The sequence below is a fragment of the Sciurus carolinensis genome, chromosome 16, assembly GCF_902686445.1.
Source record: "Sciurus carolinensis chromosome 16, mSciCar1.2, whole genome shotgun sequence".
In the NCBI taxonomy this organism is placed as follows: domain Eukaryota; kingdom Metazoa; phylum Chordata; class Mammalia; order Rodentia; family Sciuridae; genus Sciurus; species Sciurus carolinensis.
The window spans coordinates 44,180,152-44,282,486 of NC_062228.1; the positions used below are offsets into that span (position 1 = coordinate 44,180,152).

The 102,335-nt window shown below is 37.9% G+C and overlaps 2 protein-coding genes and 1 pseudogene across 14 annotated transcripts; all 3 read left to right on the forward strand.

Annotated features, from left to right (window-relative positions):
- The first annotated feature begins 16,172 nt into the window (after positions 1–16,172).
- On the forward strand, positions 16,173–42,217 carry Zfp82 (ZFP82 zinc finger protein). Of its 10 annotated transcripts, XM_047527552.1 has the most exons (7): positions 16,173–16,323; positions 22,560–22,729; positions 24,894–24,979; positions 27,430–27,556; positions 29,362–29,457; positions 33,183–33,785; positions 41,381–42,217. In XM_047527552.1, exons 3-7 carry the CDS (start codon positions 24,971–24,973, stop codon positions 41,521–41,523), a joined length of 978 nt encoding a protein of 325 aa, XP_047383508.1. In that variant the 5' UTR covers positions 16,173–16,323; positions 22,560–22,729; positions 24,894–24,970; the 3' UTR covers positions 41,524–42,217. The 10 variants fall into 10 exon arrangements, with proteins under 10 accessions (XP_047383508.1, XP_047383500.1, XP_047383499.1 ...); XM_047527544.1 differs by lacking the exon at positions 41,381–42,217 and having other exon boundaries at positions 16,173–16,754; positions 33,183–35,445; XM_047527543.1 differs by lacking the exon at positions 41,381–42,217 and having other exon boundaries at positions 33,183–35,445.
- Positions 42,218–46,166: 3,949 nt separating this feature from the next.
- LOC124966403 (mortality factor 4-like protein 1) lies at positions 46,167–47,189 on the forward strand (annotated as a pseudogene).
- Positions 47,190–49,645: 2,456 nt separating this feature from the next.
- On the forward strand, positions 49,646–83,066 carry Zfp14 (ZFP14 zinc finger protein). Of its 4 annotated transcripts, none has more exons than XM_047527556.1 (5): positions 49,646–49,672; positions 61,617–61,704; positions 65,084–65,210; positions 65,764–65,853; positions 78,592–83,066. In XM_047527556.1, the coding sequence occupies exons 2-5, from the start codon at positions 61,696–61,698 to the stop codon at positions 79,956–79,958; spliced, it is 1,593 nt and encodes a 530-aa protein (XP_047383512.1). In that variant the 5' UTR covers positions 49,646–49,672; positions 61,617–61,695; the 3' UTR covers positions 79,959–83,066. The 4 variants fall into 4 exon arrangements, with proteins under 4 accessions (XP_047383512.1, XP_047383513.1, XP_047383510.1 ...); XM_047527557.1 differs by having other exon boundaries at positions 65,767–65,853; XM_047527554.1 differs by lacking the exons at positions 49,646–49,672; positions 61,617–61,704 and having other exon boundaries at positions 63,617–65,210.
- The last annotated feature ends 19,269 nt before the right edge of the window (positions 83,067–102,335 follow it).

Sequence of the window (102,335 nt, forward strand, 5' to 3'; positions counted from 1 at the left end):
CCAATTGCTCCCAGCGTGACTTTGGAGCTGAAATGAATTTTGCCAATCTGGCTTTTCACATAATAGCTTTACGTAGAATCACCAAGGTAACATCGTGCATGTGCTCGCGCGTGCACACACACACACACACACACACACACACAGAGGAATGCCACAGTCTTTGACTCTAAATTTCAGAATTATGCAAACTTGAAACTTTTCTAAGACTCTCAAGAGACTAAAGAGATGTGACAAGTGTAGGAATTTGGTGACCCTGGACTTAAACCAAGTATGGAGGATGCAAAATATTTTCCAGGATTTTCTTAGGACAACTAACAAATCTGGACTAGACATTGGAGGAAGGTATCTATGTTAGTTTCCTGAATTTAGAAATGTTCCAGAGTTAGGAGAGACAATGTTTCCTGGACAAGTCACAGCACAGTAAAGGCATTAAAGGGTTCAGGGGTATGAGACACAAATACTCTTCTCAAACTCTTCAGAAAAATGGAATTAGGGAAAGAGACAATGATAATGGATATGTGACAAAAAGTGAAAAGATTGTGACTCATCCTAGCAACTCAAAATAATTCTCATGAGGAGGCACTCAATCAATTTTGTCCAGGCAGCAATGAAGTTATGTAAGTCCTCAAGAGTCTGATAGCACCCTGACTTTGACCATGACACAGTGCCATGAGGTGTGGCCTCGTGAGATCCCTGAGGTGCCCACTCAGATGCCCCGTACACTATGCCTGGTTTGTCTTCACATTCTTTAATTTCAGAGGCCTGGAGTAGAGCAGCTTTCCTTTGCTCAAAAAAATGACATTAAGTCTGAATTGCAGTAAGTTATTTGTATAATGTGGGAGATGAGAAGTCACACTGGGTCTGGCCTAGGGACCCCACATGGGGATATTTGTCAGGAAACATACCAGTTGTCCTTAGGGAGGCTCAGTATTTGCGGGCAAGCAGCAGAGGCTTCAGCCCATCACAAGTGAGCAGAGCCTTGCAGCACCCAGGAAATAAGGGCCCTGCACTGCTCTGTCTTTTACATCCACACGGCGACACTTCATTTTACACAGGAATACTTAACTATGACTGATTGACTATTCTTCCAACAGGAATATCCAGTTTTTCTTTCTCAAGAGAATGCATACCAATTTTAGCATAAAAATCACTCTTTTGCCAAGAGTCCTCGTATTCCTTTGAGCCTTTATAGTGTGTCTTATGCTCTGTGCAAAACATCACATATTTTCTGTAAGTTTCACAATTCTCTGAGCCACATATTATAAGCCCCATTTTAGGTTTGTAAAATGAGCTGTATGGAGGCCAAATTCCTTTTCTGAGACACCCAGTGATAAGAGTGAGCAGAGGTGATTGCATAGGATTTTAAATCTGATTCAAATCCATAATGATTAACCTGTATACTAAACAGACTCTACAATATGGACTTGGTGAACTGAAGCTTACATCCTGCTTTATTAAGAGTCTGTTGTAGGAAACATAACTAATTAGGTACCATCCATGTGGTGATCTCATGAGCCAACTGTATTATAGTACTGTGACCATTAACTAGTTGGAATAAATCAACCAACCTATTGAGAGGAAAAAATGCAAAGCAGGAATATTTTCATAGATTATTGAAAATTACTCAGGAAAGAAAATTTTAAAAGAAAATACTCTTTAGGAGTCCCTTTTGAAAATTAAAACTTTTGACAGGGTGCATACTTCTTAAGACTATGAAAGGAGATTCATTTCCAAATTGGGATGAATTTTCAAATGCAAGCTTTATGTCCAATTTGCACTTAGCAATGCCAAAACATTAAACCAAAGTTTTCTTTCCAAAACAACAATTTTGATGAGGAAAAAATTTTAACTTCTTATTCTTATTGTTGATCAGATCCTAGCTTCATTTGGGGTCAGGCATTTCAAATTAGCTGGTTGCATCTTAAAGACTACCCCTGTGCCTTCCTTTCCTGATTTCATTTTAAGCAGTAACCCTGTCCCTTCATTTAAGGGATGTTCCCTTTCCCTAAATTATTGAATAACATCAAGTTTCATTCATGGAGTTTTGAAAGGCCTGAAAGAACATTACTTTAATCACATGCTGACCGTGGTTTCTATTTCACTCATCCTGTCCATGAAGGTTCTTCACAGAGCTAACTGTTGTTGCTTAGGCTCCACCTGGTTGACCCTCTGTTGATGTTTGCCCTCAACGAGCTTAGACTTAAGCGTGAGATACACAGGAGTGGCTAACTCTGAGTGAGGGCAAGATGAAAGCACCCAACAGACATGACAATGAACCAAATGTGCTTTTCCTGTGAATGGAGCAAAGATTTGTAAATGCAAAACAAGAGCTCTCTAAAGCTCAGGCCAGGAGGAGTGCTTTGTAAATGTAAAACAAGAGCTCTCTAAAGCTCAGGCCAGGAGGAGTGCTTTGCAAATGTAAAACAAGAGCTCTCTAAGCTCAGACCAGGAGGAGTGCACTGATACTAATTATGCAAATTAGGTAACCCTAAGCTGTAAGACTAGATAAAGTACTAAGAGGAGTGCACTGATACTAATTATGCAAATTAGGCAACCCTAAGCTGTAGGACTAGATAGAGTACTAAGCTGTGTGTGGTAGATAAGATATGCCCTGTGTGAAACATATAAAAACCCCGGATTGTGACCCTGCTTGGGGGCTATACCTGCTCTGCGACCGTCTGCGCACGGTCACGGTCAGGTCATTAAGCTGGCTGGCGTGCCCCCCTGTGTGTGAGAGCATCATAAAATAAACCATTTGCTGGTTTGCCATCTCCGTGTGATCGTGTCCTCAATCCCGTACGTCTCGTCGTCCTCTGATTGGCAACTCAGAGAAATCTAGCTGCCCTTCAAGACAAAGAAGCGCTGCGGTGCTGCTCGCTTCATCCTGGAAGTGTCTTTCTGACTCTAAATGAGTTTTTTTTCCTTCTCATTAGGTGGCCCCACTTCCTGTGCCTTAGGAAGGAGCTTCCCTCCTAGACCAGCCATGCAAATAACTCAAACTTCCCCAAGGCAACACCAGGCTCCAGGTGGAGACATGCTCCCTATGGAGATTACCCAAGTCCTGAGGTGACTGCTGCAAAAGACAATTTGTCTCTCTCTGAGTCAAGGACTGAACACACTGAAAAACCTTCGTCCCTGAGATCTGCTTTTCCACAATGCTTGTGGGAAGGTCTCCTTGAGACTGAAATCTACACGGAGGACAGCAGAGCCAAGACATGAAACGAGACAGAGATTCTTCAGGACATTTGACCCACCCCCGCAGTGTGTGCAAGCAGTTTAAGTACTGAATTTTCAGTTACATGTGCTAAGGTTTTTACTTTAAAAAATTCTCCTTTTAATGATAGCATAACTCCAGGTTACTATAAAATGTTTTCTTTGAAAGTTTTTTGACCTTTTGATTCTGTTAAAATAACCCTTAGTTTAAAACATAAATACATGTATTGTTGTAAAAAAAAATTTTTTTTCATTATACCCTTAGTTGATAGTTTTATTAAATAGTTTGTTTTATTTTATATTGATTTTTACTCTTAAAAATCTGTTAAAAACTAAAAAAAAAAAAAAAACACACAAGAGTCAATAAATATTTCATTTCTTTACCCTCATTTGTTTATTGAATTCTAAATTACCTCTAACATGAACATGATCCCTGAATGGATTTGGATTAAAGGGTAAACTTTTTTCCATGTCTCATCTATGAATTTTCTCCATTTGAAGGGTAGAGAAATGGAGAATTACCTTGAGCTGGGAACACACCTAAGGTGTTATGAAGGAAGCTGAGTTTGTACTGTGTTAGGGTTTCCAAACCTGTGAAGGAATAAGGACTTTCCAGAGGAGGAAAGAGAAGAGAGACAAATGTGATAGAATCTGGGGCATCCCTACAGCCCACTGGACAAATACAACATACAGGGAGTGTGGAGAAGAAGCTGAGGCTGGAAGATGTTTGGGAGGTACTGTTGGAAGAGCTCGAAGGTTTGCCACGTGACCTAGAGAAGTATTATGCAAGGAAATTTCAATCATCAAAGATTTTGTAGGAAAAAAGTTAAGATTTCTCATTTAGTTTTTAGATAATCCTGTTAACAGCCTAAAGAAATAATTAAATTAGGAAAGATGGGGATAGAAAGTAATGTAGGATCTTCTTGTAGGCCTGGTGAGAAGTGTTTACACTGTAAATACAGTAAGAGCTTCAGATAAGGAATAAAACTCTGACACCCATCTTGGAAACCAGAATAGGTTCCTCCTTCCCCTTGTTTGCAGATTGACCCCTGAGAAATACTGGGGCAAGCTGTTGTAGTCACCCCTTTCATGGCTGTGATTAAAAGTCCCTACAAGAACCATTTTAGAGGAGGAAAAGTTTATTTAGGGGCTCCCGTGCTCAGAGGTCTTAGTCCATAGACAGCTGCTTCCATGTCCCAGGGCTGCAGGTGAGGTAGATCATCATGGTAGAAGAGAATGGCAGAGGGAAGCAGCTCACATGATGACCAGGAAGCAGAAAGAGACTCCTTTGGCAGATACCAAATACATGTCCCAAGGGACACACCCAATGACCTAGCTCCTCCATCAGACCCTACCCACTCTCAGTTAGCTCTCAATCAGCAGATTCACTGCTTGGGTTAATGCTCTTATTATCGGATCATGTCTGTTTGAAGCCTTCCTGTACTTTCTCACACATGCTTTTGGGGTTACCTCCTGGCCAAACCATAACACAAGCATAGAAAACAAGTCTGGTTTTTTTTTTTTTTTTTTTTTAAAAAGAGAACAGAGGTGGCAGACATATCCAGAGGGAAGTTTGAGCCCACATCTGGGTGCCCATGTAGGTGGTTTGTCACACTTTTTAATAGATTCCAGGTTTTCTCTCCCTCCCCACCTTGTCTTTTTTCACTGTGTACAGGCTAATGTCAGAAAGGAACAGCCTAGGGGTGATCATGTGCGTTGGAAAGTGCAGATCAGAGATCACAAATGTTGCTTTGGGAACTTGCTTATAGGTGCATCTTTTCTTAAGGACAACTAATAAATCTGGGCTAAACATTGGAGGAAGGTATTGTATTCAGTTACTGAATTTAGAAATGTTCCAGAGTTAGGAGAGACAATCTGTTTCCTGGACAATTCACAGCACAGTAAAGGCATTAAAGGGTTCAGGGGTATGAGACACAAATATTCTTCTCAAACTCTTCAGAAAAATGGAATTAGGGAAAGAGGCAATGATAAAGGATATGTGACAAAATGTGAAAAGTTTGTGACTCATCCTAGCAACTCAAAATAATTCTCATGAGGAGGCACTCAATCAATTTTGTCCAGGCAGCAATGAAGTTATGTAAGTCCTCAAGAGTCTGATAGCACCCTGACTTTGACCATGACACAGTGCCATGAGGTGTGGCCTCGTGAGATCCCTGAGGTGCCCACTCAGATGCCCCGTACACTATGCCTGGTTTGTCTTCACATTCTTTAATTTCAGAGACCTGGAGTAGAGCAGCTTTCCTTTGCTCAAAAAGATGACATTGAGTCTGAATTGCAGTAAGTTATTTGTATAAGGTGGGAGAAGAGAAGTCACACTGGTCTGGCCTAGGGACCCCACATGGGGATATTTGTCAGGAAATATACCAGTTGTCCTTAGGGAGGATCAGTATTCGGGGGCAAGCAGCAGAGGCTTCAGCCCATCACAAGTGAGCAGAGCCTTGCAGCACCCAGGAAATAAGGGCCCTGCACTGCTCTGTCTTTTACATCCACACAGCGACACTTTTCATTTTACACAGGAATACTTAACTATGACTGATTGACTATTCTTCCAACAGGAATATCCAGTTTTTCTTTCTCTCAGAAGCATATAAGTTTTAGCATAAAAATCACTCTTTTGCCAAGAGTCCTTGTATTCCTTTTAGACGTTACAGTGTGTCTTATGCTCCTTGCAAAATATCACATCATTTTCTGTAAGTTTCACAATTCTCTGAGCCACATATTATGAGACCCATTTTAAGTTTGTAAAATGAGCTGTATGGAGGTTGAATTACTTTTCCAAGACACCCAGTATTAAGAGGGACCAGAGGCGATCCAAGATGGCGGACTAGAGGGTTGACTGCATCTCTAGTCGCTCCAGAACCCAGGATTCAAGAAGGGGAGGTATTGAGAGACTCAGACTAAAATAAAGCCATGGATGAGTCTCCCCCACTGGGTGAAGCTTGGCCTGTGCGGCAGGCCCGGATAGAGGCAGCTTATCAGAGCAGGGCAGGGCAGCTAGAGTCTTCCCCAGGTAGCCCTGCACACTCCTGCGGTGGGCTCCTCCCACACGGCCAGCTTCTCGGAGCAGGCCACCCAGTGAGAGCCTTTCCGCACAGAGCCAGCTCCAAGCCCTGGAACCAGTAGCGGACTAGGGGCAGCTTTCTTCGGAAGCACTGCATTATCAAGTTCCTCCAAGATTTCAGGCTACTGATGACTGGGAGGTGATACACTGGAAAACTACAGGGACACTATAAGCCAATAGAGGAAATCTGCAACATCTCAGAGTCCCACTGATATCTCACCAATATGAGAAAACAAGGGAAGAAAATGTACCAAACAAACCTAGATACTATATCAATAAAACCCAATGACGGCACAGCAGAAGAAATGTCAGAAAGGGAGTTCAGAATGTACATAATTAAAACAATCAGGGAAGCAAACGAGGAGATGAAAGAGCAAATGCAAGCATTGAAGGAGGAGATGAAAGAGCAAATGCAGGCATTAAATGATTGCACCAATCAACAGTTAAAAGAGCAAATACGGGAAGCAAGAGATCATTTCAATAAAGAGTTAGAGATACTGAAAAAAAAAAAAAACAGAAATCCTTGAAAAGAAGAAAACAATAAACCAAGTTAAAAACTCCATAGAAAGCATAACCAATAGGATAGAACACCTGGAAGAGAGAATCTCACATTGAGGACAAAATATTTAATCTTGAAAACAAAGTTGACCAGAGAAGATGGTAAGAAATCATGAACAGAATCTACAAGAATTATAGGATATCATGAAAAAGCCAAATTTAAAAATTATTGGGATTGAGGAAGGCTTAGAGAAACAAACCAAAGGAATGAACAATCTATTCAATGAAATAATATCAGAAAATTTCCCAAATCTGAAGAATGAAATGGAAAACCAGGTACAAGAGGCTTATAGGACTCCAAATATACAAAATTACAACAGACCCACACCAAGGCACATTGTTATGAAAATACCTAACATACAAAATAAAGACAGAATTTTAAAGGCCATGAGAGAAAATAATCAAATTACATTCAGGGGGAAACCAATAAGAATATCAGCAGATTTTTCAATCCAGACCCTAAAAGCTAGAAGAGCCTGGAACAACATTTACCAAGCCCTGAAAGAAAACAGATGCCAACCAAGAATCTTATACCCAACAAAACTTACCTTCAGATTTGACGATAAAATAAAATCCTTCCATGATAAACAAAAGCTACAAAATTTACAAAAAGAAAGCTGGCATTACAGAACATTCTCAGCAAAATATTCCATGAGGAAGAGATGAAAAACAATGATGCAAATCAGCAAAGGGAGGAACTAGCCTAAAGGAATAGCCAAATAAAGGAGAAACCAATCATGTCAAAAACAAAAATGAGTCAAATGACTAGGAATACAAATCATATCACAATAATAACCCTGAATGTTAATGGCCTGAACTCATCAATCAAAAGACATAGACTGGCAGATTGGATTAAAAAGAAAAATCCAACAATATGCTGCCTGCAAGAGACTCATCTCATAGAAAGAGATACCCATAGACTAAAGGTGAAAGGATGGGAAAAAACATACCATGCACATGGACACAGCAAAAAAGTTGGAGTATCCATCACATTTCAGATAATGTGGACTTCAAGCCAAAACTAGTCAGAAGGGATAAAGAAGGACATTTCATACTGCTTAAGGGAAGCATAAATCAGCAAGACATAACAATCATAAATATCTATGCCCCGAACATTGGCTCATCCATGTACATCAAACAAATCCTTCTCAATTCCAGTAATCAAATAGACCACAACACAATAATACTAGGCGATTTTAACACACCTCTCTCACCACTGGATAGATCATCCAAACAAAAATTGAATAAAGAAACCACAGATCTCAATAACACAATCAACAATTTAGACTTAACCGACATATATAGAATATACCATCCAACAAAGAACGAATACACTTTCTCCTCAGCAGCACATGGATCCTTGTCTAAAATAGACCATATTTTATGCCACAACGCTACTGTTAGCAAATACAAGAAAATAGAGATACACCTTGTACTCTATCAGATTCTAATGGATTGAAATTAGAAATAAATGACAGAATAAAAAACAGAAACTTCTCCAATACCTGGAGATTAAATAATACACTATTATATGATGAATGGATAACAAAAGACATCAGGAGAAAAATAAAAAAATTCTTAGAAGTAAACGAGAACAAGGACACATCATATCAAAATCTCTCGGACACTATGAAAGCAGTACTTAGAAGAAGATTTATTTCATGGGGCGCATTCAACAAAAGAAGTAGAAATCAACAAATAAACGATTTAACATTACAGCTCAAAGCCCTAGAAAAAGAAGAGCAGACCAACACCAAAAGTAGTAGAAGACAGGAAATAGTTAAAATCAGAGCTGAAATCACTGAAATTTCAACAAAAGAAACAATCGGAAAAATTAACAAAATAAATAGTTGGTTCTTTGAAAAAATAAACAAAATTGATAAACCCTTAGCCACACTAACAAAGAGAAAGAGGGAGAAAACTCAAATTACTAAAATTCAGAATGAACAAGGAAATATTACAACAGACACGAGTGAAATACAAAACATAATTAGAAGCTATTTTGAAAATCTATACTCCAACAAAACAGAAAACCTCAAAGACATCAACAAGTTTCTAGAGACAAATGAACTACCTAAACTGAACGAGGAGGACAAAAACAACTTAAATAAATCAATTTCAAGCAATGAAATAGAAGAGGTCATCAAAAGCCTACCAACAAAGAAAAGTCCGGGACCAGATGGGTTCTCAGCCGAGTTCTACAAAACCTTTAAAGAAGAGCTCATTCCAATACTCCTCAAAGTATTCCATGAAATAGAAGAGGAGGGAACTCTCTCAAACTCATTCTATGAAGCCAATATCACCCTGATACCTAAACCAGACAGAGACACATTGAGGAAAGAAAATTTCAGACCAATATCCTTAATGAACATCGACGCAAAAATTCTCAACAAAATTTCAGCAAATCGCATACAAAAATGTATTTAAAAGATAGTGCACCACAATCAAGTGGGTTTTATCCTAGGGATGCAAGGTTGGTTCAACATCCGGAAATCAATAAATGTCATTCACCATATCAACAGACTTAAAGTTAAGAATCACATGATTACTTCAATAGATGCAGAAAAAGCATTTGATAAAATACAGCATCCCTTCATGCTCAAAACACTAGAAAAAATTGGGGTAGTAGGAACATTCCTTAACATTGTAAAGGCCATCTACGCTAAGCCCATGGCCAATATCATTCTAAATGGTGAAAAACTGAAAGCATTCCCCCTAAAAACTAGAACAAGGCAGGGATGCCCTCTTTCACCACTTCTATTCAACATCGTCCTTGAGACTCTAGCCAGAACAATTAGACAAACCAAAGAAATTAAAGGGATACGAATTGGAAAAGAAGAACTCAAACTGTCCCTGTTCGCTGATGACATGATTATATATTTAGAGGAACCGGGAAATTCCACCAGAAAACTTTTAGAACTCATAAGTGAATTCAGTAAAGTAGCAGGTTATAAGATCAATGCTCATAAATCCAATGCATTTTTGTACATAAGTGATGAATCTTCAGAAAGAGAAATTAGGAAAACTACCCCATTCACAATAGCCTCGAAAAAAATAAAATAGTTGGGAATCAATCTCACAAAAGAGGTGAAAGACCTCTACAATGAGAACTACAGGACACTAAAGAAAGAAATTAAAGAAAACCTTAGAAGATGGAAAGATCTCCCATGTTCTTGGATAGGAAGAATTAATATTGTCAAAATGGCCATACTACCTAAAGTGTTATACAGATTCAATGCAATTCCAATTAAAATCCCAATGATGTACCTTACAGAAATAGAGCAAGCAATTATGAAATTCATCTGGAAGAATAAAAAACCCAGAATAGCTAAAGCAATCCTCAGTAGAAAGAGCGAAGCAGGGGGTATCGCAATACCAGAACTTCAACTCTATTACAAAGCAATAGTAACAAAAACGGCATGATATTGGTACCAAAATAGAAAGGTAGATCAATGGTACAGAATAGAGGACATGGACACAAACACAAATAAATATAATTTTCTCATACTAGACAAAGATGCCAAGAATATGCAATGGAGAAAAGATAGCCTCTTCAACAAATGGTGCTGGGAAAACTGGAAAACCATATGCAACAGAATGAAATTAAACCCCTATCTCTCATCCCACAGAAAACTCAACTCAAAATGGACCAAGGACCTTGGAATCAGACCAGAGACCCTGCATCTTATAGAAGTAAAAGTAGGTCCAAACCTTCATCTTGTTGGCTTAGGATCAGACTTCCTTAACAGAACTCCCATAGCACAAGAAATAAAAGCAAGAATCAACAACTGGGATACATTCAAACTAAATAGCTTTCTCTCAGCAAAGGAAACTATCAGCAATGCGAAGAAAGAGCCTACAGAGTGGGAGAATATCTTTGCCACTCATACTTCAGATACAGCGCTAATTTCCAGAATCTATAAAGAACTCAAAAAACTCTACACCAAGAATACAAATAATCCAATCAACAAATGGGCTAAGGAAATGAACAGACACTTCACAGAAGAAGATGTACAAGCAATCAACAGATATGAAAAAATGTTCAACATCTTTAGTAATAAGAGAAATGCAAATCAAAACTACCCTAAGATTCCATCTCACCCCAATTAGAATGGCGATTATCAAGAATACAAGCAACAATAGGTGTTGGCGAGGATGTGGAGAGAAAGGTACACTCATACATTGCTGGTGGGGTTGCAAATTAGTGCAGCCACTCTGGAAAGCAGTATGGAGATTCCTCAGAAAGCTTGGAACGGAACCACCATTTGACCCAGCTGACCCACTCCTTGGCCTATACCCAAAGGACTTAAAATCAGCATACTACAGAGATACAGCCACATCAATGTTCATTGCTGCTCAATTCACCATAGCCAGATTGTGGAACCAACCTAGATGCCCTTCAGTTGATGAATGGATAAAGAAACTGTGGCATATATATATACAATGGAATATTACTCTGCCATGAGGAATGATAAAATTATGGCATTTGCAGGCAAATGGATGAAATTGGAGAATATCATGCTAAGTGAGATAAGCCAATCTCACAAAACTAAAGGATGAATGATCTCGCTGATAAGCGGATGAGGACATATAATGGGGGGAGGGAGGGGTTAGCGTTAGGGTTAGGGTTAGGTTTAGGGTTAGGGATAAGGAGGGTGGTACGAATGGAGGAAGGAAGGACTGTATAGAGGGAAGGGAGGGGTGGGGGAAAAGGAAAAAAATAACAGAATGAATCAAACAACATTGCCCTATGTAAGTTTATGATTACACAAATGGTATGCCTTGACTCCATGTACAAATAGAGAAACAACATGTATCCCATTTGTTTACAATAATAATAATAATAAAAAGAGTGAGCAGAGGTGATTGCATAGGATTTTAAATCTGATTCAAATCCATAATGATTAACCTGTATACTAAACCGACTCCACAACATGAACTTGGTGAACAGAAGCTTACATCCTGCTTTATTAAGAATCTGTTATAGAAAACATCACTAATTAGGTATCATGCATGTGGTGATCCCAGGAGCCAACTGTATTATAAGTACTGTATCCATAAAATAACTAGTTGGGATAAATCATCCAATCTATTGAGAGGAAAAAATGCAAAACAGGAATATTTTCACAGATTATCCAAAGTTACTCAGGAAAAAAAAATTTTAAAAGAAAATATTCTTTAGTAATTCCTTTTGAAGATTTGAAACTCTTGGCAGGGTGCATACTTCTTTAGACTATAAAAGGAAATTCACTTCCAAATTGTGATTAATTTTAAAATGCAAGCCTTAAGTCCTGTTTGCACTTAGCAATGCCAAAACATTATACCAAAGTTTTCTTTCCAAATACAACAATTTTGATGAAGAAAAATTTTAACTTCTTATTGTTGATCAGATCCTAGCTTCATTTGATGTCAGATATTTCAAATTAGCTGGTTGCATCTTAAACACTACCACTGTCCCTTCATTTCCTGATTGCATTTTAAGCAGTAACCCTGCTTAAAATTTGAAGTTATTCAAAATGAGTCACTTGACAGTCATATTTTCAGCTGAAGTAGAACAAGGCATCCCTTACCCCTCTTGTTTCAGATCTCATAATGTAAATAGGTATCCTTTTTGTAGTCTATGTGGTACCGTTTTTCATATTTTTGTGACTTTTTTTTAGCGATTTTGCTGCTTGAAATGCTGAAGTTCTTTTTTGTGCTCCAAAGCTTAAAGAGACTGCAATATGTTTCATAGAAAAAAAAGTCTCTGTGTTAAATTAGCTTCATGGAGAGATTCAAGGATTCAAGATGGCAAATTGGAGCAAGGCTTTATTTCCAGTTGCTCCATGGCTGGGGATTCAAGCAGTGGGAGTACTGATTCTCAGCAAGGCAGGTGAAGAAAGAATTCAGCGAAATTCAATATTGGACAGTTAGAGTCTCTTAGAGACACAGAAATTTGGGTGCACTGAACAAAGGATAAGAAAGTACATTTGAACAAGCTCGTTGCAGCTGCAACAGCAGCATTGGTTCATTGTAGAGGGGAGGGATAATAGAGAGAAACACAGTGGACTAAAACTTGTAGAACAGAAAAGCAACCTGAACCTAGCTGATCCAGAGGCTGCAGAGTACACTGAGTTGGTGTTTGAAAATTGTTTTGTGTTTCTCAACTGGCAAGCAGAGAGCTGAGTCTGGGAGCCATCGCAAGTAGGCTACACTTCAATTCACTGCTGCAGAATCCTGAGAGATCGTAGCAAATATTGCCATAGTCTTGGCAAGCATGTAATGTATGGCCTAGGGTGTGAGGGAAACAAATACAGAGAAGATTGTAACCAGGGAGGTTCAAGTCAGAGATATGGAATAAAGTGAAACTTTCCCTGTGGATCTGGCAAATCAAGTGACCAGCTGAAGGGGTCAGGAAGCCGAACATGTGGGTGTGATTATACTTGGGGACAAAGTCTGGAAAAGGCATATTCACAGGGAAACAGAGTGTAGGAGACCTTTAGAGGGTTGGATCCCCGGCCCCACAAGTAGAATTCTTAGAAGTCTCCTGAGATCCAGTTCAGAGCAGAGATCAGCATCTGCTCTGCCCAGGGGTGTGTTGATCTAATCTCTCCAAAACAGGTACCACACAACAAAGGCCATGAGGCAGTCTAGAGCTAAGCCCCAGTTGCTGTAACTATTCACTTAAAACTCTGTAGCAGCCTCACTCTTGGAAAAGCATTGATCTGGTCTGTCTGGACAAAACTGCAATTGACAGTACTTTCCATTCTGCTCTACCTTATACTGGTGAGAAGGGAAGTTGAAAGCTATTTCAATCAGCTTCAGTTTTAGGACACTCCAGTTGGCAGTTCAGTGAGCAATGCAAAAAGAGGAAGGGTTTAACAATCTCCAGCCCTCACTCATGCTCTTCCTCTCTTTTTCTCAGTAAATAGCCCAAGAAGAAATGGAAAGGACAGTAGAGCATACGCAATGTCCATCCATCATCGTCACCAGTTCTGACCAACTCAGTAAAGACTCTCATTTTTCCTCTTGCCAGGCACAGTGGCTCACACCTGTAATCCCAATGACTCTGGAGGCTGAGGCAGGAGGATCACAAGTTCAAGACCAGCCCCAGCACCTTAGTGAGATCCTGTCCCAAAATAAAAAAATCAATAAAAAAAAATGGCTAGGGACATAGCTCAGGTGGTAGAGTGCTTGCCTTACAAGCACAAGGCCCTGGGTTCAATCCCCAGCACCACACACACACACACACACACACACACACACACAAATAAGTAAATAAATAAGTAAAAAATTAAAATTTTTAAAAAGGGGGGGTGGTGATACAGCTCAGTTGGTAGAGTACTTGCTTGTCAATTACAAGGCCCTCAGTTCAATCCCAAGCACTGGAAAAAAAAAAAAAAAAGACATAGTGTGTAGCTCAGTGGTAAGTGTCCCTAAGTACACTCCCTAGTGCCAAAAATAAATAAATAATAAATAAATAAGCAATAGAAACACAAGCTTATGTATTTATTAGTGGGTGAAAATGTTGTGACCAGAACCTTGCTAGACAATAACCTGTATTTCCTCTCACAGTAATGGTTTATTATTCACCAATTCAGTGTTTGCAGCAATTTACAGACCATAACTTCTGTGAATAATGAAAATCAACTATATTTTAGGCTTACAATTTGGTCTGTATAACCTCTCAGTTCTGCTCCTGTAGCTCAAATACAGTCATAGACTATTAATACACATACATATTGGTTATGTTTGAATACAACTTTATAGACATTGAAACTTTAAATACATGATTTTCACACCTCATGAAATATCATTTGCCCTTTGATTTTTCTTTCAACTATTGAAATATATACAAACCAGCTCTTAGTTACTTAGTGACAGGTCATTTTTGGACTGCAGGTTGTAGTTTGTAAACCTCTGATCTAAAAGAACTACAATCTAAAATTTATTTAATGGCTTTATTGTCAGTAATAACATTGGTGTTACATTTTAAAACTATTTTATGGCAATAGTAGGTTAAAGCAAAGAAATAAATATGTTAGTGTGACTAGGAACCAAGATTTTTGTTAAAGAAGGCTGAATATAAAATGTAAGAAAAAAAAACTGTGTGATGTTAAATTTGAATTACTCATGCTTTGTGTCTTTTTTTTGGGGGGGGTGCCTTTTTTTTTTTTTTCTTTCTTATTGGGGATTGAACCCAGTGCTTAACCACTGAACCACATTCCTAGCCCTTTTTATTTTTTAATTTTGAGACAGTTTCACTAAATTGCTTAGGCTAGTCTTGAACTTGCCATCCACCTGCCACAGCCCCCCGAGTTGCTGGGATTATAGGCTGGCACCACCACGCCTGGCTAAAATCTTATTTTAAGTTATGCTCATTTGCATTGTCTCCATATTAGACCTGTGATTAAATGTAAAATAAATACATAATTTAAAATGTTTCAAATCGAATCCTTCAATAAAGTTGATGGTCCTTGCAGATGCAATATTCCTCTCTCCATATCAGAGTTGAGGAGAACGTGTATCTTAGTCACATCAAAACGTCTAGATAGGCCAGACGCTAGGGCGCATACCTGCAATCCCAGCGACTAGGGAGGCTGAGGCAAGAAGATCCCAAGTTCCACCCCAGTCTCTGCAATTTAGTAAGACCCTGTCTCAAAATAAAATTTAAAAAATGGACTGGGGCTGCAGCTCAGTGGTAGAGTGCCCCTGGGTTCAATCATTCCCTGTTCCACTAAGAAAAAAAAAAAAAAAAAAATCCACACAGGAACACAACCAGAAGTGCCCAACCAGCACTGTGCACAGCAACGATGACCTGACAAAGACAAACCTATCATAAATGTTCATGGTGAATCAGACACGTCCACAGAAACAATCTCATGCACTCATTCAATCCTATTATCTCACAGACCCTACATCACTCCGTCCTACAGAGCTCGACACAAAATTCAAGACCCCCACCCCTCACATAGGTAATTCCGGTCACCCCAGAAACACTGTCTCGAACACAAACTACACAGAACGAATCACATCAGAACCACTCTCAGGGCAGACACAGCGCTGTCTCAGGACGCAGAGCTCTTTCGTTGGCCGCACCGAGTATCACGTTCTCTAACTTCACACCACCATTAACACGCCTGCGGTGCGTCCCCGCCCCTCTCCACGCCCCGCCAGGACTCGGTTTGAGACAAAGGAGTGTAGCCTACCCTAGCTGGGGCTGGACCAGCTCCCAGGCTTGCGAGGCGAGCCCGAGGAACCCGTCCCCGCCCGCTGGCCCCCGCGCGCCTGCTCACTCCGCGCGCGCCGGGCCCTCCCAGCAACCCCCGCGTGCGGCCCGTGAGGCCGCTTGGGCTGTGGACCGGCTGCAGCCGAGCGTCTTCGCTTCTGCTGGGCATCACCGGGAGACGTGATCGGCGCCATAAGTGAGGGTTGCTGGCTCGGAGTGTGAGTCCTAGCCGTTACGTAACAAAGGCGCTGCGGCGCGCGGGGTAAGGAGAGGGAAAGGGAGGCACCGTAGCGCGCTGCCTCGGGCCCGCGGCGAGAAGGGCGGTGGTGTCGGTGGGCGTGACAGGACCTGGGTGTGGAACCCGACTCTGAGCGGTTGTGGGGCCGGGACCAGTACGTGATGGCGTTTGCCCGAATTGGATGCAGAACCTCTTTTGTGCAAGCGAAGTTGGTGTGGCCGAGGAGAGTATGACTGTGACCCCAGTGACAACTGCTGTGTAGCCACACCCAACCCAGAGTAGTGAAATGGCCCCCCAGGCATCATCTGAGCGCCAGGGGAAGACTCCCAACGAAAAGGCGCTAACCTGATCTTGGGATAGGAACGTGAGAAGTGAACGAGTCCGCCAGGACCGGCTCCCGGGGGACTCCCACCGTACCGCGTCCCTCTGCGCGCGGACGTACTCAGGCCTCGGCGGTAAGGGTCCCACTGCAGGTTTCAGAACCAGAGTTCCCTCCAGGAAGCTGTTACCAGCTCCAGTCCAGCCCCGGGTATCCGTGACCTCTGCCTTAAGGGATAGTGGGAAGGGTCATCAGTTCTCTCTCTCTCCTCCTGAATATGTGTGAATATGCGAATAGGTGTAGGCGGTGACTGGTAGAGGCAGATGTGGTCGAGGACCTGTGCCCTCATTTAAACAGACTGGGCTCCAAGACAGGCCTGGATTTTAAGATTTACTTCTTCCCCTGTCCTGCCGAACTCCTACAGGTCTCAGAGGAAGAGCAATCTTTGCCATCTCCCATTTAAAAGTCAAAGTCAAGGCGAATATTTCCTCTTTGTTTCTGTGAAATGCATTTTTATTTTTTTTAGGACATAGGAACATTTGCTCCCTTCTCTCTCTCTCTCTCTCTCTCTCTCTCTCTCTCTCTCTCTCTCTCTCATTTTGAGGTACTGGGGACTCTTTAAAAGTCTTCATTGAACTATTATCTAGGCTGGCTCCCTAGTGCCTGTAGGCAGGTATCCATTTGGAATGCTTTCCATTACTTCTGTGAGTTTTATTTGTTTTAAACGTAGGTGTAGATGGATACAATACTTTTTATTTTATTTATTTATTGTTTATGTGGTGCTGAGGATTGAACCCAGTGCCTCACACGTCCTACGCAAGCTGTCTACCACTGAGCTACACCACCAGCCCTATGAACTTTACTTTTATAATTATGTGTGAAGCTCTTAGAATAGTGTATGATACTTCATAAGTAGTTAATAAACATTAGCTAGAACAATAATCTTTTTAAAAATACTTATTTTTTAATTGTCAATGGACCTTTATTTATTTATATGTGGTGCTGAGAATTGAATCCAGTACTTCACACATGCTAGGGGCAAGCACTCTACCACTGACCTACAACCCCAGCCATAGAACAAGAGATCTTAACCAGGGGTAATTTTGAAACTATATAGGTCTTTCAGCTGACTAGACACTCTGTGGAATTGCATGTGAAAATGTTTTGTAGATATTCATAAATATGCCATTTTTCTGAAGACAAAGGCTGTAATTTAATAATGTTAACATGACCCCAAAAGGTACACATTCATTACCCTAGAATTAAAGACTGTAATAGTTGAGAATGTTCAGTTTTTTGGTACTGGAGATTGAACCCAGGGTCTCATGCATACTGGCTAAGTGGTCTAGTACTGAGCTACATAGCCCTTGTTTATTTTTTGCTACGAGGAATTGAACCCAGGAAACCTTAACCACTGAGTCACATCCCCAGCCCTTTTTTGTATTTTATTTAGAGACAGGATTTCCCTGGGTTGCTTAGGGCCTCTGTAAGTTGCTGAGGCTGGCTTTGAACTCACAGTCCTCCTGTCTCACCCTCCTGAGCTGCTGGGATTACAGGTGTGTGCCACCGTGCCTGACTCAAGCCCTTTTAAAAATTTTATTTTTGAGACAAGATCTCACTAAATTGCCTAGGCTGACCCTGAACTTGCTGTCCTCCTTCCTCAGCCTCCCTAGTAGCTGGCATGACAGGTATGCACTACAACCCTTGGCATGTATTATGTTCTTAACTTTATTCTATAAGGTAGATATGTTATTTTTACGTTTCATTATTTATTTATTTATTTATTTTTTGGTACTGGGGATTGAACTCAGGGGCACTTGACCACTGAGCCACATCCCCAGCCCTATTTTATATTTTATTTAGAGACAGGGTCTCACTGAGTTGCTTCGGGCCTTGCATTGCTAAGGCTAGCTTTGAACTCAATATCTCCTGTCTCAGCCTCCCCAGCTGCTGAGATTACAGGTGTTTGCCACTGCACAGGGCAGATATTATTCAATAATTTATCTATGAGGAAGCAGAGACAATGAAAATTGTTACATGTCCAAATTCTCAATAACTGTTAGAGCTAATATGAATACAAAACCAGTGTAACTCTACATGATGAACAACCTCAAGAATGGGAAGTTATATTCCATGTATGTATAATATGTCAAAATACACTGTACTGTCAAGTGTATCTAAAAAGAATAGCCAGGCACAGTGGTGCATGCCATAATCCTCCAGGGGCTCAGGAGGCTGAGGCCGGAGGATTGTGAGTTCAAAACCAGCCTCAGCAACTTAGTGAGACTGTAAGCAACTCAGAGAGACCCTGTCTCTAAATAAAAATTTTTTAAAATATATTTTTTAGGTGGGCACAATACCTTAATTTTTATGTGGTGCTGAGGATTGAACCCAGGGCTTCACCCGTGCTAGGTAAGTATGCTACCACTGAACCACCACCCAGCCCTCTAAATAAAATTTTAAAAAGGGCTGGGGGAGTGACTCAGCAGTAAAGCACTTCTGGGTTCACTCCCCAGTACCAAAATAAAATATAAAATAAAATTTAAAAAAAATAATAAAATAAAATAAATACATAAAATAAAATAAAAAATACAAAAAATGAATGTCAGAGCTTAGATTCATATCCTGAATGCTGACAATAAAGCCTGTGTTTTTAATATATGAGAGTCTATATGAGAGTCTTCCACCTCTAACATTGTGCACATTCTTTTTTAAAAAAAATATTTTTAGTTGAGGATGGACACAATACTTTTTTGTTTGTTTGTTTGTTTAGTTTTATGTGGTGCTGGGGATTGAACACAGTGCCTCACACATGCTAGGCAAACGCTCTACCACCAAGCCACAACCCCAGCCCTGCACATTCTTTTTTTTGTGTGTGTGTGCATTTTCTTTTTAGTCTGCCTACCATACCTAGTAATTTGTCAGGAATATCTTTCTTCATTAGTTAATATGGACCAGAGCCATCATCGTTAATATCTGCACAAGGTGCTATTATATCCTAAAACATAACTTATTCAACTTGTTGCCTATCATTAGGTATTTTGGGTTGTCATAATTCTTTGATGAACTTCCTTTCATATACATTTTTCTTTATTTTGACATACATTTCATAAGGATAAATTTCTTTTTTCTTTTCTTTTCTTTCTTTTTTTTTTTTTTAACTACTGAACCACATCCCCAGCTCTTTTTATTTTTTATTTTGAGACAGGATTTTGCTAAATTGCTGAGGGTGGCTTCAAACTTAAAATCCTCTTCCCTCATCCTCTCAAGTTACTGAGATTTCAGATGTGTGCCCCTGCACCGGGCTCTGCCTTACAGTTTTTATGCTCATGCTGTTGACACAAAATGAGACTAACAGAATGAACGATTCAGCAGCTCTTTGAAGTACATCATGATTAATGACTCAGAAGCAAGATAAATGTATTAGTCAAGATCATAAGAAGCAGCAGCATCAAAACAAGGCATTAGTTGTAGTTAGTCATTCTTTAATAGGCAAAACTCCAATGAATTTATGTGAACAAGCTTAGAATTCATAGTGTAGGTACAGATATTGGGAACTAAAGTAAACAAAAAACAATAAAAACATGGCTGCTGAGGTGTTGAGATTCTTTTCCTCCAAGTGCAAGTGATGACTGCTTTAAGAAAATTTCCTTTTCAAAAATTTTTAAAGAGTAAATAGTTCAAATACATATAAAGCAAACATAAGCAAAAAGAAGAAAATGAAGATTACAATGTGCAAATAACCAATTTCCATATTTTTTTTCTATCTGTTGGTACCTATGAGTGCGTTTTCATGTTGATTTAGATGTGTAATTATTAAAATTTAATAATAATGTCATTTTATCTTCTTTTAGAAGACTGCATATCTTGAATATTTTATATGCCCTTAAATATTTTCTAAAACTTAGCACTTAGTGATTACTGTACATTTGCACAAATATGTATACATATGTATGTATGGGTATGTTTATAGCACACATACAAAGATGCTTTTGTCCTGCCAAAACAGAAATACACTACGTGCAACTCTTCTGTTATCTGAATTCTTCACTCCGTAAAATGAAGTAAGCATATTTCCATCTTTATAGTAAAGATATAGATCACCATTTAAAAATTACAAGAGTTTTGTCATGCTTTTGCTTTTTTGCAGTGCTGGGTATCAAACTCAGAACCTCACATGTGCTAGACAAGTGCTATACCCCTAAGCTATATCCCCAGCCCAACAGTCTTTTTTTATTCTATATCTATGATTTATTTAATCTAGTTCCTAGAAGGACATTTAGGTTCTTTCAACTTTTTTTCCATTAGAAACAATGCCAGTATACTTTTTCATACACCTTTGACCATGGGCATAATTTTTTTTTAATACCCAGAATAGAATTTTTGAATCAGAGGGTTTGCATGGTTTAAGCACTGCTTGTACATGCTTGTAAGTTAAGTCTACAGCATACTGGTTAGCAGGTTAATTTTCTTACATTACTTACTAATATGGGCACCAGTACTCAAAAGTGAGGTTTACTTTCTTTTGTTGATTTGATGTGGTTTTTTGTTTGTTTGTTTGTTCTTCAGTGAATCATGCATGCCAGGCTTCTCACAATGGAATAGAAATTCTGTTACAGAAGCTTGAGTTAGAGTTGAATGAAAAGGTGGCATCATGGTTAAAAAAATAAGGATTTCAAATGTAGCTTTGTTACTTCTAAACTGAATTTCTCCCAGTGGTTTCATATCTGTTAGTGTGAATTTTCTGATTCATTGCATGGGTAGGATATCATAATAGCAATCCTGAAGATTCAGATAATAAAACACCCATCACTTAGAAGTTTTGTTTTGTTTTAACCAAGGAGAAACCCCATGGTACTTTATCACTGAGCTGCATCCTCAGTCCTTTTTATTTTTTATTTTGAGGGCCTTACTAATTTGTCCAAACTGGCCTGAACTTGTAATCCTCCTGCCTCAGCCTTCCAAGTAGCTGGGGTTACAGGTGTCTGTCACCATCCTTGGTGGAAGTTTTTTTTTTTTTTTTTTTTTTTTTTTTTGGTCCATGGACCTTTATTTTATTTATTTTTATGTGGTGCTGGGGAGTGAACCCAGTGCTTCACACATACTAGGCAATCACTCTACCGAGCTACAATCCCAGCCCCTTGGTGGAAGATCTTGATAAGTAGGTATGTGTTATTGTTTAGCTCTTCACACCTCTTCAGTCTAAGCTGTGAGAAAGAAAATGGTAATTGAAGTCATGCAGGAAAACAATGTGTATGATTCTCATTGAAAATAGTGGGGTCTGAGGTTGTGACTCGGTGGTATAGCACCTTGTGCCTACCATGTATGAGGCACTGGGTTCAATTCTCAGCACCACATATAAATACATTAATAAAATAAAGGTCCATCAACAACTAAAAAAAATTTTAAAAATAGCGATGAACCCAGAGAATTTTGGAAGCTGTTGTCCTGGCTGCAGGCAGCCTGGGCTGCCAGTGCCTCATTTTGCAGTGGTAATTGCCACCAGACTTAGTCCTTATGACTCAGTCAAACTAACACTCTTTCTCTCTCCCTCCTTGCCTCTCCCTCTCTCCCTCCCCCCCTTCTCTCTCTCTCTCTCTCTCTCTCTCTCTCTCTCTCTCTCTCTCTCTCTCTCTCTCTCTCTCTCCTTCTCTCTCTCCCTCTCCCTCTCCCTCTCCCTCTCCCTCTGTGTGTGTTTCTCTTTATTATCCCCAGTATCATCAATATAAAAGCTTTGTGACTATTTTTTTCAACACAACAAAATAGACATAAAAGAAAAAAACAAATCAAACCAAACCTTCATGTAAGATCCTCTTATGCTGTCTCCACATTTTAAGTCTTGATTGCCTACCTAAAAGGCTTGTACTTCTTTTATTTCTTCCTTTGAGATAAACCATTCTTCAGACTGTTCCCTTCTCATTCTTTAATCCTCTCATCATAGGTCCCATCACATTGCTTACACAGAGACCTTCACAGGACTAGATAATCTTCAGAGGACATTTCCAAGATTTTCCAGAATTTAGGAGACAGTTGAAGATTCCCAGCAAGGTCACACTGGGGGCTCTCTACCACTCATGTAGAGAGACACATCACTTCTATGACTTCTAGCAGGTAAATCTTGAAGAAAATATATATACTGTAAGCCCTTGATATCTGCAGATTAGGCATTTGTAGAGTCAACCATCCTGGGATTAAAAACATTCAAAACATTAAATCTGTCCTGAACATTTATGGACTGATTTCTTCTTATTATTCCCTAACCAATATAGTATAACAATTACTTACATAACATTTATCTTGTATTGGGCATTATAAGTAATCTGAGATTATTTAAAGTACATAGGTCATATGCAAATACAACACCACTTTATTTAAGGAACTTGAGCATCCATAGATTTTGATATCCAAGGAGGTACAGGAACCAATTCAGTTACTATTCTAGTTACTGAATAGAGACAATATACACTATAGTTCTAAGTAAAATTGCTAGTTCGCAAGACATAACAGTTTATACACATAAAGAAAGAATTTTTTTTCTTGAACTTGTAATCCTAGAGATTGCAAAACTCAAAATAAGGATAATACAGTAATCATCAGGGAAATGCAAAGTCACAATGAAATATCACCTCACCCCAGCAAGCATGGCTGCTATCAAAAATACTAAAAATAAGTGTTGGTGAGGATGTGGAGAAAAGAGAATCCTTGCATATTGTTGATAGGAATGTAAATTAGTACAGACATTGTGGAAAAACAATTTGGAGGTTCCTCAAATAATTAAAAATAGAACTACTGTATGATACAGTAATCCTACCAGAGAGTATATAACCAAAGGAAATGGAATTAGTATGTCATAGAGGCACCTGTGCACCATGTTCATTGCACTACTATTCACCATGGCCAAGATATAAAGTCAATCTAAATGTCCATCATCTGATGAATGGGTAAATAAAATGTGATACATATGTACAATGAAGTACTTATTCAACCATAAAAATTTAAATCTTCCCACCAGCAACAACATGGATCAAACTAGAAGATCATATATTAAGTGAAGTAATCCATGCACAGAAAGACAAGTAGTGTATGATTCACATGTGCAATTTTAAAAAGTTGATCTCATAGAAATCAAGAGTACAGTCATGGTCACCAGAAGATTGGAAATGGGGAGGGATAGGAAAATGTTGACTAATGGTCTCTGAGTTACAGTTATATAGGAGCAGAAGTTCTGGTGTGACTATAGATAACAATGTGAGAGGTGGTGCACACTCGTAATCCCAGCAGCTCAGCGGACTGAGGCAGGAGGATCCTGAGTTCAAAGCCAACCTCAGCAAAGGCAAGGTGCTAAGCAACTCAGTGAGACCCTGTCTCTAAATAAAATACAAAATAGGGCTGGGATGTAGCTCAGTGGTCGAGTGCCCCTGAGTTCAATCCCCGGCAAACCCTCCCCCAAAATAATAACATACTGCAGATTTCAAAAAGCATTTTAAAAGTTTTTACCATGAAGAAATGATGCATGTTTAAAAGATAAATATGCTTAACATGTTTTAACCATTATGTAAATTATCCTGTATCAAAACATAACATGGTACCCCATTGATATATACAATTTGCCTGTTTTTGTATCAATTAATAATATAAATTAAAATGTCAAAATATAGGGATAATAAATATGATTAAGTGTTTAGTACTTTAAGACATGAGCCCAAATCTTTTGAATGAAGAAGAAACAGGACCTATAACTTTGCATTTCCAAATAATTAAACCATCTCAGCCTGAATGGGCATCTTTAGTCTCATAAAGGCCTGTTAAAAGCTAAGAAAGTTAAGATTTTTTCCCCTTCATTATGATCCACCCTGACCTCATTTTTAGGTTATTCCAGACTTTTCTTCTCTAGTTACCATCTTTCCTCCAAATCTGGATGCTAAAAGAATTTGTAAATACCACTATCCAGCCTCAACATCTAGAGATGGAGGAGAGGTTGTAGTGAAATGCTAATATTTTTCATCTTATTTATCAAATTTTGTCAGCTTTTGTTGTTGTTGTTGATGCTGTGATTGAATTTATCTTTTTATATCTAGTGAATCCAGGCAGGCTTATCAGACTCTGGCTTAGATCATGTGGCTCCTTATCAGCCCTGAAATTTTAGTGGGATTAGATTTGTCTAGACTTCCCCAATTCTCCTTCTGAGTGTGTATCTTTGTGTGATTGAAAGATCAGAAGAGGAAAAAAGTCATCTTAACTCAAATCATTTGGGGTCTTGTTTTCCTCATCCTAGTTCTGACCTCTGTAGACTCTGCTTCTCCTGGCAAACAAAACCCAAGGAGGGCTGACCAGTTCTTGAATTACTAAACCATGGCCAGGGTAAGTCACTGCTTATTTCTCTTTCTGGAAATATTACCATGTTAAGATCCTGTGAACAGTTCTTTATCCTGAAACTTCCTGCCTATCAAAGCCACATCCAGGAGATTTCTCCTGGTTCTTCTAAAATCAGTGAGGGATGAAGTTAAATATCACAATTCCTATCCTATGAAACCTCTTTTTCCAATCATTGTTTGAGTATTCATTAAACAAATTATTTAGTATCTCCTAGATACTAAGACTGATACAGCCTATGTCAATCTTCTGCTAAAAGCTGTGATAACACACAAAGGAACTTGCTTACAGAAGATATTTGACCATCCCTTCTGAGTTGATGAAAGAAGATAGGTCCATTTAACCACCGTAGGAAAACTCCAAACCTTTCTACTCTTGAGTTTTCCAAGTATATAATATTTGCTATTGGTTGGCCTCATCCTCAGCATATGGGGAGATCTCACGCTTTTTGAAGCTTTTATGACTGGGCGAGGATGGGACTTGGTCTTCATACAGAAAGATCCGGGATCTTCTTTTGGAGTCCTTAAGAATTGAACACCAAAACAAGTCCTGTTTATAGTTTCATAGGATGTACTGGTTTAGAATGACACCTTTGATTCTGGATTTTGCTACAACAGTATTTTCTTTATTTATTTTTTAATTTTTTACAGACTACATTTTGATTCATTGTACACAAATGGGGTACATCATTTCGTTTCTGTGGTTGTCCATGATGTAGATTCATACCATTTGTGAAACCATACATATACATAGGGTAATGATGTCTATCTCATTCTACCATTACAACAGTATTTTCCTTTTTTTTTTCTTTTTTACTTTTTTTGGCAATACTGGAGATTGAACCCAGCGCCTTGTGCTTACAAGGCAAGCATTCTACTGACTGAGCTATCTCCCCAGCCCCTACAACAGTATTTTCTAACTCATGAATCAGGAATATATCTAGTGAGGGATGGAAAGTGATAGAAGCAAAGAAGATTACCCAGAAATATAAGTAGTCACATAGACTTTTAGAACTGAGGAAAACCTGAAGATTTTGTCCTGTATCTGAGTATAAAAGAATGATTAAGTCTGTTGATTACATAGACTAGTTAGTATTACAATCAATTGAAAAAACATTCATTAAAGAATCTATCATTGGGCTGGGGCTGTAGCTCAGTGGCAGAGCACTTGCCTAGCATGTGTGAGGCACTGGGTTTGATCCTTAGTACCACATAAAAATAAACAGATAAAGGCATTCTGTCCATCTACAACTACAAAAAAATTTTTTTAATTAAAAAAAAAATCTATTGGCACAGTGGTGCACACCTATAATGCCAGCAACTTGGGAGGCTAAGACAGGAGGATTACAAGTTTCAGCCCAGCCCAAGCAACTTAGTGAGGCCCTCTGCATCTTAGTGAGACACTGTCTTAAAGTAAAAAATAAAAAGGGACTGGGAATGTGACTCAGTTAAGTGCCCCTGCATTTAATCCCCAGTACCAAAAAAAAAGAATCTGTCATACCAGGCATGGTGACACATGCCTATAGTCCCAATGGCTCAGGAGGCTGAGGCAGGAGGATCACAAGTTCAAAGCCAGCCTCAGCAGTTTAGCAAGACCCTAAGTAACTTAAGTGAGACCCTGTTTCAAAATTAAAAAAAAAAAAAAAAAAAAAAACAGCTTGAGATGTGACTCAATGGTTAAATGCCACTGGGTTCAATTCCTGGTATTAAAAAAAAAAGTCATAACAATGAAAAATTATTAGTAATTGTCATAATTTTCTTTGACTATCAGCTTAGGAGAAAGTCTTTAATTGGATTCAGAGTCTTTTCGTTCTTTTTTTTTTTTTTTTTTTTTTTTTGGTACCAGAGATTGATCCCAGGGGCACTTAACTACTGAGCTACATCCTCAGCCCTTTTTTATATTTTGTTTAGAGATAGGGTCTCACTAAGTTGCTGAGTCTGGCTTTGAACTTGAAATCCTCCTGCCTTGGCCTCCCAAGCTGCTGTGATTATAGGTCCTTTTCTAAGAGAATATGGAAGTTTTTTTTGTTTTGTTTTTTTTAATGTCTGTTCTTTAAGGGGTAGGGGTAAAAGTTTTGAGAACTTATGAGACAGACATATAGCAGGCAGTTGCTTTATTTATATATAGTATTTCCTTTACTCATGGCCTAAGTATCATTTAATAGGAACCACCCCTACCCCAACCACTGATTTGTTTAGATTATTAAGGTATACCAGAGTGTAAGAGGTTGTATCTATGGCAACAAGATTCTTTAGGACCATATAACTGCTCTGCTTCAGGGACATTCATCTCCTAACTCAATATATTAACGACTTTCCAACTCTCAAGCCTGTTTGCTTGCCATCATGGTTCATTTCCTGCAAGATCTTTTCCATCTTTTCTTCCATCTTAAAACAAATTTTTTTTCATATCAATTATATATATGTTTGTCATTTCAGGGATCATTGATGTTCAGTGACGTATCCATAGTCTTCTCTCAGGAAGAATGGGAATACTTGGACTTGGAACAGAGAGACTTATACAGAGATGTGATGCTGGAAAACTATAGCAACTTGGTCTCACTAGGTAAGGTTATCTACCTTTAGATAGTGTCTTCTGTTAACATCAGCTTTTTACTCTGAAAATTTCAAGAATTGTCTTTCAAGCTGGGTATAGTGGTGCATGCCTGGTGACTTGAGAGGCTGAGGCAGAAATCCCAAGTTTGGGGCCAGCCTCAGCAATTTAGTAAGATTCTACCTCAAAATAAAACAGCAGAGGGATAGGTTGAATCTTAAAGGCAGAGCGCTTGCCTGACATGCTTAAGACCTAGATTTAATCTCTGGGTTTAAACCCTAGTACCAAACCACCCCACCCTAAAACTAAAAAAGAATATCTTTCAAGAAACTAACTGAATTTTTTTGGTTTTCTTTATTTTTTTAAGTTATTGATGGACCTTTATTTTATTCATTTATTTATATGTGGTGCTGAGAATTGAACCCAGTGCCTCACACATGCTAGGCAAGTGCTCCACCACTGAGCCACAACCCCAGCTGTCCTCCCTGTTTTTAAAGGAAAGGGTTCAGCTTTATTTCATTGGAAGTGAGCACCTTCAGTAAGTATATTTATCTTCCCTATCTTTTTTTTTTTAAGAAAAATTTTGCTTGGTTGTAAATGGATATAATACCTTTATTTATTTTTATGTGGTGCTGAGGATCAAACCTAGTACCTCATGTGTGCTAGGCAAGCACTCTATCACTGAGCCCTCATTTTTTTGTTTGTTTGTTTGTTTCTAGTACTGTGGATTGAAACCAGAGACACTCTACAACTACCATCCCCAGCCATTTTTATGTTTTATTTTGAGACATGGTCTTGCTCTTGCCCAGGCTTAAAGCTGTTGCTTTAGATACTTTATTGGTATACCTATAAGAAGAATAACTAGACCCTGTGTCTTGAGTTTTCTCTATCAAAAGAAAACATATAATTTACATAGTGGTTAATTGGATCACCAGGATTTATTTGCAATTCAAGATAATTCATTCCTTTTGTAAATAAACATTCAGTTTTACCTATTTTTATGATTGAAAATTAAAAATCCAAGAACTTTGCAATTAATTTTGTGTGAATATCCTAAGAAATAACAGTAAATGTCTTCTAGGAAGCTTCTTGTTTTCCTCTTAGCAAAATAATAATAACTGATAGCTAATGAAATATCTATTGTGCTCTTAGTCACTATTTAGGTGTAAATATATATTAATATAATCTTCACAATAATTCTGTAATGTGGTATTAGTGATACTAATTTATAGATAAGAAAAAAGAAGCATAGAAGTAACATGCCTAGAGTCACACAACTGGGAGTTGGCAGAGGCAGGAGTTGAATCATGTGGTCTATGATCTCAGTCACTAATTTCCTCTGAAGGAGGAACATCTGTATGAATACAGATTTTAAAAAGATCTTTTCCCTCCCTCTGTAGTCTCTATTTATTGTGTGACCTTAATGTTTTTGGTGTTTTTTTTTTAGTTGTAGATAGATACAATATCTTTATTTATTTATTTTTATGTGGTGCTGAGGATCGAACCCAGTGTCCCACACATTCAAGGCAAGTGCTCCACCACTGAGCCACAACCCCAGGCCAATATGAATTTTTTTTTTGGGTGCTGGGGATCGAACCCAGGGCCTTGTGCTTACAAGGCAAGCACTCTACCGACTGAGCTATCTCCTCAGCCCCCCAATATGAATGTTTTTAAAAATAAAATATTTCCCTTCTTTGTTTTATAGGTTTTATCAATTACCATTTTAACCTGTAGTTTATTACACGTTTAGCTAGGATGAACCAAGTGGTTTGAATTTATGTTTTATTTCTATATCATTTTATTTCCTTTCTTCTAAGCAGGATGCTTCATTTCTAAACCAGATGTGATTTCCTTATTGGAGCAAGGAAAAGAGCCCTGGAAAGTTATGAGGAAAGGAAAAAGACAATATTTGGGTAAGTGAGGACCAGTTAGACTGTGGAAGCAACCCAGCTGGTTGGTAAAGAGGCACACCCTTATGATGGTATTTAGAAAGCCCTCTTTAAATGTCTAATATTCAAGGAAAAATCTGAGACCTGGGGAACAAATTAAGGTCAAAGCTGGGGATACTAAAAGAACTACTTCTTTATCCACTTACCACTCTCTTTCTGTTCTTTCAGCTTTTCTTCCTTTTTAAAAGACTTGGGGTGTGGAGGTCGTGTCTTTATTACTGATAATTATTCTATATTTTGATTGTTTCTTTTTTCTTTAACATTGATGGATGGATAGGTAGATAGATAAAATAGATAAAATAGATATCCTCTGAGCTGGTCACTATTATAGGTGCTGTCAATAAAGTGGTAAACAAAACCAAAAAAGTTCTTATCCCTGTGGAGTTTACCTTGTAATAAGAGACTCCTAGTTACTGTAACTAAATAAAAATACAATGTCAGGTAATAAGGGAGTGCTATGTAGAAAAGTAAGCAGAGTAGGGGCTAGAGAATGACATGGGCTAAAAGACTATTTTAGTTATGGTCAAGGAAACATTTTTTAAAATTTTTCTCATAAATTTGTAAAAATATATATGCTAGCTGTTACAATATTATGTTTTATCAGCAACTAAAGTTTCATGTGAATTACTCCAGAAGACAGACCCCAGATCACAGAATACCATTCTTCGTTTCCTTTTTTATTTATCTACTTTCACATTAAGAAGAAACATGAATGTAACAGTCTATAAGGACAATAATTACTTGGTTTAGCTTCTACCTCTGTCCTATTTTCATCTCCTCCCATCATACCTTTTGTTAAAAAAGATTCCTTATGATTTTGTATAGGGAAACATATTATGTATTTTGTTCTCGGTACATTCAGGTCTGACTGAGGAGAATCATTTTAGGCTAATAGCTCTTGTCAAAAGATAGAACTCTGCCTTCCATCCTAATCTATTTTCTTATTCAAATTCAGGTAGCAAAATGACATTTACAAGTATTAATCCTCAAAAGAAAATGAAATGCAGAGATTCAAAATGAATAAGCTATCATTTAGTCAGGAAGCATTTAATCAAAATAACAACTGTCTCAAAGTTAGACACCTTAAATAAGTATGTTCTTCTTTTTTTTCCTTTCCCTTTCCTTTTCTATTCTACCTTTAAGTAAGCTTTATTAAAGTATAGCATGCATATAGAAAACTGGACAAATGAAGGAGGGCTTTTTCAAGGAGCTGATATTTGAGGAAAGACATGAAGTAAGGGTTCAAGCCATAAAATTTTCTGAGAAGTTCATTCTGAGCAGATAGAAAAGGTCTGAGTAGAAATTCAGTCTTTTGTGTTTGAGGAATAACATGAAAGCCATTATAGCCAGAGAAGGAGAATAAGAAGGAAGAGTAACAAGAGATGAAATCTGAGTTAGGCTAAGATCAGATAATGTAATCAGAAAAATCAGAATCCATTGTTTGTGTTATAAAATGATCCCTCTGATTGAGTGCAAAAGCATGAGGGATCAGTATGGAGCCAATTTTAGTTGTTCTGACTGGGCCTAAGAATGGTTTGGACAAGAATGAAAATGATAAGAAGTGTTAAGAAGCTATTAGAGGGGTTGGGGGTGTGACTTAGTGGTAGAATGCTTGCTTAGCATGTGTGAGGCACTGGGTTTGATTCTCAGCACCACATAGGAATAAATGAATAAAATAAAGGTCTATCAACATCTGAAAAAGTATTTTAAAAAAAATAGAATATGCCGGGGCCGGGGTTGTAGCTCAGTGGTAGATTGCTTGCCTCACACATGTGAAGCACCACATAAAAATAAATAAAGGTATTGTATCCATCTACAACTAAAAGAAAAAAGAATATGCAGTTGGGTTGGGCATGTGAGTACATGCCTGAATCCCAGCTACATAGGAATCTGAGGAAGATTGCAAGGTTGAGGCCAACTGGGGCAATTTAGCAAGACCCTGTCTCAAAATAAAAAATAAAAAGAGCTGGGAATATGGTTCAGTGGTAGAGCACCACTAGGTTCAATCCTTAGGAGCATGAAAAAGCAAAAAGAATATGCTACTGAGATTATAAGTAGAGTAAGTAATAAAAAGTGGAGAGAGAGCAGGGCAGGATGGTGCACACCTGTAATCCCAGTGACTCAGGATACTGAAGCAGGAGGATCACAGGTTTGGAGGCAGAAGGATCACAAATTTAAAGCCAGCTTCAGCAATTTAGCAAGGCCCTACGCAACTCATCAGGACCCTGTCTCAAAATAAAATATTAAAAAAATGGGCTGGCAATGCCAATCAGTAGTTAAAGCACCCATGTGTTCAATACCCAGTACCAGAAAAAAAAAAAAAAAAAAAAAAGGTGGAGAGGGTGAATAAGGTATTTGCTTAAAAACTTGGTTGAACAGAAGCACAATTTATCTAGAAGGGGAAGATAAGGAAGAGCAGCTTGGAAGATTGATGTTAACAGTTTCTATTTTGGATATTTTAAGTTTAAGATGTCTATTATTCCAGTTTGAGATATTGAATAGGCCATTGCATATGTCCATCTGGAGCCAGAAAAAGATTACAACTGGATATATGTTTGAGCATTTTTACTTTCTGTTTGGAATTTAAATCCATGGATCTGGGTGTGATCACATAGGAAGACATGCAGATAGAAGAAGGAGATAAGAAGAATCCTAAGAGCTGATTCATGGGGCACTCGAGCACTTAGACCTTTGAAGGAGGAGACAACAGAGGAGATAGAAAAGGAATATCCACAGTAAAGTATGAGAGACTTGGGGCAGACGAATGTATTCGGAATAATTATGTAATTATGGGAATTAAATGAGTAAAGTTTATGTGGTGTGCATTCATTACTTAATAGTAAATTAGGATTGTCTCTGCTCTTGAGGAGATTGATGGAAAAAAAATAAACAGAATAGGACTGGGGCTGTGGGTCACTTGTAAAGCACTTGCCTAGCATGTCCAAGGCAAAATTTAGTGAGTATATGTTTTAAAAAGTAGGAGATGTTACAAAGACAAGAAATAAAGAATGACAACATAGACTTAGATACTGTCAGTAGGGTAAATCTCAAAGGAAGTGACTTTTAATCTAAGAGCTCAGGTTGAGAAGGAACCAGCCATGCAAAGATGTCCATCAGATTTGTGGGAAATGGAGCAGACTGCAAATTCCTGAGAGATGGAAGGAAGTTGGAAGACAGTGTAAGTTCTGAAAGGAGGTCTTTCCAGGTAGCAATAGAGGGAACAGTGGTTTGAGATATATTATAGGTAATTGGCCTTGTTAACCACAATGAATTTGATTTTTTTCTAGGAATTTAGAGACATTTTTGAAAAACAAAATTTAAGTATAGATTCCTAATGTTTCATCTCCTTTCAGAATCAGTCCATGGAGAATATTAAATATTGTCCTGGGAACATAGAATCTGATGCACATGGTTTGGATGGCATTTAAGCCTCAGTATTTGTAATAAGCTCCCCAGAAATTCTGATTCACACCTCAACTTGAGAACCACTGGTTTAAAATGATTAATCACCAATCTCACTTTGTTGTATGAACTCTCATTTTCCTGGTGTTCCTTTTTGCTTTTTTTTCCCTTTTCCACATTAGTTAGAGTTTGAGTATTACTTTTGTTGTATTTTGTTTCTACTGTGGAAACTTTACTTCTTTTAGAAAGAGAAAACAGTATGTGTATGCTTTCTTTTGTTCTTTTAGATTTGGAGACTAGATGTGAAACCAAGAAGTTATCTTCAGAAAAAGACATTTTTGAAATAAATTTATCCCAGTGGAAACTAATGGAAAGAATTAAAAACCATGGCCTTAAGGGCCTCATTTTAAAAAATGATTGTGAATCCAAAAGAAAATTTGAAGGACAAGAGGGACATCAAGAGGGATACTTCAGTCAAGTGAAACTCACATCTGAAAAAGTGTCCTCTTATCAGAAACACACATCTGTTACTCCACGTGAGAGAATTCACTTTGTTGAGAAACCTTATGAATGTAAAGAATGTGGAAAGGCTTTTAAAGTGCGCCAGCAACTTACTTTTCATCACAGAATTCATACTGGTGAAAAACCCTATGAATGTAAGGAATGTGGGATGACCTTTAGACAAACTGCACACCTTACTCGACATCAGAGACTTCATTCTGGAGAAAAACTCTATGAGTGCAAGGATTGTGGGGAAGCTTTCATATGTGGCCCAGATCTTCGAGTACATCAGAAAATTCATATTGGTGAGAAGCCCTATGAATGTAAAGAATGTGGGAAAGCCTTCAGAGTTCGAGGACAACTTACTCTCCATCAGAGGATTCATACTGGTGAGAAACCCTATGTATGTAAAGAATGTGGAAAGGCCTTTAGACAGTATGCACACCTTACTCGACATCAAAAGCTTAATATTGCTGACAGACTGTATGAATGTAAAGAATGTGGGAAGGACTTCTTGTGTGGTTCTGGACTTAGAGTACATCATAAACTTCATACTGGTGAGAAACCTTATGAATGTAAGGAATGTGGGAAGGCTTTTAGAGTACGACAGCAACTAACCCTCCATCAGAGAATTCATACTGGTGAGAAACCCTATGAGTGTAAGGAATGTGGAAAAACCTTTAGTCGTGGTTATCATCTTATTCTCCATCACAGAATTCATACTGGTGAGAAACCTTATGAATGTAAGGAGTGCTGGAAGGCCTTTAGTCGTTACTCACAACTTATTTCACATCAGAGTATTCATATTGGTGTTAAACCCTATGACTGTAAGGAATGTGGAAAAGCCTTTAGACTACTCTCACAACTTACACAACATCAGAGTATTCACATTGGTGAGAAACCCTATAAATGTAAGGAATGTGGGAAAGCCTTTAGGTTGCGCCAAAAACTTACACTACATCAAAGCATTCACACTGGTGAAAAACCCTTTGAGTGTAAGGAATGTAGGAAGGCCTTTAGACTTAATTCATCTCTTATTCAACATTTGAGAATTCATTCTGGTGAGAAACCCTATGAATGTAAAGAATGTAAGAAGGCCTTTAGACAACATTCACACCTTACCCATCATCTGAAAATTCATAATGTAAAAATGTGAGAAAGTCTAATCAATCCTATGTCGTAGAACATTCTATGAATGTAATAATCTCTTTTGCTTTTATACATGTAACTGACTTGGGGTAAGAGGTTTTATACCATTAAAAGGATTTGTTGATGTGTTCTACCATCACTTCAGCACATTCTTTCTAACTGATCCTATTAATGTAACAATGTGGGAATGATAGTTACCTCTATCCCATCACTTTTTTCTTTGTATTATATTGAACAAGATACAACTGCTCTGTGCAGTAATTTCTTCCTTTGTAAAATGATGGTATAAAACTGTAGCAAAGATGACTGTAAATCTTTGACATTCTTTCCATTAAAAGATGGAATCCACATTCTCTCCCTTGAATATGGGCAGAATCTGTGACTGCTTTGTCCAGTAGAACATAGTAGTACTTCTGTGCCAGTTTTTGGGTCCTTGCTTTAACTGGTAAGTTTACTTCATCTCTTAAAACTCTCTCAACCTCTGAACTGTCATATAACAAAGTCAGCTATTTTGCTGAAGAGATAACAGGGAAAGGCACCCTGCTGAACCCAGTCTTCCAGACATGCCCATTAAGACACCAGACATTCAAGTGAAATACTTTTTGACCCTCTAGACCAGCTACCAGCTGAACACCATTGAGTGATCTCAACTGACACCATGTAGAACAGAGACTCAACCAACTAAGTTCCTGCCCAAGCTCCTGATGCACACAATTATAGAAGAATAAAAAAAAGATTGTTGTTTTAAGCCACTATATTTTGTTTTACTATCATTCTTAATATTACTCTTTTGAGAATTCACTTGAAAGACTACGTTCTATGGTTAAGCACCCTGGGTTCAATAAAAAAAAAAAAAAGATGATAGATGTAATGAATATAAAAACACCTTTTACCAAAATTTACCCCTTATTGAATGTCAGTTATCTTATTCTTGTTAAAATATTGAAAGTGAGAAATTCTTTTTCAATTTTTCATTCTACAATCTACATTCTGTTGTCCCAGTGATATTTAATTAAAGGATAACATAAAAGGAAGCTATTTGGAAATTTAGACTCACTTGTATAGTAACTCCTGCATTTTTCCCCACTTGGAGAGGAGTTTTTTTGCCATGTTTTTTGCCAGTCTGGTCTCCAAACTCTTTAGCTCAAGTGATCCTCAGTCCCCCAAGTGCTGAATTACAAGTGTGTGGTGCCTTGCCTGACTACATTGTTTATTTATTTTAATCACTCCTTTGTAACTTTCAGAAAACACTGGATTGTTCTATCTTTGGTTAGTGGAACTCCTCTCATATTGGCTCGTGTGTCCCTTTTTCTTGACCACCTGTAGCCTTTGATTGCTTTTTTTTTTTTTCCTGACCAAATGCATTGTTCAACTGTGGATCATACTAGGGCATTACTGATAAAGGGAAAGAATGGAACTTTTAAATCTTTTCTTACCTTTATTTGAATTGCATTTCAAAACAACCAAAAGTTCGTGAAGGTAATTTATTATTAGAGAATTCTAGTTGGTAAAGATCAAAGGAGTGGGCTAGGGATATAGCTCAGTTGGTAGAGTGCTTGCCTTGCAAGCACAAGGCCCTGGGTTCAATCAAAGGAGTGATAGAATTTGAAAGTTACACTTATTTATAAAATAATGGGTCTTGGTGGAGACATTAGTGGACACAGGTCATGGATGAAGGACTGTCAGAAAACTTATAATTGGCCGTGCTGAATAGCAGCACCCACTAAAATCAACATTTCTAAATTAGATCAGCCAGGCTATATGCCCTTTTAGATGTGATGCAATAAATGTACAGAGCACCTCCTGTGAAATATTCCTGGTAAAAATTTGCTTCAGAATAACAATTTAGTCTCTGAATCTAATTACCAGTGTATAGGAAACATGAAGAATTAAGAAACAAATTAATGACACAAGCAAATAATGAAAGATGCAATTTGAAAATTTTCCTGAATTAATGGTCTAATTTCTTAACCAATACATATCAAGAACAAAAAACCATAATCCTATGTCAAGAATAAGACATGGGCCATGCACGTGGTGCATGCCAGTGCATGCCCGTAATCCCAGCGGCTCAGGAGGTTGAGACAGGATCCTGAGTTCAAAGCTAGCCTCAGCAAAAGTGAGGTACCAAGCAACACAGTGAGACCCTGTCTCTAAATAAAATACAAAATAGGGCTGAGGAGGTGGCTCAGTGGTCTAGTTTCCCTGAGTTCAATCCCCAGGACCACACACCCCCAACAAAAAAAGAGTAAGACTTATCAAATATAGTATATGGTGCATACTGATATCCTTGTGTTGAAATGTACTTGGAATTTGTTTTAATCAGGCATGGTGATAGAATAAAAATGATTATCCTGAAAAAAGAAATTTGTACTCAGATCTCTAAAAACAGGTGTGGCTTGCTGTGTAGGGCCATATGGGGAAGCACCCAAGTCTATCTGGAAGCAGAAATGGAGAGGGTAGTGCATGGCCTAAAACCTTTATTAGTGATTTGTTTATTTATTTTGGGGGAAGGAATGGGTAAGGCAAACTATACACACTGTTTAGTGTTGGATAGTTTGAATAATTTTGGCAGGCTTTGTGCTACAGAGGTGATTCCCAGTTGTTCAGTACCTGGCCATGGTGTAATTTAGGGCTGGGGAGTTTTGATGTGGTATATGAGTTTGATAAATGATGGTTGGGAATATGGGTTCTGGATCGATTGGTTTGTGTATCAAAGATCTACTCAGAGGGGAATTGTTATCTGTGCATTAGCTCATCCTAGGAGGAGTGTAGAATCAAGGCCTCAAGGGTCAGAGCATTAAGGATACAGAAAATGTAGTCAGTCCAATCCTGATTTGGACCAACTAGTAACCATGTTTTTATATATTGTATAAATGTAATCATGGATTAGGTATTAAATGATACTAAGCAATTGTTTATTTTCTTAGACATGATGTTGGCATTATGGGTATGTGTATGTGTTAGAGATTTATAATGAAGTATTAAAGGGTAAAATTATGTCATCCCTATGATTTTCTTTAAAATGTAGTCCTGTATCACATAATAATGTTTCAGTCAGTAGTGGGCTGTAGCTCAGTGACAGAGCCCTTACCTAGTGTGTGTGAGGCACTGGGTTCAATCCTTAGCACCACATAAAAATAAAGGCATTCTGTCCATCTGCAACTAAAAAATTTTTATTAAAAAAAATAGTGAACCACATATACAACATTGATCCTATAAGATGCTATCACCTAGTAATGTCATTACCCATCTTAGGTGAGAAAGTAGACTCTATAATGTTTGCAAAACAATGAAATCACCTAAAGATGCATTCCTTAGAATGTATTCCGTAAGTGACTGAAAATATGTGAGAGGGATAGACGCAACAAGATTGGCAAAATGTTGCTGTGTTGAATCTTGATAATAGACACACAGGGTTCATTGTGCTATGTTTACTATCTTTACATATATATGAAAATTTCCATAATAAAAATTTTAAGGTAAAAATCAAATCTGAAATGTTAGACTATTTAGTGATGAATAATAATGTGTTGCCTACAAATGAAAATTTGTGGGAAATCACCAAAGCACTACTTAATAGAAAACCCAAAACAATGCATTTAGAAAACCTGGAGTGAGGAACCAGCATTTCTCTTGTTCACCACCCTTTTTCCATACCTACAATGACTGTCACATAACAGGCAATTGATATGTGGTGAAAAAGATAAGCATTAACTTAAGCTAGAAAACTAAAATAAGAAAGAAAGAAAAAAAAAAACACTAAGGTAAGTGTTTGTTACAGTTCATATCTGGAATGTTCTCCAAAGGCTCATGTGTTGAAGAGTTGGTCCCTGTCTCGTGGCAGTATTGAGAGGTGGCAGAAACTTTTGGAGGAAGATGGTCACTGGTGGCATGTCCTTGAAGGGTAAATATTGTCCCTGGCCTCTCTCCCTCTTTTTCACTGCTGCCATGAGGTAAGCAGCTTTGCTCCACTAATGTTCCCTGCTGTTTTAGTCAGCTTTTTTTTTTTTTTTCTTACTACTGTGACTAAAGGATAGACCAGAACAACCTTAGAGGAAGAAAAGTTTATTTAGGGCTCATAGTTTCAGAGGTCTTAGTCCATAGAAGACTGGCTCCATTCCTTGGGGCTTGAGGTGAGGTTGAACATCATAGCAGAAGAGTGTGGCAGAGGGAAGCAACTTACATGGGATCAAGAAGCAGAGAGAAGGGTCTCCATTTGCCAGATACAAATATATACCCCAAAGCAATGGCCCAATTCCCACCTCCTCCAGCCACACCCTACCACTTCAGTTATCACTCAATTAATCCATATCAGGGGATTAATTCACTGGTTGGGTTTAAATTCTCAAAACCCAATAATTTCTTCTCTTAAACCCTCTCACATTGTCTCACACGTGACTTTTTGGGGGACACCTCACATCCAAACCATAACACCTGCTTCACCACAGGCTCAGAAACAATGAAGCCACCCAATTGAAACAATGAACCTGAATATATCTTTCCTCCTTTAAGTTGATTTCCTCAGGTATGTTGTCACAGTGTTGAAAAACTGATGGATACAATAAGTAGTAGGAATTAATTTATATGATAAAGTAAATAAATGGAACAGTTAATAAGGTAGTGTACTCTAACCGAGGGTGTTCTCTTTGCAGAGATCATTAATACAGAATTGGCAGTTATTGAGGGGGAAAAAGATGAGTCAGTTATAGCTTTGTGTATAGGAAAGCTGAGATAGCTAAATATATCAAGATTTTAAAAATTTAAGTTATATGTTAATATATACATATAGTTCCATATGTATGAACACACAGAGAATGAGTTATCCTAAGAAAAATAAATTATCAAAATTGGCTCAAGATCTTACAGAAAGCCTGAACATATCTATAAACAAAGGGAAAGAAATTAAATGTGGGGGCTGGGGAGATAGCTCAGCTGGTAGAGTGCTTGCCTTGCAAGCACAAGGCCCTGAGTTCAATGCCCAGTACCACAAAAAAAAAAAAGAAATTAAATGTGGTTGTGATCTTATTTTTAAAAAACAAGAATTAATAGTTTTTCAGGTAATAAAACATTTTAAAGAATTGATAACCTCTAATAAAATTCTACTAGATTATTGTATAATGCAAATATCCAAATAATAAAAATAGATGATACCATCTCAAAAGCAAAATCTAGACCTACTTTACTTAAGATACATGCAGACATTCCCAATAAAACATCAGTAAGGGGCTGGGGAGATAGCTCAGTTGGTAGAGTGCTTGCCTTGTAAACACAAGGCCCTGGGTTCGATTCCCAACACCTCCCCCAAAAAAATAAGTAAATTGAATGCAATAATCTATTAAAACAATTATAAAACAAAATAAATTTGCTAGAAATACATAGGGCTCTGATCTGTTGTGATTTAATTATGTATTTAGAATTTTTATTTCTAATTTGAACAGTTTAGTAATATTGGAAAAAAGACAGGATCCAGCTCCAATTTTTTTAATATTATTTTCCTAACTATTCCCATTTATCTGAGCTTCATCAGCTTTGCTCACACCTATAATCCCAGCAAGGAGGCTGAGGCCACAGGATCCTAAATTCAAGACCAGCCTCAGCAATTTAGTGAAGCTCTAAGCAACCTCATCTCAAAATAAAAAGGACTGAGGATGTGATTCAGTGGTAAAGCACCCCTGCATTAAAATCCCCAGTACAGAAAAAAGCAAGCAAAAAAAAAGACAATATATGTGAAAACATAAAAATTCAACGCGAAAATGTATTGCCTCTGGCCTAGTCTGCTTTGTGCTGCTGTAAGAGAATACCGCTGGCTGTGTAATTTGCAATGATTAGAAATTATTGGGTAATGATACTGGAGGCTGAAAAGGCCAAGATTGAGGGGCTGGCATCTGATGAGAGCCTGTCATCCCACGGTGGAAAGACAAAGTGAGGACGAGAGCAAGGGGTCAAGCTTGCCTCTTTATAACAAACCCATTCTCATAACAGCATTAATCCTCTCATGAAGGTAGACACCTCAGTGGCAAAGCACTTACCTAGCTACTCAAAGCTCTGGGTTCAATCTTCAGTACTGAGGGTGGGGAGAGAGAAAGAAGGGGGACAAACTCACCCACTTCTGCAATAAATAACCCACTCCCAAAATAATGACATTAATCCATTCATGAAGGTAGAGGCCTTAAAGATCTATTCATCTCGTAAAGGTCCCACCACTTAACAGTGTCCCAATTGGGGATAAAGCTTTCCAACACATGAACTTTGGGGAGTCACATTCAACCCCTAGCACCGTCTACAAAATTAAAGTGAGTATTGTCACAACTCTTCATTTTCAACCAAATCTTTGATGCCACTGAAGACATATGTTAATTTTTGTACTTCCCAGTCCATTTTGCTCTGATTGAGCAGTTGTCACTAATCAGTCATTCATCATCTGGAATAATACATCTTTACTACTCAGGATTTCAAATTGTTTTTATTCATAAACAGTAAAAGTAACACAAAAAAAGTCTTAAGTGCTGTAATAAAATTACCGATATAAGAGTAAAATTAGTTTTTACTGATAGATCAATTTGTTTCTCCTGTAACAATTTGTAACGATTTGTAACAATGTCATGTTAACAGAGGTATCTTGGAGACAGCACACTTACTGAAATCTTCTAAAAATATAGTACTTGAAGAAAATGTTTTTGTCAAACAAGCATGGAGAGCTCTGCATACCATATTTTGGGGGCAGGAACCACATTAAGTGCCTATCAAAAGATTCACAAACAGAATGTTTCATTTTATCTAAGCCAAAACACCTCAGATTTCACTTAGAACTCATTCCCCTCATCTATTACAGTTGTTCTTGGGCAGATGTTGCCATTACCAGAAGCACTTCAAGGATGGAAATGTCTCCAGTACAGCAGATGTATGGTTGTGTGGCAAAGAAAGCAGTTAACATGCTATGCATCCAGCTGCTTGCATTTCTTTTTCATTTCATAAATAATTTATTTTATTGCATATGGCTATTAAGGAGGCTATCCATGATCAATACAGACTAAATACAATGTGCTACTCTAGTCCAATTTCTTGTCATCTCAGTTGCTTGCATTTTTAAAACTTAAAATGGTGCTTTTTAGGGAATTAGAGGCATGGCAGTGGTAGACCCCTTGCCCAACATGCATGTGGCCCTGAGGTTTGATATCTAGCACCCCATGGACACACAAGGTGCTTTTCAATGGAACAGAAAACCCACTGGCCCTATCTATATATACACTATATGTATTTAAACCTTTTTTTGATAAATATTATATACAGTTTCTCATGGTGAAAAAAATGCCTTATGAATATGTCTGTTTCTTACTATACATGAGAGTTTTTCTAAGGTGTTTATCAAAAAGTGAGATTACTCTGTCACAGTTTATGTTCACTTTCACCCTTGCCAGATATTGCCCCAGAAGTAGAGTAGCATTATGGTGTAATTTACAATGCCTTTAGTGAAATAATTCCTTATATCCCATGTCTGGTATGAGTTTTAATATTTTCTTGGTTAATAATGAGTTAAGCATCTTTAAACATCTGTTTCATGACTAAACAACTTGCTAATTCACATCTTGTCCATGTTCCTTTTATTTAAAAAAATTCATGTAAGATTTGTGATTCTCTTAAAAATAAAATTCTAGAGAGTAATCCTTTACCTATTATAAGTAATGGACTTAACTGTCTTCCAGGTTGTGGCTTATATCTGTATTTTCAATTTTGTCAAATTGAAATTTTCAATATGGATGCAATCATTCACTTTCATTACTACAAAAGATTTTCAAAGGTCTAATTTTTTTAATTTTATGTTTTACTAGATTCTTGGTTTTCTAAACAGTTTTGTAACTGCAAATAGATATAATTTTCGTTTTTCCTGAATATTTACAGTAATTATTTTTATTGATCTTATAATAAAAAGAACCTCCAGAAAAAGGTTTAGTAGTGGTATTAATGATAACAGGCATTTAGTTATATCTCCCAATTTAATGGAAATAACTTAGTGTAATGTTTACTCTAGGTTTAAATAGACTGTTTTGTCTCAGTTGTTTCCTGAAGTCCCTACTTAACTTTTTTTTTATCAGAAATGCTAATGGAATATTCTCAAATGTCATTCTGGCACGATAATGTTTTTCTCCTTGAATTTGTTAATGTGATGATTTGGTCATTAAGGCGATATGGTATTAGCCTAAAAATGAAAAAGACAGAACAATGGAACAAAATAAAGAGCCCTGAAAAAGGCCCAACATATTTGTGTGGTCATCTGATTTATGATAAAGGTTCTTCTGCAATGTAGTTGGAAAATGATGGTCTTTTCAATAAGGAGCACTGGGTCAGTCACATTTCTATATGAATAAAAAAATTACTTTTTTTTTTTAATTATCAGAATTGAATCCAGGGGTGCTTAACCATTGAGCCACATACATCACCATCTTTTTTTTTTTTTTTTTTTTTTTTTTTTTGAGATAGGGTCACACTGAGTTGCTTAGGGCCTCACTAAGTTGCTGAGGCTGGTCTCAAACTTGTGATCCTCCTGTCTCAGCCTCCTGAGCAGCTGGGGTTACAGGTGTGTGCTACTGTGCCTGGTAAAAAATTACTCTTGACTCTTCCTTCACACGTCACACAAAACAATTCCAGATGCATAAGTGATGAAATTCTAAAAAGTAAAACAAATTCTTTAGAAGAAAACAGAATATCTTTCTAGAACTGAGGTTGCAAAGATTTCTTAAACACCTAAAAACACACTAACCATAAAGAAAAAAGTGGTAAATTTTACCATATTGTTTAAGAATCTATTTTTATCAAAAGACACCACTAAGAATATGAAAGGACGAGACACAAGGTGGGAGAATGTTCATAATGTATTTGAATAATGATTCATCCAGAATATATAAAGAACCCCTATAGATCAGTAAATAACAGATAATCAATAGGAAATGGGGTAAAAAAATGCAAATATGTACTTCTAACAAAAAGGTGCTCAAATTTATCATTAAGGAAACAAAATTTAAAGCCATAATGAACTATCACTACACACCTAACAGACTCACCAATGAATAAATGTACAATCATACCTACTGTGTGTCACAGAATGCTCTAGCCTCTAGCAATACTGAATATTAAAGACAAAATCCTCAAGCCTGGCATGGTGACCCACACCTGTAATCCCAGTGACTCAGGAGGCTGAGGCAGGATAATTCCGAGTGTGAGGCCAGCTTCAGCAATTTAGCAAGGCCCAAGGAAACTTAGACCCTGTCTAAGAATCAAACAAACAAAAGACTCCCAATTTCTAGGACAATACAGGAAGTAAGTAGCCAGTGAGTACCTACCTAATTAAGAAAACTTCATATACTCAAGTGATACAATATTACTTTCAAGCAGACTATGTTAAATAAGAATGTCCATTGTAATTCCTACAGTAGTCCTTAACAAGATACATAGAAATATAGCTGATGAGCCAATACAAAAATTAAAATATAGGGCTGGGGTAGTAGAGCGCTTGTCTAGCGCATATGAGACCCTGGGTTCAATCCTCAGCACTGCATAAAAAAATAAATAAATAATATAAAGGTATTGTATCCATCTACAACAAAAAAATTTTAAAAATTAAAATGTGTTAGAAAAAAATTAATTAATCCCCTCAAAAAAGGCCAAAAAGGAGAAATAGTGAATTTAAAAATGGGACAAATAGAAATCAACAAAATAGCAAACATAAAGTCAAGCAAGTTAATAATCATGTAAATATTAATAGTCAAGAGATCGTCAAACTGGATTTTTTAAAACCAGTTTTTAGAACTTTATTTGATTTGTTTGTAATTATTATTTTTATGTGGTGCTGAGGATTGAACCCAGCACCTCACATGTGCTAGGCAAGCATTCTACCACTGAGTCACAGCCTCAGTTCATACTGGATTTTTTTTTTTTTAAAGTCACACTTAACCACATGCTGCCTACAAGAGATGCAGTTTATTTATTTTTAAAAATATTTTCTAGATGTTGATAGGCCTTTGTTTTATTCATTTATTTATGTATGGTGATGAAATCGAACTCAATGCCTCACACATGCTAGGCAAGTGCTCTCTACCACTGAGCCACAAACCCAGCCTCAAAGGATACTTTTTTTTGCGTTGCTGGGGATTGAACACAGGGCCTTGTGCTTGTGAGGCCAGCACTCTACCAACTGAGCTAGATACCCAGTCCAAAAGATACATTTTAAATGTAAAATTAAGGATTAAGTTCAAGGAAAAGAGATGGAATAAGATATGCCATCCAAACAGTAAGTACAATAAAACTAGACTGGTTGTAATAATATTAGATAAAATAGGTGTTACGGTACAAAAAGAATGTTTCCTGACAGAAGTGTCAATTCCTTAAGATGACACACAAACCTAAATGTATATATACCAAATAATAAAGATTCAAAATACCATGAAACAGGGCTGGGGTTGTGACTCAGTGTTAGAATGCTTGCCTAGCATGTGTGAGGTATGGGTTTGATCCCCAGCACTACATTTAAATTTTTTTTTTCTTTTAAAAAAAAAAAACAAAATACATGAAGCAAAAACTGACAAACTAAAGGGAGAAACAGAATTTCAAAACCCCAAATGGGGCCCAAGATGTAGATCTGGCTGTGCCTGAAGACACATCAGACATGAAGTTGAGTGGGGTACAGAATAAGGGATGGTATTCCAAGGTGGTGGAAGAAGGAGGAGGCCGGGAATCACTGATAAATGGCTCCCAAGCAGGACCCCAAGCCGAAATGCAGGAGGGTGAGTGAGTGCCATGCTTTCAGAGGCTTCTTTTTTTTTTTTTTTTTTTTTTTTTTTTTTTTTTTTTTTGAGCTGTAAATGGACAGCATGCCTTTATTTTATTTGTGTATTTTTATGTGGTGCTAGGATTGAACCCAGTGCCTCACACATGCTGGGCAAGTGCTCTGCCACTGAGTTACGGCCCCAGCTCATGGGCCTCTTCTTTATGAAGCAAAGTGTGTTAAGGTTGCCTGCCACAAAGGACAAACAAGTGAAATACTGTATACATTACTGATGGATATGGAAATGACAACCCCCAAAATAGTGACCTGGGAAGAGGGAGGGAGGAAGCAGGTAAAACACTGATAACATTGATCCTTTCCCAATACATCCTTTCCCAATGACAAGACTATCCCTGGGGAGGAAGAAAACATCACCCAGTGACAAGAAAATCCCTGGAAAAGGGAAGAACTGATCCTTTCCCAATAGATCCTTTCTCAGTGACAATACAATGGACCCTCCATTCTTGTCTTGTAAAAACACTGCCCAGTAAAAACAAATTTCAAATTCTCACAACCTGTTTCCTGAATACCCAAACTGATATGTTCTGTTAACGTCTTCAACGGTTAAGTCATCTCCCAGTATGTAACCTATCTAAAACTATACCTCCCCTGTAATTGGTGCCATTTTCTACCCAGAAAGTGTGCCCATTCAATGCCTGATTCCACTGCTGAATAAAAGGCATAGCTGATCCAGGAAGTCTGCTCCCATCCTGGTTATTTGTACTTTCATTATGGTGCTGAAACTGTTTTGGTTATTTTTGCTTATAATTTACAGTGGTTGGAGTAAAAATTGGGATGAATGGGTTCCAGAGAGCAGATTACTCAAGTACGAGGACACCAATCTTCAGAAACAGCAAAAACTCCGAAAAGCCAATCCGGGCAGTATGCAGAGGGGAAGATGAGAGGGTCTGCCCCTGGAAAGAAGACATCTGGTCTGCAATAGAAAAATGCTGAAGTGAAAACAAAAAAGAGCAAACAGGAAACAACTGGAAATGGAAATGGTGGCAGTACCAGTGAGATGCCTTGGCCTCCTTGGAAGAAAAGTGCCCGGGTAGATCCTACTGTTGAAAATGAAGAAACATTTACGAAGAGAGTTGAAGTTAGATTCCTGAAGAGCTAAAACCATGGCTTGTTGATGATTGGAACTCAATTACCAGATAAAAACAGCTCTTTCATCTTCCTGCAAAGAAGAATGTGGATTCTATTCTAGATATTATGCAAATTACAAGAAATCTCAAGGATACACAGATTATAAGTATGCTGTTAATGAATTGTGGCAGGAATAAAAGCATACTTCAGTGTACTGTTGGGCACCGAACTGCTCTACAAATTTGAGAGACGGCAGTATGCTGAAATTCCTGCAGATCATCCTGATGCACACATGTCCCGGGTGTATGGAGTGCCACATCTACTGAGATTATTTGTGGGAACTGGAGCAATCTTGGCCTATACACCTCTGGATGAGGAGCCTTGCTGTATTACTGAGTTATCTTCACGATTCCCTCAAGTATCTGACAAAGAAATCTGCAACTTTGTTCAGTGCTAGTGATTATGAAGTGGCCCCTCCTGAGTACCATGGGAAAGCCATGTGAGCAGGCACTCTTCACTCACTTGTGTTCGGATCCCTCTAAACAGATTTTTGTTCTTGGTCCTCTTGTACAAGAGATGTACTTTGAAGATGTTAGTGTATAACAGAATTGATGTTTGTTTTCAGTTTGAATTTTTTTTATATTTTTCATTGTAGATGAACACAATGCCTTTTTTTTTAAATTTTATGTGTTGTTGAGGATTGAACCCAGTGCCTCATATGTGCAAGACAAGTGCTCCACCACTGAGTCACAATCCCAGCCCTTCTGTGTGAAATTTAAACAGAGAAAATAAAAGGGTTTGTGGCTCTTTTTTTCTTTCCCATTTCAAGGTTGCTACTAGTATATTCAATGGTGGACAACAGAGAGACATGCTCTAGAGTGTTTACCTAGTTGACAAAGTAGCTTTTGGATGCTGATTGTTCTATTCCTTTGGCATTACACACTTTTATAATATGTGTTAATGCTATACAACAAAATGCTCTGATTCCTAGTGTCAAAGTTTCAATTCAGTGTACCTAACTGAACACACTCATCTGTTTGTGCTCTGTTTATTTTTTATTTTTTATTTTTTTAGTGGTGCTTAAAGAGCCCATCCTTCTCAAGTCATCCATGTTGTTCCTTAGGCATTATATCTTTGCTCAAATTGTTGAAGAATGGTGGCTTATTTCATGGTTTTTGTATTTGTGTCTTATGCATGTTTTAACATAATAGACAATGCATTACGTAGCTACAGTTTTCTGGAAATGTCAATCTTTTAGGAATTGTTTTTCGAATCTTTGATAAAGTCTTTAAAGTTCAAAAAAATTTTTTCAAGTCCTCATGACTCAGGACTTTATAGAACAATTAGAGAAAAATATGTAAAAATATAAGTGAAAATTACTAAACCATAATGACACATCAAAATTTGTGGAATAAAGTTAAAGTAGTACTTAAAAGAAAAGTTACAGATTTTGGAAGCTTAGGTTAAAAATAACCTTTTAAAGCAATTATACCTGTTTGCTAAGAAGTTAGAATAAATTACTGAAGTAGAATGAAAGGCTGAAGAGCAGAGATGACTTATATTCAAGTAGACACATACAAGTATACAACAGAGAAAACTAAAGTTTAGCTTCTTAAAAGGGTTGTAAAATGGGTAAAAATCCTAGCAAATTTAATGGAGAGACAGAAAAAATAGCCTAGCAAAGTGATAGGAACCTATAATCCCAGCTACTCAGGAGGATCCCTTGGGCCCAGAAGTTGGAGATCAGCCTGGGCAACATGGCATGACACTCTAAGAGAAGGAGGGGGGTGGGAATGAAAGAGAATAAATACACATGAATCCATGATATCTAGGGTGGAAGAGGGAACATCATTAATAATTTTTCAGACATCTGAAGGTCATTAAGAACACCATTATAATAAATTCAACAATAGAAATAAAAACAAATTTCTTGAGAATACAACTTACAAAAATGGACATAAAATGAACTCTAAAAGCCCGATATCTTTTAAGAAATTCAATTCTTAGCTGGGCATGGTGGCACACACCTGAAATCCCAGCTACTCAGGAGGTGAGGCCAGCCTGGGCAATTTAGTGAGATTGTTTCACTAAAAAAATTCAATCCCCAGTCCATAAAAAAAAAAAAAGAAAGAAAGAAAAGGCTCCTCAGAAAGGTGCGTGAAGAATTCAGTATGGAGTTTCAAAATGCCTCAAAACTTATTCAAAACAGAAAGGAAATATGGAGAAAATAAGTTCTTTTTATTTTTTTTAAGTTTTTTTTTACCCTTATTTTACCACTGAGCTCGACCCCTGCCCCTTTTAATTGTTTTTGTTTTGTTTTGATGGAGCGTTGCTTTCCTCACATAAATTTAATCACAAACATGTAAATAGTAATTTGTTTTGAATTTTAAAATATTTTCACAAAAATCTTAAGGAGCTCAGAAATTTCACTTGTCTCCTACTTCACATACATTTATTGTTCGCGAATCAAGGCTTAACAAGATCAGCCTGGACATTTTCACGTATCTTCTAAAACTTCATATTCTTAAGAAATAATTCTTCCATCTATTAACTAATTTATCAAAGAACTTAGGATGGGGAGGATGCCATCAAGGGCTCCCTGGAGGGTTCATCTGTTTCTTTCCAAAGGAACCCAGGCCAGGACAAGCTCAATGATTTGTCTGAGAAAGATCTCGCAACATATTCTTTCTAATGTTCACTTTCAAACCCCTTTATCAGGAAGACATATAATATATGTGCTTGATAGAACTTGAAAAATATTTTAGCAAAACCTTGTGTGTGTGTGTGTGTGTGTGTGTGTGTGTGTGTGTGTCCCTTGTGCATGCAAGGTAAGCACCCTACCGAGTTATAAACCCAGCCCTGTGGGTATTTTTATTGCGGTACATGAAATGTAGCCACACCCCGCTAGAGTATATATACCGAGTACACAGTACATATGTTAGGTGTCTGCGGGTAGCATGAGTTTTTACAACCCTGGTGAGACAACAACACAAGCTCGAGCTCGCGGAAAGCACCTTGTCTTTCCCCTAGTCCGCCAGCCTTTTCACCTTCCAGCCCCGGAGGTAGCGGCGCTCACCCCCAACCTACAGCTCCCGCGCTTGCGCACTCCACGCAGCCGGTCCGACTGGAACCAGTCCTTCCCCACGGCGGACTACATTTCCCACAAGCCCTCGCGCGGTTCCCTTCCGGCTTCCCTGCAGCTGTCGGCTGCGAGAGGTGAGTTGGTCGCGTGCACTGAGGAAATGGGCGCGGGGGCGGCGCGGGGGCGGCGCGGACTTCTGTGTGAGTCGGGTTGCAGTGACTCTGGAGTTTTGTGACGCTGACTGGGCACCGGGTGCCCTACTGCGCCCTCTGCCCTCCAGCTTCAGGGCTCACAGGCCCGGAATGGCTCCGAGATAGATAATATGAACCCCAGAGTGAAGGCCCCCAAACAAAAAGACGCAATCCCGAGAACAGCTGTACTTCTCAGAAGCACAGCTTTGACGGCGTTCCCTCCCAGGGAAGTCAGTGAACTCGGAGACAGATTCCAGTTTCCCCTTCGTGTACTCTGACCTTTCTCTTTGATCCTGGGAAGGGTCAGCTTTACCTCTTTATTTCCAGCGGGTTCTGTGTGTGGAAGATGGTGGGAGTAACAGTGGTAGCGGGGTTGTGTTCTCAGTCAGGGCTCCGAGGCTGGTTTCCAAGAAAGGCTCAGTGTTTGAATTCTCATCTCTTTTTTCCCCCCAATCCTGCTGAAAGCGGAGGGAATGGAGGAAGTTTTTGTTGAATGTATAAAAACACAATGTCAATATTAGTTTGTTTCCTGTTTCATTAAATGTCATTTTTAATTTTTTTCCGGGCATGGCATATTTTGCTTCCCTCTTCTGGGAAAAAGCAAAATCGGCACGAACCGAAAAGAGAAGCAGCAGCCTTGCCTTTATCAGAGTAGGAAAGAAGAGATAGCTAAAGCCAACTGCAAAATTAATAGAAAACATTATTTCCCCTTAGGTCAGGCTGCAGTTTTAAATGCCAAAACGACTCCCTTTTTGAAAGATGATGACTTTCTTACCAACGATGCTCCAACTTGCTGTGCTTTTTTTTTTTGGGGGGGGGGCAGACAAGTTTATATAGGTTGGTAGATACACATTCAAGGGAGAATGGGAGAATGCAGGCTGGGAGTTGCTTTGCTATTTTTATTTTATTACAGGAAATACTCATTCTAGCCACTCTCATGATAACACTCAAGCTAGCACTAAATCTCCCAAGTAATCGCTGTCCTAATCTCACTTTAGAAACAGCAGCCATTCTAGATCCTCACTGCCCTTAGATCCTCTTCAGAATCCTTTAACTGAGCTCTGCGGTAGTGTATTGTTTTCCATGCCTGAAGCTTTGAGTGCTATCCCCAGCGTCAGAAAACATAACAAAACAACTGTCAAAACACCTTAGATAATGCTTGATACATAGTAAGTGTTCAGTTAACTGTTACTCTTATGTTGTAATTCTCTATTTTTCCTCATCACTCAGATCCAAAAATTATGAGTATTTTGCTTTTATACATTCATATTTTCTCCTTTTGTAAATTATTGATAATCTAAAATTACCTGTAAAGGTGAGGCTTTGCAATTTATTAATTAGCATAATAAGAAAGAGCAAGGATAAGAGGCCGAAAAGGCCCAAAAAGAGTTTCTTTAGTAATGGGGAAAAGGGTATGCAATATTCTCTATCTTAAAAGATATAGCTGACTTTCATTAAATGCTTATTTGCTATTTTAAGTGCTTTATATGTTGTGCACTATTTAGTCCTCATAACACCCTTTGAGGTAGAAACTTGTGTGGTGCAGCCTGTAATCACTGTGGCTCAGGAGGCTGAGGCAGGAGGATCGCAAGTTCAAAGCCAGCCTCAGCAACTTAACTAGACCCTGTCTCAAAATAAAAACTAGAAAAGGGCTGGGGATGTGACTCAGTAGTTAAGCAGCCCTGGATTCAATCCCTGGTACAAAACAAACGAATGAACAAACAAAAAAAACCTAATGGTGATAATTTTACTATTTTATTTAGGAGGAAACTGAGACATTGAAAAGTAACAGCTCACACAGTTAATAACTATTAGAGCTGAGATTTTTATCCTGGAAGTCTGACAGCAAAGCATGTTAGTAATCATAACAGTATACCATATATCATCATTATGTATACTTTAAAAAAATCCTTCCTGCTTTAGTAATCCATCACCACATGGAGAAGAAATACCAGTTTTTTTAAAAAATATTTTTTGTTGTAGATGGACATGATATCTTTATTTTATTCATTTTTATTTGGTGCTGAGGATTGAACCCAGTGCCTTACACATTCTAGGCGAGTGTTCTGCCACTGAGTTATAGCCCCAGCCCTGAAATACCAGTTTTGGTGATTAAAAATATACTATCCAGTTATGTTCAGATTATACTGAAGCTAGGATGTGGAAGTCAGTTTATTTCATACAGTATGATATATGTCTTAGAATTCTTATTTGTTTAATCGCTTTTGGAGAAAGGGTCTGACTGTGTTGCCCAGGCTGGTCTCCAAGTCCTAGGCTCAAATGATCCTCCCACCTCATCCTCCTAACTGGTTGGGACTGTAGGTGCCTGCTGAGGCCAGCTTACAATTTTTATTTTGATGATGTTAAAAACATGTAGGACAAGAAGCTTCAGCAGATGTTGTAAAATTTCATAGGCACTCCAAAAGGAGTGTTTCAGAAGCAAAATAAGCCCTTTTGTCAGAAAGATGAGAAAGGAGGCAGCCTGATGTTATGTTGTACAATAGAGCTCTTGAAATTATTCCTTCTTGGAATTTGTATCCTTTCACCACAGCCCCCAGCCTCTGGTAAACACAGTTCTCTACTTCTGTGAGGTCAACATTTAGGTTCCACTTATGAGTAAGATGGGGTAGTATTGACTTTCTTTGGTTGGCTTATTTCATACAACATAATGTCTTCCAGCGTTATCTGTATTATCACAAATGACAGGATTTTTTTTCTTTTCCTAATACTGAGCATTAAACCCAGGGGTACTCCACCACTGAATAACATCCCCAACCTTTTTATTTTTTTATTTTGAGACAGGGTCTCACTAATTTTCTGAGTCTGGACTCAAAATTTCAGTCCTCCTGCCTCAGCCTCCCAAGTAGCTGGGATTACAGGTGTGTGTCACCACACTTGGCAAGATTTCCTCTTTATGGCTGAATATTATTCCACTGTGTATATATACCACATTTAAAAATCATCTGTTGATGGACATCTCGGTTGATTCCATATCTTGACTTTTGTGCAAATGCTATAATAAACATGGGAGTGTGGCTATTGCTTCAACATGTCAATTTCTTTTCACTATATACCTAGTAGTATGATTACTGGTATTCTGTTATTAACTTCTAGTGATATCCCCATACGGCTTTCCATAATGGGTGTTCCAGTTCATTTTGCCACCAATAGTATGAGGGTTCTTTTTTTTCCACATCCTTTCCAATACTTCTTATCTATTATCTTTTTTGTGGGGCAATAATCTTGTGGTTTTAATTTGTATTTCCCTGATGATTAGTGATGTTAAACATTTTTTCCATATATTTGTTTGGCCATTTATGTATTTTCTTTTGAGAAATGTCTATTCAGTCCTTTGCTCTTTTTAAAATTTAATTATATGTTTTCTTGCTTTTGAGTTGTTGAGATCCTAGTATATATTGGATATTAACACCTCATTGGATATACAGTTTGCAAATATTTTCTCCCATTCTGTAGGTTATCTCTTGACTCTATTGAGTGTTTCCGCAGAAGTCTTAGTTGGGTATAATCCAATTTGTCTAGTTTTGCCTATGTTGACTGTGCTTTTGGGATTTAAAAAAAATTATTGCTCAGATTGTTGTGGAGCTTTTCCTCTGTTTTGTTCTATCATTTTTCTAGTTTTTGGATTTAAATTTAAGTGTTAAATGATACATTTATATATGTATTTTAGTTGTAGGTGGACCCAATACCTTTATTTTATTTTTATGTGATGCTGAGGATAGAACCCAGGGCCTTACACATGCCAGGCAAGCGCTGTACCACTGAGCCACAACCCCAGCCCCTTAAATGCATTTTTTAGTTGATTTTTGTATATGGTATGAGATAAGGGTTCAGTTTCATTATTCTGCATGCAAACATCCAGTTTTCCCAACAGCATTTATTGAAGAGACTGTCCTGTCCCCAATTGTGTGTTCCTGGCACTTTTATAAAAAAATAAATTGACTGTAAGTGTGTGGGATTATTTCTAGCTTTTTAAAAATACAAAATATATGCATTTCTTAATCTTTATTTTATTTATTTATATGCAGTGCTGAGAATTGAACACAGAGCTTCACATGTGCTAGACATGCGATATACCTCTGAACCACAATTCCAGCCCTGTTTCTAGGCTTTCTATCCTTTTCCATTGTTCAGTGGTTCTGTTTTATGTCAGTGCTGTGCTGCTTTTGTTTATAGCTATGCAATATATTTTAAAGTCAGGTTAGGTGATATTTCTAGCTTTGTTCTTTTTGCTCAAGATTGTTGTATTTTTTCAAGATCTTTGTAGTTTCACATCAATTTTAAGATTTTGTTTGCTATTTCAGTGAAGAATGTCATTTGTGTATTAGATCAGTTTAGGTAGTGTGGACATTTAAACAATTTAACTTCATTCAGACATAAACACAGGATGTCTTTCCATTTATTTTCATCTTCCATTTCTTTCATCAGTATTTCTGTTTTCCAGTGTAGAGATTTTTCACCTCCTTGGTTACATTTATTCCTACATGCTACAGTTTGGATCTGGAATGTCCTCCAAAAGCCCCTGTGCCTTGGTCCTCAACCTAAGGCACTATTAGAAGTGGTGGAGCGTTTAAAATATGGGGCCAACTAGAAGGAAGTGAGGTCTTTGGGGATAAGGACCTTGGCATCTCCCTGTTTATCTTTTTGCTTTCTGGTTGCAATGAGGTGAACACCTTTGCTTTATCATGTACTCTTGCCATGACGTACTGGCTTGCCACAGGCCCAAAGGCAACAGAACCAAGTGACCATGGACTGAAACCTCTGAAACTGTTTCCTTCTTTAAGTTGATGACCTCAGGTTTTGTTATAGTAATGAAAAGCTAACTAACGCACTAAGTATATTATTTTCTTTCTTTTAGTTATTGTAAATGGGATTGTTTTCTTGAATTCTTTTTACATGGTTTGTTATTATTGTATAGGAGTGCTACTAATTTTTATATATTGGTCTTATATCCTGCAACTTAATTTGCATATTAATTCTAACAGTTTGTTGGTAGAGTCTTTAGTTTTCTATATGTAAAATCATGTCTGCAACCAGGGACAATTTAACTCCTTTCCTTCTGTTTTAGTCAACTTTTTCCAATGCTGTAACTGAAAGACCTGTCACGAACAATGTTAGAGAAGTTTATTTAGGGCTCAGTTTTAGAGGTCTCAATTTGTAGATGACCAACTCCATTGCTCTGAACCAAAGATGAGGCAGAAAATCATGGCAGAAGGCTGTAGGGAAGGAAAGTAGCTAAGGACATGTCAATCAAGAAGTAGAGAGAAGCTGGCTGCATGCAAAGCCAGCCTCAGCAAAAGCAAGGTGCTGAGCATCACACTGAGACCCTGTCTCTAAAAAAAATACAAAATAGGGCTGGGGATGCTCAGTGGTTGAGTGCCCTGAGTTCAGTCTCCAGTGTCCCCCCAAAAAAGTGAAGCCTCCCAAAAAGTGAAGCCAAGAGAGCCAGGTGTGGGGAACATGCCCGTAATCCCAGCAGCTCAAGAGGCTGAGGCAAGAGGATTGTAAATTCAAAGCCAGCTTCAGCAGCTTGGCGAGGACCTGAGCAACTTAGTGAGACCCTGTCTCAAAAAAAAAAAAAAGGCCCAGGGATGTGGCTCAGTGGTTGTGACTCAGTGGTTAAGGTTCAATCCTTTGTACAAAAAAAAGAAACAGAAAAAGAGAGTTCTCACCAGAGACAAAATATACCCCAAAGACATGTCCCCAGTGACCCACTTCCTCCACCCATACCCTACCTCCCTACAGTTACCACCCAGTTAATCCCTATCAGTGGATTAATCCACTCATTAGGTTACAACTCTCATAATCTGATTGTTTCACCTCTGAAAGTTCTTATATCATCTCTCATATGAACTCTTGGGGGACACCTCATATCTAAATCATAACCCTTTCCAATTTGGATGCTTTTTATTTCTTCTCTTGCTTGATAGCTCTGTCTAGAACTGCCAGTATTATGTTAAATAGAAGTGGCAAGAATGGGTATCCTTGTCTTATTCCAGATCTTAAAGGAAAAGCTTTCAAATTTTCCCAAGTCTGATGTTAACTGTGGGGTTGTCATATATTGCCTTTATTGTGTTGTGTTGAGGTGTATTCCTTCTGTGCCTAATTTGTTGAGAGTTTTTATTTTGTAAAGATGTTGAATTTTGTCAAATGCTTTTTTCTGTATCTGTTAAAATGATCATATGGTGTTTGTCCTTCATTCTGTCAATGTGATATGTCACATTTAGTGGTTTATGTATGTTGAAGCATGTTTCCATTCCAGGGATGAATCCCCAACTAATCAAGGTGAATACTCTTCTTAATGTGCTGTTGAATTTGGTTTGCAAGTATTTTGTTGAGGATTTTTGCATCAGTTGAGGAATTTTTCAGATATCAACCTGCTTTTTGTTTTTGTAGTGTTTTTATCTGATTTTGGTATCAAGGTGATGCTGGGTTCATAAAATAAATTTGAAACTATCCACTCTTAACTCTTTGGAAGAGTTTGAGAGGAATTGATATTAATTCTTTAAATGTTTGATTGAATTCAGCATTGTGTCCATCAGGTCTTGGACTTTTCTTTGATAATGGGAGTCTTTTTTTTTTTTTTTTTAACTGATTCACCATTTGTTTTTGGTCTGTTCAGAGTCTCTGTTTCTTCATAATGCTATCATGGCAGGTTGCATGTATCAAGGATTAATCAGTTTCTTCTAGGTCATACAATTTGTTATTCGTTTTTTTTGTTTGTTTTGGGTTTGATTTGCTGCTGCCGTCATTGTCATCTTTGTTTTTGCAGTGGTCCTATCTATGTTGTCAAGGCTGCTCTCAAATTGCTGAGCTCTATTAATTCTCTCCATGGTGGTGCACACCTGTAATTTCAGTGGCTTGGGAGGCTGAGGCAGGAGGATTTTGAGTTCAAAGCCATTCTCAGTAACTTAGTGAAGCCTGAAGCAACTCAGTGAGACTCTGTCTCTAAATAAAATACAAAAATACATAAAAGGACTGGGAATGTGACTCAGTGGTTAAGGGCCCCTGGGTTCAATCCCCGGTACCAAAAAAAAGTAAACTGGTCTTATAAGGCGTAGCTCATGATATAGTCTCACGATCTTTTGTATTTTTGTTATATTGGTTGTAATGTTTCTTTCTTTATTCTGATTTTGAGTCGTCTTTCTTTTTTTTTTTATTAATCTAGCTAAAACTTTGTTGATTTTATCTTCTTTTTAAAAAAACTCTTATTTTTGTTATTTTTTTCTAGTCATAACTTCATTTTTGTCTGCTTTGGTCTTTATTTCTTTCCATCTAATAATATGGGATTTAATTTGTACTTATTTTTCTAATTTCTTGATGTGTAGGTTGAGATTTTTCTTATTTTTTGATGTAGGCATTTACTTCTGTAAACTCTCCTATTAGAATTGTTTTTGCTTTATCTTATACATTTTGGTATATTGTCTCAGAAATTTAAAAATTTTTTAAATTTCCTTAATGACCTGTTGATTGTTCAGAAGCATGTTGTTTAATTTCCATGTGTTTGTAAATTTTCTGAAATTCCTCCTTTTATTGACTTTTAATTTTTATTATTTTTATAAAAAAGATATTTGAGAAAGGGATTGGGGAAGGAAGGGGAGAGGGATGAGGGCAGTACTGGGACTTGAAATAGAAAAGACTGTTATAAGCATTTATGAATATGCCAAGTGAATCCCGCTATTATATATAACTATAATGCACTAAAAATTAAAATATAAATTAATTTTAATTATGACATTAGATAGTGATAATGATTCCTCAGCTTTTTATTTTATTTATTTACTTATTTTTATATCAGGGATTGAACCCAGGGGCACTTTACCACATATCCAGTCCCCTGCTCCCCACCTTTTTTTTTTTGTTGTTTGAGACAGGGTCTCACTAGTTGCTTAGGGCCTCACTAAGTTGCTGAGGCTGGCTTTGAACTTGTGATCCTCCTGCCTCAGCCTCCCAAACCACTGGGATTATAAGTGTGTGCCACCACACTGCTAGTTGCTCAGCTTGGAATATAAGCAAAACACTGACTTCTGTTTTTTAAAAATGATACACAAGATTTCACTCTTCTTAAGTGGTTTAAGACTAGTTTTGTGGCCTGACATATAATCTATCCCAGAGAATGTCCCATGTGTAGTTGAGAAGAATGTGTACTCTAGCTGTTGGATGGAGTGTTCTATATATGCCTGTTAGGCCCATTTGATCTAGAATGTGTTCAAAGTTTCCTTATTGATTTTCTTCCTGTCCATTCCTAAGAATGGGATGTTAAAGTCTTCCACTACTGTATTGCAATCCGTCTGTCCCTTCAGGTCTGTCAATGTTTGCTTTATAAATTTAGATACTCTGATGTTGGTTGTATATATGTTTATAATTGTTATATCCTCTTGCTAAATTAACTCCTTTATCACTGTATGGTGACATTCTCTGTCTCTTTTTGCCATTTTTTAAAGTCTATTTTATTCCTGCTCTCTTTTGTGTTCCATTTGCATGAAGTATCTTTTTCCATGCCTTTTTTTTCAGTTTATGAGGGTCCTTGCAAGTAAAGTGAATCTCTTGTAGGCAGTATATAGTTGCATTTTGTTTTTTAATAACTTCAACCATGGTATGTCTTTTGATTTTCCTCTTTTGCTAGCTTCATTTGTATGATTAAATTGTTTTTCTCTAGTGGTATGTTTTGAGTCCTTGTTTTTTTATATTTCAAATATCTACTCTAGGTTCTTGTTTTGTGATTACCATGAAAGTTATTTTAAAAAATCTTATAGCAGGTTATTTTAAGCTGATAACAACTTAATTTTAATCACAAATTCCAAAACTCTTCACTTTTACTCTGATTCCCCCATTTTGAAATTTTGATATTATAATTTAATATTTTTATTTCAAATCCCTTAGAATTATTGTAGCTCTTATTATTTTAATATCTTTGTCTTTTAAGCTTCATGCTAAAGATATGGTTTACATACCACCATTAAAGTATGGAGTATTCTGAGTTTGACTATATCTTTTTTACCAGTGAATTTTACAGTTTCAGATGTAATAAATTCCCTCAGGTTTTTTTCAGTACTGGGGATTGAATCCAGAGGGGTTTAACCACCAAACCACATCTCCAGCCATTTTTATATTTTATTTGGAGCCAGAGTCTCATTAAGTTGCTTGGGACCTTACTAAGTTGCTGAGGCTGACTTTAAACTCATGATCGATCCTCCTGCCTCAGTGTCCTGAACTGCTGGGATTACAGGCATGTGACATGGTGCCCAGCTTTCCCTCAGCTTTTGTTTGTCTGGATAAGTCTTTATCTTACCCTCATTTCTGAGGGACACCTATGGTGAACATAGTATTTTTGTTTTTTGTTTTTTTTCCTTCAGCACTTTGAATATGTTATCCTACTGTCTCCTGACTTGTAAGGTTTTGCTGAGAAGTCTGCTACTAGCCTTATTGGAACTCCCTTATGTATTATTTGCTTCTTTTCTCTTGCTGCTTTCAGAATCCTCTCTTTGTCTTTGATTTTTGACAGTTTGATTATAATGTCTTATGGTAGTCTTGTCTGGATTGAATTTGATTGGTTAATTTTGACCTTCTTGTCCTAGTGTATTTACATTTTTCTGCAGATTTGTAAAGTTTTTCTGCTATTATTTCCTTTCCTTTTCTTTCTTTTCTTTTTCTTTCTTCCTTCCTCCCTCCCTCCCTTCCTTCCTTCCTTCCTTCCATCCTTCCTTCCTTCCTGGTTTGGGGTACTGGGCATTGAACCTAGGGCCTCACACATTATAATCATACTCTCTCACTGACCTATGCCCCCCCCAATCTTATTACTTTTTTCAAATAATCTTTCTACTTCTTTATCTTCTCCTTTAATTTCTTTCTTTTTTTTTTTTTTTTTTCTTTTTGGTACTGGGAATTGAACTCAGAGATTCAACCACTGAGTCACATCCCCAGCCCTATTTTGAATTAAGCATCTCACTGAGTTGCTTAGTGCCTTGCTTTTGCTGAGTTGGCTTTGAACTTGTGATTCTCTTGCCTCAACCTCCTGAACTGCTGCAATTACAGGCATACCCCATTGAACCCAGATTCCTTTAATTTCTTTGACCAAAACACTTACTCTTTTGCTGTTACCTTATAAACCCTGTAAACTTTCTTCATTCCTTTTCATTTTTCTTCTTTCTCCTGTAATTAAATATTTTCAAATAACCTATCTTTGATGTCACAGATTCTTTCTTCTGCTTGATTAATTCTGAGGTTGGTGCTCTTTTGTTGTATATTTTATTTCCTTCATTCTATTTTTCAGTTCCAGGATTTCTTCTTCTTTTTAGTCATTTCAAACTATATTAAATTTCTCCTTTTGGTCACTTATGTTTTCCGTATTGTTCCTTGGTTTCCTTTGTTGAATTGTTTCTTTTTATTTTTTTGAAGTTTGCTGTGCTTCCTTTAAAGTTATTTTGAATTCTTTGTTAGGCATCACATCTGTGTCTATTTCTTTAGGGTCAGTCATTGGTCCTTTATTTTGACAATTGATGATGTCTTGTTTCCTTGGTTGTTCTTGATTCTCGTTTGCCTGTGTCAGTGTCTGCATTTGAAGAAGTAGGTACTCATTCTAGTCTTGAGAGATTGCCTTGTCTTGGTAAGCCCTTCAGTAGTTGGCCCTTCTGGAGATTGGGGTGTTTAGTGTGATGTCAGCCTGCAGCTACTACAGTGGGCATAGAGCTTGGGGGTGCCAGAAGCCTGGAGCTTCTGTGCCTGGCCAGTGTTTACTATTCTTGTAGTGGCATTGCCCACACCTGAAGCTTAGGGCTACTAGTACTAGCACTATGCCAGAGTTCACTAGAAGCCTGGAGCCTTCTGTGTCTGTCATGGCACTGTGACTTTCTAAAAGTGAGTGGCCACTGAGTCCTGCTTGCTGCTGAGGGGTGTGCAGAGCCTGGGCCCATGGACGTTGGACTGGTGGTGGTACAGGCTGCAGATCAAGTCCACCAGGCAAACCTGAAACCATAGCTGGTTTTATCGTAGTTGGATACCAAGGCAAAGTTCTGTGCTTATTTCCTTTTCTTTCCCCCAAGTGGATAATATCTCTGTCTGTGCTGTGCTGCTTGGGGTTGGGGAAGGGAAACACAAGTTATGTAACACTATCCTTGCTACCCTCTTCAATTTGTCTTTTCTTAATATTGTGTTGTAAAAGTCTTTTTATTTGTAGATTTGTGTTCAAATAGATGTTTCTGTAGATTGCTGGAGAGACATAATGTGCTATCTTGTGAACTGTAGTTTTGTGGGGTTTTTTTCTTTTTCTTTTTTTTTTTTCTTTTTTTTTTTTAGTGAACTGTTCATGCTTAGATTTCTCTGAGTGAAGTAGAAATCCTAGGCATCAGAACCCAAAACCAAAGTTGAAAGAGAACTGGCTTTTTAGTTAGAGAATGCAAGGATCACATTTCTTCTCCTATCCAGTTTGGATACTTAAACAGAGGGGTTGTAAAGGATGTCATGTTATGAGATGTCCTGATTGGGAAACTGGAGTGATGAGTTGTCCTTCCTAGACAAAGGAAGTGCAGTCTTATAATGGAAGCAGCTTCCAGGTTCAATCTTGTGAATTTTTTTTTTTTAAGTCTTTCTCTTTAGGAAGTTCTAATCCAATGTTGGGACCAGATTCACATTGCTAACTGGAGATCAGAAATCCTCCTGTAGAAGTATCTGAGCTTTTACACCAAGTCCATCATCATTCATTTGGATTTCTTCAGGGCTCATATTTCTTCAAACTCCCCATACTCTCCTCCAGTTTTGTGTGGGTATGGGGTAGGTCTACTAGTGGGAAACTGTTGATAGTAGGAAAGAAAGAGGGAAAAATGCTCATTTTAAAATAAGTCATTTGGTTTGTTTCTTTTACTTTTTCTAGCTCTGGTTTGTTTGGACTCTGGAGTTTTCCAACAGAGAAATATTGAAAAGAACTGACCAATTCTTGCAGTTCTAAAACCATGGCTCATGTAAGTTAATGTTTCTCTTTCCTTTTTGAAACACCAAATTTCCTTATCATTTCTAGAGGGATCATTCTATATCAACCATATGTATATATTCATTCCTTTTCCTGAACCTTCTGATTTGACAGAACTCCATCCAAGAACCTGCTCCAATTCCTCTCATTCCTGAGAGGACTGGGGACAGAGAACCCATGCCTTTCCTTCTTCACTAGTGTTGATCATCTCCCATCTTCAGAACCTTCTGTCAAGAGCAAAAGTGAAATGCCTTGAGAAAATATAGACATTCTCTGCCAAAAGTCCCTCTTTTAACATTTTCCAATGGAATGACTTTTGATTTTAATACTTAAACTTCAGAAAAAAATATATTTCCCTTAATACAATGATTTTGGTCTAGATTTATATAGAAGAATTTATGTTCCCAATTTGTGGCATATTCAAAAAGTAAGGATGTTTCATTGGAATTTAGCATGTGTACAGAATATACACACAAATATACAGAAAAGCATACAAAGTGTAGAGCTAAATGAATTTTCCTAAGTTGAGTTCATATATGCTTCCAGGTCAAGAAAGGAGTATGACTGGCACCTCAGATGCCCCTCTGTCCGTCACTCCCCATCACCCAGCTCAAGTATAACCACTATCCTGACTTGAAACATAGCAAATTAATTTTGCCTATATTTAAACAGTGTCCAGGAAGAGTCTAGTTATGTTCCACATGTAATTGCTAGACCACAAGAATCACCCACAGAGGTTTTAAAATAAATGAGTCATTAAAGGAGGTATATATATCTGGTGCTGCTGGTGGTAAAGGAGGCATCAGAGCATCAGAGTGAATGTGAGTCATTCCTGCCATTATGTCCTTATTGGAAATGTTTTTACATAGTGCATTGCACATGCTAAGCCCTTGTTTTTTGTTTTTTGTTTTTTTCTATCATAAAATGAGTTCTTAAAAGGTTGGGAAAGGGGCTGGGGTTGTAGCTCAGGGTAGAGTGCTTGCCTAGTACATCTGAGGCCCTGGGTTCAATCCTCAGCACCACATAAAGATAAATAAATAAAATAAAGGTATCATGTCCATCTACAATTTTAAAATATTTTTTAAAAAGGTTGGAAAAGATTGAAGAAAATTGTGGAGAAAGATGCAAAGCAAGTGTGAAACATTAATTTAGTAAAAAAGACAATGAAAATCCTAAAGCCAAAGATCAATCTGTGGCCCTACCACCCTGAACGTGCCCAACCTCCTCTGAAGCCAAAGGTGATGTGTATACTCTGTGTATACAATATTATATTGCCATTTTATATTGGAGGAAAATGTTGTGAAGCTAATTGGAAGGTCAAAATTAACATATAATGTATTCTATAATTTAAAATGATGGAAAAATAGGTACCTGGTTAATAATATTATTAGAACATCTGATTTTTAGGAATGAATTCCTGATAGTGTGTTCCCTTTTTTGAGTGTTCCTTGAAGATATGTGGTTTGATGAAAGAAAAAATTTGTACCTATTTGATTTCTTATGGGAAAAACTAAATTCTCCCACCAGTCTGAGTTTTTAAAGTATATAAGTGGGCTGGGGAGATAGCTCAGTCAGTAGAGTGCTTGCGGTACAAGCACAAGGCCCTGGGTTCGATCCCCAGCACCCAAAAAAAAAAAAAAGAAAAAAACTATATAAGTTAGGATTTAGCATTGACTGATCTCAATTTCTGTATATGTTGAGATCTTTTAGGATTAGATGGGTTGGGTAGTGATGTAATTGAGACCTTACATGGTAGTGCCTAAAATGTCATGTGCTTTTTTTTTTGGTGGTGCTGGGGATTGAACACATGGCAGAGAGCATGATGCTAGGCAAGTGTTCTACCACAGAGCTACGTGTGCTTCGTGTGCTGTCTTGATGTCCTTGTCAAGGCTTCAAAGGTTTAACCATGAGCACTCTGCTCACACCAGATATGCCCGTCTATCAAAGGTCTTCCTTCTCAGCTAGTTCCTCTGTCATCTGCACAAGTTATGCCCCCCACTGTCCTCAACCTAACAGATTTCACCTCCCTGGCTGCCCATGGAATTGTTCAGACAAGCCAGTCACATCCTCCTATGGAACCAGCAAATATCTCATCCTCTTTCAAAGCCTAGCCTCCTCCCATTGTCCCTGTTGTTCTCTTTATTCCTGAATATAACCCCTTGTGGCCCTCCATGATGTATGACATCTTCCCTCAGATGGTGAGTATATATGAATAATAAATAGCTATCAATCTCATGTATCTAGCATCTGCTTGTTTGTCTATCTAGTCCTTTTTTAGGGCAGATCACCCCTCACTGATAGGGTAAATGGATGGTAAATGAAACAGGGCTGCAAATAGAAAGATCAAGAATCATTTCTGATGACCTTCTCCGAGAAAGAATAATACCAGGAACAAAGTCATTGTGTATTTTTATAGGATGTACTGATCTGGAGCAGGATTTCTCAACATTGGAATTATTGACATTTTAAGGCAAGAGAATCCTTTGTTTTAGAGGATTATTCTGTGCATTGTAGGATGTCTTACAGTATTCCTGGTTTTTACCCGTTAGGTGTTAGTAACACTCACATCCTTTCCTCTGAGTTGTGACAACAAAAATTGTCTCCAGATATGACCCGATGTCTTTTGGGAACAAAATTACTCTTTGTTGAAAACCACTGGTCTGTAGTATTTTCTTCACCATATCTTCATGATTCAGTATTCTGTAACTCAGGATCAAAAAAAATGTTCAATGAGGGACGATAGTAAAGAGTAAGCAGATTATTCAAATGCATAAATATCAGATGTTATAGACTTTTGAGATTATACTAAATTCACAAACATAAATTTTAAAAAAGAGAACTAGATATATTCAAAATAAGGACTAATATGTAACAAATTTTGAAAAGTTTTACTTAAGAATTGGTTGGAACAGGGGAAAAAGTTAAAATAAAATCTAACTTTGTGATGAACTTGAGTCTTCTTAGAGATTTTGTAGTACATTTGGGAGAAATTTTGTCAATTTTTTTATAATCATTAAAAAGATAAGAGGGTAGAAGACCTCATATTTCTCTAGAATTTATAGTGGAAGCAGAAGGCTTGTGTGCATTATTTGGTTTGAGATTTTCTTTTGGTTATTTATTCATTTCCAGATGTTTGGATAAAAATTTGAACTTTTCTGCAGCCACAGGAAGTATTCAAGAACGTGTAGACATGCTGCTTTAGGGACGCTCATTTTCTTGCTGTCCCCTACTTATGTCATAAGTTTTCAGCCCTGTGCTATGTACATGCTATGTAGTTCTTACTGTACCATGTAATCATCAGTCTTTTCTCCTTTTCATTTAAAGAATATTTAATCTATTTCCACAAGTAATCCATGAGTTTATTTTTTCAGGGTTCAGTGACATTCAGGGATGTGGCCATAGACTTTTCACAGGAAGAATGGGAATTCCTGGACTCTGCTCAGAGGGACTTGTATAGAGATGTAATGTGGGAAAACTACAGCAACTTCATTTCACTAGGTAAGAGTATTTATCCCTAAGGAAATTAGCTTTCTTTACTATCAATTTCAGGACATATTTTGAGAAACTAGCTAAATTTTTACTCTCTGTTTTCAAAAAGAATGGTTTAGGTTTTGTTAAATTGGAAATGGGCCACTCCATTTAACATCAAATCATTCTCAGCCTGCTGTTTTCTTCACACTTTCTTCAGAGGAGCTGAATTTGAATATGGCAGAAGTATTGCCCAAGCATCTAGATTTCACATTGTATTTGAGCTCAGAGTTCACATAATGGCTTCATGTTCCTTTCTAATCCTCCTGCAGGAAGAATATCCAGATGCAGAACCTCTGAGTTTTTCTAAAAATCAAAGGAGATGTGTGAGAGAGAAAGAGAGAAAGAGAGAGAGAGAGAGAGAGAGAGAGGGAGGAAAAGAGAAATGTTCCTTGCCTTTATGTGTACTTAGGCAATATAAAGTACTGTTTTTATTTATAGTTAACTATAAATTTATATATAACCAAATCTGAACGTAAGAACTTTTAGGTTTATAATTTCACTTGACATTTTTTCTTTTAAGCAGGACCTTCTGTTTCTAAACCAGATATGATTACCTTATTGGATGAAGAAGGGATGGTTGTGAAGGAAGGGTTAAGAAGATCTTGCCCTGGTGAGTAAAAACTTAGCAAACATGGAGAAATCATTACTGCAGGTAATATCTAAACTGGTGAGGCTGATGGCACACTCTTGAAAACTTGTTGGGCATCTCTTTAAAAGCTCACAGTCTGTGAGGGAAATGCTTGAGACCTGAACCTAAGATCTTTATAAAGCAACTTTGTATTGACCTTGATTACACTATTCCTAATCTCCCTTATTTCCCTCCCACTTCAAAGAGAAGAGCTGTTCTCAGTAGGGAAAAAAAGAAAAAAAAATCAAACCGATAATACATATAAGGGCAGAAATCAACAAAATGGAAAAAGCATAGAAGTTTAATAAAGCCAAAAGTTGATTTCTTGAGAAGTTCAACAAAGATAGTAAATACCTGGAGAACATAAATTAGGAATGAAAAAGGGGTTTTCACTTCATATCTTATAACCATTAAGAGAATAAGAACAGCCATGACTCATGCCTGTTATCCCAGCAGCTCAGGAGGCTGAGGCAGGAGAATCATGAGTTCAAAGCCAGCCTCAGCAACTTAGCAAGGTCATAAGCAACTTAGCAAGACCCTGTCTCTAAATAAAATATCGAAAGGACTGGGAATGTGGCTCAGTGATTAAGTGCCCCTGGTTCAATCCCTGGTACCAAAAAAAGATAAATCCCTGAATAACTTATAACTTTACGCCAGTAAATTTCAGAGCTTAAATGAAATGGAAAAATTCCTTGAAAAATACAGCTTACCAGAACTGACACATCATAAAAAAGAAAACAAATAGCCTTATGTCTATTTAAAGTAATTGAATTTGTTGTCAGAATTCCTTTCACAAAGAGAATGCCAGACCCAGATGACTTTACTAGTACATTCAATTAAATATTTAAGAAAGAAATAACAGCACCGTTATATAAATATCTTCAGAAAAGAAACACCTCTCAATTCACTTTGAGACCAACATAATTCTTAATAACTTGACAAAAAATTACTTAAAAATCTGTAAACCCATATTCTTTTTTAAAATTTTTTTAGTTGTAGATGGACATAACACTTTTATTTTATTTATTCATTTTTATGTAGTGCTGAGAATGGAACCCAGTGCCTCATGCATGCCAGGCAAGCACAACCCCAGCCCTGTAAACTCATATTCTTAAAGTCCATAGGTGTAAAATTCTTAACAAAAATATTAGCAAATCAAATCCAGAAATATATAAAAATGTTGATCAAGTGGACCTTATCCCTACTTAATTAAGGCAACTTGGTTTTTAGCATTCAGAAGTTGATCAGTATAATTCACCATTTTAAAAGGAAAAGCGAGAGATCATATGATCATCTCTATAAATGTAAATATCCCATGTGATAGAATTCAACATCCATATCTGGTAAAAACTCTCAGCAATCTAGAAATTAAAGGGAACTTCCTTAACTTGATAAAGAGTATCTGCTAAGAAAAATACTACTTTATAAACTTCAAGATACTTGGTTGAAGAATTTCTATCTAGGATTGGAAATAAGGCAAGGATACCCACTCCTCCCACATCTATTTAAAATTAAATTGAAAATTCCAGCCAATGCAATAAAATAAGAAAGTTAAAAGATACAAAAGTAAAGAAGGTCAGGTCTGTATTTGGAGATGGCACAATTGTATACATGGAGAATCCTAAGGAATCAGAAGAACAACTGTTCAAAGAATTAAGTGAAGATTATAGTAACATCACAGGGTTCAAGGTTAATATAAAAAAAATCAAATGTGTTTTATATATTAGGAGCAACAAAACATATTAGAAAATCTAATAACTCAATCTATGATAGCATCAAAATCCATATAATGCTAATGAATAACTTTGATAAGATGTGCAAGACCTCTGCACTGAAAACCATGCAACACTGCTAAGAAGAATTAAAGAAGTCCTAAATAAATGGAGAGATACCATTTTTGGAACTCAGCCTTGTAAAACTCAATTTTATTGATTTAATACAATTTTAACTGTAATCCTAGCAGGCTTCTTTTGGGTAGAAATTAACAAACCAATTCTGTTTTCATGATACTAGGGATCAAACTCAGGGCTGCTGTACCACTGAGCTACATCCTCAACCCTTTTTATTTCTTATTTCTTGAGACAGGGTTTGGCTATATTGCCCAGCCTAGGCTTGAACTTGTGATCCTCCTGTTTTAGCTTCCTGAGTTGCTGGGATTACAGGTGTGTGCCACCTCAGTAGTCAACCAGGTGATTCTAAACATATTTAGAAATACGAAGGACCTAGCATGTCCAAAAGTAATTTAGAAAGTAGGAGGAACTTATTATAGAACTTAAATGATATGACTTTGAGATACTCCAAGATTTATTATAAAACTACAATAATCAAGACCTTGTACTGTTGCCATAAGGATAACCAACAAAACAGGAACCCTAGAAATAGACCTCTGCCCCTGACACATGCACACTTAACAGGTTCATTTATTTTTTGGGAAAGATGTAAAATATTCTAATGGAGAATGGAAAGATTTTTTTAATAAAGTATTAAGTGCTGAAGTAATTTGGAGGAAAAAACCTCTTGACCATCACCTCATACCAAAATTAATTTGACTTTTAGAGAAAAATATAGGACTATAATTTGAGAGTGCCAGATTCTCACTTGGAAGTAGTTATAGGATGGTTAGGTGAAAACAATAAACATAAAAATCAAAAATTGGTACCTGAGTGTGGTGGTGCATACCTGTAGTTCCAGCTGTTCAGGAGTATAAGGCATGAGGATCCCATGAGCTCAGGAATTTGAGAGCAGCCTGGGCAACATAGTGAGACCTTGTCTCAGAAACAAATAAAAAGATTAGACTAAATTAGATTAAGTCAGACTTAATCCAAATTAAAAACTTTGTATCATCAGAATATACTATAAGAAGAAGAAAGATAAGCCACAGACTGGAAGAAAATAGTAAAACACATCTAACACAGGATCAGTATCTTGCATATGTAATAGTATATATACTGCAGTTCTATTCTAAATTGATAAACAGACTGACTAAAGATGGATGAAATATACCATACTATAGAATAATACTCAGTAACAAAAAGGAATACTCTTAATACGTGCACCAACTTGTGTGAACCTCATGGATGTTATGTTGAGTGGAAAAAAAATCATTCAAAAAATTCAGGACTCCTCTTATGTAGTATTTGTGAAATAAATGTATTTATAGAGATGGAAAACAGATTAGTGGTTACCAGGGGTTAAGAACTGAGGTAGAGTAATGGTTAGGGGCATTAAGGGTAGTTCAAGGGAGTCTTGTGGTTATGGTACAGTCATATATCTTGATTGTTGAGGTGATTATACAAGGCTACATGTGATATAATTGCATAGAACTGTACATGTACACACACATGAATGTATACATAACTGCTGAAATCTAAATAAGCTCTGTGGATTATACCAGTGTTAATTTCTTGTTTGGAATATTGTACTATAGTTGTGTAAAATGTTAATATTGAGAGAGGCTGGGTGAAGGGTACATGGAACTTTTCTTTACATTTCTGTGCAACTTCCTGTGAATCTACAATTTTTTCAAAACAAAAAGTAAAAAAAAAAGAAAAAGGTGCTGTTGAGGAGGATGGGCAAAAGATTTGACAATGAGGGGCTACTCTTTTTTTTCATGAACATGTGACTACAATGTCATCTGTTTCTAAATTTGTATTGGTTATCTCATGCTGTCATAACAAAATATAGACTGGGTGACTTAAACAAGTCTCTATAACTTGTCTCACAATTGTAGAGGCAAGAAGTATGAGACCAGGTTACCAATATGGTCCAGTTCTAGAGAGAGAGGGGCCTTTCCTGGCCCATAGGAATGGCTATCTTCTTGTTATTTCTTCTCGTGACTTAGAAAGAGCAAGCTCTGGCCTCTTCCTCTGTGTGTGTGTGTGTGTGTGTATATATATATATATATATATATACACACATGTATATATATATATATATACACACATATATATATTTAGTGCTAGGGAAACCCAGACCTCATGCATGCTAGTCGAGTACTCTACCACTGAGCTAGATCTCTAGCTCTTTCTCTTTTTTTAAGTACACTGGTGTCTCTATGTGGGCCCCACCCTTATGTCTTCATCTAAACCCAATTACCTCCCAAGTACCCTCCAAATTGTATCACATTGATGTTTAGGGTTTTAACATGAAATTGGGGGAGGGGAGAGGGACACAAACTTTCATCCTATAACAGGTTCTATGAAATTTACATGCTTACCAATTTATTTTATTCTAATACACACACTTGCACAAACATATTTGAGTTTCAGTATAACAGCACCAACATTAATATTAGTATGTTTCTGAAGAAAGTTTAATGTTTTTGTTCAGATTTTGTCATTAATATCATACTGTTTTAATTTCTGAAACTTTAAATTGTACTGGTAATAATTCTTAGGATATTCTTTTCTCATTTCTTTTTTTCCAGATTTCTGATGGTTATTTGTTTTTCCATACGAATTTTGAACTAATGTGTGTAGTTCTAGGGAAAATAAAGTTCATGGTATTATTATTTGGATTATTTTTCCTATCTTTGCACAATATTTATTTGTTCTCCCAGCAAGATTTTGTTCTGAGGGGCATTAAATAAAGAAATCAATTGTTATATGAGGCCTAGCATGCCGAAGGACCGCAGTTCAAATCCCCTGCCGGGCTGGGGAGATAGCTCAGTTGGTAAAGTGCTTGCCTTGCAAGCACAGGGCCCTGGGTTTGATCCCCAGCACCAAAAAAAAAAAAAAAAGAATGGCAAATCCCCTGCCGGGAAAATGGGGGGGAGGCGGGAAAAAAAAAAAAAAAAAAAAAAACTACGAAAAAATTGTTATATGAGTGTATTATTCTGATAAAATAGGAGTTTTATAGTTTTAGGAGAAAATAAATTGTTATTCCTCCTCATAGAACATCAGTAAAAATATAATCCAGTTTATTTGCCATCTCTTATACTTCTGGGGTCTCTTGGGGGAGATCCATTTGTCCCATTTCATCTGAAAGTACATCACCCAAAGCAGTGGCAGCCCTTCCTCTAGCAGGTCCAAAAGTATTAGAGCATAGGTGACCACATAGCCTGACCTCTGTAGCTGTCCTGGTGAGACACCCTCCAGACCCTGTATCATGGAGTCAGCTGGTGATGCCCTAATAAATAAGGACTGGGCCATTTAATTTCAATTAAAGCTGACCTGGATTTAAGGGGTCAATTACCCAAGTGTATCAATGGTAGTTGTATCTTTGGACGTAGAACACCCCAAACAATAATTTCTCACCAGTCCTTTTTAAATATACTTAAAAGCTAATAACATAATTGTATTCAAAATATGTTACTCCTTAATTCAAATCATTGTAGTAGTATTATATATTTCATCAAGTAACATGGTGACTAAAGAAAGTCATTGCTAGTTGATTTTTGGAAGGAAGAATGTACAGACAAAGAGAAAAAATTCTTTCAAATTCATAATAAAATACTTTAGAACAAAAATAAAGAGATAGAATATGGTTGACTTAGGGGAGAGGCACTTTACATCTATTTTTAAAAATAGATTTCATTTTTTACAGCAGTTTTAGGTTCACGATAAAATTGAATAGAAGGCACAGAGATTTCCCAAATACCTCCTGAGAACTGCATTCTTTTTTTTTTTTATAAATTGATTTCATGGGAATTGACATCTTTCGTGATTAGATTTTTTAAAATACTTTTAAAGTCTAATTTATTAATGAATATAAAGTTTATGTCATTATTTACCCTGCTTGGTGACTAGTTCTAGCAGTGTTAACAAAGGCATATAGTTGTGGAACTATCACCACAATAAAGTTTCAGAATGATTCCAGAGTTTCTTTATGACCCCTGTGTTTGTTTCCTAAGTCTAACTTTTGAGCTAAGAAATGCATTTTTATCATGTTAATGAAATAACCATATATTCCTTTAAAATTTTTTTTTAGTACTCTTTATTTATTTGGTCCTGGGAATTCAACCAAGGGCACTTTACCCTTGAGCTACATCCACAGCCCTTTTTATTTTATTTTATTTTTTTTTTAATTTTTTTATTTTTCGGGTGCTGAGGATCAAATCCAGGGCCTTGTGCTTACAAGGCAAGCACTCTACCGACTGAGCTATCTCCCCAACCCCCTTTTTATTTTTTGAGATAGGGTCTCGCTAGGTTGGTTATAGCCTCACTAAGTTGTGAGCATTCCTTTGAACTTGCTATCCTCCTGCCTCAGCCTCCAGAGCCAGTGGGATTACAGATGAGCACCTAGCTAGTGCTTTTTAAACATAAAGAATTACTACTGGCTGTTCGGTGCGGTCACCATGGAGACGAGCCCATCCACCCCTGTCACGCTGACAGCTTATACCCCCCATAGGTGGGGCGCTTCTGCTGGGGGCCTCCAGCCTGAGTGGTCGCTGCTGGGCTGGCTCTCTGTGGCTGTTCAAGGACCCATGTGCTGCCCCCAACGAAGGTTTCTGCTCCGCTGGAGTCCAGACGGAGGCCGGAGTGGCCGACCTCACTTGGGTGGGGGACAGAGGTATCCTGGTGGCTTCTGATTCAGGTGCTGTTGAGTTGTGGGAACTGGATGAGAATGAGACACTTATTGTCAGCAAGTTCTGCAAGTATGAGCATGATGACATTGTGTCTACAGTCAGTGTCCTCAGCTCTGGCACCCAAGCTGTCAGTGGTAGCAAAGACTTCTGCATCAAGATTTGGGACCTTGCTCAGCAGATGGTATTGAATTCATATCAAGCTCATGCTGGACAGGTCACCTGTGTTGCTGCCTCGCCCCACAAGGACTCCATGTTTCTTTCCTGCAGTGAGGATAATAGAATTTTACTGTGGGATACCCGCTATCCCAAGCCAGCATCACAGATCGGCTGCAATGCCTCTGGCTACCTTCCTACCTCCCTGGCTTGGCATCCTCAACAAAGTGAAGTCTTTGTCTTTGGTGATGAGAATGGAACTGTTTCACTTGTGAACACCAAGAATGCAAGCTGTGCCCTCAGCTCAGCTGTGCACTCCCAGTGTGTCACTAGGCTGGTGTTCTCCGCACACAGTGTTCCTTTCCTGGCCTCTCTCAGTGTAGACTGCTCACTTGCTGTTCTGGACTCGAGCCTTTCTGAGGTGTTTAGAAGCTGAACCCATAGAGATTTTGTGAGAGATGCTACTTGGTCTCTGCTCAATCACTCCCTCCTCACCACAGTGGGCTGGGACCATCAGGTTATTGACCATATTGTGCCCACAGAACCTCTCCCAGCCCCCTGGACCTGAGAGTGTTGCTGAGTAGATTGGATTTAAGAAAGAAAATAAACCCCTCATGAGAATCCACTCCTTTGCCCCTGACCCCTCAATTTTTGAGACAACAGTGGAGCCTTGGACTTTGATACACTAGATCTGTGCAGTTAATAGACATTGTTTCTCAGTGTGAGGCTAAATTTTGGTATCCTGTAGTTACAGGGAGGAAAAACTTTCTCGAAAATGGATATGTGTGTGTACCTCACTGTACATGAAGATCTGTACAGGAAAACCAAAAAGAATTGTCCTCCATCTTCCTCAAGCACCTTGCTCTCTCCCCAAAAATTGACAAAAAGGTTTTATGCTTCCCATGTAGTTTTCTACAAAGAATTGGCCATGTCTGAATGGGGTATGGGATGTAGGCATCCCTGGGTTCTTGGAAGAAACTCTTCAGCTACTCATAAAGATGGTTACAACTTTTAATTTTTCAAATGTAGCTTGATTTACCATTATCATAGGAAATGCTTCCATTAACAAAAATCCAGCCCAGCTACTTTGACAAAGAGGTAGGATACACTAACCACAGTTTTGCACAGTTCCTTGCCATTAAACTGAATCGAAATCCATTTTTTCTGGCTGAATAAAAAGTTTGGCTAGTGCCTGACCCCTAAGGCTTCGTATGTACGAAAGATAACTTTTTTTCTGGCATAGCTTCACAGAGCAAAGTTTAGGGGTGGTGAGAGCTTAAAGCATTTCAGTGAAGTTAGAAAACTGACACAGACTATTAACAGAAATATTTGTCACTTTTGCTACCCCAAAATAGCCTGAGAACTGACCCCTGTCTCTGGGCCCTTTCTCTGGATATAGGGTGTCCGCTGTATTTATAGACTCCTAAGATTTTGAAATCCAGAATCAGGGAGAGAATTAGAATACTGATTGGTGAAATGAAGAGTTTAGGTATTGTTAAAAAAAATTACTACTGAATTAATGTCAGATATCTTTCCAGTGCTAATGGAAATTATCATGATTTTTTGTTTTAAAAGTAATTAATATGACAAAATTATTATAGTACATTTCCTAGAATTGAACTACCCCTGCATTTCTAGAATAAGCCAACTTAGTTAGGATAAACTTACTTTCAGTGTGCCATAGGAAATTTTTTTTTTTTTTTGTACCAGAGATTGAACACAAGGGCACTTAATCACTGAACCATATTCCCAGCCCTTTTTATTTTTTATTTTGAGACAGGGTCTCACTAGGGTGCTTATGACCTCACTAAGTTGCTGAGGCTGGCTTTGAGCCTGCAAGCCTAGAAATTTGATATGTTTTGGGGGGGACTTTCATAAGTGATTTTGGCATATAGCTTTCCTTTATTAGGATATGACTCCATTTTTATACTCACTTAGAAATAATTTGGAATTATTATAGATCCTCATGACTTTCTCAACACTTTCTTAGAAAAATTACCCTTTATTGACACAGTAGTCCTTTATGATTTTCAAAATATTATGTTTTGTTAGTTATTTGCTAATATCAAAAACTGAAGGGTTTGCAACGTTACCCTACTTGTAAGCTAACAAGCCATGGTGTCAAGATGCTGGCATAAGACACAGGGCTTCTGAGTCAAAGACAGCAAGCAATATGAGCATCAGCGTATTCATGTACTCTTTTCCTGCAGGTCCCATGAGGGAGATGTAGAGGGTCTAGATAAATCTTGAGCATATAATAATAAGCTACATTATAGGAGAGGAACCCTGAGCTTAGCAAACCCAAATTCTGCCGGGTGCCATAGTTCAGGCCTGTAATCCCAGAGGCTGAGGAGCCTGAGGTAGGAGGATTGCCAGTTCAAAGCCAGCCTCAGCAACTTAGGGAAGCCCTAAGCAACTTGTTGAGACCCTATCTCTAAATAAAATATAAAAAGGGCTGGGGATGTGACTCACTGGTTAAGTGCCCCAGCTTTAAACCCCAGTGCAAAAAAAAACAAAACCAAAAAAGAGAGAGAGAACCCAAATTCTTTCATTATGGACAATAAATATGGATGACCTTTGCCCTGAGGGAAACATTACCTTTTTTATACTGAATAAGTAAGCAGACCTGTCTATTGCTCTGACAGATACACTGTTTCTGTCTGCATACATGGCTGTTATACAAACATTGTTGTAAAGATAGCTGGAACAAAGGTAGTCAGTGCTTCTGCTTACAAAACATATTTCAAAACATGTGAGAGTGTGGTAGTGGTGGCTCATGTGACTTGGGAGGCTAGGCAGGAGCATTACAAGTTCAAGGCCAGCCTCAGCAACTTAGCAAGACCCTGTCTCAAAAAATGAGAAAAAGGGGTGGCTGGGGATGTGACTCAGTGGCTGAGCACCCTGAATTCAATCCCCAGTGCCAAAACCAAAAACAAACAAACAAAAAAAAAAAAAAAAAAAACATGTGTGAGACCCATGTTGAATTGTGTTTTTTTATTTTTATTTATTTGTTTATTTTTGCAGTACTGGGGATTGAACCCAGGACCTTGTACTTATGAGGCAAGTACTCTACCAACTGGGCTATATCCCCAGCCCCTGAATTGTGCTTTTTTTTTGTTGTTGTTGTTGTAGATGAACACAATACCTTTTTTTTTTTTTAATTTATTTTTATGTGGTGCTGAACATGGAACCCAGTGCCCTACACATGCCAGGCCAGCACTCCACCACTAAGCCACAACCCCAGCCCCACACAATACCTTTATTTTATTTATTTATATGCGGTGCCGAGGATCAAACCCAGTGCCCCACGCTTGCGAGGCAAGCTCTCTACCACTGAGCCACAACCCCAGCCCCTGGAGTTGTCTTTGAATAATACCTAGTTGCCATTTTTTATTTTGTTTGAGTGCTTTCCTTTTTATCTTATTTTTTTATTATCTTAGCTAATCGTTAATATACCCCATTGAATTTTTTAAATAATCCCGTTTTTTTTTTTTTAATTTTGTATATTGGTTTCATTCTTTCTCTGTTTCTTAATGAATGAAATTCTGCTTTTATTTTAATTTATTCCCTCCTTCTGGGTTCTTCAGCATACTTTGTTCTTTGTTTACTTTTGAGTGGGACACTCATACCCTTTTTTTCATTTCTATGTGCTCTAAGAATTTAAATGTATCTAAATTTTCTTCTAAGCTTTTAGATTTCACAGTTTGTAATGTGGTTCAGTATTTTCTAAAAAATTTATGGTTTTCATTATTTAATAAGTTTTAAAAATTTGAAGTGAATATTTTATTGTCTTACAATTTGTTTTTTCCACCTAGTTTGTTTCATAGTAATAGACTATTATTTTAATCATTTCAGCAATTTAGTACATTTACTGTGGGTAGTCAGAGAAAAGTGTTTTCCTACCTCTCCTTCTCATCTCACTTCATCTCTCTTCATATTTCATTAAACATTTAGATTTTCCTCATGTGGCCATCTCATCTGGATCAGTATCTTTGAGCCAACATAGGCTTTATTTTTACTTTCTTGCACTCAGGTAATGCTAGATCCCCTTCCATTTTTGACAGTCATTCTGCTGTACTGATATTTATCATATCCTTTGCTCAGGATTTAATATGCCTTTCAACATTAGCATGATTGAAAAATATTTAAGATACTTTTGCTGTGACTATATGAGAATGGAAAGCATCACACTTGGGAAGCATACGAAGGAGTAAAAGTTTAAACAGCCAAGCGTGGTGGCACATGCCTGTAATCCCAGCCCTCAGGAGGCTGAGGCAAGAGGATTCTGAGTCAAAGCCAGCCTCAGCAATTTAGTGAGGCCCTAAGCAATTCAGCAAGATCCTGTCTCAAAATATAAAAAAAGGTCTGGAGATTGCTCAGTGGTTAAACACCCCTGAGTTTAATCCTAGTACAAAAAAAAAAATAAGTTTGTACAAATATAGAATTGATAAGTAATAGTATAAACTCTAGTGGAGATATCTAGTGCATATTATTGTATTATTATAATAAGATTAGAATTAGATATACATAGTCATGAATGTTACATGATTATGGGAATTCAATTAATAACATTCTGCCTCTGGTAGAATATTAGAGGTCAGAAAATAAGAAATAACAAATAAGGAAATTAACACACATTATTTCAAAATTGAGAGGAGTGTTACAAAGATGAGCAAGGATGTTTGGAGCTAGACCATAAACTACATAGACTTAAATGGCATCATCAAGAATAGCCTTTCTGAAGGATTGATTTTAGATTTGAGACTTGAAAAGAAGCCAACCAGGCAAAGTCAGAGGATGCTTTAAAGGAAGTGTAGCCTGTGAAAAGTTCTATTTAATAGGAATAGTTGACATCTTGAGAATGGAAAGAGACTATAGTATTAATCATATGAACTGAGAAAGTAAATGGGAATAGGCATTTTGTTGCTAAACAGTAGCCTTATTATTTATACTGTGGTATTTATATTTTATTCTAATGATAAAGAGAAAGCATTGGAAACATTTATGGAGAGAGATTCACATTTATTGATCAGCATCAGAAAAATTGCTTAGGGAAACAAAACAAAACCTATAGGTTTTAGACCTGTAGATTTTGATTTCAGTCAGTTAAAAATACTTCTTTATAACTTAAATAAGTCTCTAGGTGATTCTTATCCACACTTAAATCAGGGCTCCACTGATTCGTCTTCTTTCCTTAATCACTAGCCACACCTCCATTCCTGTACTCTGTTCTCTTGTGTTTCCTTGCCTTTTGTCAAAATGTATGAGAATTCAATCTGTTCCATGATATACATTCACTTAGTAGTGATCAGAAATAATAGCAGTATCATGTAGAACATAGTTCACACGTAATTTTCCCACTTAAGTGGGGACACATATGTAGAGATTTAGATAGAAAATTCAGCATGAAATGCAAAAGCCTTATACTTGGTGCTTTATTGTCAGGAGCCTTTTCATCTCTGTTTTAAGAAAGATAAGTGTATGAATCCAGAACTTCCCTCCCAGATGGGTATGCTATCAACCTTGCATGGCCCCTAGCTACAGTCAGCCTTCTTTTCTTTCTTTCTCTCTCTCTTTCTTTCTTTATTCCTTTCCTTTCCTTCCTTTCTTTTCTTTCTTTCTTTCTTTTATTTCCCTCCCTTCCTTCCTTCCTTCCTTCCTTCCCTCTCTCCCTCCTTCCTCCCTCCTTCCTTCCTTCTTCCTCCTCACTATACTGCCCAGGTTGGCCTCGAAGGAGCTGGGACTATAAGCACATACTACAGTGCCCAACTCAGGGCTTTATTTTTACATGCAGTTCCTTAGCACTTGAAATCCAGAGTTTCTGCTTTTTTTACATTCTAATATTCATAAAGTGAGCTTTAGCCATATGATCTGTGTTTTGAGTTTTCTCTTGAGATATGAACTGTATTTTAGTATTCTACAAATAAAATTGTATGTAGTTGAGTGGTCCACTCCAGTCCATTTTCCCCATAAATTCAGTTAATTTTGGTGCACAGTTTTGTAGAAGATGATCATGTGTTTGCTTTCTTGTTTTCTTTCAGATTTGGAGTCTGGATACACGACCAATACTTTATCTCCAGAAAAGGACATTTATGAAATATATTCATTACAGTGGGAAATAATGGAAAGAATTAAAAGCTATACCCTTCAGGACTCCATTTTTAGAAATGATTGGGAATGTAAAAGCAAGACTGAGGGACAAAAAGAACCACAAGAGGGTTATTTTGGGCAGGTGAAAATTACCTCTGAAAAAATGACTACCTACAAAAAGAACAATTTTCTTACTGAGTATCAGAGAATTCATAATGGAGAAAAATTATATGAATGTAAGGAATGTAGGAAGACCTTCATTCGTCGCTCAACACTTAGTCAGCACCTAAGAATTCATACTGGTGAGAAACCTTATAAGTGTAAAGAGTGTGGGCAGGCCTTTAGACAGCGTGCACATCTTATTCGTCATCACAAACTTCATACTGGTGAGAAACCCTATGAATGTAAGGAATGTGGGAAGGCCTTTACAGTGCTCCAAGAACTTACTCAACATCAGAGACTTCATACTGGTGAAAAACCTTATGAATGTAAGGAGTGTGGGAAGGCCTTTAGAGTACATCAGCAACTGGCCCGGCATCAGAGAATTCACACTGGCGAGAAACCCTATGAATGTAAGGAGTGTGGGAAGACCTTCAGACAGTGTACACACCTTACTAGACATCAGAGACTTCACACTTCTGAGAAGCTCTATGAATGTAAAGAATGTGGGAAAGCCTTTGTATGTGGCCCAGACCTTAGAGTACATCAGAAAATTCATTTTGGTGAAAAGCCCTATGCATGTAAGGACTGTGGGAAGGCCTTTAGAATATGCCAACAACTTACTGTACATCAGAGTATTCATACTGGTGAGAAACCCTATGAATGTAAGGAATGTGGAAAGACTTTCAGATTAAGGCAGCAACTTGTTCGCCATCAGAGAATTCATACTCGTGAGAAACCCTATGAATGTATGGAATGTTGGAAGACCTTTAGTAGTTATTCCCAACTTATTTCACACCAGAGCATTCATATTGGTGAGAGACCCTATGAATGTGAAGAATGTGGGAAGGCTTTCAGACTGCTTTCACAACTTACTCAACATCAGAGTATTCATACTGGTGAGAAACCCTATGAATGTAAGGAATGCAGAAAGCCTTTTAGACTGCTCTCACAACTTACTCAACATCAGAGTATTCACACTGGAGAGAAACCTTATGAATGTAAGGATTGTGGTAAGGCTTTTAGACTTTATTCATTTCTTACTCAACACCAGAGAATTCATACTGGTGAGAAACCCTACAAATGTAAGGAATGTAAGAAGGCCTTTAGACAACATTCACACCTTACTCAACATCAGAAGATTCATAATGGAATTTAATACAAGAAAGCTTTCAAATGTGCATTTTGTTACAAAACACCAAGAAATCCATTTTTGAGAAAATGGTTTCATGCTTACAACTAAATGCTTATGTTTTTATATTAGAGAAGGGATATGTTGCTTTACAAGCCTTCCATTGCCATTTAAACATTGTTTATCTTCAACAAATTCCTTTGAGAAAATAATTTAATGAATGTAGGAAAATTTTTAGCCTTATATGTCACCTCGTTTTACCATTTTACTACCATTGTGATATTGGACAAGATACTAAACTTTTGTGCCTCATTTTGCTCATTTTTAAATGATGATAATAGTACTTATTTATTGCTGTATAATAAATTACTACAAAACATAGTAGCTTAAAATAATATACATTTGTTATTTCACAGTTTCTATGGATCAGGAATCCAGACATGACTTAGTTGAGTCCTTGTAATTACAAACTTACAAAGTTTCAGCCAAGGCTGGGGTTTCATCTGAAGTCTTGACTGGGGAAGGATCCATATCCAAGCTAACAATGCTTGAATTCATTTTCTTGAAGATGTTGCATGGAGATCCTCAGTTTCTAGTTGACTGTTGACTGAAGGCTGATTGCTGTTCCTTGCTACAGTGGTCTCTTCCAGTGACTCCTTGCTTCATCAAATTGTCATCGAGAAGACTACTAGCAAGTCTGATAGCAAGATGGATATGATGAATCTAATTGTGGAAGTAAGATCCTATCACCTTTGCTATCTTCTAATGATTAGCAGTAAATTACTAGACCAGCCTACACTCAAGAGAAAGGGATTACTTGAAAGTGAATACCAGGGGACAGGGACCACTGGGAGCCAATTAAGAGTCAGGCTGTCACACTGTGTAATATAATCATTATAAGGATAAAGTAGTTAATACTTAGAAGAATATCCAGTCACATAGCATGTATTCTGTAAATACTGTCTATAATTGATATTAACATCATTAGTATTAGTGAATTCTTATGGAAGATTCTATAGAAGTCATAAAAGTAGAAATGCCTCCTGTTACATCTCCGCATTTCATAAAATGAAAATAATTTAGGTAAAATCTAGGAGATTATAAGTGAATGTCAGAAGTTCTTTACCACTTGAACTGCATCAAAAAGTCCCTGCTGAAAAGAATCATATGAATTTCATGAATGTAAAGTTGTTAAAGAGTACAACTATTGAAGAATGAGAGTGAAATATGATTTTCCCATCATTTAAAAAAGAAATTGGCTTAGAATCCTTGCTGTCCGACCACAATTTAAGATTTATCACAAACTTTCAAAAATATGGCATAAAAGAAACTATCATTTGGGAACTTAAATTTGTGTGTGTGTGTGTGTGTGTGTGTGTGTGTAAAACTTTTGTATTAAAGAAAATACTATTACAGTCAGTATACTTTTTGTTGCTCAGAATGACCCATCTTCAATTAGTTTTTCAAATTGGGTGTTTTACCAGGTATGTGGTGCATGCCCATAATTCCAACAACTTGGGAAGCTGAAGCAGGAGGATCATAAGTTTGAGACCAGCCTCAGCAACACAAGTTGGGTGTTTTGACATGGCACAAGTAGTAGTTTGATAGTTTGTTACTTGGTTATGGCTGTTTAGTTTGTCAGCTATAATATGCTATGACACCAACTCATCATTAAATTGGAGGAGGGGGATGAGTGTGTATTTTCTTTTCCACATGTGTACCAAATTTCAGGGTCACCAAAAGTTCATCAAATTCAAGTGGGTATTGTTTTGACTTAAAAAACCTAATCAATAAATTCAGAAAGGATGATAGGGTTAGAAAAATCATCATTTTCTAGACTCTAATGGAATAATGGGACCTGAAAATTGTGTTCGATGGATACTAAGACTTTTAGGTGAAAATTTTATAGTGATTTATCACACTGACCACTTCTGAATCCTTTGATCAATTTTAGCCTCAGTCAAAATAGAACTGTCACACAATATTCACCTCCTGATGGAATTCAGTAGGAAGTACACACCACTACCTGTGAGGCCTTCTTGCCAAAACAATGAACTGAAAGACTCATACTTTTGAATCAAATTCTTTAAAGTCAAGATTTTGGGGAATGGATGAATGAAATCAATGTCACCATAAGGAAGCAACCAATGACATCCAGAATGTATAAAATTCTACAGAACAAATGCCCTGATGTTGTCAACTAGTGAGTGGCATGAAAAGCAAAAGAGGCGCAACCACTAATAATAGAGCTGAATTAAGAGTCATATCACTGAATTCAATGCAGGGGAACCACTTGGACCTGATTTGAACAAAATGTTAAAATAAAAGGTTTTGAAGACAGTGGAGGAATCATGGACATGGACTGAATGTTAGATTTATTTAGAAATTTAACTTCATTAGGGATGATAATGTCGATGTGGCTATTAATAAAATATCCTATGTGTTTAGAGATACATATTTACATATTTCTGAAATTATAAGGTACATAGATTTACATTAAAATATTCCAGCAGAAGAAATAACTGACATGGCAACTAGCTTGGCAAAATGTTGGTAATTATTAAAGTGTAGCAATTTGTTCATGGTGATTCATTGTTTTAATATTTCTACTTTTGTATGTATTTAACATTTCAGTAATAAAATATTTAAAATCAAAACTGAAATTATGAGCTATTTAGAAATTAATAATGAGATGCTTGCACATCTAGCTTGTCAGATATCACCAGTTTTATTGATTGACCAAATAATGTCATTTAATATATGAATGCAGCTTCATTTGTGAGCCCAATCTTCATTATCTTCTCTTATGCAAAATGAACAGCACAGGGTCTGTCACAGGATAAGTGCAGCGAAGGAATGAATAAGCATCTATGTGAAGAAACCAGAAACACCAAAGTAAAACCAGCACAAGTAAAGGGAAACCAAGTATAGTAAAAAGTAGAAATTAAGGAAATAGGCAGTAGACTTGATACAATATTAGTGACTAGATTTTTTAAGATCTAATCAAAGAAAAGAAAGATAATACATATAGAGCATTAATGATGGTAAATGTGACACAGTTACCAAAAAATAAAAAATAAGGTAAGTGACCATAGTTGCACACACCTGTAATTCCAGCTGTTGAGAGACTGAGGCAGGAGGATTGCAAGTTCAAGGCCACCCTGGGCAAGTTAGTGAGATCCTGTCTCAAACTAAAAAAGGGCTGTGTAGCTCATAGTGTTAGAGTGCTTGCCTACCATGCACAAGGCTGGTCCAATGCCTACACATATATATACATTTCAGTTTCAATACATGTAAAATATAGGATTACATTTTTCTCCTTAAGAATGTTACCACAATTGACTCAATACTGTAGAACCTAACAGAGTGTGTGTGTGTGAGTGTGTGTACGTGTGTATGTGAGCTCCCCGTTTAAGAAAAAAGTCTAATAACTATATAGGTAAAAGCTTCAGGGAATATATAATCCTTAACGAGTTTTTAACAATTCTGTACAACTAAAATAATCCTGATAATAAAACTAGACAAAGATAGCTCCTAAAAAGCAAAATCTAAACCAGCTTCATTAATGAAGATTGTATTCCTCACAACTCTAAGGTATTTTAGGATTCATTATAATACTAGTCTTCATTAATGAGTTAGTAAGTTTCTTTTCCCAAGCACCTGGTATCTCCAGACCCGTGATTAACTCAGCATACAGCCCAAACCCAATGTTCTCCACTTGTTTTGTTTCGGGAAATACTAATTCTTGATGATATTTAAAAAGATGTTCTTGGAAAAATATGCAAATGAGCAAGTCAAAAGAAAAATTACCTACTTTGAGGGAATTCCAAGTACATGTTATAACTTTTCAAAAGATGTAAAAAAAATTGAGTGTTATCTAAGATTTATTTCATTGAGAATTCTCACTTCAATATCTGTTAATACCTTTGGTATATGAACACTTTGGTAGAAACTACCATAACATGGATGTCATTTCAGACGTGGGAGTGATTGTATTACAGAGGGTGAGGTGGGGACCTTTTCTTTGCAGCCCTCATCATGTTCTACAGAACAGAAAAGATCCCAGCCTGGTCCTGGACATATATGTATTAAACAGACTTAACTATTTGGTTAAACTGTCATTAGGATATACATAATTTTTCATTGTAATAAAAATCCTATATTGAATATTGTTTTGTCTATTTTCGGGTTCTCTTAGGGTCTACAGTCTCTCCAAGGTGTTATCTAAAGGTGAGGTTGATTAGTATGGGCTGATTGTACTTCCAGCTTCACCTATTGCCAGATTTTTACTCCATTGTACCAAATTGAATCCATTCAGTCACTGAATCTGAGTTCCTATTTCCCTATATCTTCTGTGGGTTTCAGCATTTATTTTCCTGATTACAGGTAAGTTCAAACATCTTTTAATATGTGTTTATTGGCCAATCAAGTTTCCTTTACTGTGTCTTTTTATTTGTGCACTTGGTTTATTTCTTTTAGATTGCTTATCTCATTGATTTTCAGGATTGTTGAAATATTCCAGTATTGATCATTACAAATGTTAAACATTTATAAATGTGGGACTTAGTTCCCTTAAGATAATTGTTATAAATGTGTAATAGTGTTTATTATTTTACTAATGTAAATTTAATTTATAGTCTTCATTTTAAACCTTACCAAATACTCCTTTTTTTTTTAGTGTTTTATTTTTTGCCATGTAATAATGAATCTGCAACTAGAAATAACATTTAATTTATTTACATATCTTATTGCTTCAGCTGAAATCTTCAGAATAAAGTTGAGTATTAGTGGGTATAGCAGACATTTCCCTCCTTTACTCAATCAGTGGAAATCACACATCATTTAAACATTAAGCATCATGCTTCTTGAGTTAGAGTAAATACTCTGTAATTCATGGTTTCGATCAGTCCTTATTTCACTTAATCCTACTATATTTTATCAGAAACTATGTCATCATCTGCTAGTGTGAACACATTTTTCTCCTTTAATTTTCCTTTTTCTTTATTATTTTTATTTAATTCACTTATTTATTTGGGTGGTACTTACTAGGAATTGAACCCCAGGATGCTGTACCATTGAATTATATTCCCAGCCCTTTATTCGATGTTTTTATGTTGTCATGGAGTCTCACTAAATTGCTGAGGCTGGTGTCCAACTTGTGCTCCTTCTGCCTCAGCCTTCCAAGTAATTGGGATTACAGGTATGTGCCGCCATACCCAGCTCCTCCTTTAATTCTCTGATGTAATCCATCACACAGATTTCTTCACTTTAAACCACTCCTAGGAGATAGCCCACATATCTGTAATTTATTTCTTTTATTTAAAACATTGCTGGGAGCTGGGTGCAGTAGCACACACCTGTAATCTCTGTGGCTCCAGAGGCTGAGACAGGAGGATCACAAGTTTGAGGCCAGTCTCAGCAATTCAGCAAGGCCCTAAGCAACTTAGTGAGACCCTGACTCAAAAATAAGAAAATAACAAGGGCTGGGAATGTGGCTCAGTGGTAAAGTGCCCCTGGATTTAATTCCAAGTATCAAACAAAACAAAACTTAAAAAAAAAAAAAAAAAAAAAAAACATCGCTGGGGGACTGGGGCTTTAGCTCAGTGGCAGAGTGCATGTTTATTATGCATAAAGCCCTGAATTCAATCCTCAGAATTCACACACACACAAATGCTGTATTCCTAAAGCCCATTTGCCTTTGTATATATGTATACAGCTTTTAAGTGGGAACCAATATAAAATGAAGACCCGATTTACCTTTAAGCTCAAAAAAATTTTTTTTTAAATTTTCACTTACCCAACACTTTTCCCTTACTCCTCCATTCCAACCACAGAATAGTATCTCCTTTAAAAAATATAAAAGTTATAAAGAGACATTAAAAAGGAGAAACCAACCATATTGCATCTAAACTATCCTAATCTTCCGATACTTTCTAATTTGTGGCCATGTTCATAAGTACCTGGCATTATAGATTTCATTGCAATAAAGCTTTATTTTTTTTCTTATATGGGGCTATAGAAGAATAATTGCCAAATGGTGACATAATTTAAGTTTTCTATAATTTTATACACAAATTTTAGATTTTCAAATGGTATTACTATTTAAGAAATTTTAAAATGTGCATCTTCAAGCAAGATGTTTTCCCTGAGGTCAAAGCAAGAAAACCTTGTCTATAAGGTCAGTTTCACTGATAGTATACAATAGTATTACTGCTTTTGAAAATGAGTATTTTCCTTAAGAATGTAAAAAAATACACCTGCTCACTATAAAACTGAAGTGAAAGGGCCCAAGGTGAAATGTAAAGCTCTGTGGCACTTGAGACCTTCCATAAGTCACATTCCAAAAAACAGTCACTGTTAAAATGTTTCTTGGGTTCCCTGTGAGAAAGTATTGGTGTCTCTGTTTCTGTCTCTATCTATATCCCTGTCTGTCCATCCATCTATATATCTAAACACCATGTATGAATATACCTCATGACTTTTTTGGGGTGGGGGAATGGGGTCTCACTCGGTTGCCCAGGCTGATCTTGAACTCGTGGACACAGGTGATCCTCTTTCCTCAGGTGTGTGCTAGGACTACTAGCTCACACCTCTGCACCGGCCTTACTTCATTTCTTTAAAAAGTGCCATGGTATTCTGTTGCACACATGAATCGTACTTAATCTTCTACTCACGGAATTTTTGTTCATTTACTCACTTTTTAAAATTTTAAACATTTTAGAGGAGAATTGACAATTCAAATTATATATGCACTTTAAATACCAAGATACATGAAATAATTGAGTTTTCTAATAGGGTATCATATGCACTACCATTATTAACCTTGTATGGGAACACCATTTTTTGGCATTCCCACTCTTACCAACCCGGTATTAATTCTAGTTTTTGAGTCTTGTAAGATGAAAACAATTTCATTTTATTTGCTTTTATTTATGAGTGACAAGGAATTTTTATTATATATTTTCAGCAAAATATTTGTTTATTTTAAAAGTTAGATGTTTGGTTTTTCCCTGCTGTTTAGAAATTTAGATTTTTTTTTCTGTATGCATTGCTAATCTTTATTTCTCATTGTGCTATTATTATGTTTAGGATTCTGGATTCCTACATTTTCAGTCTCAGTATTATAAACATGCCTCATTCATCACTGTTTTTCTTACAGTATCTTTACAGTTTTGTATACCACTGATCCGTGCAAAATGCATTTGACATTCAGGATTGAAGCTGGGATTCACGTGTTTTTTCCTAATACATTGTCAATTTCCCAGTGATGGGGGTGGGGATAATTACCTTTTCTTCACTGATTTGAAATATCCCACTCGTTTTGATGAATTGTATTTTGATTTGTGTTTGGACAATGACCCCTTTCTGTGGTGTCTCAGACATATGCAGTTACTAAACCGTTTTGTGCTGTGACTTGAGAATAATGTTTAATATCTGTAGGACATATCCCCATCACTATTATTTTTATGAGTTCTCCTGGATATTCTCTTCTGTGTTCAGGTACTTTTTTATTGTTAAGTCAGCTCTCAATTTGAAAGCTACACAAAAAAATCCTGTAGTAAGTTAATGGATTAATCAAGAAGATTTTATATATATATATATGTGTATATATATATATATATATATTTTTTTTTTTTTTTTTGGGTGCTGGGGATCGAACCCAGGGCCTTGTGCTTGGAAGGCAAGCACTTTACCAATTGAGTTATCTCCCCAGCCCCAAGATTTTATATTTTTAAAAAATTATTTTTATACATATTTTTAGATGTTGATGGTCCTTAATTTTATTCATTTATTTATATGCAGTGCTGAGAACAGAACCCAGTGCCTCACACATGCTAGGCAAGCACTCCACCACTGAGCCACAACCCCAGTTCAGATTTTATCTTTTTTAACATATATACACATATGTATACATAGTAATATATATACATGTACACATGTGCATATATTTTGTTTATATTAGTACTAGGGATTGAAACCAGAGGCACTTTACCACTGAACCACATCCCCAGCCTTTTTTTAATATTTCATTTTGGGTCAGGGTTTCCCTAAGTTGCCTAAGGACTCAGTTGCTGAGGCTCATCACGAATTTACAATCCTCCTGCCTCAGCCTCCCAAATTGCAGGCATTACAGGTGTACACCATCATGCCTTCTAGAATATAAATATATACATATATAATTTTTAATATATATTTAGTTGTAGGTGGACACAATACCTTTATTTTTTAATTGTGTGTGGTGCTGAGGATTGAACCCAGGGCCTTGTGTGCTTGCGAGCACGCTACCACTGAGCCACAACCCCAACCCTGGAATAAATATTTTTTAAAACACTAAATTGAACTTGAAAGAGGAAAATTACAATGAGATTTTGAAAAGCAAAACTAGTGGATAGAAGAAAATATTAGTGAACTTGAAGACTTCACAAGAAAAACTGTCCATGAAAAACATTTTTAAAAAAATGAACAGAGCATCAGGGAACTGTGGGGAAACCGGAGTGGGTAAGATCGGATACAGATGTAATTGTAATCCATGGAGATGAGGGACAATATTTTTTTGAAAACATAATGGCTGGAATATTTTCTTGTTTGAAGCAAACTATAAACCTACAGGTCAAAAATCTCAATAAACCACAAGCACAAGGAAGATGGATACCACATCAAGGCATGTCATATTCAAATTGCTTAAAACTTGTGAGAAAATATTTTTTAATTCATAATGTATAGGGATAGGAAGGTAACAAGGATAGCAGTTGCTGTATAGTAACAGTGCCATACATAAGACTATGAAAATATTTTTAAACTCCTGAGAGAAAAAATATTAAATCACAACATAGAATTCTTAACCAAGTGAAAATATATTTCAAAATGGAAGGTGAAATAGAATACTTTTTTAAAAATTTAGAAAAGTTGAAATAATGCATTATCAACAGATTTGCAGTACAAAAAACGTTAAAGAAAATCCTTCAGGCAAGAAAGTGGTACAATAGGGAAACCTGAATCTATTCAAAGAAAAGACGAGATGAGGAATAGTCATGCAAGAACAAATATAAATAATTTTTCTTATTATTTTAATCTCTTTAAGAGATCATTTAAACAAAACAATATATGGTGGTGCTTACAAGAGACATACTGGGGGACTGGATTGTGACTCAGTGGCAGAGCACTTGCCTGGCACGTGTGAGGCACTGGGTTTGATCCTTGGCACCACATAAAAATAAATAAAATAAAGGTGTTGTGTCCATCTACAACTAAAAAAAAATATTTGAAAAAAGAGAGACATACTGGAGCAAACAAAAACAAAAGCACACGAGTCAGGAAGGGAGAAATAGGTGTAGACTGTTGTGAATTTATTCTATATATGAAGTGGTATAATACTACATGAACGTAGATGGTGTTAAGTTTAAGATGTACACTGTAGGGCTGGGGTTGTAGCTCAGTGGTAGAGCACTTGCCTAGCATGTGTGAGGTGCTGGGTTTGGTTCTCAGCACCACCTATAAATAAATGAATAAAACAAAGGTCTACCAACATCTAAAAAAACATTTTATTTTTAAAAAAGATGTACACTGTAGTCAGTGATGGCACTGTAGTGCACATCTGGAATCCCAGCAGCTCAGGAGGCTGAGGCAGGAGGATCATGAGTCAAAGCCAGCCTCAGCAACTTAGCCAGGCCCTAAGCAACTCAGTGAGTCTCTAAATACAAATATTAAAAAGGACTGGGGATGTGCTCAGTGGTTAAGCGTCCCTGGCTCCATCCCTGGTACCATTAAAAAGAAAAAAAAAAAAAAAAGATGTACAGTATATATCCTATAACAACCACCAAAATAAGACAAAGAATTATAACTAATAAAGTAGCAAAGGGTCAAAGCCAGCCTCAGTAAAATCAAGGTGCTAAGCAACTCAGGGAGACCCTGTCTCTAAATAAAATACAAAATAGCTGGGAATGTGACTCAGTGGTTGAGTGCTCCTGAGTTCAATTCTCAGTACAAAAAAAAAAAAAAATAGCAAAGGAGATAAAGTGGAATCATTAAAAATACTTAAACTGAAAGAAAAAAGAGAGAAACTAGGCAATTAGAAAATAAAAAATTTAAATCTAACCGCATAAGTAACATTGAATGCAAATGATCTAAAACCTCAAATTAAAAGGAAGATATCAGATTGGATTTAAAACAAAAGAAGCAAGATTCAACAATAAACTACCTAAGAAATAAGTGTTTGTGCCCAGTGTGGTGGCACACACCTACTGTAATCCCTGTGAGGCAGAAGGATCACAAGTTCAAGGGCAGCCTCAGCCATTTTGTGAGGCCCTGGATTCGATCCTCAGCATCACATTAAAATGAAGGCATTGTGTCCACCTACAACTAAAAAAAAAATTAAAAATAAATTAAAAAGTCAGGCATGCCTGACTTAAAAAGTGGTGCACGCCTGTAATCCCAGTGGTTCGGGTGGCTGAGGCAGGAGGATCACAAGTTCAAAGCCAGCCTCAGCAACCTAGCAAGGCCCTAAGCAACTCAGTGAGCCCCCTGTCTCTAAATAAAATACAAAAAATGGATGGAGATGTGGCTCAATGGCAAAGCGTCCCTGGATTAAATCTCCAGTACAAAGAATAAAAAAGAAAAAAAAGGAAAGAAAGAGAAAGAAAAGAGAAAAGAAAAAATGTGCTCAATGAAATAAGGAAGCCAGGTGCTATTGTGTGAATAGGGTTTGTGTCCTCTGAAACTCATGAAATTTGCCATTGTGGCAGTCTTGCAAGGTGGGGCCTTTAAAAGGTAATTGGCTCATTAAGAGGGATTAATTCCTTTTTTGCAGGAATGAGTTCATTCTCAGAAGAGCAAATCGTTATAAAGCGAGTCTGTCCTCATGTTCTCTCTTCTGCACGTGTCCATTTGCCCTTCTGCTTTTTACCATGAGTTGGAGAAGCACAAGACCCTGACCCGGAGCCACGATGATGCTGGTGCCATCCTCTTCAACTTCCCAGCCTTCTGAACACTGAGCCCAAGTAAATCTCTTTTCTTTCTAATTTACCCCTCTGAGGTATTCTGCTATAGCAACAGGAAACTAAAACACCAGGACAAAGAAATAAAATAGTGAAACTATGTTTGAACAAACAGAATATCAGTAGATACAAAATTTATCTTAAAAAATAGTATACTGTGGAAGATACAGACAAACCTACATAAATACGGTTATCTCGTACTAGACAAAGGCACCATAAACATGCACTGGAGAAAAGGTAGCCTCTTCAACAAATGGTGCTGGAAAAACTGGAAATCCATATGTAGCAAAATGAAATTAAACCCCTATCTCTCACCCTGCACAAAACTCAACTCAAGGTGGATCAAGGACCTAGGCATTAGATCAGAGACCCTGCACCTACTAGAAGAAAAAGTAGGTCCAACTCTATCATGCTGGCTTAGGAACCAAATTCCTCAATAAGACTCCTAAGGCAAAAGAAATAAAATCAAGAATCAGTAAATGGGATGGCATCAAACTAAAAAGTTTCTTCACAGCAAAGGAAACAGTCAAGAACATGAGGAGAGAGTCTACAGAATGGGAGAAAATCTTTGCCACTTAACACCAAAAGAAAAAATAACCCAATCAATAAATGGGAAAAGGAACTGAACAGACGCTTCACAGAGGAAGAAATATAATGGGTCAACAAATATATGAAAAAATGTTCAACATCCCTAGCAATTAGAGAAACGTAAATTAAAACGACACTGAGATTTCATCTCACTTAGTCAAAATGGCATTTATCAAGAATACAAGTAACGGTAAATGTTGGCAAGGAAGTGGGGAAAAAGGTACCCTCATACATTGTTGGTGGGACTGCAAATTGGTACAACCACTTTGGAAAACACTATGGAGATTCCTTAGAAAACTTGGAATGGAACCACCATTGACCCAGTTATCTACTCTTAAGTATACAAAAGGATTTAAAATCAGCATACTATGGTAACATAGCCACATCGATGTTTGTAGCAGCCTGATTCACAGTAGCTAAGCTATGGAACCAACAGATGCCCTTCAGCAGATGAATGGATAAAGAAAATGTGGTACATACACATGACGGAGTATTACTCAGCCATAAAGAAGAATGAAATCATGACATTTGCCAGTAAATGGAACTGGACATTATCATGCTAAGTGAAATAAGCCCATTCCCAAAAACCAAAGGCTGAATGTTCTCTCTGATATGTTGATACTAACACACAGTAAGAGGAGGGGGAGGGAAGAATAGAAGTTCATTGGATTAGGCAAAGGGAAATGAAGGGAAGGGAGGGGGAATGGGAATAGGAAAGACAGTGAAATGAATTGGACATAACTTTCCTATGTCCATATATGAATACACGTCCAGTGTAACTCCACGTCATGTACAACAACAAGAATGGGAAGTTATACGCCATGTATGTATGATATGTCAAAATAAACTCTACTGCCATGTATATGTAAAAAGTACAAATAAAAATTTAAAATAGCATGCTGAGCACAATAGCTGAAATGAAAAATTTATGAGTGAGATTCAATGGAAGATTTGAGGGTCAAAGAAACTATAGGTAAACTTGGAGATCAGGAAGTTGAAATTACCCATTCTGAGAAGCAGAGGAAAAAATAAAGAAAAATAAACAGAGCCTCAGGAACCTGTGGGATATCATCAATTGGAACAAAATATGCATTACCTCGTGGAAGGTCTAAGAAGTAGAAGACCAAAAAGACCAGTGAATTCCATGAGCCTGGGCCCATTGCTGTACGTCATTTGTTGTGAAGTGAGTTCTGAGGTCAGAAGCAACACCGTGTGGACCCTCACGATGGTGCATAAGTCCACAGATGGTAGTTTTAACAGAAGCATGACCTGCAGAAGAGGCACATTCATAACAGATTGTCTACTTGGGAACCCTGGTGCACTGTTCCATGATCACCTGAGAAAGCAGCCGAATGCACACCTGCCACTAGGTAGCTGACTGCCCACCCTGTGGGCAGGGCTGTGTCAGGGACTTCATATTCATCTCTGCGGTTGGCACTCGGAGTGGTGGCAGCCAGGTTGACCTTGGGGAACGGAAATCCATGCTGCACTGAGCTCATGCATGACCTCCACCCCTGCCACCATGGCCACTCTGTTCATGACACCTTTGGTGATGAGAGGGGTGACTGCAGAAAGAGGCCGATGGGTATCTAATAGCAGCTCATCCTATTCAGTTGATTATTCAAATATTCCTCCACTGAGGCCGCCTTTTGGAGAGTATTCACATGGAATACACATATCTTCATGTTTTTTGCTCATTTATAGAGAGGTCTGTCCACATGCCTCTTCCCCAGACATCCTTGTCACCCGTTTTCTAATTGTGTAAGTGCCAAGTCCCTGACCATCTAACCAAACCAAGGTTACAGCCCAGCAACTGGTACATAATTTCACATTTAGCCGTTTCCCCTTCTAAGCAGAAGGAGCAACCAGGAGCACTGCTCGGTCCTGCCGGCGGGGAGATTCCCTTGCCGTTGTCCTGCAGGGATGCCCCAGGAGTGCACTGCAGTACTGCAGTTGTCCACTTGCAGCATTGCTTGCTTCTCATGCCCAGCCATCTGGAACCCAGGCCCAAGTCTTCCATCAACCAATAGTAGGGAACTTTCCATGAGGCCACAGATGCAGGCTGTGCAAGAGAAGGCAGCATCGCAGGAGTGAGGACCTGGATATTTGGGCCACTTCTGCATGTAACTTCTTCATGTGACAAGTATGTACCTCCATTGCCACTAACACCTCAAATACCTTGGATCAGCTGGATCATGTGGCCCAGGCAGTGGAGCAGCCAGCAAGGCAACCCGAACCTAGTGCACAGCCTTTACTTGGCCTGCTAAAATAGCAACCTTTTGGGATCACTTGGTAAGTGGACCAGGGTAGCACACCCAAATAGAATGACCATATTACCTCAATTCCAAGGAGGCCAAATAGTCATTGCACCTCTTTTTTTGTTGTAGGAGCGTCAGCTGCAACAACTTATTCTTCACTTTATTCAATTTTATTTTTATTTTTTAGTACCAGGGATTGAACCCAGGAGTTTTTAACCACTGATCCACATCCCATCCCCAGCCCTTTATATTTTTTACTTTGAGGCATGGTCTTGCCAAGTTGCATAGGGCCTCACTAAATTGCTGAGGCTGACTTTGAACTTGTGATTCTCCTGCTTCAGCCTCCCAAGCCACTAGGATTACAGGTGTGCGCCACCATGCCCGGCTTATCCTTCACTTTAAAAGGATTATTTTGACATGCACCATAGCATTGGACCCCTGGAAATTCCACTGAGGTAGGTCCCTGAATTTCTGTCAGATTTATTTCCTGCCTTCTGACATGCGAATATCTTACCAATAAATGTAGAGTAGTTGCTTCTTGTTCACTAGGTTCAGTCATCAATAATGTCATTAAAGTAGTGAAATAGTATGAAATCTCACAGAAGGAAAATGTGATCAAGATGCCTAAGTTGTGACATAGGGCTAGAGACTGAGATAGAACAGTGAAGGCGTTTTGCTGACCTTGCCAGCTGAAAGCAGACTGCGTCTGGTGGCTCTTATGGACAGATGTAGAGAAAAAAAATCATTTACCAGATCAACAGCTGCCTGTCAGATACTAGGGGATGCGTTATTTACTCATGCAATGAAACTGACTGACACAGCACCTGCATTTGGAATCACCACCTACCTGGTCGAGCTTACAGTAATCTGTAGTTCTGCAGAATCCGTCTGTCTTCTGCACAGGCCAGATAGGTGAGTTGAATGGGAGTGTGGTGGGAATCACCACCCCTGCATGATTCTAGTCCTCAGTGGTGGCACTAACCTCTGCAGCCACTCCAGGTATGCAGTATTGCTTTGGTTTACTATCGTTCTAAGTAGAAGCCATTCTAAGGGCTCCCACTTGACCTTGCCCAGCCTAACAGTCCTCACTCAATGGGTCAGGAACTCAAACAAAGTAAGTTCTTTCCTGAATTTATTGAATTACGCATTCAAGAACTTATCAAAATAGGGTGGGCTGGGGGATCCACTATGAGATGGATCTGAGCTAAAACTTGTTGATCCCCTGAATTCTATAAGCCTCTATTCTAATAGTGACATTTTAGGTAGAATTAGTATCAGTTCAGGGCCAGTAACCATTAATCCCTAAAAGTTCTGATGTTTGTTTCCTTTTTCCCAATGTACCGAATATTTTCAATAAAGTCAGGGGACTGAGTCCCTTTAAGGAAATCCCCAGAGTTGGGTGCAGTGGTACACACCTGTAATCCCAGCAACTCCGGAGTAGATGCTGAGGCAGGAGGATCACAAGTTCAAAGCCAGCCTCAGCAACTTAGGTACTAAGCAACTTAGTGAGACCCTGTCTCAAAATAAAAAATAGAAAGGGCTGGAGATGTAACTCAGTGGTTAAGTACCCCTGGGTTCAATCCCCAGTACCAAAAAAAAAAAAAAAAAAAAAAAAAAGGAAGTGCCCTGTGTGCTGCCAAATATTTATACTCATTAATCTTTCTTCTAGTCTTCCTCACATGGATTGATGACCTTGTACCAAGGTTGCACCGTGGAGAAAAGGAAAAACTTTGTGAACTGACTCGTGTACAAATTGACTCGATTCATTGAGGGACTGAGACTCTGACTTTATGATTCAAGTTAGATGTTTGTTTTCTTGACCAGGAGCTTTTGTGCTTGTACAGATCAAGTAAGAATTTGGTAGGTTTGCTATTTGTTCCCTACCAGGGACACTATTCAATGTTCTAGGTCTCTGAAAGTTAGACTCTTCTGCAGCTGCTTTACCTCTGGGTCCATTAGGGTAGTTGCGCCCACCTGCTTTTGCTGACTGATGAAGTCGACTGGCTCCTACTACAGATAGTTGTAACTTCTGATGGGGTTTTGTCCCAACAAACCCAAACAAGTTGAAAATATCATAAGTTGAATATGTATTTAATACACCTACTGAACATTGTAGCTTAGCAACGCAGACCCGGTGCTGTAATGGTTACTTCCCCTTGTGATCAGGTAGCTACCGCCACTGTCCAGCATTGCAACAGAATGTCACACACTGCATAGCACTGGACCAAACAAAGACCAGAGTTCAAAGTGCAGTTCCTACTGAATGTGCATCATCTTGGCACCATGGTAAAATTGGAAAACTCATAAGTCAAACCACCGTAAGTCGGGGACCATCTTTACTTCCTTTGCCATTGTGTTTCCCGAATCAGTGCCAAAAGTTTGTCCTCTGGCAAGTTCTGTCCTATAGAGAAGAACATTCAAAAACCCTTCAGCCATGCTGGGGCTTCCTGTGCAAATGTGTTTGCCCCAGAAAGTTGTCTTCTGGACCCCCTCAGGAGGCTGCCGTGACAAATCCCCTCTAACTTTCCAATCTCCTTAAGCCTTGGAATCCTTTCCTCTACAGAAAACCGAGGCAGAGCAGGCATTTCCAGCTCACTCTAGGCCTCCTTTTGGTCCACAATTCAGTGAAATCAAATGGATAGGGTCCTTTCTAATCCCCTGGTGCCCCCATTAAAGGCAGACTCTATGTACTGGGTTCTCGTCAGTACATTCTGCCTGACCTAACTTCATGTTCTTTCACCATTATCCCGCCACGTCACAGCCTTTCCTATACATACGCCCCCAGACTCCTGTATGAGATGTCATGTGCTTCTCTTTGTGTGTAATGCATGTCTTCATGAATCACGCTTATATATCACCTTTAGGATTCTAGAAGCAAAGAGGGATGTGAGGGAGTCCTGAGGAGAACTGAGTGTCTTAGAAAGGTAACTGCCTCATGGGAGGCTGTGACAGCTGCCTCTGACAACACAGGGTTAATTTCCTCGAATGGGTAGGGGGCTGCTTTTACTGGCAAAGATGATCCATCAGAATGTAGGTGCCCAGTGACCCCAGCTCTCTCAGGGTCTTCTAGTCATTCTCATTCAAACTTTGAGAACTCCATTCCTTCTAGTCAGTGCCCTCACTTCTGCAGTGGACACCCTCGGAAGCGGGAAATTCAATTCGCAAGGTAATTCAGCCACTGTGGGATGCAGTTTTGGGTTTGGCTTTCAGGAGCCTCTGCCCTGTAGCTACAAAAGATAAGAGTCTTTCTCAAGGCAGGTCGTTCATACGGTGTGTGAGCTGGGAGTTCAAATCCCTGGCTCATACTTGTCTATCCTCATTTTATTCATCGACACTAGAAGTAACCAGCTGATCTTGCTGTACTCCTTAGTTGTGGCAAAATGTTCCAAGATAGCAAATACATGATTACCCAGATCCTTGCCTCTTGTGTTTGATTACGACTATCCAATATTCCTTGTGGATTTAATTTTGGAAAAGTTGTATATTTATGTAATTTATGTATTTATGTAATGTGACCATATACATAAAGTTATATAATATATTGGCATGAGTCAGGACCCAACTTAGGCATATATATGTACACACACACACACACACACACACACACATATATAGTGTGCATGTGTGCACGCATACGTGCTAGGTCAGGACTGAACCCAGGGGTGCTTAACCACTGAACTACATCCTGAGTCCTATTTTTTATTTTGAAACAGGGCCTCGCTAAGTTGCTGAGGCTGGCCTGGAACTTGTGATCCTCCTGCCTCAGCCTTCCAAGCCACTGGGATTACAGGCGTCATATGTAATTATATTTTGATTAAGTCTCTTTTATTTTAATTTTATTTATTTATTAAATATCTTCTATGTTGATAGACCTTTATTTTATTCATTTATTTATATGTGGTGCTGAGAATCGAACCCAGTGCCTCACGCATGCTAGGCAAGCGCTCTACCACCACCCCAGCCTGATTCTCTTTTATTATTTTTTAAGAGACTTGGTCTCACTATGTTGCCCTGACTGGCCCTGAACTCTTCCGCTGAAGCAATCCTCTGCCTCAGTCTACTGAGTAGCTGGGACTATAGGTGCCTACCACCATACCCAGTTTCTTTCTTTTATTTTTTTACAACATGTACAGACATTTATTTCATAATAATAAAAGTACGACGCTCTTTATTCAACTTGAGGCGAGGTACTCAGGGAAGAGAGGGGAAAAGCACATTCAGAAATGATTCCACAGTCTGGGCCTTATACTTGTCGTAGACAACTGGGACGCCGAAAACGAGCAGCTCGGCAAGAATCAGAGGGTGAGTCCATTAAAAACGGCACCACAGTTTCTTATAATATTATTCAGCCTTAAAGAAGAATGAACTTATGGCATCTGCCAGTAAATGAGTGGAGCTGGAGACGATCATGCTAAGCGAAATAAGTCAATCCCAAAGAACCGAGGGCCGAAGTTTGTCTCTGATTTGCGATGCTGACTGACAATAAGGTGGGGGCGGCTCAGGAAGAATAAAGGATCAGACAGATGGACGGGAAGGGAGAGGAGGGGCCTGCGGTGGGCGGGGCGGGAAGGGAGAGGAGGGGCCTGCGGTGGGCGGGGCGGGAAGGGAGAGGAGGGGCCTGCGGTGGGCGGGGCGGGAAGGGAGAGGAGGGGCCTGCGGTGGGAGGGCAGTAGAGAGGGTCGGACGCTGTCCTCGGTGTATACATGACTCGCATGTAGACGCCTGATTCTACACCATGTGCGACCAGAAGAGTGAGCAGTTAGCCTCCGTGTGTAAATGATGTGTCAAAACGCATCCTACTGTCACGGATCACTGATTGGAACAAAATAAACGAAAAACCCCCGCACCAATGTAGGTCAAGAGCTACACGGAGAGAGCCAGCTTCAAGGGGTCAACCAGCTCTCCGTCAGGAAGAGGACCCGGCGGCTCAGGCCAGTGGACAGGCGCCAGGCCGCGTTCGCGTGGCTCTGGGCCTCTGCTGACTTCCGTGCAGCTCGGATGGCAGACTTGCACACCCTGAGGCTGATGGTGACGGAGGGAAGGGCCAGGGACACCGAAGACTGCCAGGGACAGCGGCTGACCAGTGTGGTGCCAAAGACAAACCCGATCTTCACTCTCGCCAGGAAGTCGGATCGTCCACTAGACGAGAGGCGGCAGCTCTTCGCCCAGGGCCGGGAAGGTTCCCGAGTACCCGCCGCCACCAGGGCGGATAGATCGGCCCTGGAGGACGCGAGAACCGAAAGACCGCCGCTGACTCCGCGGTGGATGCCGGAGGGAGGGAGGGGAAATCGAATCACTGAGCAGCAGGCTCTCCCAAGTCGCGGTCACCCAGCCTGTTCCGAGGACAGACTGACGGACTGAGCCGAACGCCGCAAGAGGAGAACTCAAGCGCGCAGTGCGCCTCCAGTTTGGTCCTTCGTTCCTTCGTGCGTTCCTTTCCTTCGGTAGCAGGGATGGCTTAACCACTGAGCCACATCCCCAGTCTTTTTTATTTATTATTTTTTTAAAAATTTGAGACATAATCTTGTTAAGTTGCTTAGGGTCCCGCTAAGTTGCTGAGGCTGGCCTTGAACTTGCAATCCTCCTGCCTCAGCCTCCCGTGTCGCTGAGATTACAGGCACGCGCCACTGTGTCTGGCTCCATAACTTTTCACAATATCTTACAATAAATATTTTACCACTTCAGATAGAATGTAGAATTCTTGACATCATAGAGTCCCATTACACTTTTCCCTTTATGTCGTTATAAATATTACACCTACGTGCATTGAAAACCCATGGGGAAATATTTTAATTATACCTTTGGGGGGGGGGTATGAGGAATTGAACTCAATCACTGAGCCACATCCCCAGCCCTATTTTGTATTTTATTTAGAGACAGGGTCTCACTGAATTGCTTAGGGCCTCCCTACATTGCTGAGGCTGGCTTTGAACTTGCAGTCCTCCTGCCTCAGCCTCCCAAGCCGCTGGGGTTACAGGTGTGTGCCACTGTATCCGGCTAATTTTACTTTCAACACACATAATTTAAATAATTTAAGGAGACAAGGTAGTCTTACATTTTCCATTTCTGTTGTTCTTCAGACTGTTTTTTCTTAATCTTTTTTTTTTTTTTCTGATTCTCTTTTCTGATCTAATCCAGAAAGCCACATTACATTTAGTAGTCACAACTCCCTAGATTCTACTTGGATGTGACAGTTTTTTGGATTTTTTAAAATATATTTTTAGTTGTAGGTGGACACAATACCTTTTTATTTTATTTTTATGTGGTGCTGAGGTTGGAACCCAGTGCCTCATGCGTTCTAGGCCAGCACTCTACCACTGAGCCACAACCCTATCCCTCTTGGACTTGTTTTTGATGACCTTGCCAGATTTGAGGGTTGCTGGTTAAGCTTTTTATAGACTGAACCTCAATTATGATTTGTCTGATGTTTTTCCTCTTGGTTAGACTAAGCTTATAGATTTGGGAAGGAAGGCCACAGATGTCACTTTTATCACATCATATCAAGGTATGTACAACATGACTTCTCACTGTTGATGTCAATGTCCTTGGTCATCTGTCTGAGATAGTGTTTGTCAATTTCTCCACTGTAAATTTACTCATCCCTTCCTTCCCATACTACATATTTTGTCATTTATTTATGTCTGGATGGACTTATGGATATTAGTTTCACACTTTGGGTTATAATTTAATAGTGTTTTTTGTTTTGCTCAAATTGATTCGGCTGTGACCTTTGGGAGCTGTTTCACTTGGGAGCTGTTTCATCTGGCCCCTGTAGTCCTTGGCTATGACCCCATCAGTGTGTGAATGTGTGTGCTTTTTGCACTTTGACTTTCAGGCACTTTAAAACGATGTAGGCTCAACTTGTATATTTCCTGCTCCAGTCCTTGAATTTGTCCAGGAGTCCTGATTCCTCCAGTGCTGGGAAATGAACCCAGGGCCACATGCATGCCAGGCAAGTAAGTGCTCTACCACTGAGCCACATCCCCAACCCCAGGTTCCTTTTATTGGGGAACTATATTAGAAACCAAATGGATTCTAGGTGTTCTCAGTCATACCAGGTGTTATTACTTTGAGTTTCAGGTAACGGAATAAGAAAATTACAGATGTAAACAAGTATAAATATTTCTGTATGCAATCGTCTGGTTCTGCTGTTTGTCTCATTAGACTTTGATTTGTGTTGTGTGTGTGTATTATAGTATTTTGTTGTGTTGTTGGTAATGGAAACTGAGGCAAACAGGCCTTTAGTGTTAGGACTTACACTGATCTGGCCAGGAGCTGGGTTTTGTTTGTCTACTGTAGCGTGATTTGCCAGAAGTTCCTCTACTGTTTCCTCTTGACTCTCCTCCAGGTCTGTAGGCTGTAGTATGGCCCTTTGAGCTATAATCCACAACAGTCAGAACTCAGGGACAGCGAACTGGAAGATTAGGAAAAGGACTAGAAAGAAGGAAACCATCTGTGTTTGCTCTCGCCTGCTATCTTAACTCTGGGCTCCTGTGCCATCCTCTGCTGTCCCCATTAACACTTTTTCTATGTTGGAATCAAAGGGTGGAGCCTGCCCACAATTTCATCCAATTATAAAAAGTATTTGCCCCATCAAATAAACTTGATGGGACAATGCAAGGCAAGAATGAAGTTGCCCGATCATCCCCAAGCCAGGGTTACTCACACACTTGTAATTCACACACTTACTTGTAATTCACAACTGTAACTCCGATGCAGTTGGCATTTGCACATGCATTCCAGACACCACCAGGCACTTCCTGAATCTTGCAGGTGGAGGAAGTGAGCACAATAGATGTTGGAGGTGCAGTTGGCATCCTCAGTGGCAGTAGGAATGGGTCTCAGTCGCTCCACACTAGGTGGTGAGCAGTGGTGGTAGCAGCCCGCTAGATGCTTTTCCTTGAAGTGTTGTAGTGTGTCTGGGCATGTATCCTGCTTTTTTTTTTTCCTCCCTAGGTTGGATAGCCCATAAGTATGGTTCCTTGGCTCTACTGAACATCCTTCACATTTAAAAATTCTTTATTAAACCCCTTACTGCTTAAAACAGAATCGATTTTGTTATTGAAAACTTTTTTCTATCAAGGGGACAATGAAAATACTGTATTAAAGTTCAACAGTGTTATGGATTTCTAAGTAACACGGACGGTAGTATATTATTCTATAATTTTCTTTATTGACTGAAAAGGAATTGGTCTAATTCTTTACTATGTCTCATCCATGTGTATATCTAATTATTGGTCTTATAGATACAAGGTGCACCAAGTTATTGACTCTGCAGACACAGGGACGAAGACTTACGAAAAGAGAAGACTCATTTTTTTTCTGAAATGATTTATTTCTTTTATAAATTTTAATCAAAAATAAAAAAATAACATGCTTACTATGTGTTAGTTACACAGGTGCTATTTTGTTCCTTGTTATTTAGGAAGGAAGATTTAAAGGCATAACATAGAAGAAAAATTGAAAAAATATTTGGAGTGAAAGAAGAAAATTCAGGAATAAACCTAGAAAACTAGAATACAGCAAAAAGATATTTTAAATGGGTGAGTAAACCAGTCTATAGC

Bases quoted from the DNA above. Each gene is read 5' to 3' on its own strand.
- Zfp14 (XM_047527554.1), top strand. From the start codon at position 65,066: ATGAGTTTATTTTTTCAGGGTTCAGTGACATTCAGGGATGTGGCCATA. The intron at 65,211-65,763 runs GTAAGAGTATTT...TTTTCTTTTAAG, and splicing joins CAGCAACTTCATTTCACTAG to CAGGACCTTCTGTTTCTAAA. The intron at 65,854-78,591 runs GTGAGTAAAAAC...GTTTTCTTTCAG, and splicing joins GTTAAGAAGATCTTGCCCTG to ATTTGGAGTCTGGATACACG.
- Zfp82 (XM_047527544.1), top strand. The intron at 27,557-29,361 runs GTAAGGTTATCT...CTTTCTTCTAAG, and splicing joins TAGCAACTTGGTCTCACTAG to CAGGATGCTTCATTTCTAAA. The intron at 29,458-33,182 runs GTAAGTGAGGAC...TTGTTCTTTTAG, and splicing joins AGGAAAAAGACAATATTTGG to ATTTGGAGACTAGATGTGAA.